This window comes from Miniopterus natalensis, chromosome 20 (genome assembly GCF_054644295.1).
Source record: "Miniopterus natalensis isolate mMinNat1 chromosome 20, mMinNat1.hap1, whole genome shotgun sequence".
In the NCBI taxonomy this organism is placed as follows: domain Eukaryota; kingdom Metazoa; phylum Chordata; class Mammalia; order Chiroptera; family Miniopteridae; genus Miniopterus; species Miniopterus natalensis.
Genome location: NC_142100.1, coordinates 2,651,590 through 2,794,792, shown reverse-complemented (window position 1 = coordinate 2,794,792; position 143,203 = coordinate 2,651,590). Strand labels below are relative to the sequence as shown.

At 50.5% G+C, this 143,203-nt stretch overlaps 2 protein-coding genes across 2 annotated transcripts; one reads left to right on the top strand and one right to left on the bottom strand.

Annotated features, from left to right (window-relative positions):
• The first annotated feature begins 50,002 nt into the window (after positions 1-50,002).
• B3GAT1 (beta-1,3-glucuronyltransferase 1) lies at positions 50,003-78,459 on the top strand. The gene is made up of 7 exons (XM_087828696.1): positions 50,003-50,067; positions 68,457-68,556; positions 68,714-68,860; positions 72,724-73,229; positions 73,924-74,220; positions 75,144-75,244; positions 76,336-78,459. Exons 2-6 carry the CDS (start codon positions 68,553-68,555, stop codon positions 75,228-75,230), a joined length of 1,041 nt encoding a protein of 346 aa, XP_087684822.1. The 5' UTR covers positions 50,003-50,067; positions 68,457-68,552; the 3' UTR covers positions 75,231-75,244; positions 76,336-78,459.
• Positions 78,460-85,788: 7,329 nt separating this feature from the next.
• On the bottom strand, positions 85,789-131,741 carry GLB1L2 (galactosidase beta 1 like 2). Its single transcript, XM_016215926.2, has 19 exons — positions 131,650-131,741; positions 118,842-119,039; positions 117,230-117,298; positions 116,488-116,583; positions 113,969-114,077; positions 103,777-103,869; positions 100,960-101,041; positions 95,911-95,981; positions 92,824-92,908; positions 91,443-91,580; positions 90,817-90,897; positions 90,330-90,436; positions 89,653-89,793; positions 89,346-89,417; positions 88,990-89,068; positions 87,140-87,227; positions 86,733-86,844; positions 86,168-86,284; positions 85,789-85,875 (listed from the first exon to the last, which is right to left on the bottom strand). Exons 1-19 carry the CDS (start codon positions 131,733-131,735, stop codon positions 85,789-85,791), a joined length of 1,911 nt encoding a protein of 636 aa, XP_016071412.2. The 5' UTR covers positions 131,736-131,741.
• Positions 131,742-143,203: the final 11,462 nt, after the last annotated feature.

Below are 143,203 nucleotides of genomic sequence, written 5' to 3'. Positions count from 1 at the left end.
GGCAGCAAAGCTTCCAGAAGCCTCAAACCCCAGGGCTCCCAGCTGTCCAAGTGGCTCTCTCACAGGTTTCTGTATCCACAGCTTTCCCACCCCAGGCACATTGCCTATGCCTATTATTGGATGTGTAAATTACCTTCCATGAAGTGACAAAGACTCAATTAAGGAAGGAGATCTGAAGTCAAAGCTGTTGCTTCAGAGAACTCAGACCTGACAAAGAGACGATAATAGCAGCTCTGCAGGGCCAGAGCTCCAGAGTTAAGCACTGGAGGGTCCCTTCCCTCACCCCCGGCTCCCCATTTTGTTCCTGGAGAAGGGTTGAATCCATTAGAGACTGCTTTCATCTTTCTATTCCTGTGACCCGTGGCAGGCCCAGGCCCTGCTGGGCTTCGTATGGTCAGCTGTGAGAGGGAGCCAGGAGCTGGGGAAAACCTTCTGCTTCTTCTGCCATCCGGGGGCCCTCTGGGAAAGTGGACTTTAAGGGGACACCTAGAGAACACTGGGCTGAGCTGTCACACCCGGGACAGTGCAGCCTCCTGCACAAGGAGGCCCTGGATGTGATCCCTGCTCCTCTCTGCACCACAGTGGCTGTGCGTCAGCACTGGGCTGGGCGCTAGGGACAGAGCAGGAAACAAGACTAGGACCTAGCAGCAGGCTGACCACACCCCACCGATGCTGACCCCAGGGTGACTGGCATGGAGTCCCTCTCTTCTCCATGCTTCCTTCCTCCACTCGTAAAATGAGACATTTTCTAAGAACAAAGCAGTTTGTTGGTGGTGGAAAGAACCACGGACTCTGGGAGCAGTGCTAACCCCACCAGCTGCTGACAACCAAGGGGCCTCAGGCAAAGCTCTCCCTTTGCCTGGGCCCTACTTTCCATTCCCTGTTTTCCCTTTCTACCAGATTGAATTATGACCCTCACTCCCTACTCAAATGTCTTCCAAGGCTCCCTATTGTTATCAAATGCAGTTCAATTTTCCCAGCCTGTCGCTTCAAAACCTTCCCCCCTCTTAGTTCTCAAAAGAACTTTTTAGCCTCATTGCCCCACCCTCTTGGCCTGCCATGTGCCAACACACAGACCAACTTCCCTCCCCCATAAATAATAGTCAGGATTCCCCTCAGATTTAATTGCCCATTTTATGTGTGATCCCATTGCAATTTTTACCTCTATACTTTTTTTCTTACTGATTTCAGAAAGAAAGGAAGGGAGAGGAAGAGAGAGAGAGAAACATCAGTGATGAGAGTCATTGATCGGCTGCCCCCTGCACACCCTCTGCTGGGGATCTATCCCGAACCCAGGCATGTGCCCTGACCTGGAACTGAACCCCAGTCTCCTGGATCCTAGGTTGATGCTCAACCGCTAAGCCACACCGGCTGGGCCTATCTCTATACTTCTTATATTATTTTTATCTATAGTTCATATTGTCATATTGTACTTTTATATTCCTATTGTCAAATTCTAGAATTATTTCTCCTTCTTTGGGGAGAAATTTCAGCATGATATTTTTCCAAAAACTCTCAGCCTCATAAATGAGTGGGGTGGAGGGAGAAAGGAGAACATGGTGAGTATCTCTCAGAAGGCCCAAATGGAAAGGGTTCATTCAGAGACAGGACCCTGTGAGGTTTATTAGAGAGCCCACTATTTGGACTGTTCAGTACTCTGGGGGGGGGGCTGCCTCGGAGCGGTGGGGCTGAGCACAGAGAATGTGGCTTCAGTGTCAACAAGGACAGAGAGATGCATTCCCAATCAGGAGCGTGGTTTCTCCAGGCCGATTAAGAAGACTGGGAAGATCCCCTGCATGTCCTTGTAGCCTCACCATTGGGGACCAGGAGGACACTCAAGGCTGAAGGTGCCTGAAGTACTTAAGTTGATGTCAATCTCTTCCACTGTCCTGGCTCTTTGCAATAGCAGCAAAAAATAGAAGGTTTGGGTTTCACATAGGGACCTTCATTTGCCGGGGTTGAAAATAAGAATTTTAACAGTTTTTCTTTCAGGGTGTGAGCAAGCTGATCTGCTAAATTGACCAAATCTAGAGTATATATGGTCTCCCATTCCATCCTGGTCCTTTTAACTAAAAGAGAAAGATCTCTGTTCACTCAGTTAATAAACAGAATTAAAAGCTACCTGAGTGGCATGACGTCTGAAGGAAGACCAGAATGTTTTTTAAACAATCTGAAGATGATTATAATAGTCATGAACAGATTTCTCAGGGGTCTTTTATAAACAAGCCTGAATTCTGTTCCATCAACAGGCTTTGAGAAAGCCCTAGGGATTGCCCAGTAAAGACACTAAATGCTTTCCTGAGCCTGATCATATAATGAGCCAGTGGGTTTGTCCTTCGGTCGTAATCCTAGAGACCTTACAGGATTTTCCCAGTCAGCTGTTTTCACTCAATGTCAAGCCTGGCCTTCACCCACAACCATACGAACTGGCTGATATAAGTCTGGAAACCAGATTGATAAGTTTGAATGACTATATTAAATTCCTTAGTCAACCTGTGGGGATGCTGGGTTACTTTAGGAAAGTCCTGGGAATATAAGAAATTAGGATTTTAGCGTTTCCAGCCTCAGAAGCCCTGATTTTAAAGAGACGTGTTCTGATAGGTTCAGAGGAGGAGGAAGCAGTAAGTTTCAGAGAAGAAAGATGGTGCAGGAGGTCGAGCCTGAGACAGAGAAGCCAGGGGAGAGGGTATCTTTCCTTAATCATTTGTTTGCCTCAATTAATCTAAAACTTTATTTTGCAAAGAGGCAATTTTGGACTCCTGCTAACATTTAGAAACTTCAAAACACCAATCAAAAACGCGGTTCCATTCAGTTTTGACAATTTCAGAGCTATGGTTGTCCAGTTCAGTTTTCAGAAAGGTAAGTCTGGGGAATTCAAAAATTCCCTGTAATGGCCACTAGTATCTTAAATTACTTTTGGTCAAATCTGTCTATTTAGTTAGAAATGTGCATAAAGAGAGACCAAGGTTTATAAGTATAAAATCATCTGATGTTCATAGGGGGCGGGGCACTCTCAGATACTTAGATAACGTTTTTCAGAGGCTTTCTCTCTAGAGTAAAAGTCTAAACAGCCTCCCCAAATACCAGCACAATTCCACTAGGAACAGTCTGATTTCAAAAAGTCAGGCCAAAGGCTGAACAGCACAATTCCAGTAGGAACAGTCTGAATCCACAAGGAATTGAACTGAAGGCCAACCCAGTTCCAGTGAAACAGCCTCATTTCAAGAGAGTCGGAACCAAGTGCGTGTGGACAAAACCAGGCCTAACCAGAAAAAGATGAAGCCTTAAATTAGATCCTGAATAGAGCCTGGAGGCTGCAAAACACAGAGCAGAAGCTCAGATCCTGGGCAAAGACTTAGCCTCAAAGGCAAGGAAGCAGTGAGCTCGCCGCTCTGTGGCCGGCACACCTGCTTACTCACCAGCCTCGCAGTTGTCAAGGCCCTTCTCTCCGTCCCTGCATGAGCCCCTGAACAATGCTGACCTTAACGAAATACAGCCAGATATTTCTCCAGCAAAATGCGTTTATTTGGGAATGGCAAAGAATTGCAATTCGGGACATACAGCCTAATGGCAAACCAGAGGCAAGTCCAGAGAAACAGAGGCCAGTATTGCTCTTTTTTTTTTTTAAATCCTCACCCATAGGTATGTTTTTCGTTGATTCTAAAGAGAGAGAAAGGGAGAGAAATATAGATGTAGGAGAAACATCAACCGGTTGCCTCACTCATGCATCCCCACTGGGGACTGAACCCACAGCCTGGGTGTGTGCCCTAACCGGGAATCGAACCTGCCACTCTCAGTGCACCGCAAATGCTCCAGCTACTGAGCCACCGGGGCCAGGGCAGTAACACTCTTTCATGGGTGTGGGAGGGGCTGCTGTAGATGAAGAGGCCATGCGGGGAAACTGAAAGTTTGAAGGATAAGAGCATTGCGTTGGCTGAGGTGTGGGTCTCCCGTTGGCTGAGCTGTTACCGGGCAGGGAGAAAGCTTTTCTTCCTCCTGTGGGAGTGCTAAGTAGATTCACTCTTGTCCGGGTGCAAGGTAGCCTCTCCCTGCCGGGGGCCGTCGGGTGCATCTCGGGCAGGTGCGTGTGCGGGGTCTCCCCCGCTTCCCGACTCCATTTGCGTGAGGCCTGCGAGCAGCCTTCCCGTGGTATTGCAGCGTGCGCGCTGGTTTGCCCTCCCAGGGAGCAGCGCTTGCACGGTTTAGCTCAGGATAGTACATATTATGTACTCAGTGACTCTCTCAAATAAATGAATGAACTTAGACCGTCTTGTTCGTATCTGCGATCGGGGGTTACAATGTCACAGAGTTGGTGTGAGGAGCGATGGCGACAATGAACCAGATGCTGTGCATTTGTGATAAGTGCTCACGTGTGGCTGGTGACTGAAGTTACCACGAGCTTCTCCCCATCTGTTCCCTCCAGCGCGAGGATGCAGAGCGGGGGGAGCCACAGGGACTTCGGCAGGAAAGGAGCCTTTAAAACCCGGGAAGCAGTGTTGCTTTTCTCTCTGGTTTGGTTTTTCAAGTAGGTTGTCCTCTGAGTAATTCTTCTGTCCCGAGGTCACAGCCTCTTCCTGCACGTTGCCGCTCGCTCAGGCCTCCACTCCAGGGCCTCTGGGAACAGACAAAGCCAAGGATGCCCAGGAGGCCAGGAGAGCAGGTCTGCGGAAGGTGGGGACCCTCCCACACCCGCCAGAAGGGCTCTGACCCACCCTGCCCTGCAGCCAGCACTGATGACAAATGGATGGAACCTATAAATAAATGGAGGGAGCGGCAGGCAGGACTAGTAGAACTGAGCTCCTCAGAGCGGAAGGAAGATTCCTGAATGAGTGACTGAATGAGGCTGGAGGAAGGAGCTGGGTCCCCCTGGAAACTGACAGTGGATCAAGCTTGGAAAACCAGACCTTGCAGTACCTTTCTTCATGGTAACGACAACGGAAGCCTCTCCTTAAGTGTGATGCTTATCTGCTGAGTCTGGTCCGGGACACCTGCTGTTCCCAGAAATCTCTGGAAACACAGTTGAAAAGGAGCCAGGAGGAAGTCACAGCCTTGACCCTGGGGAGCTCCTTGTTCCTGCGGGACATGGAGAAAACATACAACTCGTGAGAAGAGGGACAACACTCCCAGAGACAATTAAATAGCCATTGGAGCCCGGCCGGGCGTGGCTCAGCGGTTGAGCATCGACCTAGGATCCAGGCGATCGCGGTTCAATTCCCGGTCAGGGCACATGCCCGGGTTGCAGGCTCGATCCCCAATGACTCTCTCATCATTGATGTTTCTGTCTGTCTCTCTCCCTCCTTTCCTCTCTCTGAAATCAATAAAGATATATTTTAAAAAAATAAAAGCCATCAGTGTCTGGCAGATCCTACAAACTTCAGTGAGAAGAGGTAGAGTCACATCATAAACGTACCCTGTGCCTCTCCTCTTAGGTTGCATCAGGTTGAGTTTCACTGATGAGCATTTATGAAATCAAATGTGTCTTGCAATTCAAATCTAGAGAAACTTGCCAGGCAGCAGGAAGGGAAATAAGTCTGAGCAAAGCTGTCTTTGCCTGTGTGTAGGAGGGCACAAAAGAATGCCAAGTACCCATCCACCCAAAAGATGTCCCAGTTGGTCATTTGCTTGGGTAGCATCATATGCGGAGTGTTCTCTTTAATGTGAATCCATAACTTTCACCTGAAATGTCTTCAGGAAGACTGCCCCATGACAGAGCGTTGGAGGGAAAGGTGATCACACATCCTGGAGGTAGCCAGTCATTTGCAAGCAATGCACTGACAGGCACCTGACACTGCCAAGCCTCCATCTCAGACTGCAGTGTGCTGGGAGCTAGGAGCGGTGGGACCACCGCACAATCTCCAGGGACTATCTCTCAGGAGCTGAACAGCATCTGTCAAAAGTGTCAGACTCATTCTCCTCACAGGCACTTTGACTTCCAGCAATTTATAAGTCAATATAGAAAAAAGAAACGCTGAGTTTAGTCAAACAACAAAAACAGAACAAATCATGGCATTTTTCAATAATCCTGAAATTGCACTGGCAATCCTGACATGTTCAGAGGTCCTCATCAAGCACACCCCAAGAAATGCAGCGGCCTTGGTGAGCTGCAGAACTGCCCACGCGGCTCCCATGGAGAAGAAAACATAACAGAAGCAGATCCAAGTGGACCCTGGTCTTTCCTGAAGAAGAAATGAGTGGCTTGGATAGAGGTGTAGTGCTTTATTAGTCAAAAAAATCAGGCACACATTTAATGTGGCACTTCCATTTTCTCCTACGATGTAGAAAAATGGCATATCATACAGTATTGAATTTCCTTAGAATCGAGACAACACAGAATACTATTTGAAGATCAACTCTGGGCCAGGCACTATGTGAGCCCCCAGGACCAGCCGCGGTTCCTGCCCTCAACAAGCTCCCAGGCCCGTGGAAGAGACAGACGAGTTAGCGGGCGATCTGAGAGCAGCCTGCAGGGCTTGGAATGGAGACACACAGACGGCCTTCAGCAGCACCTGGCGAGGACGCCCAGGTAGGTGCTGGGAAGCTGATGTCCGCACCAAGCTTGGAAGGCTGGAGTTGGCCAAGTGAGGGGGTAGGAGAGTAACAGGTAGAAGGAACAGAAGATGCAGATGTCTAAGAAAAGAAGAGAATGCAGCATTTGGGGGGAACTGCCAAGAGTTTCGTTTGGCTGGAGGCCTTGGCAGTGGAGAGAGATGGGAATGATGATGGAGGGGTAAGTAAAGGTCAGATCATGAAGGGGTCAGAAGACTGCCTGGAACTTTATCCTGCGAACAGTGGGAGGTTATGAAAGGATTTGAGGCGGAAGGATGATGTGAGTAGATGCACAAGCTGAACGAGGTTCAGGGGTCAGTTAGGAGGCTGCTGCAACAAACAGGCGAGGAATTATGGTGGCTGGACCATGGAGGGGATGGAGAGAAGTGAAGGGTCTTGATTGGCAGGCGTTGGAAACTGGTTGGGTGTGGAGGGAGAGTGATGAAAAGATGCCTTTGGGAACAAAGAGCAGGCCCTGCAGCAAGATTGGAGGGACAGGTTTGGACAGTGTAGGTTTCAGCCTGCCGTTTGTCTGGCCTGTGCTTTGACTCCATCCATTCAGCCAGCACAGACTGAGTAGCACCTGTGCTAGGCCCCGTGCTGCTCGCAAGGGAAGAAAAGATACAGCCCCTCAAGGAGTTCTTGGGCTCAGAGAAAATGCAGCCCTTGCACTCCACTTTCTCTTGCCAGGCTAACCTCAGCTGCCAACCCTGCAGGCCTGGGCAGCTCCCCCACTGCTGTCTACCCTGGTCCAGGGCCATTCCCAGCTCTCCATTACGCAGACCTGGTCTTGCAGTGAGCTTCCATGCCTTGTTAGCTGCCCTGAGAATAGGAAATTTAAAAGAGAAGAAGCTTCTGTAGCTCCATAAATAATATACTCAGATTCCCCTCAAGACTCTCAGTCCTGGACTGCAGGTAGCAATTACAGAATAGGTATCCCCAGGTAACCTAGACCTGGGCAACCACACCCTCCTCCCCTGCTCTCTCCATGCCAACAATTTGAGAGCCCACACCCAGATGTGTGCATACACACACACACTCACACACACACACGCACTGCACAGCAGGGACACAGCTCTATACCTCACGGCACCTTCAGCAGATATGTCTCCTTGTTCACACATCACCCTCTTTCCTTGTTCCTATTTTGGAACCTCCAAGGCCCATACTTAAAATAATAGGATCGTAGATTTTTTAAGGACCTTGTATAGTCTAAACCTTTTCTTTCACAAGTGTGTACGCAGAAGCTCCTAAGAGCCTGCCCAGCCACCCTTGCCTCTTAAGCCAACGGACTTTCCCACCCTACAGACCATATTTCATCTTTCTCTTTCCGTAGGCCGGGAAGGCATTCCTGAGGTTCTCTGCTGATTATATTGAGTCATCCAATATACTCACATTAACGGGGCCTCTCCCCAGTTCCACTGCAGGCACAGAGCTGGCCAGGGAGTCACCATGCAGACGGGCTCTCTACCTTTAGATGAATCATGCTGTGTGGTTGCCGCAGCAGCTACAGCAAGAGCTCCCAGGGCCAGCCCACCAATTTGGCTGGAGTGGATCCTTGGTTCTCCCCCAGCCACTCCTTTGGCCTCCTTTCAGGCCTTCCCTTCTGCATGTCTCCCAACTCATGCTCCAGAACACCTCTGCTAAAAAGCGGCCTCCTGCCATTCTCCCCCTGGCTTAGGAAGACCTTAGGAGAGCTATGTAGACAGGGCAGCTGTCCCCACCATGGGAGCCATCTTCATAGGAGCTCCATCAGGGACAAAGTGAATTTTGCCCCCCAAAAGGAAATGGGTGGGTGAAGCTTTCCTGAAAACAGTTCTTTGCTGGCACTCATAAGTGGCCTTGGACCTGAACTTCTTCAAGCTGTAGTTTGGGCTTATTCATGAAGATGGAAGAGCAGGCTTGCAGGACACAGCACACAAATGGCCTCTCCCGAGAGAGCTGGAGACAAGGAGACAGAGGTTGCTGATGCTCAGGTTTGGCTGTCCAGGTTGAAGTTCAACTTGCATGGCCAAAGCTAAGCCTGTTCTTCAGCAGAAGCCACCGTTGACAGATCAGAGCCCCTCACAATGGGGCCTAGGCTGCAGGGAGCATCTCTGTATCAAGATGCCTTTACAGGACACAACTTGGAAATGGCTGAAACGAAATTAAATGGCAGCTTGGTTACACTTTAATCACCACAGGCAGATCAGGCTGCCGCTGTCGGGATTTGCCTTGAAGATTACAGTGATCTTCCTTCAAGGCACCCAACTTATTCATAAAGCCAAAGCAAAGCATTGCAACTGTGAGTCACTCAAGTGTGTCTTCCTCTGCCTCAGAGCCTGGAGCGGAGGAATCAGGCCCCATCCCCTCTGCAGGCCTCTCCCGTAGGCCCTGGTCTAAAGGATTAGGGGGGAGCCAGAAATCCAGCCCGCAGCAGTGGGGAGCAGAGTGGGGCAGGATCGCTTTACATCCCGCCTGCCATGAGCACGGAGAGACTGGGTTGTCCTTTGCAGAAGAGGAACAGGCACCGAGTGAGAGACCGCAATGCTGATGTGAAGACAGAGGCCCTTGACCTTTCCCCACAGGTTGTTCCCGGGCTCAGGCAATAGGAAGCTTTAAGGCTCTTCAGTTTTCTCTACCCTTGCCCACATGTGACACATGATTGAAAATGTCTGTCATTGGACAGGCATTCATGAAATGCCTACGCTGTGCCTGGCTTGGAAAAGGAAACAGTGGGAGGGGGAGGACTTGGTTAGGATGGTGGGTAAAATGCCACGCAGCAGGAGACGCCATGAGCTAAGCCACGCAGCATCTCAGAGGTTCTGGGGCTGTGGCATGGGTCCAGCAAACCAAGCAATGCCACTGCTGGTTCCCCACCCATGCGAGGACTTGGGAAGTAGCTAGGAGAGCCAGCATCCTTCAGCACCACCGACAGCTGGGGTGGGGTGAGAGGTGGCTAACAAGGGGGTAGGTTTTCAACCTCCAAGCAGCCTCAAGACCATTGGTAATCTATCTCTACCCAGGGGCGAGGAACCCACTCAGACTCACTCCAAGAGCCCGCTGTGCTCTTCCTGTGAACTCTGAGGCAGCAGCCTGCACTGGATGGCCAGTCAGCCATTGCTGGAGTGTTGACACCACCAAAACCAGCACGCACTGTGCCCTGGCTTCCTTCCTGCCGGTTGACTCACTAGCACCACCGCTCTCCCAAGTCTCAAGGCCAGAATAAAATGAATGAATTCTGGTTGTCTCTAGGCTATTCTTACATTTATTCTGACATCCAGGGTCAGCAAAGGGCTGTGTTATGTAAGAAGGGGTCTAGAAATATGTTCACCCCTCTCCACCCCAAAGCATGAAGGGTGGGTGCCGTTTCTCCAAAGGATGCGGCTCCTACCTGTGTTGGGGGAACCAAGAATAAATGTGAGTGCACCCTCTCCCTCTCTCACACACACACGCACACACACGCACATGCACTCACATGCACACACACACTCACTTATTGAGCTCTTTACATGGTCACATTATTTGTTCCTTTTAGAACTGAAGAAATTGACACTTTTATGTCCACTGTCTAGACAAGAAAACAATCTCAGGGAGCCTAAGTGTGTCAAACTGTTTCTATGGCTAGTAGGAGCTAGGCTCACACCATCCTGTGGAAATTTCTGATCTCAAGCACTCCACTCCCTGAGAGCCACCTCACAGGCCTGGAATGAAGGTGCACACAGAAAACTTGAGTGTACCCCCAGACACGAATACAGCAGGACCACAGACACCAGGGGGGCCACAGACACCAGGTTGTGGAATGACACTGACTGTCCTGGAGCCAAGCCCTTGGGACCCATGCCCCAGAGGCACATTCTTCTTGGTCCCTGGGGTGGGACAGGCTGCCCACAAGGTAACAGCAGAGCAGAAGCCAAGTTCCACCACACAGAGCCAGGACCCTTCTCTAGGAGTTACTCTCTCTGTGGGGCCAGTCACCGTGGGTGCAGCCAGACTGGACGACTCAATTTGCCAAACAGCTGGCTGCCCTCACGTGAGGACACCAGGTGTCTCTCCCTGAGCCAGCCAGGAGTCGGAGCTGCTGTGTGGGCTGCCTGTCTCCTGTGTAGAGTTGTCTCAGACCCAGTGGGGCCGCAGAACACCGAGCAGGCTGGGAGCTAGGGGCCGTATCTGCATCTTCTTTACGTCCTTGAAAGAGGAAAGAATTCAGCTGGATGCTCTGAAATCACTTCTAACTCACACTCTGTGGCTCAGACTCCTCCTGATTCCTGTCCGCCTGTGGTCAGGCTCCAGGGGGACTGCCCAGTGGGGACAGCCCTTGGGCACTGGGGTTTCCCTTTTGTCCCTCCTTGAACTCCTGCCAGTGGACAGGTAGAAGTCCCACCCCCTTAATGTGATTAAGCCCTTGAAACCATTCGGCTGATTTGTGGCCAAAGAGCGCTAAATAGGCATTGGAAGCTGAACAGTCAAGACATCCAGGTGACAGGAGACAACAGGCTGTCTGATCTGTCGTTCAGCCACAGATTGTAATTCTAAACACGATGTTCGTTATTCCACTGTGCAGATTTTAATTAACTGTCAGAAAAGCGTCGTTGAGGGGATGATGGATTATACTGGGGAGACTATTAATGCAGCTCATTCACTTCTGCTCACGTGCAGCCCAAGCCTAGAGCAACTGACTCCGGAGACACTGAGCTGCAGTGAGATGGCCACTGCACCCTCCGTGAGGCGGGACTGAGCCAGCACCACCGCACCTGCACCGGCAGGAGTCACAAACCCCGTCCCACAACGGCAGCAGACATGAGGGTGGCGTCAGATGATGGCCACTGAGTAGTAAAGGATGCCGAGAGCCTGAAGCAACAGGCCCAATCTAGCGAAATAGAAACCACTTGAGATAGATATAAGGGTCTGTGTGTAAATCTGCCAAAGCCAGTCGCGTGATGATGGGGAAGATGTGGGGATTAGAACAAAAGTCACGAGTAGAGTCAACACACCACCTAAAAAGCCAGAGTAAAAATAATATGCATTGAGAAAGTAAGTGCTCTACGCAGAACCTGTAACGCTGCCCTTCCTCTCCGCTTTGCATGGATCGCACTTTTCCATCCTATCCAATATATGTTAGTAGATTGTACTAGTCTGTGTTCTCCAGAGACAAAGCACCAGTAAGAGAGAGAGAGAGATTTCCTTTAAGGAATTGGCTCATGTGATTGCAGGGGCTGGCAAGTTTAAAATGCTTGGGACAGGCCAGCAGGTTGGAAATTCAGGTAAGAGCTGATGCTGCAATCTTCAGCAGAATACCTTCTAATTCAGGAAAACTCATTTTTGGGTCTTAAAGTCTTTAATTGATTGAATCAGCCCCCTCCTCACTCCCACATTATGGAAGATCATTTGTTTTACTTCTTTACAGTCAACTGATTGTTAATGTTAATCACATCTACAAAATGCCTCCACCACAGCATCTAGACTAGCATTTGACCAGACCAACAAAACACACAAAAAATTAACCACCACAAAGAAACTGGCAGACTAACCTGAACTATGCAGAGGAAAGAAAACATAATCAGATGACCATGTCATATGAGAATTACTTAAAGGAACCACAGGTATTGTGACTTACCTAATATATTGTATTTCACTAATTCTAAGACACAGATAATTATATTGTATTTTTACATTTTATGTACTATTTATTAAGAAAGAAAAGACTTTCAGTTAAACCAGAACAAAATGCATTCTTATAATGTAGTTTTTATTTTCTTAGGCTTATTGGGGCAATGTCTTTTATTATATATTATTATTTTACATAAGTAAAAAGAAAAATACCAGCTAAATGAATAGTAAGATATTCTTAAAACGTGTTCCCATTCAGAATCCAGCTCTTTTGTATCACTTTTGATTCAGAGCCGGTGAAGTTCAGGTCTTTCTACACAATATCTGTGCCACCACAAGCTTGGCTGACCCAAGATCCCTAAAGGAAACTACATAAGGGGGGAAAGTCTTGAAAGGGAGGTTCTGCAGTTATGTAGAGTGAACCAACTTTGACCCTTGCTTTGTGAAGCTTGCTCAACATCCCTAATTCACCATCCCCCACAACAATTTAATTCCCGTGGTTTAGAAAAACCCATTCTGCTGTCCCGTGGGTGGTTTTCTAGGCCACCGACACCCAGTCTGCAAGTTTGCAGGCTGGCGCTGCGGATGTTTGTGATGTGGGCAGTGAGCATGGTGCCATGACCCTCGCAGCTGAAGCCGCCATGAGGAGCTGGGGCACATTCTTATGGCAGAGGTGCTGAAATTTGGGAGCAAATGTGCCTTTCGAATCAATGATACACATATCAGATAATTATTGGGCTCCTGCAATGTGGCAGTCGCCATCTATGAGCCCCACACACATTGCTACACTTAATCCACACAACAACCACGTTGGGGTGGCACCACCACCATCCCCAGTTAGAGATAACATAAGAATCGAGAAGCTAGGCAGTTTACCCCAGTCGACAGCCCATCAGTAAGGAAAGCGAGCAACAACCCAGGTCCACCTGGCAAGAGGCATAGCGCTGACTCTCCCCACGCCCCTCAGAGGACATGCTGCCTCTGGGGGAGACGGTAGTTAGTGGCCTGTGGTGCTTCGAGGGCTCTCCTGTGAAAACGTTCTGATGATCCTGGTGGCTGATGGCGGAGAGATGGGAACTTGAGAACAGTGGAGCCTCACAACGAAAGGGTTGGCTCTGAGGGCAGCGAGTGCCCCCATCGCTGTCCTCATGCCTGTGTGGCCTGGGCCAGGTCTCTACATCATGGCCCCTGGGGTGCTCATAGGGTTAACGAGGGCATGTGCCACAGCGCGGAAACAAGCTGAGCTAACAGGTGGCCAGAGTTCTGGGGACTGCTTTCTCTGCGTTCCCTCTCCAGGCGTGGGAGTCCTCCGGCGAGGAAATTAGCTCACACCCCAAATAAGGGAATACTTCACGTCGGTGGTAGAGAAAGGAAATCTACGTTTCAACTAACAAAAAGGTCATTAATGTTTTATTCCCGGAAAACACTGTGAAATCCTTATCAGTCTTAAATGTTACTGCACAAATACATATTTTGGAAAGTGGCTTTTTAGAAATTTGCTCGCTGATGATACAAAGTGTATCTTCCTCTCACCTGCTGAATATCAATCGCGAGGTCATCTCTCTCCAGCCTGAGCTGACCACAGGGAATTCCTGGAGGGGTCTCAGACTGAACTTTTATATGAACAAAAGCCTATGTGTGGTGGTCCCAGCATCTGGCTGATGAGCCTGACCCTCTCCCGTCTTTAAATGTAGTTCCTGTTTATGACAAAGTCTTACTTTAAAATTCTGAGTACATTTTCCCCTGGCCATTAACTCATAATCAGGTGGAGTTTGCAGCCCAATAATCAATGTAAAATAAAAACTAGAGGAGTTATTTAACTCAGGACCCTAGGAAAGCAGCAAAAGCATTTATTGGGGATGCTCAAGCCCACATTCTACAATGAGAAATGGGTAAGAGCAAGTTTTACAGGGTTACACAAAGCAGCTATCCAGATGAACTGTGGCTTCTGATATTGTCCTCCATTTCACTAAGAGGACAATGCAAATGCTTCTTTGTATTTGTCAAGAGCTCTCTATGGCCCCATGTTTGGCAGGATAGTCTCTGATCCACTGTGGACCTCCTCTGGGAGCCCACACAGCCTGCACTGTGCTGCGGTGGCCCCTCCTCTCCCGCATCTCCACCAACGCCTAGACCCAAAGCACAGCCGTTAGGCGCCACAGCTTTATCAATGGACACCCATCAAAGGCTTGGCCTGTGTCCCTCTCCTCTGCAAATGCACAGCTCTGGTCTTTCCACGCTGAGCACACTAAATTTGTACCTGTGGTCTCATCGCACCTGGGTTCTTCTAGTCCTGAGCCAGAGCCACCCCACCTCTGCCATTACCACAGCTTCCCCTTCTGCCTACCCCTAACTAACCCTGTGAGTTCTAGAATGAAAGACAAAACCTGGACTTGACTACTGCAAATGAGACCTTGGGCAAGTCCCTCTATTTCTCAGAGCTTTAATTTCCTCATCTGTAAAGTCAGAATAAGTAGATGTGCCCTCTGCCTTATCTCCATGATGGTTTTGAGGACTCAAGGACATTGTGTATACTAACAATTATTATAAAGATGTGAATGATCATCACTGTTGTCATTGTGATTATATAGATGTGGACTATAATTATTACTGCCATTTTTTCAGGTGGAAGGCACATCTGTTCACTGAGATCAGGCCTTCCAAGACTTCGACCTAAGGATAAGGGGTTGGGAAACTACTGTCATCATCAACTTCATTCAACAGCATTTATTAAGTTCCCAGGTGCTCTGGACAGATCTGGGTAGAGGAGAGGCAGAGAGCCTCTGTCTTCGGGGAGATTAGGGTTTGACCTTGAGGTTGTACAGAAGCTGAACTCTTTGGACTGGGCCTGAGGACAGAGGACCAGGCAGGCCCATCAGCCCAGGGGACTTCTCAGGGCAGCCCCACCACAGTGGAGTCATGGGCTCAGGACACACAGCACGTGGGGCTCGGTGCAATCTCCGACGCTCTGAGTGTGACCGAGGAGGTGCTGGTCACAGATGCCTCTGCTCTGGCAGCCCCTGCTCCTGGTCCGCAGGGCCCATGGGAGATCTGTGTCACAGCAGCAAGGGGCAGCCGGCTGTGGTGCAGAGCAGGAGGGGATGGGCGGGGCTGCTGGAAGCAAAGGGCCCACCCATCTCCATCTGCACACCTGCCCTCAAAAGTGTTGGACTCGCTGGTCTAATGGCACAGTCATTTCAAAACAATTGATATGAAACAGGCCAGTAAGAAATCCATTCAAGTTATTGTAAGAAATCCCAACATTACTCTTGCCAGTGAAAGAAAAGGAAGAACTATTTGAGCCTTAAAATACAATTTCACTGCTGTAAATTTTGAATGGTTATGAAAACGGGTTTTAAAACTTTTATCACCTACTGTGTGAACAAAGTTTCTAGCCAAGGGTACCTACTAGGAATTTGAACAGATCGTCACTAAGTCTGAGGCATAAGTTGCATTCCAGTTATTATAAGCGTCAAAACTGACATATAAAGAAGTTATGTATATGGAAGCCAGCTCAACTTTCTCTTTCGAAAATGTGTATGGATTTCTAGAACTCTTATACAAAGTTATTATTTAATATATTTCTTAAAATTGTACATTTTATAATTTCTCTTCAACCTTAAGTAACATAAAAAGGATGCAATGAGCGTTTTACCAGGTCCCACACTGACACCCTCAAAGCCCCTCCAGGTGCTCCAGTGCACCCTTCAAATGTGAATTTCTCTGAGTTATGTGAGTACCATAGCTCAAAAAAGCAGCCAGTCAGGAAGAAATTCGGAAAGTAATCAAAGAGAAATGAATAGAGGATAACATATATATGCTGGGCCAGTCCAACCACAATTCAATAGTTTTCCCAGAAAGCTCTGTGTCTAAGGAGCTGACCCCTGGGGGGAGCAGTGTCGGGGTCCAGGAGGAGGCTACAGGGGACAGGCCCCTGAGGTGCAATTCTCAGCACTGACACCATAAGTCTAGCCTGGCTGGGAGCGGAGTGTGGGGGTTTGCTTACCCTACCTGGGAGTCTAGATTTCAGTTTAAATCCAGTCCAGGTAAACGTGGTCAGGGCCACCTGCAATCACCTTCCTCTTCTCCCCACTCTGGAAGTCTTCCTGGATGCTTCATGGACTTCCCTCCCCTAATGTCACCACTCACTGCACAGACATGAAGCATTTCCTTTTTAGAAATGCTCCCTCTCACCCTGGGTTCCAGACACCTGAAATGTCACTGAATTCTCTGTTTCTACTGTGACCACGATGTGCACACTCTGCTTTGTAAATCATCCAGTCACAGGCACCAGGTCCAGATCTGTGGGGCGGGGGTTGCACCATGCAATGGGGAGTGCTCTGAATGGAGACTTGGCTCAGTTCTTCTTTGACCACTCACCAGCTGAGGGCTCTCTGGCCACCCACGTTCTTTTTCTGGCATCTGCAAAGTGAGAGGATTTTCGTACATGATCTTTACAGTGCCTTCCAGCCCTGGCATTTTCTATTCCTGAGGTAACCAGCATCCAAAATGTTTAATCAAATTTGGGTTAATATCATTGGACCAAAATCATTAGAAGGCAATTGACAAGGACTGTACCTACATCATTCATGGCCGTGTCCCTGGTGCTGAGAACAGATATGGACAATGTTAGGGGTTCAGTGAGGACTGGATGGATGGATGGATGGGTGGATGGGTGGATGGATCGATGGATGGATCGATGGGTGGGTGGGTAGGTGGGTGGGTGGATGGATACGATTTTTCGAAATGTATTCAAGTCAAAGGCTCTGTTAAAGATATTGTAAAGTTCATTCATTTTTCAAAATTTCAGTAGGACATGGCAAGTTAGTCTACCATGGACTAAAGTAACTTGATAGTGGCACACTTTATATCAAAATCACATTGGGAAAAATGCACTGAGTGGAAGGTTATGGACATGTGTTCATCAGAGTTCTCAGAAAATGAGGCCATGGAAGCAATGCTTCTCACTGGACCAGTTCTGTGAGGTTTCTAGAAAGAGGAAAGACTTAGAACCCTGTCAGGAGTTAAAGCTCAGCGCTGGGTGGTGGGAAAGGGCATATAATCCCTGTTAATGAAGCCATCGGAAGTGGAGTTGAAGTCCAGGCATGTGCCTGGGTGGAGGAGGCAATGGGAACAAATTCTTCAAGTTGAACAGTCCAGCTCTTTGAATTTGAGCAGTGGCCACAACAGCCCAGCCCTTGGCTCTTCTCTTGGAGTCTCCTCTGAGCTTCCCAAGTCTAGCAATGCCCAGAATGCCAGGGAAAGGCTGTGGAGCTGCCACCAATCATCCCAACCTCCTGGAGGAAGAGCCTTTCACTCTCTAAAGCCAGCACTGAGCACTGATGCCTGTTAGCAGTTCATTCATCCTGTCTTACCTCCAGCAGTCGATACCTGCCCAGCTCATGGGTCACCTTCTCTATTGTCGCCAGCATTGTTCTAAAAATGCAAAGACCTCAGAAGATTGGCCTGGAAAAAGTCCTTATAAAGGTGCTGTTCCCGCAGTGGAGTCATCTATCTGCTCCACAGGTACTTCTGCTTCCACTAAAAGGCAAGAGGTGCTTCCCACAGGAGCCCTGGTCAGGCCGGCACTGGTAATCTTCCCTCTCCGCTTCTCCATGGCCTCTATCGTTTGCAGCCCTCATGGTGACCCAGCCTCTCTATTTCACCTCTGGGTCACCCACCTCTAAGTGGGGAGAGGCCAGGCATCACAGCTGCTCTGGTCTTCCCACTGGAATCACACACAATCAGTCTGAGGGTTGCCCACGAGTTGCATACGGAATTCTATTCCTGACTCCTGCATTTGCTCCTGTTGTTGCTATAACAGATCATCACAAAATTAGCAGCTTAAAACAACACAAGTTCATTATCTTGTAATAATGTTCAGGAATTCAGAAGACCAACGTGGGTTAGGGGCTGTGTTCCCTTCTGGAGGCTCCAGGGGAGAGTCTGTCTCTTTGCTTTTCCAGCTTCTAGAGGCCCTGTCATTCCCTGGTTAGTGGCCTCTTCCTCCATCATCAAAGCCGGCTCCACAGCATCTTCAAATCTCTCCCGGACTCCACAACTCCCAGCCTCGGGCCCTGCCTCTACCACCATATCACCTTCTCTCTCTGACTCTTGCCATCCTCCCTCTTACAGGGATCCTTATGCTTACATTGGGCCCACCTTGATAATCCAGGATCATCTCCTTATTTCAAGATCCTCAATTAGTCACCTGCACATATTCTCCTGGCCCAGGGATCAGAATGCGGACATTTGGGGCAGGGGGACATTATTGCTTACAGGACATGACTCTGGAGGCTCAAAACTGCCCAATAGCTTCCAAACAAAGAAAAGCTGACACCCTGATGGGCTCGCACGCCAGGTCCCCAGTTACCTCTGGGATGTAAACATCTTCTCTCCTTTGCACACTTGGTTCCAGCCATACGAGCTGACCTAGGATTTCTCAGTCACTTCAGTCCACTCGTCTCAGGGCCTCTGCCTCGAAGGCCCTCCTCTCACACATGCGTGCACACAGCAGATCCCTCTCCTTTGAGTCTCTATCTGAACACCACCTTCTCAATAAGAACTTCCTGACCACCCTTCCTAACATTGCCACCCCTCTCCCCCACACCCTGCCCTGGCATTTCCTATCCCCCTGCTTCATTGTTTTCTTTGCCTTTATCTCCTTCCAGGATATGATATATTTCTTTTTTCATTTGTTTATAGGCTGTCTCTCCTCACTAATAAACTCCACAAGGGAGCTCTTGTCTGCCTTGGTCTAACTGTAAGCCCAGAATCTACAATAGTCCCTAAAAACACACAGGCACTCAGTAGACACCTGTGGAATTCCATCATTCATGCAAAATAATTTTTAAGCCCCTGCACTGCTCAGCTCCAGGAGGCACCGTCCGCATCAGAGTTTATATACCTGCCCACCTGGTGGGAGAGGCCCTGGGTACTGTGCTTGAGGCAGGAAACAGAGACAGAGGACAGTCTCTGCCCTCAGGGAACAGGACGGCTAGTCGAGGCTGATACAAAACCAAATAACCATATGGTGGGGCAGGCACTCATCCACGGAAGTACAAAATACCATGAGATTACACCTCACTTCATCGTTTCATAGATTCGGCGACATCACGGAGCACCACTCATGTCCTCGACCTTGACAGGCACATGCAGTAATGGCAAGCCTCCTCCACATGGCCCGGCTAACAAGAGAGTTATGACTCAGAGGGGGTTTTCTGATAGCAGCATCTTCACTCAGCCCAGCACTGCTGCCGCCTTGTTGCAGAACTGGGTCAGCCCATCTCGGGCTGTTAGTCACATGCCACCCATCAGCTGGGAGCTGGGTCCCCACGTCCCCAGCTCCAGATCAGCAGAAGCCAGTGGAAGAGAGACAGAGCCTGCAGCTGGTGGCAGCTGCCACCCCTGTGCCCGTGTAACTGAGCAGACCCAACATTATGCAAGGACATTTGTCACCAGTCATGAGGGTGTCTCTCCTCTTGGCTTCAAAACCCACATTCCCTCTCACCTCCACCCAGAGATGCACACAGCTAAAATGAAAGCAATGAATCGAGGCCCTTTGGCTAACACCAAGCTTCTTTTCCTCCGTGTAGTATCGAGTTAACTCTCACAGTGTGGAACGCGGACTGCCCTCCTGCACAGACTGAGGCTGGGGTAAACAGCAGCACTGCCTCCTCTCCAGGCCCACACTCAAAGGCAAGGCGGCTCCAGAGCCAGCTGTGCGGCCTCTAAGTCCAGAGACCAAATCCGGACTCGGAGATGCTCGTGCCTCGCCCCCCCCAAGCCAAGGAGGGCTGCCCTCCCCACCTGAACCAACTGTCACTTCCCCGCTCCGTGGACCAGTCAGGGCTCCCTCCTCCTTCATTCCGGAGGCCGAGGTGCGGAAGAACACACTGGGCCCCCTAATTCTGACCCTGCCATGGCTTGCTTTCGGGGTCACTAGTGAGAGAAAAGGCAGGGTCAATATCAAGCTTGTGGTCGGTGCTGCAGGTAGAACAGTATGTCCTCCATCCCATAGTCCCCTTGGCCCCAGCAGCAAGCGCAAGGCCTCAGGAGTGAGTTAGCGCCCATGCGGCAGAATCCCCAGAGTACCTGCGATCACGCCACACCCTGCAGGGTCGAGAAGGATTTAAATAGAACCCACGCACTCAAGAGTCACAGACAGACTAGCCGAGAAAACAAGCCCCACTCACGTGAACACACATGAGTCTGGGAGGCTGTGCTTGTGAGCAAAGAGGTCAGAGGAGGCTTCCTGGAGACAATAAAAGTGAGGCTGGGCTTGCTGGAGAGTCAGGACCTGGCATGGCAACTCTGCGGTGGACAGAGTCAGGACATGTGCACAGGAAGGGCACACGTGATGTGTCAAGGCGACAACCAGCAGACCCCTCCATCTGGGACAGCAAGCAAAGTACAGGAGCAAGTTTAGAACAAGGCAAGCCAGAGGGCCAGCTGGTCAGCATTCCAACCCAGACCATCCAACCCAACACCAGGGTGCTCGCCATACCACAGCATCTCCATGCCTAGCGACTCGGGAACACTCGCCGTGGCCAAGCACTGCCCAAGCACCCTTCAGTTCCCAAGTCCTTTATTCAAAGCAGCAACCCCATGTACTAGATACCATTTTATACCCATTTTACAAACAAGAAAACTGAAGCCCAGAGAGGGTAAGTGACTGGGCCAAGGTCACACAGCCAGTAAGTATTAGAGGTTGGTTTTGAAATTGGGGAGATTGCTTTTATTCCCAGTGCCTTTATTTCCTCAGAAGTGTTGTCTTTTTAACTATCCCTGCACATGGCAGCAACACAGTAGGGCTGTAACAGAAACCAACCATCCACAGGCAACTCCACAGGTCAGGACTGTGGGTCCTAGTTCCTGTTTCCTCTGATCCTTATCACCGAGTTGGCGTGTTTGCTCCCATACTATTGGTGAATAGCTGCTGCTGAACCCCATCCCTCTGCCTGCCCTGGCCCCTCCCTCGGCCTCCCCGGTCCAGCAACTGGAAGATGAACACTGTCAGCCCACTAGTGTAGCCGCTATGATGTAGTGCCTCTTGCAGCAAGTGCTGATGGTGTCCAGAGGGAGCGATTACTTATCCCTCTTGAGTAAAATAAGCAGGAGGCAACCTCAGGCTCCAGGGGCTCCCGGGAGAACATGGGCCTGGATGTAAGTCAGAGTTAGCAGCAGCCGGCCGTGTGGGATCAGACCTGAGAGAGCACGCCTTCCAAAGCACCAGCTCAGTGCCCTATACCCCTCAGTGCCTGCTCCCTCCGGCCCTAGGCAATGTTCTCATGGACACTGATGCTGCAAATGTGAGACCTGCAGGGCTGGTGACAGGTTTGATGGGCTGCACTAAAAATACCTGTGAGGATGCTTAAGACTTAACATGACTGGTTACTTAAATGTGTTTTTTAATGTGTCTTTAAAAGTGATATCATCAAAGCACAGCCTCGGGACCATTAACCAACCTGCAGTCTGCAGGGGGCCCCGGCAGGGACCGTGGTCAAGCCTGTAGGTGCCAAGGCAGGACCTTGGACCTGGAAGCAAGGAGGTGGCCGGGAAGTGAGAAGGAAGTGTCAGCAGGATGCTAGATGGGGTTTGAGATGTGAGAAGGAAGAGGCCAGAAACCAAAAGGGAAATGAGAAGGAAGAGCCCGTGTGTGGCGTGAGCTTGAGCGCAGGGCCACGCCTGGTCACTGTGGTATTCTCAGTGCACAGGATTCGTGCTCAGGAAAGGGGCCTTTGAAACTGCAAAGAAAGGGCTGAGCTCTGCATGGGAACATACTGAGAAAAGAGGACAGTGAGGAGAAGCGCTCCGGGCTCCTCACACCTAGGAGACAGAAAGGAAAAGGAATGAAAAGAAGAGACTGAGAGCCGTGGTCTGCAGCAAGCTCGGGCCATGAGCTCCCCCAGGAACAGAGCCCGCCCCCGGGCACTGCTGGGGGACTTCCCACCCACCAGCTCTGCAGAGGCTTTGGAGATGCCCTCAAGCAGAAACGACCCTTTAAAGGCACACAGGACTGTATTGGCTGTTCTTCCTCTGACTCCCCACACAGGAACGGGAAGATGGGCAGTGGGCCTGCGGGTTGCCCAGAAAGTAGAGCAGGGCAGGGGCTGTGCTCTCTCTGGGCACCTTTGTCACTTACCCTCGGGCCCTCGGTCTTCCCTCCTCTGTGGACTGTGATGGGGTCTGCGAGGGGTGGGGTACATTTTCTCTCTCTGTTTCTCATCCCTTCCTTAAATGCATCATCAGGACAGACAAATCCACTGTTACCCACCCCGCCACATACCACTTAGAGGAAAGCAAGAGTGGCTGGTCTCTGTGGCAAAGCATGGAGCTGGGCGGGGGGGTGAGCGTGGGAAGGCCCACCGGGATGGTCACACCATCCAGGCACAAAAGGGCTTTCCTGGTTCTTGACTGTGCCCACTGAGTCAGACATCGAGGTTCTCCAGCTGTGCAAGGACACGGGGGAAAAGCGTGACTGTCAGGACCCGTCCAGAAAACTGTGCATCTTTCAGGTCCCGGGTTATGAGCATGTGCTGCCTGCCCTAATGACTGGAGTGTGGAGGCCAGAGTCACACGCAGTCCGTCAGAAGTGCTCCTGAAGCTTCCAGCATGCCCCTCCCCTACAACCCCAGAGATGGCTCCACCAAGAGCAGGCCTCTGCATCACAGGCCGCTCATAAAAGAGCTGCGGGGCTCACTTGCACGGCTTTGGGGCTTCAGCAAAGAACAGAAGCAGCCTCGAGGAAAATACAGACGGACTTTAGATCTGGGTTTCTTAGCTCTGGGTCATTGAGAAGCCTGCTGTTACCCTGAGGGTGGGCTCACCTCAAAACTTTAAATTCCCTGCCCAGCCAGCACAGCTCAGTGGTTGAGCAATAACCTATGACCCAGGAGATCGCGGTTCGACTCCGGGTCAGGGCACATGCCCAGGCTGTGGGCTTGATCCCCAGCAGGGGGCGTGCAGGAGGCTGCCGATCAATGACTCTCTCATCCTTGATGTTTCTCTCTCTCTCTCTCCCTCTCCCTTCCTCTCTCTGAAATCAATAAAGATATATATTTTTAAAAAACTTTGACTTCCTAGAACTTCAGTCTGGACCTCCTGACACCAACGTACCTGGGAAAGTCGCTGAGCTGGCTGGGGTGTGACCGGAGACACCGCTCCCCATCCCACTCACAGCACAGCACCCAGGCTGTCCCATCCTCCAAGGTGGGTGTCTGTTCCCCTCAGCATCCCTGAGGGATCCGAATGTACAAGATAGAAATGCTGCTCCAGGTGACACTGGCTTTCTCAGAACCAGCGGAGTCCATGCCACTAACTAGGTAGCAGGGATGAGGGCAGTCAGCCAGTGGCCTCGGTGCCCTGGGCGGGTGGTGTGCACCCCTCCGAGCTGTACGACCCATGAGGAAAAAAGCCCGAGAGGGGTTTCACCCAAGTCAGCTGGCTGGACTCTCAAACTCTGCTCCCATTTGCTAGCTAAGGAAACAGAATCTCAGAGAGATTGAATGAGTTGTCCAGGAAGCGAGGGGCGAGCCCATGTTCTCCCCAGATCTGTGTGTCCTTGAAGCGTGAGTGGAAGGGGGCAGCCCAGGAACAGAGAGACGGGGAACCTACCCAAAGAGGTCCAGGAGGGTTAGCTTTGCCACAGAACCATGACGGCCGCAGGACTGCTCCTCCCAAGAACAGCCCCCATCCAGGTCCCCATCAGGGTGGAGGAAGGGCCGGCCCGAGTACCACACACCCGGCTTGGGAGTCAGCCTGGTACACCCCACAAGGGACGGACAGCCACGTTCCCCTGGGCTTCCAGCATCTTACCTGACCCAAAAGGATGTATGTGATTTATTTCTCTCCACAGCGTTGGGTTTGAGAGAAGGGAGAATGTGTGGGCTGAGAAACTCGACTCCGTTTCCCTCCCTCCGCAGTGCTTGCCTCCTTCGGTCATCAGGGGCATGTCCCTCAGTCCCTCCTGCACTCTCCTGTCACCTGGTCACGGCTGTTTCCTGCTCTCTCCTCATCCCTGCGCCCCAACCCCCTTTTCTGAGTAGCCCTGGACCTACCCCCAGATCAAGTGCTTTATAATTCAGTCACCCAATGAAACTGCCAGAACAGCACGATCCAAATCCGCACCGGAGCTTTCCCCGGTGGGGCTGGGGGCTGGGAGGACCCCAGGGGCACCTCTGCCACCTCACCTACGACCAGGCACACAGCTAAGAGCCCCTGCGCCAAGCCTGGGAGACTTCCTCCCTGCAGTCTCTCTCAGAGGGGGAGGCCTCTGCATGGCTAGGATGCCCCAGCAACTTTAAAAGATAATTATCTCCATGCCATGCTTCTCTCTCTGAGAGTTGTTAGGATCAAAAGAACAGCGTTACTCAGGGGGAAAAAACAAGGGACAGAAATTGTCAGGATACTTACACCAGTCAGACAGCATGGCCCTGCGGAGCTGGGGTTTGGGGTTTTAGATGCTTTTTGTTGAGATGCTTAGTGGAACCGCCGTGGGGCACGGACAGCTCCTCTCACGAAGATGCTGAGCAGGAGGGAAGAGCCGCCAGCTTCTGAAAGTGCCTGTACAAACACCCAGGTTGCTCCCAGGCCCGGGGCCAGACCCTGTCTTAGGAGGCAAGTCAGAGCTGCAAACACGGATCCCAGCCGGCACCTGGTCCAGCTCCCCGCAAACTGCTCAGGCATTTTGATCACTCCTCTGATCCTGTCCCCACAGTCCACAGTTGAATGTGCCCAGCAGGCAAGCGGGCACACTGGAAGCAGACCGCACACCTGCTCCTGCCACCTGAGGCCCACACAGGGCATGACGGGCCGGGTGGAGGTCGTGTTTCCTGCCACGTTTCCGGTGGGAGCTTTGTAAAGCACCTTGCCTGTGGGCAGCAGCCAAACGGGAGCCAGAGGACCCGCCCTGGGTGCAGACAGGGGTTGGGTTCAAATCTGGCTGCTTTATTCACTGACCACTATGAAGAGGGTCACTTCCAGAAGGAAGTTTTCCTACCAGAGGCAGAGACGGAAATGGATCAGCACCTCCCTCTTTCTGACAGACCTCTGTCTGGGGTGGCAGCGTTGACATCAGCAGCCATGTGCCGCAGAGCGGCGTTTCGGTCAACCACGGACCACCCACACGACAGTGGTCCCATGAGATAGTGGAGCTGAGTTTCCTGTAAGGCGTGGGAGGATCTGTGGCTCAGGAGGAGTTCTTTCCTCTGATGGAAGAGTATCTGTGGAGCTTGGTGCTAGAGCCCCTCTGGCTCGCAGCACCTCAATCCTGCTTGCACAGGTCACAGCCCAGTCCGGTAGCCCCTGAGCAGTCCCAGCACAGAGGTGCCCGACCCCAGCCAGCCCTACATGTTCACAGGGCACTATGGCCCTCCCAGGTCCAGCTCCATGGTCCTCAGAGAACACTGTAAATTCTTTGTTGAGGACCTAGGATCCTGCACAGGGACACAGGGACACAGGGACACAGGCCCACAGGAGCTGCCCTCACAACCATTAAGTGACGCTGACTTCAGTAAAAATCTCTGTCGTGGTGTGGAGACAGCCTGTCCTTGCGCTTCAGAAATATTCTCAGGTTGCAAAGCACAGATAAGTTTTATTTCTCCCATCAGTTCAATGCCAGAGAGCCCTTTGTGCCAGATAGAGTCAATGGAACCAGAAACAAATTTCCAAAGTCAAAACACTGATTCCTCACTTCTACACCCTCTCCATGTTAAACACCTTTTTAAATTAATATTACAAAGTTTCTTAACCTGGCCACTGCTCCAACATGCAATTGTCAAAATCACGTGGTCATGACAATCCTTTATGTTCCTTTAACTCCCCATTGTGGTTTTTTATCCGCAGGCCACTTTCACTCCCTCCTGACAGCCACTGTCATGGTTATCCCCACCGCACCAAGGTAGTTCCTCTTCGATATGTCCAATCAGCGCAGCTCACAGCCCTGTTCATGGAGCAGCATCAACAGCTTCCGTGTTCTATTCCTGACCCTGTTGGAGGAAGCAGAGGGGGGGTGCATGGGACAGTGTTTATAAAGTCTGCAGCGGGGTGGGTACAGGAATGTCCTCAGCCTTCACAGTCACGCACCGCTCATTCACTGGCTCACCAGGAGCAACACCCAGTCCTCCCAGCTTCATTCATGGTAAGTGTCTTATACAGGTGTACCATTTGTTTTATCTTTTATACCATATTGTTAGATATGTTCAGATACACAAATACTTACCATTGTGGTACAGTTGCCTACAGCACTCAGTACAATAACATGCTGTATAGGCTCGTAGCCTAGAAGCAATAGGCTAGACCGATAGCCTAGGTGTGCAGTAGGCTATCCCACCTAGGTTTGGGCAAGTGCACTTTATGATGTTCCCACGATAACAAAATTGCCTAACGGTGCATTTCCCAGAATGTGTCCTGTTGTTAAGTGATGAATCTCTCAATTTAAAAAAATTTCATATTCATTAAGCACCTGTTATATGTATAGTATTTTCTATGCTATATGAAAAGAAAGCATAATAGCCAACCTATAACACATCACAACAGTCCCCAAAAAGCTCTGAACTCCCTTCCACTCATTCACGCATTAACTCAGCATGTAATTCACACGCCGACTCAGCATTTAATTGCATCGCTCTTTAGGCCCCAGCTCTGAGCTGGGCACCTCAAGGAATGTTAGGATAAGTCAGATATAGTTTCTAGCCTTATAGGAAATACACTGTGGTGGATAAAAATGAATTATTACTCACAAAAAGCAAGAGTGGAAGCCGATGGCAGGGTACCTTTGAACCAGGCCCAAGAGGGTTCAGCAGGAGTTCAACAGATGGGAAAGGGAATGGACCGCCTTTTAAGCAAAGAGAACAGTATTACACATTGGGAAGGTCAGTCTTAAACTCAGTAACAAATAACTGGCAATAAAGGGAAGAAAGTGACAAATGTTTCTGACAGTAAATGCCAGACAAATTTGAGAAAAATGCCTGTTTGAACTGGTGTGATCAGGAAAGACTGTACCGAGAAGTGAGATTTTTAACAGGATCTTATAAAATAACTAGGCTTTTCATGAGCAGCTGGAGAGAAGGGAGCACATTCCAGAGAGAGACAGGTTAAGTAGGGCCACATTTCAGGACTTGGGACCCATGGCCACAGAGTTGGGAGTTTGTTCATGGAAATAGGCAGTGGTAAAATCGACCAGAGGAGTGGCCTGAGGAGAGGCGTGCTTTCCCATTAGAAGCAGCACATTTAGGGCAGTCGTGGTGTCACATCGGGGGCAAGTTCAGAGGGATGGAGGGCAGGCCAGACAAGCACCTGCTGCAGGAGGCGCTCCCTGCCCTGGAGCTGCTCAGGAAGCATCCTTCCCAGGCAGTCCTCCAAAACCATCCACGCCTCTAGGCTGCTTTCTGAACAGCCTATTCAGAAAGGGGCTTTCCCATCGAAAGCAGAATGGAAGCATCAAGGCCTCCTGAACACAGCGTATCTTGAAAACACAATTTCCCAGTTTCTCTCCGTGGGCGCTGAGCTCCCTTCTCCTCCCCTGATTGCCCTGGGCACTTTCCTAATAAGACAAGCCTTTCGTCTCTCTCGAAGCCTTTGGAACTCAGATCCACCTCTTGTGCTTTGTGCTACAGCAGCCCAGTGGCCAAGCCTGAGGACTCGGCAGCGGCCACTGGGGAGGCGGGGGGAGAAAGCAGTGTTCAGAGAGTCTCTGGCCTGCCTTCCCCAGACAGGGCTAAAGCGGGAAATGAAGACCACACAGGAGCCACAGCCCCTGCTAGCCTTTTAGTGTATTTCCTCCCGATACGCTTTTACGGATTTTTGTACCCTTGCTGTCATGTTATATACACAGTCGTTTATCCTGCCTTTTTCTTAGGCACCTCCCTGTGTCCGTTTATAACACTCTCTTCCAATCTCTTCACCTGCCCAACTCCCTCCTCTTGTCCTTGGTGTCCCAGCCTAAATGAAGATTTCCCTGACCCCCCACATCTCAGGCCACGCCTCTCGTAGGGGCTACCTTAGACCTGTGCTTCTACCCGAGTCCGTATCAACAGTTTCCTGGTAACATGAGGGTCATGAGGGCAGGAAGTGTATCTGCTTTGACAATTGTATCCTCTATGCTTAGCCGTAGTCCCTGGTACATATTAGGTATTCAATAAATATTTTTTGGATGGATGGATGGGTGGATGGATGTCAATACTTATAGACATCACATTTAATGATACATAATATTTTATTATAAGGATATACCATAATTATACCATAATTGCTGAACAATTCTTTCTGTTTTTCCAGTTTTGTTGAGATATAACTGACATATAACATTGTTTTAGGTGTACAGTATACTGATTTGATATAAGTATATATTGTGAAATAATTACCAAATAAGTTTAGTCAGCATCCATCACCTCAATATTTTTCCCTGTGATGATGAACATTTTTAATTGTTAACTCATTTATTTCGTCTCTCCCACTAAGTTATAATTTTCACGAAGTGCTTAAACCATGTACCTTCTATTCATCAATGTGTCCTCTACATCTAATACAGTGTTTAGAAGATAACAGATCTTGATATTTATTGACTAAATGATTTTAAAAATGAATGAACATTTGGGTTGCAATTCTAATAAACAACACTGTGATGAACATTCTTGTGAATGAAACTCAAACACAAATGAGAATTATTTAATCAAACCATTTGAACATATATGAAGACGTCTAATACATGTGTTCATACTATCTTAGGTAAAGGCAGTGCCATTTGTCCCCCCATCAGCAGTCAGCATATAAGAAGGCTGCTAGCATGTCCTCATCTCACTGAAGCACATCAAAAATATATCTTTTAAATCTGTGTTAATTTGGTAGGTGAAAATAGTTACCTCACTTTTGTTAATTTGCATTTATTTGATTTCTAGGAAAAACTAACATTTTTATGCATTCCTAGTCATTGATATTTCAAGCTGTCCACTTAAGATTTTATTTTCCTATTAGGGTTTTAATATTTTTCTTACAAATATAGGCATGAGCTCTTCAGATAGTTTATTCTTTGTTTCGATAGCCGTAACTTTTTCCACGACATTTTCTTTTTTATTTTAGAATACTACTGATGTACAGAATTTTTTAATGTAATCAAATTCACTGTTATTTATTCCATTACTTTTGTGCCCAGAATACCCTTTTTCATTTAGAGGTAAGCACAGACTTAAATTTTCTTTTCATTTCAATATAGTTTAATTTTTCTCATTACGATATATTCCTTTTAATATATGGTATGAAGTGAGGTTTTAAACTGCTTGTTTTTTCCTAAACAGCAAGCATTTTATTTTATCACCCACCCTTTCCACAAAGAGATGCCACGCCTCCTGTATTATATTAAGGGCCCCTGTCTGGATTATCCTGTGTTGTAAATCTCTCCTTAACTGCTATACTGTCTTGGTTAGTAATGGTTTATACGTCCCAGTGTATGGTAAAACAACCCCCTCATTAAACATCTCTGTCACAATTCTTAGCTATTTTTACTTGCGTGTATTTTCAAATGAAGTTAAATATTATTTTATCATGTCTTCCCCTCTCCCTGGGAAAAAAATCAGAGTTTGAGGAAATAATGAGCCTCTGAGCTAATATGGGAATAATCGGTAGCTTTATAACATCAAGTTCTCTCATTTTCTGGCTGTATTAGGGCTTTTCCTGCAGGCGCTGTGCTCTGCTGGGAGGGGCATGCGGGCCAGTGGTGGGTGTGCGCCACTCTGTGAGCACTGGGCCCCCCTGGCAGGCCTCCCCCCTTGGAGGCAGGGGCTCAGGGCGCAGCTCTGCCCACGCTGGCTTTCAGGGCTCTCTGTCGCTGAGGGGCTTTCTGAATGAGATCCACACAACAATTATTCAGCTAATTTACAGCCCAAATGAACACTCTTATCTGAAATAATTTGATAATTGAGCCAAAATGAAGATGAGAAATAGGATGTAGAAAGTAGCAGCATCGTGGCATAATTAAAAAAAAGAAAAAGCACCTGTAAATGTGAATCCAATCAGCTCCGCTGCTAACCAGCTGCATAACTGGAGACACTGGGCACTTGCTCTCTCCAAGCCTTGGGTTTTGCATCTGTGAAGTGAATAGGTTGGATAGACAGTCCTGAAATTCCTTTTGTTCTCTGAGACTCTACTAGCCAATTTGCAAACTATTGAGCCTCATTTGCTTACTAATTAGCAAAATTGGAAGGATCTCATTCGCTGGCTCCTAACTCTATCTGAAATACAATTTAACCTAAGCATTACTGTCTATGACCTTTAGGATCAAACCTAGGGTGTCTACAGGGCACTGGGTCAGGTTCTTAGGGTGTTTGTCCCATACTAGGGCAGGGTGTGGAGACAGGAGTCTAAGGATCCTTCCATTGGCTACTGGTCTTTGGGATCAAGGCTGGATATCAATGGTCTAGCCAATCTCCTTTCCTCCATGACCAGTGGAACGGTCCAGACTGGGCCACAACCAAAGCTAGGTCTCAGGAGGTTCTGGGAGGAGCAGGCAGAGGGACAGCTTATCAGTGACAGAAGCAGTAGATTGAGGGTTCTCAGTGCCGTGGACACTGCAGGCAGGCTCATGGCTTCTGGGGTAAGCCTGAACACCCCTCCAAAGGTGACAGGTCTTCAGTCACTTCCAGTGACTTCTAGGACAGGAGCCCATTCCCAAGGTCCTTACCACTGAGAGGTTAGATCTAATCCTGAGACACGGACCAACCCAAACAGACAAGACTTTGCAGAGGGCCCACCAACTGTGGCTCTGGCTTTAATACAAACACATGCACACACATACATACATAACACAGAGGACTCCCCTGCAAGACTCAGTTGTGTAGGCCTAAGGAAGCTCCACAGCATCTGAACCCACAGAGGTACAATTAATAAGGAGCCCAGCCCTGTCCCAGGCCAGAAGCAACTGAGAATACCACAGTGAAAGTGCAGTTAGACCTGAAGCCAAGTGCCAGCTCACAAGTCAGCAGCTGCTCAACAGTGTCTAACTTCTCTGAGCCTCAGTCTCTTCACTTATAACATGTGTAGAATTAATTCAATGAGTTAGCATGAGAGACAGTCAATCAATGCTATTTTCTTTCTTTCCTTTCCCAAACCCAGAAGCAGAGATAAACTAGAAAGAGATACAGTCAAAAAACAAAACAAAAAAACCTTCAAACCTCAGCCACCCACCTATTAACAATGAAAAATTTTTAATAAATTTTATATTGATTTGAGAGAGAGAGGAAAGGAGAAGGAGAGAGAAAGAGAAACATCGATGAGAGAGAGAAATATCACACCCACTGGCTGCCTCCTGTGACCCAGGCATGTGTCCTGACCCCCCCCAAAGAGGCGACCTTCGGTGTGTGGGGCGACACTCAGCCAGCCGAGCCACAGGGGCCACTCGATTCTCTCTTGAATCTTCCCTTCCTCCCTAGTGAAACGGGAACGACAATGCCCACAGAAGGTGAGGGGTCAGTAGACAGGCGTGAACGTTCTTTATCCACTGCAATGAGCCACGGAAGGGTAAGAGGAGACCTGGCTCCTAAGGGGTGGAGAAGGGCGCCTCTCTGAGGATCCCGAGCCTGCGGTCGCCCTGGGGCTACATGTGGGCGGCTTCAGGTAATTAGCACCCCGTTCCCATCATCAGAGCGATGCCGCAGGCAGCCTGGGTCTGAGAGGAGCCCTGCCTGCTTTCGTTAACCTGCCGGGGGTCCTCCGTCTCAGGGCGGCCAGGAGACAGCTGGCTCTGCCTTGGCTCTGCCGCTCACAGCTGGACAGCCCCCTCTGGGCCGGAACCCCCCACAGTGGTTTCCCTTCACCACAATGTGATTTTCCAAGGAAACAGGTCCAGAGGGTTCAGATATGCTCCTTGACTCTCTGAGGAAGTTTAATGTAGACAACAGGGCCCTCGGGTCCCTGGGCACCCGCAGCTCTCTTGGCGGGATGGCTTCCTCGTCCTCCTGCAAGACCCCGTTCGAGGTGCCCGGAAGCCTGTGCCCCAGAAGTTACCACGCCGTATTGCCCGCATGTCCTGTCCCCCCGGAGTGTGAGCTCTTCCAGGCAGACTGTCTGTCCGCGTCGGCGTCTCCACTGCCCGGCCCATCATAAGCACTCGGCGAAAACAAATTCACACAGACCTAAACCCCACCAAAGCTCGGGGGGCTGACTTTAGGGAGAGGAGGGAGGCGGGGGAGCAAAGCTTGGGACACTGAGAAGAAGAGGGAACAGGGACTGCCAGAGAAGTGGCACTTGGGCAGTAAGACACTCCCCTGGCCCTGGAACGCCATCCCTGGTGGGGCAGAGGCCCTGCTTTTGCCTAAATTTTGACTTCTGCCTACAGGAGCAACCGAATTTCCTAAACCAAAACCTGAAAAATGAGGGTAAACAGCCAAATAGCATGTAATAGCCTATTTAAGGAATCTGTTTCATTAAGATGAGAACAAGCATGAGAAGTCAAGAGAGTTCTAAAACCCAGCACCTATAACTATACCAGGAAAAGGCTTGGGGGGAGGGTCAATTAGCTTCGCTGCGCTTTGGGTTGGGTTATAAGGAACCAACCATAAGCAAAGCTGATGAAGCCTTTTACAGGTTAGTGTACTGGCAGCTGGGTCCAAGTCAACCCTGTGGCAGGGGCCGCGAAGTGGGCCAGACTCCCCTGCCCAGTGTTCCAGGGGCTCCGCAGAGAAAAGAAACTTCCTCAGATCCCATCTCGCTTTGCCAGACTTACTAGTTTGACTCATTAAAAGACAGAGAACTGGAAGCCAGGAAACTTGGGTTCTATTCTGAACTCTCATATACTATTCAGTCTTGGGCAAATCACCTCTAGCCTCAGTCTCCACATCCATAAAATGGGAGCATTGGGCCTGTCAGCGTTCTTCAGCATGTTCTGAGGAGCCCAGAGCTCCCCTGAAGTACTTGGGAAGCCACATGGACTGTCTCCAAACCCTGCACCCGCTCACCCTGCATCACCCCCTAACCACTGGCTTCGCCTCCCCTAAAGCAGGGTAGCAACTCTTTCGTCTATTCTAAGTACTAAAGCTTATCATACAATTTTGTTTGGAAAATCGAGTGTGTAAACTACTGGACTGGGTGATCTCTGAGAATCTTTCTGCCTCTTGTTCCCAGGCCTGGCCTCCTCAGTGGAACTGGAGAGCCCAGCAGAGCCAGGCGGACACACAGACATGTCTCAGAGGAGGTGGGCTTCTGCTGGTGGAATGAATGGGCCAGGATGGGAGATCACCGTTTTCACATGAGCCCAACGACTCAGACCAGAGGACATGGGACCTATTGCCCTCCCATAATAGCTGTGTGTCCTAGAGCAAGCGCTTTAGCTTCTCTGACCCTCGGTTTCCTCATCCATCATAACTAACAAAAACATGCCCCTGAAGGCTGTGCTGGCACACAGAGCACAAGACACATGGAGGGGTCTCCCTGGGCACAGATCTGTCCCCTTTCCTACTAGAGGGAGGGAACATTGGCTTGATGCTTCTAAAAAATAGGCTTCCGTTGCTTAGAATTCTGGATTTGGTTTATTTCTTCATACAGGCTTAATTGGGAAATATATATATAAACTCCTTGCATTATTACTAAAAGCAGCAGTTAACCCTGCTGTGAAGACCTGCAGTTTACTTGGAGGGGCTCAGGAGCAGCCAGCCAGACCCCAGAACAGTCCTATCCTTGTGCCACAGGCCCTCCGGCTCCTGGCTTCCAGCTGGCGCTCCTCCGTCCGGCTGAGATGCTGTGTACAGGGGAAGGCATGGAACAGTGCGCCCCTGCCTCCGCTGAGCCCCACCCATCCTCCTGGGTGAGCCCCAGTCCTGCCTCACCCAACAGGTTCTGCCTAACAAACAACCGGGAAAGAGAAGACGAGCTGGCCCTTCCCTCGCGGCCTGTGTGAGGCATCGCAGCTCAAGATGCCCACGTCCCACGAGCAGCCCCGGGCAGGCATGCGTGGAACCTGCGTGCCCTGTGCATTGTATACCCGGGGGAGCTCATGCTGCCCCTCCCCCTCTCCTCCTGGGGGAGTCCCTGTCTGTCCTCTGCTCAGCGCTTGCTTTCCTTCAGGACTGGTGCCCTCGCTGCTTACCCCAATCCCTTCCACAGACTAGGAAACCTCAGTCCACACAGTAAGCCTCCGCCAGCTGCCAGGCCTTTCTGGATCAGCTGCCTGCCAGCCTGACCCTCTGGGCTCCTCTTTGCCAAGCTCCCCCATCTGCCAAACTTTCAGCCCACCTCAACTTCCTGTGGCCTCCGTGAGCCGTATGTCTGGCTTCCCGGTGCTGAGGCCTGCTCTGACGGCTGCCCTTGGCTGCCCTGCTCTGCCCAGTCTCTAACCCCACCATCTCCAGGTGTACCTGCTGCCAAGTAAACCTCAGGTCCAAGAGACCTCAGGCCCAGAGTGCCCAGTGCCCTTTGACTGTGACCAAGTCTGTCACATACCTAATTTATCTGAGGATCATGGTTCTTTATCACTATCATGCTAAACTGAAAATGCTAAATTAATTCGCTGCAGAGTTACTAAGAAGTAATTAAGTCTAGACATAGCCACACATGCAAATCAAAGACGCTCAGAGTTAACAAAAAATCTTAGACCTAGCTCATTAGCCCAACCCCTTTAAGGCTAAAAAGACTCGAGCTTAGAGGGGGGGAAAGATTGCTAGTGGTCACACAGCAGTCCAATCACTTATAAAGGTCACAATGGGTCCTCTGGACACAGCAGGTAGATTGGGATGGTCTAGGTGTGGTCTTGCTTGAAGACAGGAGCAGGAGTGGGGTGGAGGTGAGGGCTCAGTGGCAGGAAAAATGGAAAGGACTTCTGGGTAATGGTGAAGTTCTTTGTCCCCTTCAACATCAGTGTTGACAGAACTTGGGTCCCAAGAGATGAAAGGAAGGTCCTGAACACATTTTTCCACCGTGTTTCCAGCCACCTCTGTGTGCTCACAGGCTCTCTTGCAAACCTGTTTTCACTCTTTCCCTTCTACTCAAGTCAGCAAACCAGGCCAAGGCAACAAGGCCAACGGGCCAGAAACAAAGGCAAACCAAGTCCTGCACACCACAGCATGTGGGCATGGGGACATGGGGGACAGTGCTCCTCTCAGCAACCCTGGGCTCCTGCCCGGTCCTGGGCATGGGCTGCACCCCAGGGAGGTGAGGGGAAGGAGAACGGCAGGCTCGGCCACAGGAACACCTCCTGTGTCTGGTCCTCCCCTCGCAGGGGCCGCGCCCGCGTGTCTGGTGGCTGCGCTGGAATGACTGGCTCGTGGAGCAGGAATCGGAGGCCCCGCACCACAGACGGATCCCACTCACTCTGCAGCTTGCGCTGAAGAGCTAAATGACACGTAATTCAGTAAAAGGAGAGGGAGGCAAACCTCATCACAACAGCCGAAAACACGAAAACAACAAATAAACATCTGCTTTGAGCTGGCAACAAGGAGGCCAATTTGATCTTTGCAGAAAGAAAAGCACCATCTTGCGCGTGTGCTTCTGGGGGCGCAGCTCTCTTCCAGAAGCTGCAGCTGCCAGCAGCTCGGAGCTGGAGCAGCACACACAGGAGGGTCCCCTGCAATGAGAATGGCTGTACCCACATGCGTGCCCCCCCCCACACACACACCCTGTCAAGGCTGGGCTGTGGGGGGAAAGTTTTGGACTGAGAGCCAAAAGCCCTGGACTTGAAACTGCACTCCAGCACTCCCACCCACCAGCCGCTGGTGAACTGCGGCAGAGAGCTGGCTTTCCATCCAACGTGTCATAGGCAAACAACCTGCCACAGGCCACGAAGCACAAACATGAAATGAAGGGTCCTGGGCCCTCTCCAGAACCAGCAGATCAGAGTCTCCCGAGGTCCTGTGCGCCTGCGCTCTTGCATGGCCCTCAGTGGCTCACTCTTTTGCACACAGAGTGAGGACATGCTCAAGACGTGTTTCTAAAGGCATCAGTCAGCTATTGCTGTAATAATTCTACATAATGAGAACAAACCCACAAAACCTCAGCGGCTTCAAACAGCAGGTCAGCAGGCTGGTGGAGCTGCTCAGCCTCAAGCTGTAGTCCTGCAAGCCAGGGTTCTGTTGTTTTCCTGTTTTCAACTGTTGTGATGAGGTTTGCCTCCCTCTCCTTTTACTGAATTATGTGTCATTTAGCTCTCCAGTGTAAGCTGCAGAGTGAGCAGAATCCGTCTGTCATGCGGGGCCTTCGATTCTTGCTCCACAAGCCAATCATTCCAGCTCAGCCACCAGACACCAGGCTGAGGGGCAAAACCCATCTCATGGCTATGGCAAAGGTGGAAGAAGGCGAAGATCCACAGGGTCTCTTAAGGCCTGGCCTCCAAATGGCCTGCTGTCATTTCCAGCCCATTCCGACGTCCAAAGTAAGTTACATGGACAGGCCCAGGGTCGAAGGCTTGGAAACTATATACTGCCTACAGCAGGGCAATGACAAGGCCATAGATTCATGGAGGTGTGGAGGGTTGGGGCCAATGGATCCTCACCGTTTCTTATTTTCTTTATCTACAAAATAGCCTCAATTCTCGTTTGTCCTCTCTGTAAAGAGGGTACTTATTAAGCCCTGCCCCTGCCTATCCCATGGACGTATGGCAAGAATGTAGCATAATCGTAATAAGGAAATAAGATATTTTACAGTGACTTCTAAACTGTACGAGATGATGTGCACATGAGCTAACGTGACTATCCTTCGTCAGCATGAATCCAGAAGGGTGGAGGAGAGGGGTAGACCAGATGGCCTCTGTGCTCTAACAGGATCTCCCCACCAATGCCATGAGTGAGATTGTGTGGTGTCCCCTGTGCTTGGCCGTCTGCTCACCCCACTTACTGTCGCACTCTCAGCACAGTGGAGACTCAGCAGGGAGGCACCCTTGGCAGACCCAAGTCTCTGTTGGAGAGATCACATGGAGATATCTGAATGCCCCGGCCACGTGAGCCCTGTGCCTCCAGAACTTATCCCTGCAGCACACAGCTCTAACATCTCACCCCTACTAACATTACACCCTGGTCCAAGCTCCTCTTAATCATCAGGGCCACAGGAATTACAGGCTGGTCACCAGTTATGTCACTCTCAGGTGTCCCAAGCACCAGGCTTTTAGTAAAGGCCTGTGCTGTTTGATGAATTTGTTGTGGTCTCCACACATTTTGTTTCAAAGAGCTCTGCCTGGTCCCTTAATCTCAGAGAAAACACAAACTGATGTTGAGACAATCCATTAATCACCCTAGGCCAGCAGTATGGAATCATGCCTTCACTCTTAACCAGGCCTTGCCCACAGCACTGCGCCCTCTTACTAGGCCGCCCAGAGACACTGGCACCCATGCATCCGAAAGTGAGTGTGCAGTCTAGCTGAAGGAGAGGCCGTGTCTGCACTGTGCCCAGTTCTCTCAGTCCCTCAAGCCCAGGCATACACCCAGACACTGGCTGCTTCTTCAACATGCACCTGAGATTTGGTTCTGTGTGCGTCTCTGTGGATACAGGGACGTCAGGCCTGAGTCCTGCCACTCACAGCAGGAGCATGGCCCGAAGCCACTCCCTTCCCCCCAGCATTCCTCCCCACTAACAATGGGACCTGTGGAACCGGAGTCCCCTAAAGCTCTTCTGAGGGACAGTGCTAGTGGTGTGAACATGCTCAGATAGGGACACTCATCTCTAGAATTGAATGGGGTGGCGTGAACATGAAGATGGGTGTTTTTCACTTTTACCAATATGTGCCAGGATGGGAGGTTTTTGTCAGTTTCATCTAGAAACCAATGAGCTTTTCCTATCTCTAGACTCAAGTTTTTTGACAAACCAAAACAATTTCCCGTATTATTTCTTTATTTATTGCTTCTCTGCCTGTTCCTTTTCGTACTACTTACATGTGAAGTCTCCAGAATCTGCCCTCCAAGTACCTCATCTCTTTCTCCTCACAAGGTACAACTCTCTATTTTTTGCTCCCTATTTAAGATGGTTCTTCCACTTTATCCTATAAGCCACTAATTTACATCTCAGGATGTGGTATCTTCTTTAATTCAGCTACCAATTTTTTTCAACTTGGAACGTGTTTAGTTTCCTAAAGTTTCTATTGCACTGTGGCTTCATCACCCTCAGTGCCCTGGCTTTGTAGCTACACCTGTCAGTTTTCCTGTGTCCCACCTGCTCTGGGTGCTCTGTTTTTTCTCTCTCTCACCTTCAAGAGACCCTTCCATTTCCACGGCCCTTTCAAGCCCCTGTGAGTCCTGGTGGTGAGCTGTCAGTCCTGCTTCGAAGCTCCAGGAGAAAGGTTCTGTGCTCCCACCCAGTGGCACCTGGTGTCACACTCTCTGGGCTACAGGGGTAGGGAGGGACTCAGGCAACCCCAGCAGCCTTTCTGGATCCAGGGAGACCAGCTATATCCCACTGTCTACTCAGAACGTTTCCTCAAATATCTAATGCTCATCTGAAACTTAATGTCCAAAACAGACCTCTTGGTTCTTCCTAAGAAATCAGATTCTTTCCCCACTATTCTCCTACTTCTGTGATGTACAAACCTAGGAATTAGTCTCAATTCCTCAGTTTCTATCATCGTGCGCATCCAGAAGTCTTCTTAGTTTCCCTAAGTCTAATGACTGTATTCTCTTATCAAGCTATTTTTCTTATGTCTATAGCAATCGAAATTTCTTCATTAGGCTGTACAGCTTTAGATTTTGACTTCCTACTTCCAATTCCTTATTCAGGAATTTATGCATTCAAAAAATGTATGAAATACCTAGTTTATGTCAGGCCCTGAGTTAGGTTTGAAAAGTAGTGGTGAACAAATCATGCTTCTGACCCTCAAGGCACTTGTATATAGATGAGGGTGCATATAAGTAAACAGGAAACATTGCAGAGAGGGCTAAGGGTGCGGAGGGGAAAGGACGTGTATTGTGGGAATGGGAAGGGAGGGTGTCCATGTTGTCTGATGCATGTTAAGGGATTCAATCCTTTCTTCCCTCCACCTGCAGGATCTCTTCCTATTCAACAGGAGTCCCTAGTAGCCTCAGACTCCTCCTGATTTGTCTCTCTGCAGGTATTTCCACACTCCCTTGATTGCTGCATCTTCCTCGCACCCATCTCTCCTCCCACTTTCCCTGGCAAGAGCTACTAAACCCTATTATCCTGAACCCTGTGGGTATCATTCAGAGAACCACCTCTTCTGAACTTCTGCTTCCCATGAAGCTGGGGACATTTTATCACCTTCTCTTATCTGTTCCTCCCACATCCAATAGCTGAAAGCAGCACAGTTTAAGTGAAAAAGATGCTGGCTCAGCAAACCTTAGCTCTGCTCCTCTTGGCTCTGGCAGCCTTATGACGTTAGGCAAATCTCCAGGCCTGCTTGGGTCTCAGGTTCCTCATTTGTAAAATGAAGAAAAAATGGACATGATCTCTTTAGAAGAAGGTCTCTTATAGATTTGCCATTCTATGAATTTATAAATAGAATGACTTTATAAAGCATATTTACTATTAATTTAATGGAACATTAATGTTTTATCTTGGTGAAGAGAAATCAAAAGATGTACATTACTGTTGCTTTCAAACCTTTATCCATCCTGGACCCATGGGTCTTCACTGCTCAGGAGGAGGTTAGTGGGCCCATGGCTGATATCGGCATGACCTTAGAACTTTTTTTAAACTGCAGGATCTAGGGCCTACTGAATCAGAATCTACATTTTTACCAGATTCTAATAAGAATCAGGAGGTTCCTAAGTACTTTACAGTTTGAGAGGCTCTGCTCAAAGTTTGAGAGAACACAGCCCAAAAAATGAAAGGGAAGCAGTTTTCAGTTTCAAGAGAAGGAACTTAACTAATTTAGGGAACACACCAAGGATGGAATGGAATATTTAAACTTCAAAGGGGCCTCTAGCATTGGGTTAAAACAGAAATAGGAGAGGCACCTCTCAGGGTGTGCCTGGAGTATCCTGTAGAGGGTTGGATGGATGACCTGTGGTTCCTTCTAACTCTGGGGTGTAAATTAAATTCTGCCTCTGTCCATTGCCTTAGTTCCATCCAGAGGGGCAGTGGAGCCATAATGCAAGCCTACTGCTCTGCTGAGCTGTTTTTGAGACACTGTTACCAAATGTAGATGTGGTGGTGGGAGGGCTCACAGATGGGCAGAGGAAAGTGACAGGGGCCCACCTTGAATGAACATTACCTGCTCCTCCCCTAGAGAACTTTTCTGGGAGAGCCCACTGCAGGCTGACAGCCCTCCTTCCCTCCTGGCCTACACAAAGATTCTTTTCTCCCTTCCTGGTCAAGGGCTCGCTTGTATTCTCAATTTAGAAGCTAATTCTGGATCAAATTAGTCCATCTCACAGATAGAATTAGAAGCTGGGCAATGATTTGGAAAATACAATCAATTTAGTTCAATTGTTCTTGCACGTCAGCTCCATCCAATAATGGAGAATTTGCTCCTCAGGCTCCCATGCTGACAGGGAGCCATTATCCATGGGAGTGAGGTCAGTCTGAGAATACATGAGCACATGGGTTAGGGTCCATATTCAGCCCTGAGCTAAGGCACCAGCCAGAGCCAAAGGGAGGCAGGGGCAGGGCAGCCAGTGATCAGATTTTGCCCAAGGAAGAAAACCTGCCAAGAGCAAGGCAATCACCTCTATGAGGTCTGAAAGAACTGAATCCTACAAGACAGGGCTAGGTCAAGACAAGGCACCCATTTGTGCCTCAGTGTTCTTGCATATAATTGGGGGGTAATGGGACCTACCCCACTCACCTCATGGGGTTGTATATCAGAACAACATAATTCATGTAAAACCCCATCTATTCATTCGTTCACGCATTCATTTTTAATAAACATTTATAACATCTAATATTTGTTAGGCTTCAAGCATGTACCAAACATGTGCTAGGTAGAAGATCTGACTTAATGAATAAGACAGTCTGAACTCCCATGGAACTCATATGACCAAATAAATAGAGATGGTGCTGGCAATGATGATGATGATGTGTGATGATGATGGTGGTGGTGATGATGTGATGGTGATGATGGTGATGGTGATGATGATGTGATGATGATAGGCCTTTGCCCCAGAGGATATTGCTGGCCAGTGCCTGATTTTAATGTGCACTGAAAGATTGTTCCTCTCATTGCTCATATTGACAATGAGCTAAGAGAGATTAAAGTGCTTTGGCATGAAGCATTATACATATTTTATGAAATACATTTATCTGCCTGTTTAATTGTGGGATCTTCAAGAAAGGCAGTGAGATTCACTGTTTACCACTGGGATAAATGGATAGAGTCTGGGCCTTCAACCTCAGGAGGTCCCTGAGCACTGTAATGTCCTGGCTCTCCAGGCCTGCTGAGGGTCAGAGCTTGCAGGAAGACCAGTGGCAGTACTATGTGGCCTGCTCAGCTTTCTTTCCTCTGTGGGCCTCAGTGGGCACAGCTGTAAAGCTAAAATGTCCACTTTCCCATTGTTTAAGTTTCCTTAAGTCTGGTTTCTCACAAACAAACCTTCTGAGATTCACAGAGATTATAGTGATTTACCAGAGAACAAGGGGAAGGATCATTAGAGATGGCCTATCTTAGCAACTCTGGTAGTCTCCTCAAGTCCTCCCATTGCCAAGACACTCCCATCCTCCCCGTTAACCTTTAATCTAGAATGTGGACATTCCAGTATCTCCCTTCAAAAAAATTATAGGTGCTTTAACATAGTTTCAGATTGGGGATATGTTGGGCCTTCCTGTATAGCAACCATGAAGTTCTACCAGATGGTCTGCGTGTGACCACAGCCAGGCCAGGCCCAGCAGGGCTTTGTGATTGCCCAAGCTCTGTCAATAGGCAGATGTCACTCAACAAGGCAGATTTACCAGCAAACCGGTGACCCAGACTTTGGGACCTCTCTGTTGGACCTCAGAGATAAGTAAGCCATAGAAAACCCTTTTCAAGTCCTTCTGGCACCACCCACGTGTGGGGAGCACTATAATTTGATTGGGGTCACCCATTTTGCCAAGACTTCATAATACCTTGACTACGCCACGAACATGCCATCGATTCCACAGAACACTGTCTGTAATCCCACTATAGTGTGTCTTTTTGGTTGTCCCCTTTCCCTATCTGACTATAGGCTCATTGAGGGACTGCAGGCTAAGTAGAATGTACTGCCCAGTAACAAGCACCTAGCAGACACTGGATAAATGTCAGATTAATGAGTAAACAAGTAAATTTATATATTTTTAAAATAGAGAACTGAAAGAAGAGAACACATAAAACCACTAATTTTTAAAGGCATATAACCCTAGAAGTTAAAAGGATCTTAGCTATCACCTAGCTAGCAGAAATAGTCATCAGTATACCACCACCCAGTCAAGGCAAACATCACAAAAGGGTCATGGCACTCTGTCCTCGCCACGGATGTGGCCTCAGAACACTCCACACATTCCAAACCAACTTACTGAAATTGGCATGAAAAATCAAACTGGTTTGCCACCCTGACCTTGCTCAATCCCCTCATTTTATTTTATTTTATTTTATTTATTTTATTTTATATATATATATCTTTATTGATTTCAGAGAGAGGAAAGGAGAGAGAAAGAGAGATAGAAACATCAATAATGAGAGAGTCATTGATCGGCTGCCTCTTGCATGCCCCCGACTGGGGATCAAGCCCACAACCCAGGCATGTGCCCTGACCGGGAATCGAACCCTGATCGCCTGGATCTTAGGTCGACGCTCAACCGCTGAGCCACGCCCAGCCGGGCAATCCCCTCATTTTAAACATGGGGCCTATTAACCTTCTTCAGTGCTCCCCTGAATATCTGCTCCCATTCATATGCTTATTCTAGCTGTCACTTTAGAGAAGATCCTGTCTTTTTCAAAGACCCAGAGCTACAGGGCCTGGAAACAGGGCTCTATGAAGATGTCAGCCTGGCTTCCACAATAGGATGCCCTCCCACCAAGCCCAAGCTGGGCTTCCAGAGTCCTGCTGTTGCTCATGTCCAGATGCAAGAACATAATGCTGCTCATGCGCGGCGCTGGCCGTGGTGCTGAAACTAGATATGCATATATGAAACTAAAACCTACACTTTTGAGGATTTAGGGTGTTTGCTTTGCTGAATGAGGGACGAAAGACCAGAAAGCCCAAAATGACCATCCAATTGCAGAAAGCAGAACTGGAGAATTAAAACTTTCAGATGTGTGCTCCTTCCCAGAGGGCCCTTTTAGAGCTCTCCCTAACTCCTTATACCCTTTATCTATCACTAGGCTATGGAAGGACAGATTGCCAGCTCTTCTACAGAGACCCTGAATGCACACAGCCAGGAAGTAGCCATCAGATAAAAATGCAGTTTTCCCAGTTACAGGCCTGGGTGCAGCCATCTCTAACACATGGCACCTGATCAGCAACCATACCGGCCTGGGGTTAATTAACTGGGCTGGAGCTCAGGACACCACCTTTGGTCTCACCAGAGGGTCTGCTGCTGAGCAGTGTCCAGGCTTTCAAGTGGCCTTGACTCCATCAACTCTTCCCAGAGTCCGAGGAGAAGCTGGGTCTTCAGCACTCAACATCCAGAAATCCTGACAGACTCGTGCCTGTTTCATAAGGCCAGCAGGGCAATGTGCCTGAGCCCCTCCAGCTTCCCATGACCCATGAGGCTCTCGGGGAACGTTCAGTGTGAGTTTCTCTTTTCTGTTCTGCCAGAACACATTGATCAGGCCACAAGCAGAGGGTCAGGCCCACTAATTCTAAGTATGCCCCTCACCAACTTGGCTCCAAAAAAAATAGAGAGGAAGAAGGAAAGGAAGGAAAGGAGGGAGGGAAGGAGGGAAAAATTCACAGGCCTGGGGAATCTTCAGGGGAAGGAGAGAGATCTGTTTCTGATACACTGAGCTAACACACACGCACACAGATTTCTCAAGCCTTTTCACACAAAACTTTTCCCTTGTAATGTGCTGCTCTAAGTCTGAAGTTTGGCTGCAACTGTTATAGTCTCCTCTTCTTCCTCTCCCATGCCAAAAAAGCCGTTACACACAGCATCCTGGGTGATGGCAAAGAGCACTTGGGGGCCACTGCCCACTGCTTCCCCTCCTCCTGTCCTGCACTTTGCCCTCTGCAGCAGCCCCTGCCCAAGGCTGTCTCCCACAGACAGCCCACTCCTGCACCCACCTCTTCCTTCCTTCAGGAGAATCCAGCGAGGCACGTGGGGAAAGGCCGGTGGCGAGACTTACACACAGACATCTCAAGCTGGAGAGGGCCGCCAGGCTGAAAGCAGGCGCCTCACCCTTTATTTCTCCATTTCCTCGTCTAGCAGAGCCCCAGGCACAGAACAGGCTCTCAGAAATTAGGAGGAATGGACGAATGACTGAAATCAAAGCGCCATTTAGGGAAGATTCCTAGCTTCTACTTTATGTCTCACAAATCCCGAAAAGAAAGGGAGAGAGGGGCTCAGGGGCAGGCAATAACGGCTGCAGGAGCTCTGCTAACGCCCAGAGGTCTAAGATGTGAAGGGGAGTCTAGGCAGGAGATTAAGTGGCCACATCCACCACAGGTATTGAACAGCTCCCTTCTGGAAGACAGGAGTCGGGAGGCCTGTCATGCACACGCATCCTCAACTCAGAGAGGACGCCTCCCTCACTTCACACCGCTCTGACCTCACTCGCCACACTCCAGGCTCACTTGCCTTGCTTTTGTTTCTCAAAAACACGGAGCCTCCTGCTGCTCCCCAGCTCTGCCCCTTGTCTTCCCTCGGCCTGGCCGGTTCGCCACCTCAGCATGCAGCTGGCCCTCATCCCTGAGCAGCCCCCCCCGGAAAGAGCCCCTCCCAGGCTCCCTGTTGATCTCCTCGGTATCTCACTCAACACCTGTGTTTACGCTGTTTGTCTGCTTCCCTGTTACAGCCACTAGCACATGAGCTCTCGGGGTATGCCCATGAACAGCGTGAGTCCTGGAACTAGACTGTCTGCATCAAGTGCCAACTTTGTCCCTTACCAAGCATGTGAGTTTGATTAAATTACCTAAATACTATGCTCCAGATTCCTGACCTATAATATGGAACCTTATCATAAACGGTACCTGATAGATAGTCCCTTATGTCATGAAATTAGTTAACACACGCGAAGACTTAGAGCATGAAGGGCCTAATCAAAGCCAACTTTTCCAGTTGCTGTCATGTATGGCTATGTGTGTCCTTGCTATTACTACAGCTATACCCAGGGGCCCAGCACAGTACCTGGCATATATAGGAGCTCATACAACAGGAGGGGACAGCAGGCTGTAATGTTAATGAACAAAGCTCGCACACATGCATACTAGCCTGTAGGGAAATCCAGAGAAAATGTGACGGGACTGAGAGGAAAAGCAATGATTTCCCAAGGTGCTGGGGAATCAGGAAAGGCCGCAGGAAGAGGGCAGCAGGGCAGAGTAGAGTCTAGAAGGAACTTCGGGAGCCCCCATGGGTTTGCTCTGAGATTGACCCAGGTGCGGGATGTAAGTGGCTCTGGAGGGATGGGGGGGTGTCAAGGAACAATCTGGGTTGTTTTCACTCCCCCAAGAGGGCAGAGAATAGTCCCAAGCTTGCCTCAGAGAGGTGCTTCTTCCACATCACAAGGCTCTCTTCCCATCACCTCTCCCGCTTCTCTCAGCCACAGGAAAACAAAGCAAAACAAAAATTATATCTCTTGCCCGGTGGGAAGCAATGCAGCTGAGCCCTTCTCTGGACGCAGAGACTGGAGAGGGGCTGGGGCAGCCTTCTGGCTGCAGCTCAGAAAGAAGTCTGGCCCCACTGAGTAGGGACGAAGGAAGACAGAGCAGAGCTGAGGCTCCTGGTAACCAAAGGACCATTTCCAATTTGTTCTGGAGAAACAAGAATGTTTGATCCAAAGCTCTGATCAGAGACCTTCTAATGAAGGGGACATGAGCACAACCACTCCTAACAGCGTGAGCACACACACCCAGTGAGAGCCCAGTGGGAGAATGTCCTGTGAGCCTCCAGGCACCCTCTGGGGAACGTGGCCTGCCTGCCCTCCTTCCTCTCACTCCCGCCATTCTCTGGTGAGAGCGGAGGCCTCCTGTTGTGTATGGGGAGAGGGGTCTCCTTGGACCTTCACACTCTCATATCAGCAAAAGCACTGCTGTGCATTCCAGGGGGATGGCTCCCTAGAAATGCAGGCCCCAGCAATTAGTTACAACAGGCACCGGGTCCCAGACAGGCAGGGAGCAGCTCAGCTGCCTCTGAGTCACCTCTCTGGGGTGGTGAGCTGAGGAGGAAGGGTTGGTCAGGAAGGGAAGCATCATTACAGATCAGAAGCAGACCAAAGCTCCTGATGAAGAGGCAGAGCAGAGGGAACCCACAGGGAACAATTAACTGATGAGGGTAAACTAATCGTTATTCATATTAAATTAGGACACAGGTGATTTGGGAAAACCTACAGACCCTCCCAGATGTTTTGTGGGTTTTGCATTGCAGAGGGTTGTTTTATGGGACCCTTCTGGGAACCAGACTGTAGGAGCTGGTCCAGGAGCAGAGTGGGGGCAGGGCGCTCATCTCGCTTAACTACACAATAAACACACAACGGCTTGTCCCAGGGGACAGTATTCTTTGCATACTAAACATTTGGTGTTAGGCTTTGGGGGCCTCTGAGAAGAGGGGCTCAATTCTGGCAGGGTAAGAGAGAGGAGGGGAAGATCAGTCATTCAGGGAAACCCAGGGCCGTTACGGATGTTCAGAGCAGGGGCTAAGCCACGGGATGCACTAAATCCAGAAGAAAGAAGGAAAGGATTTCCACAGACCTGCAGAGCCAACAGGAAGGCAAACAGAAGGGGTAGGAAGGCAGCAGTTATGGCCACCACCTCGTGGGGACTGGTGTGTAAGTGCACACACGTCTCTGCATGTGTGCAGGTGGGCATAGGTATGCAAACGTGCGCGCAAGGCATGGGAGAGTACGATTGTGTGTGTTGTATGTGCACCTGCCTCTGGGTGTATGTTTGTATCTACACAGCTGTTTGTGTACTTGCGTGTGTTCACACGCTTGGGGCGTTGCCCAAACTTCGCACTAACACTCATGGCAGGCTGTCGTCTCTTCACTAAGCCCGATCATGCTCATTTTAATCCCACATTATTGGTTTAAGTTGGCTCTAAACATTAATATTAAAAAATGTTGTACACAGAGTGTGAAGATAAATAGAAAGGGGTTTCATCATCACTCTTGTCCTTATAAGAATGGTAAGGGTTAAACTGGCCACCCTTCCTGTCCATCTGGTCGGCTCCCATAGGCTGAAGAGAGAGCACCCGAGAACACCTGCGGAGAGGCCCAACGGGCCACAGCCTGCCAGCGCACACAGGGCGAGACTGGTCCAACTCCTGGTTTTATGCTACTGAAGGGAGTGGTTGTGAGGGAAAGCAGGTTGTGGCCACCTGCACACGTGCAGAGACGCGTGTGCGCTTACACACCAGTCCCCACAAGGCGGTGGCCATAACTGCTGCCTTCCGACCCCTTCTGTTTGTCTCACGGGAACCCAGGCCCCCTCACTGTCTTCCCCCCTGAGCTTGCCACCTGCGCTGTGCCCTGTCGGGGGAACTGATGGAGCTATGGGTGTGATCCTCTCAGACTCTTACACACGTGCGCCACACACTGCGGATGGTTCCTCTGTGGGCCACAGATCCCCTGTTTGTAAAATGAGAAACTTTTAGGTGCAGCTAGAAACTCTTCAAGGTCACCTCTCCCCACCGTTTGGTGATTTCTGACTAGGACGGAATGCAGCTGGAGAGGCGGCCTGTGCCCCACGCAGACTGACGGCCAGGTCCTCCCTCTGTGCTCTGTTCCCTCCCCCTTCCTGCTCCTGCACCTGCCCTTCCCCTCCCTCCAGTTGGTGTGGAGTCCTAGTGGGAAGCGGAGCTTGGAGGCAAGGAAAACACGGTCTCAGAACAAGTTCTCTTAGCAGAGTCTAAAGGAACAAGAATTATCCCAATAGGGGAGGAAAAGGCAGGATAGGGCTTGCTGTAGTTCATGCTTCATTAAGAGGGCGAGGCAATGGTCCTGCACCTTAGCAGGAGGCTCAGGTCCGGTGTGGAAGAACTGCCTCCCCGGCAACGAGGGCAAGTAAACAGAGGAGCCAGGAGAGGGGGTGAGAGGGAAGGACGACTGTCCCTAGGGGCAGTAATTACCAATTACATTGTCTAATATCAGGATGGTGTGGGTGGTGGGCTCCTTCCTTACCTCATGGTCTTTACCAAAATCGCTGATTCTAAAGCTACTGACCCAACCCCTACCCCATGCTTCACCCACCACACACTCAGCTCCTCACTGGAAGGGGCAGGGCCTGGCTTGGTACCAACCAGGGCAGAGAAGACGATGGGGGAGGGGTGCTGTGATTCTCAGCACCAGCCCACAGCGCCTGGTGGCACAGCTCTGATTCAGCAATGCCCCACAGCGGGCCTAGAGCTGGTCACCGGGTAATGGAAGGAGCATCAGACCCATGCAGTAGTTTCAGCTACGGAAAAGCACTAACATCCCCAGGCCGGCCGGCGCCAGGACCCAGCTGCAAGAGCTGGCCTTCTCTGTGGCTGTGAAGAGCACAGGGGTGTCCCTGACTACAGGTGTCCAGGAGGACGACCAGCCAAGCTGTGCAAACCCTCCAAAAATAGATGAGGGTAGCTTCTAAGTCTCCAGCAACTTGAGGAAAGAGCATCTGGGAGTATCTTCAGAGATGGGTACATGCCATGGGTACATGCCACCTGCATCCCGGCACCCCATACATACCTACATGCACACACATGTGCACACACAGACTCACTGGTCACGCAGCCCCAGCCCACTCCGCACACACAGGCCCCCTGAGAAATCCCCGGATCGCCCGCTGGGCCCTTTGGCTCCATCCCGGCTCCTCCATTGTCCCCTTCCAGCTCCTCTCCGCCCCACGCATTGCCCCCCTGCCTTGGCTTTGGAATGTCCAGGGCGCCGTGGGAGTGGGCTGAGGCTGGCACTCAGCAGACTGGCATGCCTTCGGCAAGGGAGCAGAGCCTACAGGTGGGGCTACCGCTCAGGCCGGCGCCTGTGCACCCCCGTCTCCACCCCACGCAGGTACCCCCGCAACCAGGCAGGAACCATCCGAGCCCCACCAGCCATCTCCCGCTGCGGGGTGCCTGAGCCCTGAGCCCAGGAGGGAGCCGCACCCTCCCGCTCCTCAGCTCTGCTTCTAGGTCCCAGAGAACCGCCCCCCAACAACCCGGCCCGGAAACAATCACCCTTTGAGAAAGGCTGCCGAGCTGGGCGCCAGGAACAGCCAGGATGGAGGCGGGGTGGGGGGCAGGCGGCGGGGCGCGCGAGCTTTAACTCTCCAGAGCCGGGCCCGGCCGCGCTCGCCCCGCCCGCAGCCCCCGCCCGGGCGCGCAAAGCCGGAGCGGCCCGCGGGGAAGGGCGCAGGGGGTGCGCGGGAGGTGGCATCACCCCCGGGGGCGTCCTCGCCGGCCGCCCTCGTCGCGCCCCCGCCCTAGCTGGCGAGCTTGGTACCGACCGTCAGCGGCGGGTCCCGCCGGCGGCCTGCGCCCGCTCGGGGGCGGGGAGAGGCGGGGGCGGGGCGGAGGCGCTGTCGGGGCCGCGGACGCTCGGGCGCAGCCGCCGCGCAGGGGACTCGGAGCCCGCCGGGTCGGCGGGGCTCCCGCCGCGCTCCCCGCTCCCCGCGCCCGCCCGCCCGCGCCTCCCTCCCGGCGCCCGCCCCTGCGGCCCCGCGCGCGCCTCCCGCGCGCTCCCGCGCTCCCGCGCTCCGTGCGCGCCTCGCTGAGCCCCGGAGGAGTCGGGCCGGGCGGCGGGGCCGGGCGGGCGCGCGGGCGCTCGGACCCGCGGCTATGAAGTGGCCCTCGGGGGCCCGCAGCCCGAGAGTCCCCGGGGAGGGGGCCGCGCGCTGCCCGGGGCAGCAGCCCGGGGGCGCCGGGGCCGGGGTCTAGGGGCCGCCGCCCGGAATGAGCCGCGCCGGGGACGATCCGGACTCGCCGCCTCAGGTCAGTGACCCTCGCGGCGCCGCCGCAGCGCACAGAGCCCCTTTTATGCGTCCCCATCAGTACCCACGCCATGTCCTCGCGGGTGCGCGCGCGCTTGTGTGTGTGTGTGTGTGTGTGTGTGTGTGTGTGTGGCTGTGCGCGCAGCGGGGACAGCTGGAAAGGGGGCCGGAAAGGCCGGGGCTTCCAAACAAAACCCTGGCGATGCCTGCCCTCCTCAGCCCAGGATGGAGGGAAGAGCTGGTTCTCAGTAGCTTCCAACAGCCGGTCCAGGCTCTTACCTCGCCTGTCCCTTCCCACCTCAGCAGGTGGTTCCTGGTGGCCCAGGCTCATCTGGGCCAGCACCCCAGCTGCAACCCTGCTTGCAGTATCCCCAAGGGCTCTGAGGCTCCAGACGCTGGCAAGTGAGCTCCTCAGGGGACCCAAGCTCTGCAGCTCTGCTGGGGAGGCAGAGGGCTGAGATGTGGCAGGGATGGAAAAGGGTCCTTGGGACCTTCACTATAGCAGGCAGGCAGGAGGCATGACCAGCTCACCACCCAGTCCTCTGCACCTGGGCTCAGGCCTGAGGTCCTCATTCCTCCAAAGTGGGAGCATGCAACTTCCGAAAAGGAAGCTGACAGGCAAGGCGCACAAGGAGAAGGAAGCCACAGGATCTAACAGTGCCAGGGAAAGGAAGTGACAGCCTGGGACCAAGCAGCTAAGGCCAAGAACACACACAAATACATAAATAAGGTCTTGACTAGCCCCCCTTCCCCTTCCTCACCTGTCCAGGCCTAGACTACTGGATGATTTCTTGAGGCCAGGGCTGGGGACTCGGGATTTCTAATGCACAGGAGTCTGAAGGTGGCCTTTGTTGACAGATGCTAGCCCCACGCTGGTGGGGGCAGCTCTATCTTTGTACCAGTCTGGGTGTCCATTGGGACCCCGAGCTTGGGTTGTGTGGCAGGCACTGTTTAAAAGGATGGATTGGGTGGGGATGTCCTCGTGCATGTAGCACTGTGAAGTTATTGTGTATGGAAATGGGAGGATACAGCTTCCTAAGTCACTGGGGTTGAGGGGCCTGTGGCCTTAGGACTGTCGCTTTAGGGTTTTCTGACATTTGTCTTCTGTGCCCCAGTCTCCCTATTCTGCCAATAGCCACCATAGAGGCAGAGACATTTCCTGCCAGAACCTGCTTAGTGTTGACATTAGCCTTACTAGTCTTACACCAAGTCCCCTCTTTCTTCATATGGAATGAAGACCTGTCCATGTCAGGCACTCCCACAAGTTCTGGAGCTGCATCCCATTTCCCTCCACCCGTTGTGGTAGGGGCAAGAAGCCTTGCTAGGGCTAATGGAACAGAGAGGGTTAATGGGATTGTGCCCCATTCAGCCCAGCAGCCAGTGGCTTGCTGTGCCTTTTCTGTACCTGACTGGGGGAGGCCTGGGAATCACTCCATGTCCAGGCATGTTGGACGCTCAAATATGTTCTCTAGGTTTCTGGATGAGCCAGCATTGACTGGGATGGTGCAGGTAAACCACCGAAGTGGGACAGCTCCAGTGACAAGACTGGAGCCTGGATCAGAGGCCAGGGTCTCCGGAGAAAGATGCCCATGGGGCCAGCCCAGTTCTCTGCCTCAGGCCTCTGGAAAGAGCTGGTTTTCCCACAGTAGTTTTTGAGGGGTGGAAGGACCGAGTTGGCTGCACTTCTTCTCCTGGAGCACAGGGTTAGCAGGCATGTTGGGAGCTTTGCAAGTGTGAGAAATGCAGAAGGGTAAGCTCACAGGGAGTCAGGCTCGAGGAGAGGGATGAATGTTGGTTTAGTTTGGCTGGAAAAAAGGGATGAGCTGGCACAGAGATGCCCAAGGGCTCCCCTCTGCTGAGAATTGGAGGAGAAGAGAGGCAGGACTGAAGAAGAGAAAGAATCTGAGAGAGTCTGAGGCAGGCAGAGGAGTCAGCTTGAGACCCCAGACAAAAGACACAGAAGCACACTCACAGAGCAGCGCTACAGAGCGAGGCCCAAAGGCAGAAGTCCAGCTCTCCCAGGGGTGCATTTAGGATCAGCCCAAGCACCCTCTTTCCCAAGATTTCCAGTATCAGCAGTCATCCACCAGGGCAGAGAGGCCTCTGGGTGGAGCAGTTGGTCTCCTAAGGAAAGCTCTTTTCGTAGCTTTAATGAATGCCAGGGTAGTTCATGGGGAGTCCTGAAGGGAAGGCAGAAGGGGGACAGGCTGTGAGATAAGGGATCTTCAGGGAGACCTTCTTGTCTGGACTCATCCCTCACTGCTAAGGGCTCCCAGCTCCTGAGCCCTGACCCACCACCCTCCTGGTCTGGGATACAGTGGGATGAAGAAGGATGTGGACTCTGGGGAGATGTAGCATCTGGGGAGAAAGAAAAAGAAAAGCCTCCCTCATGCACCCCTCAGGCCCCTAGTCAGGAAGAGCTTTGGGGACCCTGCTGGAGAAGAGCTTTGGGTACAGGGAAGTAGGGCCTGCAGAGCACAGGCTCCCAGCCAGGCTAGGGCCTGCCTCAGCTCCTTCCACGACCAGTGAGTGGACTTTGTGAAAACTGAGCCCTCTAAGTCCAAGTTTCCTAAAGGCCTAGAAATTAAGGCCTCCTCTCACCAGGCTGGTTTAGGTGAAGTGCTAGATGATTATTAATTTAATGTATTTTTTCATACCCTCTCCCATATTCCTCCAAGATCTGGATGGCTCTAAATTTGGAGTAGCAATTCCCTGGCCAACCCTGGAGCCCATCACATTGGCACTGTTTCAGGCTCCCCCATCTCTCCCACTGCCCCACCCCATCTGGCTCGCCACACCTCCAGACTCCAGGCCTTCTTAAGGACCACCTGGGCGAGCTCTGTCACAAGGACACTCTCAGTGTCCCCTTGCTGAGCAACAGCAACAACATTTTCATGTCTAACTAGTGGTGAATGTAATTATTCTGATTTATTAGCCAATGCCTGTCTAAAAACTTCATGCACCTTGCAAGAAATCCATATCTGAGGCCTCTCATTGTCCAGGTTGAAAGATGTCAAGGTGGGTGGAGATCACACAAAATCCACTCTCACAGACATTGGCTGAGTACCTACTGTGTTGCAGGCAGTGCCGGGAACATAAGCATCAAAGAATCCAAACCCAAGGTTTTCTGTTTAGCTTGGGAAGAGTTGTGTGGGTTGCTTTTTTTTTTTTTTTTGCCTTTTTTTTTGCAGCTACAGCAAATTTACTTTTCTAATGAGGTTTAGCTCCAGCCAGTATTAAATGAGTCTGTGCTCCCTGCGCTCACCAGCTGACAGCAGGGCTGCAGCCTCCCAGCCAAGTGCCTGACAGGGGTTAGGGCTTTGCCAGGTAAGCCTGAAAGTGGAGCTTCTCAGTCTGGATTAAAGAGTTGACTGCATTCAGGTATACACCTTGCCCATGGGGCTGTGGGACCCATGGCTCAGTATTAGAGCCAGGAGCAGTGTTTCTCTCTTCTTGTATGTGGGAAACGTGAGTCGTTATTGTTGCTCCATGGAGGAGAGAGGGACAGAGGGAGCCAAGAGAACAGAGCAAAAGGCATGGCCTTGGGCATTAGAAGCGCCCCAGGACAGGCCCAGTTCTGCCCATCCTTCCTGACTGGTGCATTCCTTCGCCTCTCTCCTTCACTTCTCTCCATCCTTTCTTCTTAATGAGGGAGTGGAGCTGAGGCCCAAGTCTCTTTAGTCTCAAGACTCTGGGCTCTTCATCTGACCATTATTCAGAACCCTCAGAGCCCAACACGAGATGTGGAGTGGGCTGCTTTGCCTCCCAGGGTGGGCAGTCCCTCAGTCCCATCAGCCACATCCTGAGACCTCAGTAGCCACATGCAGCCAGTGGCTGCCACCTTGGACAGCACAGGTACAGAACATTCCAGCACCACAGACAGTGCTACTGAGAGTGCTGCTCTAGACTTTACAAGGTGTAGCCAGGTGGCCAAGAGCATGGATTTTGCTCTTGGCCACCCAGCTCTACCTCTTCCTACTATGTGGCCTCGGGACATTACTTAACCTCTCTGTGCCTCAGACGTCTCATCTCTAAAATGAGGATGATAATAGGATGTTTATGAGGAAGGAATGAGTCATTACGGTTAATCATGGTGATCACTCAGAGCATGCAATAAATAGTAAATGCTTTGCTTAGCAATTTTTATTATTCATTTTTTTAACAATTCACTTAACAAACACTTACTGAACAGCCTATTTTATGCCAGGCATGATGCCAGGTGCTGGGCTGTCCACAATTAGCATGGGATCTTGCTCACATCCCTGACCCTTCCTCAGTTTCCCCACCTGCATGGGAACGCAGCCAGATAATAACCCTGCACCACTGCCCCCAGTGACATGAAATGAGATGAGGAACGTGTCCTTTATAAACAAACACTGCCAGATTAACAGGGCTTAATCTTTTTGGAAGTGGATTCAACTTCAGTTCTGTTTTACTGGAACCACTCTCACCAAAAAGCACTTCCCAAGCCCCATACACTCAAAATGAAGGAAGCAAACAAGGTCCAGCTACTACCAGAAGGGGGATGGAGGAGTCCTGAGGGGCCCTTGCCTGAGGTCACCCCATCCCTGTTCCTGAGGGAAAGAAAGCCAGAATTCACTGCCCTGAGCTCAGCAGAGGGAAATTGCCGAGAGGGAGGAGGGCCCTCGCTTGGCCTGACAGGAGTTGGAGACCAGATGGGTGGCCCAGGTTCTAGTCACAGCTGCATCAGCAATGCACTGGGTGATAGAATCTTGCAGAGCCTCAATTTCCTCACCCAAAATATGAGGAGCATGAGCCATGTGAGCATTTCCACACCCAAATTATGCCCCTTACCTTGGTAAGGTCACCACTAAACGCCGTAGGAGCAGCAGGCAGGAGAAAGAAGGGAGCCTGCCAGCCACATTGCTGGAAGGTAGAGGGGAGAGGAAATGAGTCTGAGGGGCAAGAATTTGCCACCAGGAGTCACAGACTAATGGACAGACGCAGATCGTTTGGCCTGCAAGGCTTGTCCCAGGATTAGGATTCTGTGACTCTAAGTTGCTTCCTTCTTTTTATAGGTAAGGAAGCTGGTGCTCAGAGAGGTTCCACTCCTGTCTCAGGTCACACAGCACGTTAGTGCCTTGTTCTAGAATATGTCCTATGTCTCCCAACTCCCGCTCCTCCCTCTCGCAGGCTGCCTGTCCCCTTGGCGGCACAGACCAGTGCAGAGGGCAGCAGGAGCAGTGCCTGAGGCCTGGGGTTAAGAGGCTGACCCTGAGACCCCAAGGCACTCTCACTTGGGCTGGAGCAGGCCTCCTCTGACAACTGGCCCAGGGGAACCAACTTATATGTCAGGGCCCCAAGGAAGGTCAGATCCTTCAGGCCACAGGCACCACATTAAAAATACACACAGAGCCTTCACTAAGCCATTGCCTCGTTCGCGTGCTGTAGTGTGTCCATGTGCCCCCTGACCGGGGAGCAAGGTTGGCCTAGCAACCGTCAGGCTGGGGGAGCTGTGGAGACCCTTGCTGCCTGGAGACTTTGGTTATGCAGCTGCTTGTCTCTGGGCCAGCCAAGGCCAGAAGTCCTCTGGGTCCCCATTAGTGATTGCGCATCACCTCAAGGGTGTCCTCGGGACCATCCTCAACCCAGCTCCCCCATGACTAGCATCCTGATGCCCTCGGAGGTAAGTGCCTACTCCCAGAGGTGTCAGTGCTGTGCCCCCTGGGAGGCACGGTAATGGAATGGTGCCACCTAGCCGGCAGGCCACACTGGCAGCTTTTAGGAGACACTGCCTTTGTGGGGCAATCTGGGCAGATTGGGTTCCCTCAGCTCAGACCCCGTGCTATTGTTGACTTCTCCCCTGTCCCATGACCATAGCAAGAGCAGGAGAGACAGCCCTATTCCGCAGGGAGGCCCTGGCTAGCGCTCGCGTGGCATCGACCCTCTGGGGCCCAGGGCCCTCGCTCCTAGGCAGCAGGTGGCTCATGCCACCAGCCTGCTTATGTTGATGTACAGCCGCTTGGCGTCTTATTTTCTTTTTCCATCAGTTCCTGAATTTAAGGTGAAGTATTACTCGCCTAACTCATCACTTGTCGATATTAACTCCTTCTCCGACCCGTAAATCTCTTTCTCTGGGAACAAGTGTCAGCTGTTCTCAGTCTCCACCCCTCCTCAGGCCTCAGGACTGGGAGACACAGCAGGCTGCGGAGTGTGTGTGTGTGAGTGTGTATGTGCATGTGCGCGCACACACACACACACACACACACCCCTCCAGCCATGTCCCGCACATTTAAGCAGCATGTCTGGACCCTCTGGGTACACCCTGTTCCTGCTTCCTCAGGGTGACACTCCCAAATGATAGCCAGCAGCCCCACCTGACACCACACAAAGGTGCCCACCCCACCCGCACTGCAGGGAAAGCCTTCTGACCTCCCAGTCCAGTGTCACGGCCCTAAGGGGTATGTCATTGTTGAAGGATCTAACCAGACCTTCCAGATGACAGTTCTTTTTTACTGTGGTAAAAAAGACTCCTGCAAGCTCAGTTAATGCATGAGCCAGGCATGGAGAGCACAGAGGAAGGAGCCCGTTCTATTTGAGGAGGATGCTGGCAGGCTTGGGCCTCTGGTTGCTTCCCTCACCGTCAGTGCCAGCTGAGCTTCCTTAGTGTCTAGCCCCTTGTGACAGTCCTCAGATGAGTGCACCTGCCAAGTCCTTAAAGGCCTGCTTGGGACTCAGCTGGTGGAGGCACAGTGAGGGGAAGGGCATTCCAGGTGGAGGTGATGCCTGCACTCTGCTCCAGGTCCCTCTCCCTGCCACCTTCCTGATACCCTGAGAAAGAAGTCTTTCCCTTACTCCCAGAACACCTCCTGGGGTCCAGAGCCCTGGGTGACCCCGAAACCCCTGCGGATGCGGTGAGCCTGCCTTAGCATGTGCCTTTACCTATTCAGGCTCCCTCTCAGCTGTCCCCAGCCGCCCTGCTGCCAGGTGTATAGCACACGGCCTATAAAGCAGCATCAGCATAATCTTCCCTCTGGAGGACTGCGATTTAGGGACCCTCCATTTGTATTGCTCACGCCTGCTTGCTCGCAGGGGGAGCACATGCAGCCCACCCTAGGCTCACAGGCCTTCAAGGCCGAGCTCCGCCACCCACCCCCTTCAACACCTTTGGTTAACTATTTCTCATCCAGGCAATAGGGTTAGCTGATTCCACAGGAGGCGCCTAAGGGAAGAAGCAACAGAGTTGGTGGAGGAGCTGGGGGCAAAAGGGCAGGAAGTGATAGGGCCCAGGGGTCTGTGGCCCTAGCCCCCCTGCTGATGGCCACCCCTCAACCCCAAGGCCGTAAGAGGAGAGTCTCAGTGCTCTGACAGTTCTGGGGGCAGGAGAAGAGATGAAGAGGTAACACCTGATGTTCTGAAATCCCTAGTCCTTCCCTGAGCGTCAGTCTCTGGGCAGGGACACAGGAGTAATGTGGGGTGGGGAGGCAGCAGGAGGTGTCCCAACACCAGAGCAGGCCCAGGCTGCCTGCCCGCAGCAAGGCCTTGTAGTCCCCAGCTGATTTCCAGATCTATGGGAAAGAGGGACATAGGCAGTGCCCGCCCAGGGGGCTGTGCGGAGACCACAGTGGAAAACTTTAGAGAAAGTGCCAGCCAGAGGCGCCGACTGGGCCTAGAGATCTGAGCAGGGCAGGGAGAGCAGGGCCAGAGTTCCCACCTCAGAGGCTGGGCCTCCCCACATGCAGCAGATCTTCTTTCTCTAGGTGCTTTGGCCACTGTACACACCCAGCTTATCACACCGCCATGTGCCAGCCTGCCTGCTTTCCACGGAGTCCGATCTTGGCATAGCCTTACCCTTGGAGAGAGGAATCTGCTAGAAAACTGCGCCAAAGGCCCGTGAGTGCTGAACCATGGGGAAGACGCTGACGTGCCCTTTTCCCAGCCCTTCCCTTCCAGGCGCTTGAATTCAGCTGGTTTTAAAATTAGGTGGAGGTTGTTATAATCACTCTTCTATTTTATATTACCAAACGTTTTCAGTGGTAACTGTGTGCCAGGCCTCATGCTAGATGTTTTCCATAGATTCCCTCATTTGATCCCCAAAATAGCCAGCAAGAGTTACAGATAAGGAAACTGAGTCATAGAGATATTGGTCCAGCTCTTGCTTTGTGCTGGGCCCAGGGCCCTGTGGTGGGATCCAGAAGCAAGTAAGGCCTTGTGTCCCAGAGGAGCCATGGCCTGGAAGCTGGGTACAGAAATTAAAACCAACAAATGCACAGCAGGTTACCTGGTTGGACAGGTTGGACATTGGCTGGTGGGGCCCATGAGCAGTCAAGCCTGGGAAGAGCAAGCTGGGGAGACTTCAGAGAGGGCACAACGCTCGGGAGGGTCCCACCCAATCACTCCCTCACTCAGAATCAGACACCAAGGGAAACTGAGGCAGAGAGCGACCGGACACCACGAAGATAGGGGGACAGTACTGTGGAGACAAACTATCTTTGTCTGCTCATATCCTCCCTGCCTCCGGGGCATCCGAGTCCCAGCCTCACCGGGGCCTGAGAGCTCTGAGGGCTCTCCCAGGTGGCCCACACACAGACCCTAGGGCCAGGGCCAGACTCCCAGGTTACCTGGAATGCTTGGTCCTGGTCCCCAGGCCTTGCCAAGACCACATGCCTTGCTTTTTGGCCTGCCAGGTCCAGTGGGTCCCCAGCCTGCATGGCTATGCCAGGCTGCACACTGCACGTCCCCATCGTAGCCAGTGCTCAGCACCCCGGCTCAAGTAGCAGTCTGTCCCTGCCTCCTCTGTAGACAAGGGTTGACAAGACGAGTCAGTGCCCCTCCCAGCTCCCAGATGCTCTGGTGTTGCAGTCTGCCCCGCCTCTCCCCAACCCGCCCTGCCTGTGGGTCTTGGTGCTGCTGTTCCACTAGCAGCTGCTGATTTGCTTGTCTCACCCAGGCTGTTCATCTTGTATGGGAATCTGCTGAACCCTCCCCTCTGCCCCCTTCAGCCCAGCTCAGGCAGGTGTCTATGGTGGCTCTGCTCACAGGCCTTTGCCACCTGGAGGCAGAGCTCCACCTGCAGACATCCTGAGCTGCCCACAGCACTCACAGGGCACCAGGCACTGCAGCAAGCTGAGCACAGGGTGGGAAAGGTTGGTGTGTCAAGAGCATTTTGCCATAAGCACATGCAGAATCCAGGGCTGGACCATATCCTGGTGTGGCCTTGACCTGCTCCCTGGGATATGCACCACTCGTTCTTTTCAGCCTGTTTCCAAGGGCGTGAGGCCAGGCTGGGGAAGGCCGAGGATGGGGGAGGCGCTCCTAGCAGCAGTAAGGGAGAGCCCTTTGCTTCCAGGCTCCATACTGCATGGACACAGGAGCCGTTCCGGGCTCGCTCAGAGGCTGACCTCACAGCCTCGTGCAGGAGCTAGGACCGAACCTGAGAGCGGGCAGTGGGGAGAAGCACCATCTGCACTTGGCACTTGCTCCCACAGCTGGGTGCCACACCATGGGTGGCTGTGGGCTCTGGTTCAGGGGACCACTGCCCGCTGCACCCAGACCAGTCCTCGACCTTGCCCGTTGCTGATGCATTTACTCCTGCTGTTGTTTCATCAGCTCAGCACACTCTCGGACCACCCAAGTTTGGATAACAAATGATGTGGTCACACCTGGTCTAAAGAACAAAGCCAGGGGAGGCAACGTCAGCACAGACACCTGGTGCAGGTGCCCAGGCAGGGAGAAGAAACTCATGTTTCCACTGCGCCCAGCAACGGGCAAGAGAGTGCCCCCGGGAGGGATTCAGTAGGGAACTCAGGCCAGGATAGGTGCCAGCCATGTTGTCAGGGCCCCTACTACCCAAGGAGCAGACCTCAATCAGGGGTGACCAGGCCATTGTCACCAGGGATTCAGGGGACACCTGGGATTCAACCCCTCATTTCTGTTTCTTCATCTGTAAAACAAGAATGAAACTTTGTAATTCCAAGGCTTAAGGGTAAAATGAGATGACCTGTGGGAAGTCACAAATCATTACTAAGGGGAGGTGGTTGTGGTGGCAGTAGCTTGGGGAGGAAGTTGCCCTGCCCTCCACATCGCAGAAAAAGTGAATAGGCCTCTTCTCACCTATGTTCTAGGATCTGAAGTCTCGTTTGAACAGAGACCCAGTCACAGGATTCTGCAACAGGGCTCCGAAATAATAACGAGAACCAGCCGAGGGTGCGCATTCACGTGCCCATGAACACGTGTGTGCTTATTCAGCCAGGATGCTGGCCATGAGTACACGTGCATGCACATGTGCGTGAAGAAGTGAGCTGTGAAATCACTCAAAAAGAGGCTCTGTCACTCACTGAGTCAGCCTTGATGAGCTGCCAGAAAGGAGCCCCAGCACAGCCATTGCCCTGAGTGAAACTAGGGTGCCTCATTCACATTTGGCAGGCTGATACCTTCCTGAAGCATATGGCTTGAGAGAGGGCAGAGGGGCACAAACACCACATGGGTACTCAGAGTTCCCCAGGGCAAGCACTTGGCAGCCAGCAGGCCCAGGCCCACACACATCCCACACTGGGTGCTGGAGAGGTCAGGCAAAGGGGAGCAGGAGGGGTCAGAGGCCAAGGTGAAGAAGTGAGGTTGCATCTGGAAGGGGAAGGAAGGAAGGGAGGGGGGGAGGGGAGGGGAGGGGAGGAAGGGAAAGGAAGGAAGGAAGGGAGTTAGCTCATGAGGGCCAGGCCTGGATTGCTTTTGGGGCATCTTGACTCTCAACTGAGTCCCCTTCCCGGCTGGCACAACCCTGGCTCTTACCATCTGAATGAACCAAGCAAGAATGCCTGTTTCCAGAGCTGTCACTGGTGCTGCAGGGAGAGAAGGTGCTGTGCTGGACTGCAGCGGTCAGGGACTCATAGACAGAAGGCAGGTAGGTAACAGGGAGGAAGCCATTAGAGCAGTGGGGCAAAGAGCCTTGAATGCCAAGCTAACTAAGTTGCAGTCAGGGGGAGATACAGTTTTGAGCACAAGCAAGTCAGTAAGGGGGGCCAAGGCAGTGGGGTGGACTCTGAAGAAAAATCACAATGGGAAAGTAGGGCAGCGAAGTACTGACCTGGACCAGTGCTGGAGGCAGTCTTCCCAAGGCCTGGGGTGAGAGCAGGCCAGAGGAGCTGTAATGGAGGAAGGAGGAATTAAGGACAGCCCTGGGATTTCCTGCTGACCACCAACACAGATGACCGGAAGAGAGGGAATGCTCTAGGAGGAAAGATGACAGTTGGACTTAGTTGTGTTGAGTTTAAGGTCATCATGGAGTGTGTCAGACAATAAATGAGGCATAACAGCTCCACATTGGAAATGGAGAAACTGAGGCCACTGAAAATAGTCTCACACAAAGTAAGGCCAACATTAACCCTTGAGACAGGAAGGTGTCTCTTCTGAGTATCCTGCCACTGTTCCTCACCAACTCTCCTTTTGGGGGTAAAATGAGACTTTCAGGGTCTGTGGCTTCCGTCCTGCCTTCCAGCAGCCAGAAGTCCAGCTGCAGGGACTAAGAGGGAAGTGAGGCCAAGCAGCCTCTCTCCAGGCCTGTCCAGGTTGGTAATTACAATAGCTTCTGTTTATTGGCATTGACAATGCACCAGATAGTGCTTATTGATTTTTTTCTAATCACCTTAAAAACCTAATGAGGAAAGCACTATTTTAATTCCCATTTTATAGATGGGAAAACCAAGGCTCAGTGAGGTTCCCTTGCCCAAGTCACACAGCAGAGGAAGAGAGGCTCTAGTGTTGTGTCCAGGACTATCTGACTTCAGGGCCCAGAATCCCTCCCTGTGCCACTCTTTCAGGCAGAGGAGAGCCAAAGAAGATAGGAGGAGCGTCACAGAAGGCTGTGACCGTGGTTAGGTTCTGCCGTCAGCATCAGACTCTGGGGGCGCCAGACAGGAGCTGAGAGTCAGGAGGGGACCTGGCCTTTTGGTTGTGGTGGACAAACTCTAAGATGTCCCCACGGCCCCTGATTCCTGCTGCCCATGCCTTTGTGTGAAGGTGTCCCCTCAGTGTGGATGGCACCTGTGGCTAGACTCTAACCAACAGCACGTGGCAGAAGTGACATGCCATCACTCCTGCAATTACATTATGTATGTAGGACTCCATCTTGTTAGCAGACTTTCTCTAAATTCCCTCCTTGCTGGCTGGATGAAGTAAGTGGCCACTGGAGAAACCCGTGTGGCCACTGGAACTGCAAGCAGCCTCCAGGAACTGAGGGCAGCCCACAGCCCGCAGGAAGTGCAGCCCTCAGTCCTGTCACCACCAGGTAGTGGACTTTGCCAACAACCTGAGGAAGCCTGAAGCAGGCTCTTCGCCAGCAGCCCTCTGCAGGGGAGCGCAGCCCATGAGACCCCAGCCAGAGGCCCCTGCTAGGCGTGCCTGGGCTCCTGACCCTCAGAAAATAAGATAACAGGCGCATGTCTTTTCAAGCTACATGCTAGACAGCAGTAGAAAACTAATGCACTTGTCTTGGAAGCAGTGACATTCTTTTCAAAAAGCTGGGATGGCCTCTCAAATGGACCCAGGGCAGGGATGGAAACACAGCAAGGAGGGAGGGAAAGGATATTGTGGAGGTGACACTTTCCAAGACCAAACCTCTCCCCTGGCCTGGTCCAACCCAAATGCCACCAGGGTTGCAGGGGTCTCTGCAGGGACTGCTTCCCAGCCCACACACCCCAGAGCTGGTCCTGACCATCACTGAGCGGCCATGCACTGCTCTCTGTCTGGTTGGGACTGTCCACTGTCCTGTGGGTGATCCGTATGTTCCTGCCGAACGCCTTCCCTCCCCCAGTCCTGCACTGTCACCTCCCCAGGGCCTACCACATGGTGGCTCTCACAGGGCGTGCTCCACAGGCCTGGTGACCATTGTCCGCAGTTCTCCGTCTGGTCTGCATCCTCCAGCCAGCTGTCTCCCTGGCCACTGCGCTCCACCCTGTCCCCACTGTTGAGGAGCTAGGCCATCTGTGTGCTCAGGCCCCAGCCGAGAGCAGCACCATGATGTCCCCACAAATGAAGCCCCTGGTTTTTGCTTCAAGGAGGCCTGTGGTGAGCAGACACCCTTCTGCCTGAAGACAGTGAGCTGCTTGACTCGGGGAACTTCAGGAAACTGCTGGGGCCGGTACCTTCTGTTCGGGCTCCTACAGTGACCGGAGTGGACTTCGCTTCACAGCACCCATGGAACCAAACCCCAATTTTCCTTTTTCACTGAATCCGAATAAAATCTAATTCAAAAACTGTATCTAAAAAAAGAAAGAGAAAAAGAAAGGAACAACCCCAAACAAACAATGAATTGCATTTCTTGACCCTTGGGCTGGAAGAAAACCAGAGCGTAAAATGTCCTTTGCACTAACCTGAGCTGACCCAACACCCCCGCTGCCCGAGCCCTCAGCTTGGTTTTCCAGGTTAGGAGGGAGGAAGATGGTGAGAAATCTGGAACCCACACTGCTGCCACCCTTCCCGTCAGAAGTCCCCAGGAGTGAGAGCCAGCAGTGGCTGGACCACGAGGGAGAACATGGACCTTCCAGGGCCTGGGCTTTCACCCCCTCAGCGCCATGAGAGCGTGTGGGGAGCCTCTTCCTGGAGCACTCGGCCTAAACACTGGCTGGCAGAGCAGACTTGGGGCCCAGCAGGCTCAGGAGCTCTGGTCCTGAGGGTGGCCTGGGGACCAGAGCAAGTGCTGGCTCTGCAGTGGGGGAGGCAGAGGGAGGCAGGGTTGTGCCAATTCAGAGGCCAGAGCCTGAGCGGCTCCAGCGGCGATTACCTCCGGGACCTTGAGCTGATCATGTGACCCTTCTGAGCCTCAGTTTCCTCGTACATGAAAAGGACATCTCCCTGCTTGCCTCGTAGGGCTGCTGTGAAGATCAGAGGACTGGGCTTTATGGAAAAGGATCCTGCTGGCCCAGCACGGGTGTTACTGAGAAGGCTTGCGATTCTCACCAAGCATCCCATCGAGACCTCACTTTATTTCTTTGAGTGGAATGAGCTATTGGATCCCTGTCCCCTACTCTCCCTTCCCCTCCAGGTGATGGGGCAGGGGAGGAAGAAGAGCAGGGAGAGGCCAAGCCTGTGCCCTGTACGCCCAACAGGAGTTGGTGGCTAGAGGCCAGGGCCAGGCTGGGGGTGGAGTGGACAGTGGCCGGGGTTGCAGGAGGAAGGGCGGGTTAATGAAGTGTGGATTGACTGGCCCGGGAGCTGATTAGTTCTGGCACTGGGCTTTTCCTGAGCAGAGGCAGAAGAATCGATACTAATCCCTTGATCCATTTAGGAGTTCCTATGGATCTCTGGGACAAATCCTGCCTCCCTTTGATAGGGGAACTGTCTGGAGCTGGAGCTGGAGCTGGAGCCTTGACTAGCATCCGTCCCCCATCTTCTTTCAAAATGTCCCCTCCTTCTGCCTCCTGTTGCCACCTCCCTGCTCCCGTGCCCAGAAGGCTGGCACCTGCCCCAGCACCCCCCCCCCCATCCTCACCCCTTCTGGGCCTGACCAGTGGAGCCATGGAACTGGCTCTGCTCCTCCACAAGGAGGCTTCAGCATCTGTCTCCCCACCCCCGGGACTTGGGCTCTCAGATGACGAAGGCCGGCTTTTCCTGCACATATACAGCAGAAGCTCTCTTAGCCAGCGTCTCCTTGACCGCTTGACCTAGGTAGTACATGGGCCGGTCTCCGTGTTTCATCCTCAAGCACTCCAGTGGTGTCCGGGCCAGTGCAATGCTGCGTCTCCCCTCTGGTGGCCGCTTCTGCTCACAACAGTTGAGTCACATGCTGGCCTGGAGTCCGAGGGTCTGTAATGTTTGTTCCTAACCTGTTTTTAAAGATCATGCTTGTGATCCTTACCTCAGAATATTATATAAACCATGAAACATGGGCTGGAAAGAGATGTGTTGTTTTTGTGAAACCTAAGTTGAACGGTGGAAAAAGTCATAAAAATTCTAAAGGATGCTGCATGCAGATCGCACACCAAGTGCCCTTCAGGTCTTGGATCACTTTAAAGAAATTAACATGGAGGTCACGGGTGGTGCACTATGGTGGGCATAATGCCAGAAATGTGCAGCAGAATGCCCCAGCGGCCTGGCACCCAGGCAAAGGCCGAGGGGCTGCATGGAGAGAGTGGGAGTGCTGGAAGCAAACCAGCCATGAGTGGTTGGGATTTGAGGGAACATGGCCCCATGTGGTGCAGTAATGGGGAGACATCATCTACTGGACTCTTGCCTCTTTCATCGTTACTTAAGTTGAAACATGCATCACATGTGTGTATCATTTGAAGGACTGTCGCTTTAACAGACTCCTTTGGCCAACCAAAGCACTGTTTGCAACCTTACTTAGTAGCATGGTTTATCATCTATCAGAGACAAGTGTCTTGGATGGTTTCTGAGTTTGTTTGTAACTGACACTCATCAAACACACACACACGTGTGCATGCACACATATGCACACACACACTCAGTCTCTGCAACATTGGTCCTTACCACACATCAGCCTGAGCTGTGTAAGTCCCTCCTTCCCTCGGGCTCGGAGGTGCTAGAAGGAAGCCCTGGCACCTCTCCCAGGCTGCTGCATTGCCCAGAGATTCCAGCACACAACTTGCCCACTATAGGTGCTGACTCAATATTTGTTGAATGGAAGGAAGTAAGCCTTCTCTTCAGAAACCAGGGACATTGATGAGGTGCCTTTTGAACACCTGCAGACTCAGTAGAAAGCCTTTCCATGCATTTGGAATTGTCCATCCTGGCAGCCACCCTTACACCTAACCCTGCCTCCCCAGGCCCAACCTCTCCTGAGAGCCTGACTGGCTCTGTGCCAGCCTTGGACACATCAGAGCCTTCCTATCTGGGTCCAGATACCTCCTAGTTCTCATGCACAGCTCATGATACCCTAAAACCCTTAGATTCCTATAAATAGGTCTTTCCCAATGTGGGCAGTCTCCCTGGGTAATCCCTCAAATTATGATGGAGTTCATGGGAAGCAGGTATGTCAGCCTCTTGCTTTGACTTTGGCCTGAATGCCCACTTGACTCGCCTTTCCCCAAGCAGAATATATCTTCATTCTCATGGAGCCGTAACTGTTGATAAAATAACAGAGCTGAAAATTCATTCAAACTTTTACAATCGGCCTCCATATTTTAAAGATGAAGTTACAGGCCGAGGAGGGCAAACAGTGGCTCCCCATTCCCCAGTGGGGAACCGACCAGACCACTGTCCAGGCTGCTTTCTCCCCACCTCCCTACCCCTGGGCAGCAGACCCTGGGTCCCCACACTCCTTCATGCCTGCACAGTCTGCTTCAGCCACACCTGGCCGCCTCCACCCGACTCCCTCAAACACCTCCTTCTCCCTGCCCTGCCCCTGCCCCTGCCCCTTCTCCTGGCTGCTGGGTGTGGCCAAGCCCTTCCTCCGTCCTGGTGTTGACTCTTCTGCCTGCTTCCACCGAAGGTCCAGAGCAATGCCAGGCTCTGTGGTGGATGCAGCCTGCAGAGATGAGCCTGGGGCCACAGACAAGCTGTGGGCCTTCCTCCAAGGCCCCGGGCAGAAGGCTGTGGTGAGCTAGGATCCTTGCAGCCTCATCTCAGACCTGTACCTCAGATCTGAGGTTGGGGTAGGTGCAGCCTCCCCCTGCCCCAGGCCCTCCCACAGGTCCCCCTGCCCTCTGCCCCAGGCCCCCTCACTCAGGTCACACCCTCCCAGGGCCCCCACAGCCCTAAGTTCCCCCCTTTTTCGAGCCCTACCCCCAAGTCCAGGCCCCATTTCCCACAAACCCTCCCCTGCTGGCCAGTGGGCTTTCTCTAAGGCTGGGGGCTCACCCTGTTCTGCTTAATAACCACCTGGTAATTAGCTCCACGATTTTGCTACTATGCTTATAATAGCCTCCATTAAAGTTATGGGATTTTCAAGCCGTAATGGCTTCCAGAGTAATTAATGCACAACTGGGTGTATTGCTAAGCTTATTTTTAGAGTTTTCCTCCCTCATCCCCCCTCCCTTTCCTGTCTTAGATACCTTGACCAGAAAGACAAAATGGGACAGAACTCTCTCTCCACGGCTCCCTTGCAGCCTTGCCCCCCCTTGCCCCCTTCCTGCTCCTGTCTCCAGGAAGTGCTGTGACAGCAGAGGTGGCTTTGGTGGAGGAGGGTGGCTCTGTGCCAGGGCCTATATGTGTCCTTGTGCTCATCCCATGCCTGATAAGACTTGGTGGGGCCTCTCAGCCTAGGATCTCCCTTCCCATGCACCTGATTGCAGCAGACCAAAGGGCCTGGGTTTATGTCTGGCTGTCTGGCTCCATGTCTGGCTGTGACCTTGGACAAGCCACTGATTAATTTTCTGCTTATTGTGAAATAGCGATAAGGACAGCATATGTCACGCTTCGCAGTTTGCTTCAGCCACACCTGGCTGCCTCCGCCCGACTCCCTCAGTCATCTTTCTCCCTGCCCTGCCCCTGCCCCTCTCCTGGCCTCTGGGCGTGGCCAAGCACTTCCTCCTGGTGTTGGCTCTGCTTGCTGTAATACTAAACATGAACTGCTGAGTGTCACCTGGGGCACCATAAATGCTATCTTAACAGCTATTATTACTAACAGCCCAGCAGATAAGCAGGGCATTGAGCAAGTGCCAAAGGTGGAAGGCATGGAATAGAGAGGCTGCCCAGAGGGACAGAGCGGAAGCAGCTACGTGTGCATGCAGGCAGCACGCTGACACGCACACCAGACTGCTCGAAGCTCGCCTCGCGTGGCTTTCTCCACCCAGAACCTAGGGCTCTCCTCAAGATAAAGGGCGTATGAAAGAGAACGCAGAGGAAACCTCCAGCCTTTTAGAAGCTCCCCTGTCTTCTATCAAATGGCCTAGGATCAGCCAGCCCTTTGCAGCCCCATCTGTGGTCTTGGAGTGGTCACATGGGACTGGGGTTGGGGGTGTGATATGAGGCTACTCTGCTTCATTACACCCCTTTATCCAGGCTGTGAAAAAAAATATCTGGGTCCAAACAAGGGGACAGCACAGCCTTGAGCATTCAGTATGTGTGCATCAGGTGCCATCCTAAGGGCTTCCTAGGCTCTTCTTTAATTCTCAGAGCCACCTTGTAAAGTAGAAACTGATGGCGCCCGTTTCGTACATGAGAAAACTGCGGCATGTACTGTTGCTGTGGCAAAGGAACTATAGCTTGTTGGTAGCATAGTTCGTGTTTAAACCAAGGCAGGTGTATCTGAAGTCTGTGCCCTTAAGCTCTGCGCCCCGCTGAGCGCCAGGGTGTGGCAGAGTCACGTCACCATTTCAGTCGGGAGCAGAGGTCCGCTTCCCCCGGGTAGGCGGGCAGCAGGGTCCTCCGGGAGAAGGAAGTCCGAGCTCCACCGAGACAACCTGGAGCTGGGCCGGCCCTTCTGGACGCCTGCCCGCCCCAGGTCTCTGGCCAGCCACTTCTGCTCTCTTTCAGGTACGCGCCTTGCAGGGTCCCTGACTGTGCCCGAGCAGCCACCCCTTCTGAAACTGAAACTCTAGCCTGGCTGGACTCTGCAAGCCTGCATCCGCAATGGGTGGGTTCTGAGCGCCGGTAAGGCCTGCTAGCCAGCATGCGGCTTCTCTGTTGTCCCCGTGTCTGGCCCGTCCGGCCCATTCCTGTTCTTTTCTCCCCTGTGCGTGTCACCGTGTGCCGCCCGGCGCCACCCCTCTCCTGACCTCGCTGCTGCTCAGGTAACGAGGAGCTGTGGGCCCCGCCAGCCGTGGAGATGCCGAAAAGACGGGACGTCCTTGCAGTCGTGCTCATCGTGCTGCCCTGGACGCTGCTGGTCACCGTGTGGCACCAGAGCACCATCGCGCCGCTGCTGTCGGCACACAAGGGTGAGCCCCCAGCCAGGGTCAGCAGCGAGAGAGCACAGCCGGTGCTGCTGGAGTCTTATTTCCATTTACCAAGCAGCTGGGGGGAGCCGTGAGGATGATCCAGGCCGATAGCCTGACCCGTCTAGGGGTCTTGGCCCTTTTGGGAACCTGGTGGATGCTGCCCCCCCCCACACACACACACACCTCGGGTCCAGTGCTAGCACAGCAAGGACAGGGCGCACTCAGCAGCAGTGGGGTGGGGTGAAGAGGGTCCTTGGCCTGCGTCGTGTCTTAGAATCTTCCAAGGAGAATACATTATTCACCCCTCTTTTTCTGGTTATGTTATTGGCGGAAGTGGGGGATCCTTTCCCCCACTGAGTGCTGGGGGTGGAATCCTTACGATACCTTGAGAAAAATAACTTTCCAAGACTTGCACAGGACGATTGGTGATTTTTATTTGTGTGGAATTACATCCCTGGGTTTCCAAAATCCCATTTCCCTGAAGTGCAGATGGGGCTTCAGTGGAGCTAGAAGCAAAGCCGGTATCCAGAGTTTCCGTCCCACGTTGCAGCCGGGTCCGGGTCACCATCAGGCTGCTTGCAGTCCATTAGTCCATAGTGTGTGGGATCCACACAGCCATGGGCCACGCGGGTGAATGCGGGAGAGCAAAGAGCGCATGCCCCCTGCAACAAGAGTCCAAAAGGCGCAAGAGAAAACCAGGAGAGTGAACTTCCTTGTTCAGGGAATTAAGATCCCAGATCTTCCCGCACTTGCGGTGGCCACACCCATTCTGGCCAATGACCTCTGTTCCTAGGCGTGACTGACAGCAAACACCTTCCCAACACTACCCCAGCTTTACTGGGCATGCGTCTGCCTTCCCTTTGCTGCAGCTTCCTGGTGAAGCTGTCCAAATGACACGCCTATAACATCCGGCCTTCCCTTTGCTCCGTTCCGATTATTAATAACTAGGTTAATTACAACGCTACCAGGTAGGCAGCCCTGACCGAGTCTGACCTAGTGACATAGGCCTAGCCAGAGGAAAAGCCCCACAGAGCTCTTCCGGGAGACCTGGGCTGAGTCCTGAGCTCCCCCTCCACCAGGCTACCTTTTCCTCTGCCGCTGAGGATCCCTCCACCCCCAACCCTCCCTGTGCCCGCATCTGGCCTGCGCCTCATGCCTTCAGTCTTTAGCCATGCTCCTCTCCCCTCTGCACTTCGCACCCCCACAGACCCAACACTCCAGGCAGCAGTTCTCCCACTGATGTGTACGCAGTATGACATGGGGAGCAAAATAAAACGTGAAGGCACCTGGCCCATCTCAGCGAGAGATGATGAGGGCCCCGGGTAGGGCCTGAAACTCTGCATGTAGCCATAACCCCAAGTGACTGGGATGCAGGCCGTAGCCAAGAATCACAGCTGAAGCCAGGCTGCTCTACACAGTGACACGTCTGGCCCTGCTCAGCCCCAGCGGTTCCCAAAGCCTCAGTGACGGAGGGCCAACCTGAGCATCGCTAACTTCCCACTGCCAAGTGCTGGGCCCTTAGAGCCTGTCCCCCGACAGTCATCCTCTCCTCCCAACTCCAACGTCCCTCTTTGGTGCTTGTGACTCTAGAAGTGTTTTCCTTCCGCAGCTACATCTGGGCAGAGGGGTTAAACTACCATCTACAGAGTGGCATGACTTCATGTGCTCTCCTTCCTGGCAGAGCTCCAGGGTCAAAGGTGTCAGGCTGCTTTGCTCAGCACTGATCTCATGCCTTGGGACAAGGACATGGCCTCCTGTCCCCGAGCACACCAAGAGGGGCTGAACAGAAGCTGCAGCAAAATGAAGTCAGAGTCCCAGGGAGACCCTCATGACCCAAAGGTTGTAGAAACCACGAAGCCAGTGGGAAGGGCTGAGCTCAGGCTGTGGCCGAGCCTGATGTGTGGAGGACTCTCTCAAGGCATAGAGCTACCTGCTTTTGAGGGTCTGAATGGCAGAAAGATGCGGAAAATGCTCTAAATCTTCTTCCCAGTTCTTGGCTTTCCAAACTTTACTGACAGGATAAATCGGTCCTTATATAGCTTCATCAGAATCCCAGTCGCTCATCTCTCTTTCCTTAAACTTGTTCTCTTTTCACAGTTTGACCCAAAACTCCAAAAAGTAACCTTTGATCAGCTGTGTCTGTGCTTGTCTCCCACCCCTGCACTTGCACCCATGGCATCGTGCCCACAGCCTGAGGAGCAGCTCCCAGCTTGTGCTGTGGGCCTTGCTGCCCCATTAGCGTGTGTGAACCCTGGCAGTGCCGGGAGCAGGTCTTCTCCTGGGCTCATCTGTGTCTCTCACAGAGCCCAGGGTCACACCTCACACAAGAACCCACACAAGCCACGTGCTAATGACTGGTGGGGAGGAGGGAAAGTGACACAATGGCTGACTCACAGTGTCCTCCCCAGGGCCACTCCTCAGCCCTTTCACTGCTCATTGCATCTTTTCCATAGCTGCAAGAAGCTGAGAGGACAGGCTAGCTACTGTCCTCTTCTCTACAAGAGGACATGACAGTAACGGCCTCACCATGTTCCAGGACCTCCCTGGTTCCAGGACCATGTACCGACTCCTTAACCCATAGTGGAGCTCAGTGAAGTAGGTGCTGCGGTTAGCTCCCCTTTATAGTTGCCCAGATTGAGAAACCAGAAGCTAAGTGGCAGAAATGGGCAGCTTCTGCGCCCAGGCAGGAGGGTTCTTAGGTGTGTCCTCTGACCATGATCACCTCCTGCTAGATGGTATGAGAGAGGTGAGGGCCACACAGTCGCTCACACAGAAAGACATAAGTGGGGAGAGGGGCTCGTTGAGAACATGGCCACCAATGGCCCTGAGTTCTCCTCTTGATGGACTAGTAGCTTCACTAGGGGGAATGCCCAGGATGGAAGGGGAGACGTGGTCGCTGGAACTGCCCCAGTTGGAGCGGGCTGTCCTCTGGAAGGAGTGGGCTCTCCCTACCCAGAGTACTTCCCAGCGGCCAGGCCTCTGCAGGTTTTCACACGATGTCCTTGGGAAGATATGGGTAAGCGTTAGCTGGGTGCTGGGACAGTTAGGGTCAGTGGTGCGGTTAGCCTCCCAGGTGGTTGAATGAGTGCCTCCAGAAAGTGCAGATCGGGAGACCGACATCAGACCGGCAGGAGAGCTAAAGCAGGTCTCCGCCCATCCTTTTGTGTACACCAAAGTGTCAGAACACCTCAAAGCAGAAAGGACAGGTTCGGGATCCAGAATTATCTTGAGAACTGTGGGCAAAATCCTGGAATAAAATGAGGAAGTTAGATATTAAATTCTGCAGAGGTTCAAAGAATGGAGTGCGCAGGTCTGGGAGGGAAGAGGCCCTATTGGGCTAGCGCGTTTGTGAAAAATCGGGGTGCGCCAACCTCACACTTCAGGGTTCACAGTGGCATGAAAGCACTAACCCTGCTCTGGGCACTGTGGCGTCTGCATCACAGGGTGGCCGTGGCAGTGCCAGGGTGTCCTGCAGCCCCAACGCTGTGTGGCAGTGCGGTCAGCTCCGGCCAGATGAGGGGGGCACTGGGCTGGGGAGGGTCGGATACTTTGTCACAGAAAACTCAACATGCAGGAGCTGCAGATGCAGCCCTGGGACCTGCCGGCTGCCTCCACGCAGCCACAGAGCGGTCGGGTGCGGGAGGAGGAAGAGGTCACCCTGCTGTCTGGGGCTCAGAGCCAGGAACCTGCGGGATCCCAGGGGTGCTGCGGGCGCTCAGAGGCAGAGCCCCGGGCAGGGGTCCGAGACATTCCCCGGAGGCGCAGAGGGCAGGTTCCGCCTTGGCAGGGCGGGGGGCATCCTGCCGGTCGGTACCCGAGGCCAGAGCCAGCTCGGTGCCCACGCGGCCTTGCCCGCCCCACAGGTGACGGCGCCGAGCGGCGGCCCGTCCCGCCGGGCGCGGACCCCAGGGAGTACTGCGCGTCCGACCGCGACATCGTGGAGGTGGTGCGCACCGAGTACGTGTACACGCGGCCGCCGCCCTGGTCCGACACGCTGCCCACCATCCACGTGGTGACGCCCACCTACAGCCGCCCGGTGCAGAAGGCCGAGCTCACGCGCCTGGCCAACACGCTGCTGCACGTGCCCAACCTGCACTGGCTGGTCGTGGAGGACGCGCCGCAGCGCACGCCGCTGGCCACGCGCCTGCTGCGCGACACCGGACTCAACTACACGCACCTGCACGTGGAGACGCCGCGCAACTACAAGCTGCGGGGCGACGCCCGCGACCCGCGCATCCCGCGGGGCACCGTGCAGCGCAACCTGGCCCTGCGCTGGCTGCGCGAGACCTTCCCCCGCAACGCCAGCCAGCCCGGCGTGGTCTACTTCGCGGACGACGACAACACCTACAGCCTGGAGCTCTTCGAGGAGGTCGGACCCGGCGGGCGCGGGCGCGGGGAGGGGGCTGGGGGACGCGGGGAGAGGGGGCGCTCGGGCGGGGACGCGCGGGGATGCCCGGGAGGGGGGCGGGTGCGGGCCCTGGGCTGCGGGGAAGCGGAGCGGGCGGGCGGGTGCGGGCCCTGGGCGGCGGGGAAGCGGAGCGGGCGGGCGGGTGCGGGCCCTGGGCGGCGGGGAAGCGGAGCGGGCGGGTGCGGGCCCTGGGCGGCGGGGAAGCGGAGCAGGCGGGTGCGGGCCCTGGGCGGCGGGGAAGCGGAGCCGGCGGGTGCGGGCCTCAGCAGCCCCCCGGTGGAGGAAAAGGAGGAAAAGGTGCTCGAGCTGCTGCTCCCCCCCCGCCCCGGAGCCGTCTGCGGGGGGGACCGGTGTCAGTGTCCTTGGGGTTTGCGGGTCACGGTCGTGCGGAGGAGGGGAGGGTCGCGTCGGACTGAATTGGAAAGACGGGTTTTTCAGCAAGAAAGTGGCAGGAGGCGCGTGGAGAGGAGGGAGGCCGGGTGGTTGGAGGGGCCGGGCTCCTGCGCAGATGCCCCACCGGCCATCCCGTCCGCAGACAGGACCAGCCTGTGCCCCTGACGGGCCTCAGGCGGCCGGCGAGTGCAGGCCCCCGACGACTCCCTCCCGCGGGGCCCGCGCCGCCCCCGGCCGGGCGCTGACTGCGGCCGCCTTGCAGATGCGCAGCACCAGGAGGGTGTCCGTGTGGCCCGTCGCCTTCGCCGGCGGCCTTCGGTACGAGGCCCCGCGGGTCAACGGGGCGGGGAAGGTGGTCGGCTGGAAGACGGTGTTTGACCCCCACCGGCCCTTCGCGATCGACATGGCCGGGTTCGCCGTGAACCTGCGGCTCATCCTGCAGCGGAGCCAGGCCTACTTCAAGCTGCGCGGCGTGAAGGGCGGCTACCAGGAGAGCAGCCTCCTCCGCGAGCTCGTCACGCTCAACGACCTGGAGCCCAAGGCCGCCAACTGCACCAAGGTGGGCCCCGCAGCGCCCGGGGCCGAGGGCGGGCGTTCCCACGCTCCTCCGGGCCCTCCCTAGGGTCGGGAGCAGGAGACCAAGGCTTCCCAACGGCCCTGCAAAGAGCCAGCCCAGAGCCAGCCCCGAACCCCCGCCAGGAAGGCGCTCACCGCCTGTTCCGCAGCCGGGCTAGTGTCAGGGAAGTGGGGAGGGTGGTGATCAGTGAGGCAGGGCCAGGGACTGTCCCCTCTCACCTCAAAAGAGCTGCGATCCACCACCTCCCTGCAATTACCGTACATGTGTACACACAGATGGACAAATGCATGCACAGACACACACACACACACACACTTTTCCTAGTTTGAAATTCTCCAGCTAGGACCTGGGCTCTCACCTGGCTGAGCTGAAGGCTCCAGAACAATCTTCTGCCTCTCTAGACAGACCCACAAGAAACCCGGGGGGGCCCTGGCCTGTATGGCTCAGCCGGTTCAGCATCTTCCTGTGCACAGAAAGGTCGCTGGCTTCATTCCCAGTCAGGGCACATGCGCAGGTTGCAGGCTTGATCCCTGGCTGGGGTGAGTGCAGGAGGCAGCCAACTGATATTTCTCCCTCTCCCTTCTAAAGTCAATAAAAACTTTTTTTTTTTTTTTAAACGAACATGAAGGAGAATGAGAAGCCAGAGGAATCTTCGGATTTATTTGTCTATTTTTCTGTAGTTGTACACTTTCTGTTTCCAGCAGCTATTTTGAATGCATCATATGTACAAACAGCAAGAGTGAGGGAGTAGGTAGAAATAAAGAACAGTGGAGAAAATCCTGATGGAACAAGGGCAGAAAGGGAGGGGCAAGAGAAATACTTGCAGAGTGTGGGCAGGGGCAGGAGATGGGCAGGGAGAGGTCAGGGGGCCTGTCTCACGTTGTTTCATGTCTCTGGACACACAGATCCTGGTCTGGCACACACGGACAGAGAAGCCGGTGCTGGTGAATGAGGGGAAGAAAGGCTTCACTGACCCCACCGTGGAGATCTGAGCCCCAGGATACAGGTACGGCGGGGCCGAGGGCAGCGAGCACTGGGCAGGGGTGTACCAAGTTTGGACACAGAATAAATCTTCCAAGACTTTTCCTCTTGGTCTTTCATTGTGAGGAAACAAAAGGAGAAGAGGCGTAACTGAAGTCCCCTTCCCATTGTGCTGTCTGGAAATTAACAGGAACCAACTTCTGCCACACAGCTGGGCCCTTCGGCCACCACGCCTCGGAAGCCTCTCCTTCCAGCATTGCCTGCTTACTCCTATTATTCTGGCCACGACACCTGTCCCATTGCAAGGCGCTACTGTGTACTCACTCCCAGGCTGCCTTTCCCTGTGGCCTCCTCCTTGGTCATGCCGCTGTGACAGGGACCCTCACTTACTGCTTCCATCTCACCTAGATGTCCCCATGTCTCTCAACAGTAACAGTGTAATGCCATGGTGAAAGCGTGGACCCCAGAGCCTGATTCGGCTCCTGGCCTACCACTTTCCACTGTCTGACCTTTCTTTCTCTAGGCTTCAGTGTCTTCACCTGTAAAATGGGTTGTTACAGGTACCAAGGACAGTGTCTGGCACAGAATAAGTTCCATAAAAGTGTTGCTGTTATTTCATTCTTTAAAATCCTCTGTTGAAGTGCCCACATGATCTATCTATGTTTTAGAAGTAAAGAAAGGATGTTCAGAAAAGCTAAATGAACTGAATTGCGCCAGGTGATTGGCAAAGCCAGGAGTCACCTCTAGGCATTTATTTCTATGATGTCATCACACCTCAGACAATGGGATATATCTGAACTCTAGCCCTGGGGTTTAGTGTCAGCTTCTGTGTCATGTTTGCAAGTGACCTGTCCACTGGGGACCCCAGGATGTCATTCTGTCTGTTTTGTCCCCTGAACTTAAGAAATCGACTGGGCCAGTGCCACTGAGAGCCTCAGGCCAGACCCCCAGGCCCCGTCTCCTGCCCTCACGCACCTCACCAGGGTTCCACAGAGGACCCCAGCACTGGGCTCTGTGCAGCTCCTCAGTGAACCCGGCTGGGAGCTAGGGTTGAGTAGCTTGGCCACACTGGCCGCCTGGACACCCCCTCACTCACTGCTCCTCTCCCCTCCACAGGAGCCTCTTCTCACACCCTGTTCCTGGCCTTCTCCCCATGGCTGATGGTCCCTCCAAGGCAGACTCCAAAGGAATGGCCATCACCCTCCTTTTTATTCTGAGGCTTCAGAGAGAGCCCAGCCTGATGCCAGGACAAAAGACAGAGAACCTAAAGCACAGAAATCCCAGACATGGTCTCTTCCACCCAGCAAGGCCCCCTGCTGGCCAAGCCCCCAGCCAGCATGCTGGTGCCCCCACGCCTCTTCAGAGCTTCCTGCACGACAGGCCTGCAGGAGCAGACATGTGGGGCTCACCCAAGCCCCAGAGTGATGCCAGACTGCAAGGGAGGTGAAAAGACTCAGCGGTCGAGGGGAGGGTGGCCCTCTCAGCTCCTGCTCCTGGGGTCCAGCACGGCCACACAGGCTAGCCAGCCAGAGAATTCTGAAGACCGGACAGCAGGCCCTGCCGGGCATCAGGAGCGCCTGTCCCTCCGCAGAGGGTTGCTCCCAAGTACACGTCTGCCTCTGTGGCTTTCCTCTAGTTCCAGAGCGTAAGGCCATCTTTGATCCCAACAGGTGGCCAGCCCTGCATGGGGGAAGCTGGGCCTGCCCACATGCCCCTGTGCCTCAGGCTGTGGCAAAGAGCCCCTGCCTCCGGCCCAGGCCCCTCGAGCCTGCTCCTGGCAGCAGAGAAGCAGGTGGGCCCTCGAGCCAGCACAGGTCATGTCTGATCTGGACTAGACCACATGAACCCCGATCCCCACACTGCCACCCCACTGCCCACTGCGCTCCAGGGCCCCTCGCTGGGCCAGGATGGGGAGGGCAGGAGCCCTCTTCCTGAAGCCCTTGAGATCCAGACCTCAGTGGCTCACGTGAGCCGGGCAGGAGAGGCGGAAAGAGGCCTGAGGCCCGGCAATTCCACGACTCCTTCCTGCCCCTGGTTTGCATGCAGGGGGACTGCGTTAGCAGAGGGATTTGGACACTGGGGAAAGGATACCTGAGCACACACGACTTTGGAAATCCTTGTATTTTAAACACAGAATGGGAAAGAAAGTCTCACTTCTCCCTAGGTGGGGAGCATGCAGAGCAGGCCGCCTCAGGTCCAGCGGAGCCCTTTCCTCCCCAAAGAGCAGCGCGTCCCTGGGGCCTCCCTCCACCAGGAGTGCGTGGGGTTCTGCCGGGCACTGGGAGGTCTCTGGCTTTCTGACTAGGGCCAGCGCCCTCTGCTGGTTATCTCGCTCATGCTCCTGAACGTTGGAAGCACAATTGTCCTCCAAGTGGAGGGAAAGGAAAGGATTGAGCCTACTGAAGAGGTGTTTATTTTTTAACTGCTAACAGCACCCACTTCATTTAAACTCACAGGACCAGTCTGAGGACCACTGAGAACCCACTCCTGGGTGGGTGGGGGGATAAGACTTAGTCCCGCAACCTAAACATTCAAAAAATAGCACTGGCTGCCTATTTTGAAATGGACTGAATTTACCACAGTAGTCATGAACCCATCCAGTGGGACCGTATCCCTGAGATCCCTGAGCCACCTTGTGGAACACCCCCAACCTCTTACCTGTTCAGTGGTTGCTTTGGAAATGAACCTCTCAGAATCAAGTGGCATGGCATGGGGGAGAGGGAGAGGCGGGCACAGGGAGCCATCCAATGAGTGCATCAGGCCCAGGCCTTCCACTGCCTCCCACTAAACCAGCCCTGAGTGCTCAGGTGAGCTTGGCTGGCCTTGGGCCACCTTCTCAGCCAAAAACAAAAACAACACAACCCAGGGCTCATTTTCAGGAAATTGACAAATAAACAAAATGAGGTATTTTCTCTTTCTCCCTCTATTATTATTTTTTGGCAGATTCTAGGTGTTTTCAACCCATGTCCTCTTCAGCTGCATGTGGATATATTTATAATTGTAATCCTGGCGGCCTGCAGCTTTCTTCTTTGTTGGGAATGAGTTTGTTAAAAATCAGAATGCGGTCCATGACTACAATTTGTTTTCCAAACTCAGCCTGTTCTCTGCTCCCCGCCAGAGGCGTGAAGCTGGGGCTGGGAATCGAACAGAGCCGGGGGAGGGTGGAGCCCGTGCAACTGCGCCATCTGGTCTGTTTAATTTAACTGTATTTAATTTGTTTTCAAAATTAAAAGTCAAATATGGTTTTTAACATCCTTAATCCTCCTCATCCCTGCTTTATTTTACTGCTTTTTATTGCTTTAACCATCCACCGAGTGTGTATTTGTCCGGTGCCTACTAGGAACAGCATTATTCCAGGAGCCAGCAGAGCAGTGCAAAACCAAAGCCCCGGGCTTTGCGGAGCTCACCTCCTCAGGAGGGCGTAGACGGACAGCAGCCACGCCTGCAGTATTCTCAGATGGGATCTGGTCTGAAGACAAGAACGAGCCTGGGGGTGGGAGCGGAGGTCAGTGGTAGGGAGGACCGACCCCTACACTGGGTGGTCAGAAAGGCCCCCCGTGAAGTGCCATCTGGGCAGAATAGCTGCATGCAGACATGCCATTATAGGGGCCAGAGAATTCTGGAGAAGAGAACTCTCTCCCTGGTAGGAGAGTGCTTAGCATGTTTAAAAAACAGCAAAAAAGCCAGTGGCTGAAACTGGGAAAGGTGGGAGGGGTCAGTGTGGGAGATGGGATGGACATGGGAGGAGGGGGAGGCACAGAATATGTTGGTTGGTCCTAGAAACCAGGGTAAAGTTTTTGGCTTCTATGTGAGTGGAAAGGGAACCCTTTGGAGGGTTAGGAGCAGAGCACAGGCACGGTCTAACTGGTCTTTTAGGAGAATCCTTCCACTTCCTGCGCTGAACGGTAAGCAGAGGTGAGGGCAGGCTCCTGGAGGCGATCAGGCAATAGGCCAGGCACAAGATGATGGTGAGGTGGAGGAAAGTGCAAGCTTTGGGGCACAGAGAAGTGGTTGGGTTCTGGATGTATTTAAGAGGGATAGCCAATTCGGGGAGAGAACTAGAGGGACAGCTGCCAAGGTCCCTGGGCTGAGTCCCCCTCCCACATTCCCAGACACCGTCTTTCCTGAGTCAAGCACTCCCCTCCACAGGCATCAACCCAGGCCAGTGAACTAGCCCCACCCTCCCCACTCCCAGGGGCTGCATCGTCGAACTCCTGCCCTGTGGAAGTCTGCTAGCTGTGGCCAGCCTGGGCTCATGGTGCACTTTCTTGGAAGGCTCTCAAGGAGGCCCAGAAACAGTGGCAGAGACAACAGGGAGACACTAAGTTGTGTAGCTCTAGGATGGGGTTCATTTTCCCCTTGCATGCCTCACCAGTGCAGAACCCTCCCTCCACATGGCCAAATGGTCATCTGTTTTAGCCCAATGAACTCTGTAGGCTTCACCCTGATGACTCTCTGAGACCTCATCCCATTACAAAGGTCCACAGGCCCCCAGCGAGTGGTGATGGCCTTTGTGAGCCCTGAGAATTTTGCTGAGTGGCCTCAGACCCAGCACTGGTGCTGTGTTTGACTCTGTTATCAACCTGATAAACACTTCCTGCCCCTACCGAGAACCTACCTCACACAACTCACGTACTACCAAAGGTTCTTTCAGTGTCTGAGCCTAACAGGCAACTGGCAGGTGGAGGCATTTTGATGACCTAATCCCAGGCTTGGTGCTTGTGGAAGTTGGCCCTGGTACACAGTTTGGACCCTCCCATGCACACCCTGGCCCAGCAAAGGCAACCAAAACTGTGGATTGCTTTGTAGCTTTAAACACGTAGCCCAGGACCAGTCACAGGCAGTGTCTGACTGACTGCACTTGAGGCCCCAGAACCAACACACCTGGTGGCAGGCTTCAGACCACATCAGAGCAGAACCAAATGACCTCCATAAGCAGAACACCCAAAGGGAGATCTCAGCAGGCACCAGATCCTGCTGGGGTGAATTCTGCTCCATGTGGTCGGCACCAGCACAGCAGCTCATACACTGTAGTTGGGGTCAATCCTCACAGCCAGCCCCATTCATGGATAGGCTAACAGAAATCAAAACAAAACAACAACAGGAGGCTCACCTAATCCACACAAGGGACATTCTTGGAGTACTCGCTCAGGTGATCAGGGAGACTGTACCACTGAGCCCCCAAGACACCTACTACATAAGGTCACCCTACCAAGACTGGTAGATACAGCAGATCTACCTGATACACAGAAACAGAGAGAGGCAGCTAAAATAGAGAGACAAAGAAACATGCCCCAGATGAAAGAACAGGAGAAATCCCCAGAAAAAGAACAAAATAAAATGGAGGCAAACAATCTACTAGATACAGAGTTCAAAACGTAGTTATAAAGGATGCTCAAGGAACTCGGGAAGAATGGATGAACTCAGTGAGAACTTAAACAAAGGGATAGTACGCATAAAAGGGGACACAGAAACCATAAATAAGAACCAGTCAAAATGAAGAACAGAATATCTGAAATGAAGATTACACTACAAGGAATCAACAGCAGGTTAGATGAAGCAGAGGACCAAGTCAGCAGTTTGGAAGACAAGGCAGCAAAAATACACAATCAGAGCAGCAACAAGAAAAAAAGAATTTTTTGAAATGAGGAAAGTTTAAGGGACCTTCGGGACAACATCAAACATAACAGCATCCTCATCACAGAAGTACAAGAAGGAGAAGAGGGAAAGCAAAGAATTGAGAACCTATTTGAAGAAATAATGACTGAAAATTTCCCTAACCTGGTGATGAAAAAAGACACACAAGTCTGAAAAGCACAGAGTCACAAAAAAAGATGAACCCAAAGAGGCCCACACCAAGATACATCATAATTAAAATACCAAAGGTTAAAGACAAACAGAATCTTAAAAGTAGCACAAGAAAGTTACCTACAAGGAAGCTCCTATAAGACTTCCAGCTGATTTCTCAACAGAAGCATTTCAGGCCAGAAGGAATTGGCAGGGATTATTCAAAGTGATGAAAAAGCAAGGACCTACAACCAAGATTACTCTACCCAGCAAGGCTATCCTTTAAAATGGAAGGAGCAATAAATACTCTCTCAAATAAGAAAAATCTAAAGAAATTCATTGCCACCAAACTAGTATTATAAGAAATGTTAAAGGGTCTTCTTTAAGAAGAAGTGAGGAACATAATTATAAAGAATAAAATGTCGCCCGGCGAGACGTGGCTCAGTGGTTGAGCATCGACCTAGGATCCAGGCGACTGAGGTTCGATTCCTGGTCACGGCACATGCCCGGGTTGTGGGCTTGATCAATGACTCTTTCATCATTGATGTTTCTATCTCTCTCTCTCCCTCTCCTTTTCTCTCTCTGAAGTCAATAAAGATATATTTTTAAAAAAAGAAAAAGAAAATGTCAATAAATACAAACCTACCAATAATCACTTTAAATGTAAATGGATTAAATTCTCCAATCAAAAGATATAGGGTAGCTGAATGGATAAGAAAGCAAGACCCATACTGTCTATAAGAGGCCCACCTCAGATGAAAGGCACATACAGACTAAAAGTAAAGGAATAGAAAAAAGTATTTCATGGAAGTGGAAATGAAAGAGAGGCTGGGGTAGCAATACCAACATCAAACAAAATAGGCTTTAAAGCAAAGGGTATAGTAAGAGACAAAGAAGGACACTTCATTATGATAAAGGGATCCATCCAACAAGAGGGTGTAACCCGTGTAAACATAGGAGCACCCAACATAGGGGCACCTGAATATATAAAGCAAATCTTGATGGATGTAAAGGGAGACACCAACAGTAATACAGTCACAGTAGGAGATTTTAACATCCCATTGACATCAATGATAGATCTTCCAGACAGAAAATCAACAAGGAACAGCGGCCTTAAATGACACACTAGACCAGATAGATTTCATTGATAATTTTCAGAGAATTTCACCCCAAAGAAGCAGAATATACATTCTTTTCAAGAGCATATGGAACATTTTCCCAGATAGACCACACATTAGGCCACAAAACAAGTCTCAAAAAATTGAAGAAGATTGAAATCATAAAAAGCATCTTCTCTGACCACAATGGTATGAAACTAGAAATCAATTATAAGAAAAAACTGAAAAACACACACATGGAAGATAAATAACATGTTACTAAACAATGAGATCAAGGAAGAAATTAAAAGATACCTTGAGGCAAATAGAAATGAAAACACAACACAAAATCTACAGGATGCAGTGAAAGCAGTCCTAAAAGGGAAATTCATAGCATTACAGGCCTACCTCAAGAAACAAGAAAATCCCAAATAAACAATCTAACCCTATACCTAAACAAACTAGAAAAAGAACAAAAAAGCCCAAAGTGAGTAGAAGGAGGGAAATAATAAAGATGAGAGCGGAAATAAACAAAATAGAGCCCAAACAATACAAAAGAGCAATGAAACCAAGAGCTGATTCTTTGAAAAGACTGGTAAACCTTTAACTAGACTTGCCAAGAAAAAAAGAGAAAGGACCCAAATAAAAGCAGAAATGAAAGAGGATATTGGGAGGGACACTCTGTAAAAGTATATGGTTGTCTCACCACTATGCTATACACCTGAAACTAATACAAAATAATATTAAATGTAAACTGTAACTGAAAATTTAAAAAGAAAAGTAACAACTGACACCACAGAAATACAAAGGATTATAAGAAAATATGACAAAAAACTTTATGCCAACAAATTGCACAATATGGAAGAAATGGATAAATTCCTAGGAACATACAATCTCCCAAAACTGAACCAAGAAGAAATGAAAAATCTGAACAGACTGATTACGTCTAATGAAATAGAAGCAGGAATAAAAAACTCCCAACAAACAAGTCCTGGGCTATATGGCTTCACAGGTGAATTGTACCGAACATTCAAAGAACTAACAGTGATCCTTCTCAAACTATTCAAAAAAATCCAAGAGGGAAGACTCCCAATCTCATTTTATGAGACCAGCATTACCCCAATTCTAACAAAGAAAGAAAATTACAGAACAATATCCCTGATGTACATAGATGCAAAAATCCCCAATAAAATATTAGCAAATTGGATCCAGCAATACATTAAAAAGATCATACACCATGACCAAGGGATGAAAGCTTGGTACAATATCCACAAATCAATTAACATGATACACCACAGTAACAAAGTGAAGGGGAAGAGGGAGCCAAGAGAAGTTTCTGATGAGTTGGATATGGGATATGAAAGAGGAGCTAGAAGCCATCTGAGACACACAATAGAATTGCCATTTCCCAACATGGGGCAGAGGGAAGGGGGCTGACATGGGAGTAATTGGAGTTTGAGGTCACACACCTCAGGTGCAGGAGAGAAGGTGAGTGGATGGTGGCCAGTGCACCTGGAGCTCAGGTGAAGATGAACACTGGAGCATGTGTCAGGCTGTCTACAAGCCCCGGTGCATGGAGCCACCACAGTGAGTGTGGACGGAGGGAGGAGCCCAGGGAGTGGGACTGGAGCCCGCCAGCATTTAGAGGTTGGGGCTATGAGGAGTCTTCAAGAGACTGAGGCCATCCATTCGGGAAGATCTGGACAAACTGTGAGCAAGCTCTGGAGGATGATCTCTGACAAGAGGCTTTGATAGAGAAGCTGCAGGGCTGTTTGGCAGGTCAGGAACAGTAAGCTGGTGCAGGGGGCCTCACCCTAAGAGAGGGCCAGTGTACCCCTGTGCAGATTTGCTTGAGAGAGTAATTTGTGGGGATTCTTCACTTCATGAAAGGATTCACTGAAAGGTTCCTTTAAATTCTAGTTTCCTTTTACATTTTCCAGCAGAAGCCAACTTACATGCAGCTCTGCAGAAGCAGGCGCTGGTGTGAGGAGAGGGTGGGGATGCTCCTCCCCAGCACTGGCCGTGCCCAAGCAGTCTCAGTCTCAGTCTCAATCACAACTTAGCTCCGTGCTCTCTCTTCCCAAGAGCTCAGGATAGCTGGTGAGTTTGGCCAAAACTGGGACTTTGTCCCTTCTGACTGCCCAGCCATTGTCCATACTTTTCACATTAATAAGTCCCATTTCTCTGCTCCCAGCGGGACCCTGGGGCCAGCCCTGTGACTGTCTGCCCTTGACCTGGCTCAGCTTTCGTGCCAGGGGCCGCATATCACAGCTGCTCCAGCACAGGACTCGAGCCTGTGAGGCTGAGGGGGCCTCAGCAGGATTCCCCACCTATCTGTACGGCCTCCTGGTATGGGCCCTGTCCTGGGGAGGTGTTTGCTATTTGACTTGACTATTATTGAAGATAGTTTGTGGCAGTAAAATCCAGGTGTCGCTTGTGAAAAAAACTCACCCACTGTAGCTCACATGTGGAACTCTCCACTGTACAGCCGACTCTCACCCTCTGCCACCTGCACCAGAAGGGATCGTATTGGACGTGGCTCCAAGGGCCCTTCCAGTCCACACTGACATTCAGGGGGATGGCAATTGGGAGAGACATGGTGAGGAGTCAGCCAGAGATAGAGGTTGGGAGGGGTGTGGTGAGGAGTCAGCATCTGGATCCTGAGTGCCAGCCGGGCTAAATGTGTGCCCGACCTCACACTGCTGCTGCTCTGGCCAACGGCAGCACAGATGTTATCAGAGAAACACCACCGGAGGGTTTGATTCAACTCTATTGCTTTATTGCAACTCAGGACAGCGAACTTGAGCCAAACCCTCGGCCCAGTCCCAGAACAAGTGCTTCAGTTCTGGACAGACAACTGCAAAGGAAGCTGCCTCTCCCTGAAGCCAGTTACAGGAGCCGAAGGAGGGGACTGTGCTGGCAGCCAGGTCTGCACTGGGCCTGCAGGACCGTGGCACCCAACACTCCAGAGGCGACCCCTCCATGCCACTGCAGCTGGGCCTCCTGCCCTCTCCCTCCTGACCCTCCCAGAGGCTGTGGTTCCTGCTGGGACCCACATCTCCTCCTCTTCTCACTGAGTAAAATGGGAAATGCTCCCTAATTCAGGAAAATGAGGGGCTGGGTACGTCCGTTTCTTGTAAGCTAGGCTTGCCATCCTCTTGGATGCATTTGGATGGGAATGAAAAATAGTCTCTCACTGTCTCTCACATGGAGTTTCCTCCAGAATCCCAGAGAAGGCTCAGGGAGGGCAGCAAAGAAACTGGGGTGAGAGCCTCCCTTCACTATCCTCTACAAACGGCGATAAAGCCACTGTTTCAGAAACATTAAAGGGCCCCGAGGGATTGGCCAGGCCAGGTGAGGACATTCGTAGGAGCACACCTGTGTGCAGCAGCCATGCCCAGCTAGTCGGGACTTCTCCTGAGACCCATGTGTCACCACACAGACATCTGACTAGACAGCCCAGACAGACGTCCCTCTGTCCTCTCCCAGGGGAGCAGAGAGGAGGAAAGGTGCCATCAACAGATCCCAGTCAAGAACCCACTCAGGTGAGAAGGGGTCTCTCCCTCACCAGCCCCTAGGCTGCCCCTGAAGGGAGCTCTCCCGACAGGCGTGCGCAAGGGCCTCCCGTCAGCAGTGAGGGGCACTTCTGCTCCTGCCACCAGAAGGCCCGGGAGGGCGGCGCTGCTCAGTTCAGGTACTGGTTCCTTCCGAGACGGGGTGTCTCGGTGAACTGTATCACCGGCCCTGCCATCTTCTCCTCGAAGACAATGACCTGGAGAGAGAAGCCTGGGGTATGACACAGTCCAGGTTCATCTTGAAGCCAGAGAGGGAGCCTTAGGGAAGGGGCTGGGAACTGGGCTACAAGGGACAGAGACCCACAACGCACCAGCACCGAGGACCCTGGAAGGGAAGGTCAGAGCTTCCGCCCCTTTCCTGCCCTAACCAGCCATAACCGACTGTGACAAGGGCCTCCCTCCTGCCCACCGGGGAGCATCATGATACCAGGGAGGGGAGGAATGAGACGGGGTCCTGGGAAGAAGGGAAGGGGCAGCAAGTGCTCCCACCTGGTTGATGCCTTGGTCCAACCAGACACCTGGGAGGTAGAGCGTCTTCTGGGGTCCAATGTTCCAGTAGCGTCCAAGATTTTGGCCGTTGATGAATACAACCCCCTTCTCCCAGCCCTTTAAGCAGAGCAGGGTAATTGAGTCGCCATGAGAGCCAGCAAATGTGAAGTCCCCCATGAAGCAGAGATGGGCACATGCTCAGAGTTCTTCTCTCAGCTTCCAAAAGACCAGTGTGAACGAGCATTTGACAGCAATGAGATACCAACTGGAGTGTTCTGTCTCTTTCCCAACAGCTCTAACTTCCCAGGCAGGGTACCCAAGGTCACACTGGACATAGGAACCTGGACCCTGAGAAGCACCACTAGATGGTCCTTCTGCTTTGAGCCCACTTGCTCCAAGCCAGGGAGGTGCCAGGAACCCTTGCAGAGAGCAACACAAGGACAGGGACCGTCTAGGCACAGGTGACGGAGGGCTCCAGCAAGGCTTAGGAGAGCCTCATGGGGAGCAGCCCCTCCTCAGGGCATTTGAGGATGGACAAGAACCTAGGCAGGGAGGGGCTACGAACCTCCAGCTTCATAAAGGTGTCCAAAGGGGGGAGGTCAACAGGCAAGGCACCCAAGAAGAAAGCAGGGAATGTAGGTGCTTCAGGAACAAGGTTCCATGCGCTGGAGTTGAACCTACAGACAGAATAGAAGCACGGAAGGGAAGAGGGCACTTTCTCAGACCTGGACACCGCCTAGCAGTCCATCATCTAGTTGCAAAGGCACCTGTCAGCAGGGCCTAGGAATGGCAGCATGGGGGTGCCATGGAAAACCCCTAGTCTCCAGTGCCGACCCCATCACCACTTGGGCAAGAAGCTGTGGGCCCTGGTCTGTTCACACAAGTGAGGGGGGCAAGGACGGAGCAGCTCTCGGGGCCTGCCTGCTCTCTCTGCACCCAGGAGTGCACACACTGCCCTCGGTAGGGACCCACCTCTGAAAGAAGCTCTTTCTCATATCCAGGCTGTAGATTCTAAAGTTTTTCAGGGGAGAATTATTCAGATAGATATTTCCAATTATACCTGTGGGAAGGAAGCAAGGAAACATGAACAAGGCTAAAGGCAGGGGTTACCTGACTGGCTGCTGCCAGGCACATCCTTGGACAGTGCATACTTCCTATGGGGCTCATCCCATGGCCTCAAAGCTTCCCCATAAATCCTAAGGGGGTAGAATGAGTGTACACCAGGCCCCAGGATCTGCATGGAAGAATACATCAGACAATGACAGAGCTGAGAATGGCAAGGGTGAGAACAGTCTATGGCCTCTCTGAGGAGAAGCTCCCTTTTAGGGTCTGAGAATCCCTGTACAATAAGATAGGGCCTAACGGGCATAGGACTGAGAGGTCACAGCAGTTCCAGCCTAGCTTCAAGGTCAGTTTTGGTGGTGTCCCAGATTAAACAGGCCTAAAAACTCAGCCAGAAATCTTCTACATGAACTAGGATTAAAGATACATGTTTTAAGTATTTAAATTATGAAAAGATGGCACTATGACTCTGGTGTCTAAGTCTGGGAAACTGCACACACTTGCACTGCGATTAAGTGTTGCCTGGGGGAAGGGGTCAGCTCTGTGGGTCCCAGTGCTGACCCATGGTCCTCTTGACCATGCAGCTGCTGAGTTGCTGGAGTGGGAATTTAGATTGGCTGGGGAATGAGAACAGCCTTCAGGGACTGCAGACTCTCTAGAATTGAAGGTCCAGGTGTGTGTGTGGGGCATACATTTCTGGAGCAGAGGTCTGTGAGTTATAAACACTGAACTGCTCCAGAGAATGGGAACTCCACAGGGAGAATTCAGGGCACACCTGGTTCGGGGGCCTGAGAGACAAAGACCGGGAAAGGGTCAGGCTGGCAGTCCCATCCCGTAAAGGAAGTGAAGACCAGCCTGGAGAGGGATCTCCTTGGGAAGAAGCTGAGAGCCAGGGAAGAATGCTGGGGAAAAGGGGAAGTGAGCCTGGACAGTGACAGAAGCTACTCTGAGGCCCTTCTGGAGAGGGCTGATCCCCAGGATCAGGAAGCCCCCAGTGCTGAACCACATGGCTTCCCTGGCAGAAAGGGATATGAAAGTTTCCTCATTATAAAGGCAAACTCCTGTGAGAGAGTTGGGAGGTCACCAATGTCCCTCCCCACAAGATATGTATTGTCCGAGTTCTTATTTCATAACTTACATGAAAACCAACCTTTTAATACAGATAAGAAGGAAGAGGCAAATTTAAGCAGACAAGGCTTAGAAAACCAGGAAAAACTAAATGAATTGGCAGAGTGTTCCTCGAGGGGCCTGCCATCAAGAGGATTGTTCACTGTGTATCCTGTGTTCTCCCACCACAAACGAGATCAGTGACTTTCCAACGTATATCAAGAAAAGAAATGCAATGTGGACACCCAAGAAGGTAGGAGTCTTTATGCCTTTTTTTGGATTTCTGGGTATCGTCTTGCTTGCCCCTCACACCACCCCCACCTACTAAGTAGACAGTGGCCTGCTAAAGCACCCTGAAGCCCAGGTAGATCTGGAGAAGCCAGCTCAATGTTCACTGTGCATTCACCATGGGCGTGTAGACAACACATACAGAGAATGCTATCAGAGAAGAGGTCAGAACCCAAGTGGGCCTTTCAGACCCACTTCCACCACCCTTCAATGGGCCTCCATGACCCACCTCACTGCAATGGGCCTCCATGTCCCACCTCACTGCAATCAGCCTCATGGCCTGCTGATGAGCTTGGATGGAGAAAGGATAGCCAGGCATATGCTGAGTGTCAGCAGCTCTTCTCTCAGCATGTGCTGTGACCCACCTTTGCGCTGGTCATCAATATTATCCCCGTAGTTGACTCGCCCGCAATTCTCCACCAAGATCCTCAGCATGGTGTAACCCTGCCAGGAACACAATAGTCGGTGCTGGCTGCCTGACCACCCAGCCATAAGTTCACAGCTCTACCCTGGAGTTTCCCTGTAGAACTGCAATTCTTCCCTAAGCTCTGGGGATGGGAGTAAAAGCACCTCTGCTGATCAGAAAACAATGCTCTGCCCTCCTCTCCACGTATAGTGCTGGTTAAGGAGCCTCCTGTGTTCTAGGTCTTCTTCGATTCCCACCAAACCTGTTCAGGAAGTGACTGGCACTACCCACCACCCAGCTCCCCAGGAAACCAACCTGGATCAAGGGGATAACAATCTTCTTCCTTTTATAGTCCAAGAAGCCAAAAAATACTGTGTTCACAAATACCTGCCGGATGAACAGACAGAAAGCATCCATGGGTTGACAGGAGGGGGAGTAAGCGGACTCTGCTAAGCAAAGGAAGAGGTCACACTGTGTGCGTGTGCACTGAAAAGGACTGCACGCTGATGGTGATGGCCTGTGTCTACGCACTGTAACAGCTGGGTATGTGAGCGCTACGGGGAGGTACACTCTACGGCTTGATCACTAGAAGGTCACAGGAATTAAGAGGAGACACTCCTACCTGTCCCCGGTCACGCACAAGACCACTGAGGACACCAGGTGAGTCGATGGTTGTCTCGTACAGAGTGTACCCAAAGGCCTGGCCATTTCCATTGTTCACTGGCAGGTTTTCCATGTTGATGGGCTTTTCAGAATTGGTTGGCTGTATAGAGAAAAGACAAGAGGAGGCCCAGGGCTAGTCAGAGGGGAGAAAAGGCAACATCCTCATCTTGATCCACTGGGGAGTACAGGGTAGTGGACAAACCTGACCTCTGGGCCTCTGTCATCTTCTCCTGCTCTCCAGAGTCACAGGGAAGGGGTATGTGAATGGGGAAGGTGTGAAAATAACAGAACAGAGCTCTGTGACGCAGTGGCCCTGTAGCTTTTTAATCCATCACTTTGGATCACAGCACCCTCTGCATCAGCCGCAGGAGGTGCACCCTCTTCTCGGAGGAGGTGGAGCATTCCTGCCTCCCCGCCCTCCCCTCCCGCTGAGCTGCAGAATCGGAATCCCTAGTGCCTTGCCCAGCTTTTCTTCGAGTTCTCTCTGTTCTTTCCCACTTCCTACTCTAGGATGAGCCTGTTCTCTTTTCTCTGAGTTCCAAAGTTGGAGAGTGGACCTCAAAGTTTTCAAAAGCCGTTTTTCTCTTCCTCCTCGACTGCTGGGAGGGGGCCCCTGGCCTTGGTGGCCGCACTCACCTCCTCCAGGTACTGGAGGGCATCCCACAGCGACAGGTACAAAGCTGGACTTAGTGACTCGTACGCAGTCTTGGGGAGAATTGCAGGTGGGGGAGGAAGAGCACCACCTGCAACATGACAGCAGGGCCGTCCCAAAGGACCAAACAGCCACTGCCTCCTCCAGCCCCACCCCCGCCACTGGCTCCGTCCAAGGCCCAATGTGCTCCTCTATCCTAGTGCCACCCGGGACACAGCCCCACACCCCACTGGGAGGGAATGCCAGGGGAGCACAGGGGCCTTGCTCAAATCCTCAGGAGTCATAACACCTATAAAAGACGAACCTGGCAAGGCACAAACCACGATGAACAGCCTCTCAAGCTTGCCTGCCCTGCCTGAAGGCGTTATTGCACCGCTGGGGTGAGAGGGGCAGTAAGGAAGTAACCCTGGAGGGGGATTTAGAGCAAAAGCGAGGGCCCAAGCTGGTGCTCAGGTGCTGCTCACCAGGTACCTGAGATGGAGCCAAAGAACTCTCGGAGCTTCGTGTACTTCGCTGTGTAATCCCCGGCCTCTGTCAGCACTGCGTCATAGTCTGCAAGACACCAGGGCACCCTCACCGGTCACTCATGTCCTGGTGTACGTGGCAGCAGAGAGAAGGGAGAAGCTGGGTCGAGCAGCATGGTCCTCGCCCAGCAATCTGGGAGGCAGAACACTTGGTACGGCTGTCAGAAGACTAACACCACCAAATACTATAAAATGCCACCAACTCTGCCCACGACCACAGCATAACCTTAAATTTCCAGGAGCCTTTCCCGCCTTCTGGAGGGCAGGGGTCACACCACCTCCGAGGCCTAAGCAGGGAAAAGAGGCTGCTCTTGTCTCAGGACTGTCCAGGTGGAACCTCCTCACTTCCTCCAGCTCATGCCCAGAGGCTCACAGGCCTGTCAGCTGGCCTCAGTCCCCCACCGCTCTGGAATTTTAAAAGTGACAATCTGGACACCTCCACTTTCCCCGCCCAGAAACTCCAGAGGCAAATACATTGAAGGTGCCAGAGGGGCCCCCAAAGGGCTCTCCATGAAAGCCCAGCCTCATAAATGTTGGAGTGCTCCGGGAGGGTCAGTGTTGCAGAATACTTGCCATAGCTGGTAACGTCGGACTTATATTCCTGAAAATGCATGGCTCCATTCATGAAGCCAAAGTTGGTGCCCCCGTGGAACATGTAGAGGTTGATGGAAGAGCCGGCATCGACGATGGCAGATACTGTATTTAAAACCTCTACAGGAGGAAGACAGGGGAATGTGCAGAGTGAGACAATCCACAGTCCCGAGGGCACTCTCACCTTTCCTAGTCCCTCCTCAAGCTCAAGTCCGCAGCTCTGTCCTCCAGCTTTTACTAAAACCCAGTCACAGAGGAGGAGAAATCACCAGAATCCCAGCCCCAGAGCTTGGACCTCCAGATGTTTTTAAAATCACAGCCAAAACTCCACGGACTACGACTTGGACCCTGCTGCCCAGGGCGGCCTTGTGCCTCCAGCTGCCACTCCCACTCCCTGAGCCGCAAGGAGGTGGGACTCATAATTAGAGATACAGTGCCGACTACCTCCCTTCCTACCTCTGTTAAAGACTGAACCAATGACATGAGAAGACAGTATCGAAGGAGAAATACAAGTGGTTAATAAATATAAATATATTTTTATATATGCCTCAGTATTGGTCAAAGAAATGTGAAATAACGATGGCCTGTCAGATTGGGAAATACGAACCATTATTTCAGTGCTCAGTGTTGACGAGCCTGTTGCAAACGGGTATCCCCCCCCCTTCAACAATGGAGAGCTCAGAACTGCTCCAGTCCCGGGAAGCAGTTCAGTAAATACATGTTAAAATTGCATTCACATAGCAACTGTATTACGAGGGACTTCTCACTGGGAAAAATATGCCAGGTGTTCAAGAATGCTCACTGAAACTGCGCAGTAGCAGGACACAGGAAACAGCCTCAGTGTAGACCAGTGGGAGGCGGAGTCAAGGAGCTGGTTCAGACAGCAAAAGAATGCGCTTTGGGCATTCTTTAAGCAGTGACGGAGTTTATATCTAATAGGACAGAAAGCTCACCATTGTGTCACTCACTGGCACACACAGGTGACGCGTTCTGCCCAGAGAACGGATGTGACGGCATTTGGCCACATCTGTAAGTGCACAAAGGGCTGCAAATGGAGGAAGAGCCAGAACTTTCTGCAGGGACATCGCCATGTTTCTCTGGGCTCTGGGACTTGTATTTCTTCTTTATACATTTTCTATATTTGTTGAATGTTTGCAATAGGCATGTGTTACTTATCTAATTACAAAAACACAATAAAGCAATTTAAAAATCCTACTATTCTCTTCAAATGTCAAGACAAACGGTTCTGGAATATCAAGAGCTATTACATGCAAATAACCACAATCAATTAGCAGGTCATCGGAACTTACTCCTACTTCTTAGGTCAGCATGCATGTTGGATGTAGGGACTGCAAGCACTTACCAGAAGAATCCAGGATGTTGTGTGGGCCCCCCCAGCAGTCAAACCATCCCGTCCAGTACTCCATCACCATCTTGGGCTGAACACCCTGGGCATCATAAAATAAGAAGTTAGCTGATCAAGAGAGGCAGACAGAGGGGAGCCCCTCCTTGAGGGCAATGCCAACCCCTCTGTCCTGCCAAGTCATCCCCTCCCCAGAGCCCACTGAAAGCGAGCACAGCTGAAGACAGAGGCACCTGCACCGGCTCGGCCTCCAGATGTGGCCTCCACGGTGCAGGTGGAGAGTGGAGCAAGCTCCCCAGGTGAGTAGCCCCACTGCACACGGTTCTGCTGAGAAAACATGGGCTCTGTTAAAAGTTAAGCTTCATCAGAATTCAGCAGCTGCCTCAGGTATCTTCTCCTACATCGACATGCTTTCTGGATCAGGCCAAGCTTTGCCTGTCCTCTCCCAGGAGGGGGGGCGTCAAGACAACCCCTTCTGAGTGCACTGGGCAGACGCAGAGCCCTCTATTGCTGCCCCCTTCTAGCTGGGAGAGTCAGAGGCTTAGAGCGGGCCCTCTCCACGATCCCGTTACGTTTCAATAGAAGTTTACAAGATCGGAGCTGAAAGCAGGACCTTACGGTGCAGTTTCGCAGAGCAGGCTCTGCAGCCACCGGGGCTGCTTCACAGCTGAGGGGGGAGGGGGATCTTCAGTAGGTCTGAGGCGTTACTTCAGATGCTGACTTTAGCACAGGGTTGTCCCAGGGATACAGACCTTGTCCCAGGACCGTGCTCTAGGCTGTACATTTGCAGCAGCACCGGGGGGAGCGGGGTGGGGGCTATGCTGGTATTTCAGGTTCCACTCAGAGCCTTCCTCATTTACCAACTTCCTCCTCTGTCAGTGACAGCAATATGTTTAGAGGCAGCTGAATACAAAATCCGACCCCAGGTGGTGCAGATTTATGGGCCATTGAGCAAAAGGCACCAACCATGCCGGGGGAAAGGCCAAAGTAGTGCAGTTAACTGTTCTGGCAAGACTGGTGACCGGGTTTTCTTTAGAGCTGTCTACTTCCCGAAAGGGCACATACTGTATGACATTTAAGTTACTACGGAGGAGAAGCAGATTCCAAGTCCCGCACATCGTAATCTCCAGTGCCAGGAGGGGGCTCTGACTCAAGGGTGCTGGGTGCTCCCAATGGGCAGGTCAAGCTGGAGCCATTCACCCACTCAGCCTGCGCTGCACACCCAAACCTGCCCCTATTCCCGGATGTTGGATCCATCCTATAAATATGTCTCCTTAACTGTAACATGGTAAAGATGGTCGCCAGCTCACAGGGGTCCTGGGAAAACCCACTGAGATCATGCACACAGAGCCCCTGGTACACAGTGCCTGACACCTAGTGGGTACTTAAGAAGCACTCACCTCCATGGTCTCCATCAGGGAACATGGGCATGCAAGACCAGCGAGTGCTGCTGGCACCCTGAAGGGAAGCGGAGCTGGGTCTGCCCTGAGGGACCTTCAAAGGAGGCTTTGACCTAAACAAGGACACACCCATCCCTTCCTCCAGGGAAACGGAAATCACTGAACTGCGGAAATCACTGAGCAGCACCTCTCTGCCCACAGGATGGGCCAGCCAAGGCACACAGGTGAGGCCTTCTCCAAGGGTAACAGAAGGGATCAGCATGAAGCCCTGCTGCCCAGTGCTTTCCAAACATGACCTTGTGTGACCTCAAACAGCCCTGTGAGTGGGTACCGTCATCATTCCTGCTTCTCCAGAGGACATGGAAGCCCAGAGGGACCTCACAGCACATGGATAGCCCGTGGGCAGCTCGTGGCTCCCTGGGCTGCTCCTGACAGCACTTACTACAATCCTACTTAGCTCCTGGGCAGCTATTTAACATGCCTCTTCCCAGCAGGTGATGGCGCCAGGAAGGCAGGCCCTGTTGTCTTAGTGACCGCAGGGCAATGGCCCAGACCCACTCCAGTCACAGAGCAGGACCAGTAAATACCAGAAGAGGGAGAGGAGAGGCAGGAGGGACATGAAGAAAGGAGGGGAGGGAGGGAAGGAAGGAGGGAGGAAGGACGGAAGGAGAAAAGGCTGGACATGGGCCACAGTATCCATGTTTCTCCCCTGACCTGCCTAACAACTGCCTGGGGCCGGAACTCAGCTGTCCCATCTTTCCCAAGGCAACTCCCCTGCCCATTCTGCTGGGCCCCTAAACTCCAGGAACAGCTGTGTCCCTCATCCTACATGATTCCACACTGTGTGGTGACTTCATATGGTTGTGTCCCTGCCTCTGCCCTAAGAGACAAGCTGGGATGCAAGCAGCCCCCGCATCTCCACCTTGCGGCTGTTCACAGGGACGCAACCGCTCCGCTCCGGCTGGGGCCATGCGCGTGGCCGGCAGCTGGGGTCACTTTCACCCTCAGGTATGTGGGGTGAGAGGCAAGGCCTTTCAGTTCTGCGAATGCCACAGCTATCTCAGGAGAGACACACAGACTGGAGATAAGAGGAATCTATCAGAACAGGATGTAACTGTAAATTCCATCCATCTGCTGGATGCTGATACATCCAGAAACTCCTCTCTCCTGACCTGGAGTGGGCCAGGCTTCCTGTCTTGCTGGTGACAATGATCTTCCTCAGCCAGAGGGGCTTTGCAGGTTAAGGTCAGGCGTGTACAATGTGGGGCATTCCCCCCATCCCAGGGCCCAGTCTGAGCAGTCGGGACCTAGCTGCATCCACAGGATTCCAGCCAAGAGGCCTGGGCCAGCACACCCAGCCTAGAGCTTCAAAACAACCCCCTTCTCCACAGGGGGAACCACACTCATGGGTCGGCCCACACAGCAACGCCTCAGAGCTGCTCCCCTTGCCCGGGGCGGGGCCGTATGACACGGGGGGCTGGGGTTTGTGGCGTGAAAGAGGGGCTACGAGCTGAAAACCTGATAGAGCCAGAGTCCCTCTCCCCAGGAGCACCCTAGTGCCATGGCAGGCAGGCAGGCAGGCAGTCCAAGGCACAGCAGACTTCCTTCAAGAGGCTCCATTTAACTACTCTCGAGAATCCCTACACACATACTGAGCAGGGAGGACAGCTTTCCCGGGGCCACTCACCTGGACACTCAGGAGAAAGGGGGTTAATAACTGAACGTCCTGCTGTGACTGTAAGTTGATGGTGGCCAGCACTGCGAATGGACAGGAGAGAAGAGAAACTAAGTATTGTCTTAAAGCCAGACAGACTTTCTGAATCACCCCAGACCTTTCTTAACTCACCAGCAAAATAAATGAACTAATCTTGACATTGTTTCCCACCTGCAATTAGAGTTTAGTTCCTCTGACATCAGATGTACTCTGTTCATCTGGACAATTACCACTCCGCACAGACCTCCTGACCACCCCCCCGGCAGAACCTGGCTCTAAGGCTCCCTGACCACTGCTGTCTGCCACGCAGTAGGCCTCACATGTGCTGGCCGTGGCTTGAGGTCCAGTGGTCCTGGAGAGGCATGAGAGATGGAGCCAGCCTGCCAGCTAGCCACCTTCACACTGTTGGGCATGAGCCCCTGATTACCAGAGACTAAAAACAAACAAGAGCTAGGGCTCCTGAGGTTAAATAACTTGCCTCAAGGTCAGAGGACTGGTGAGCAGCAGAGCAGAACTGCACTCCAGGCCCATCTGACATTGACCCATTGTCCTGCAATGTCACTGTCCTCCCGAGACCCCTGGGGAAGACGCCACATCCAGCCACTCCTCCCCTAAAGTGGAAACTCCCTGAAGACAGGATGCCTGCCTGAAAGTGACCAGGCAAACACCTGAGACATCAGCAGGATTAGCTTGGCTAACTGAACACAGCATCTACTCCTACCCTCCTGGAAGGCCGTAAGGAACAGGACCTGGAGAGGAGATGCTTTCAAGCAGAAATGCTTTCAAGCAGAGATGCTTTAAAGAAAATCTTGGGAGACTGAAAAGGGAGTGTTGAGAAATGGCCTAGGAAAGCGGGAGTTATGATGGGCCCATCACCTCACATCCAAGGCACTGTGCATGGGAAGACATCCCAGCCCTGCCCCGCGCAACCCTCAGGCCTCTTGCCCCCCCGCTCCCCCCCCCCCCCCCCCGTGGCCATCCCTCCGGGAAAGCTGAGTCTCCAGGCTTGGAGGGACCGGCCCAGTGGATTGTGGGTGAGAGACGTGCAGGGGGAACGAGCAAGGGGAGCCTGCCCACTCCTCCCCCGCTCCCCGAGTATCTGAGTGCCACACCAACACATTCTCCTCTGGAGACATTTAGTAAAGCCAAGGACATTATCTCCAAACACCGACGTCTGGGTTTCCCATTGAAACGGCCACCGCAGCCTAGTCACCCCGCAGAGCGGCACCCCATCCCGCCTCCCCCAGTACTCAGCTCCTATGTGGCCGGTGAGTATCCCCCTCAAACTGCTCAGTCAAGAGCCAGGCAGCTGAGTAAATCCCCTCACATGGAAGACTGGAGCAGAGCAGGTAACTGCTAAAAAAAGTAAAATATCTCCAGAGAGAAAAGAAAGATAGCATCCATTTAAAAAGTATTCCATGAAAAAAGAAACATAATCAAGAAAAACAGGATTCAGGAAATAACAGGGCGGGCGGATTGAAAGCTGGGGAAGTCACCCAGAAAGTTGAATAAAGGGGCAAAGATAAAAAAGTGAAAAGACAAGCAACTCAGAGTTGACACAAGAATCCAATCACAAATAACAAGAATGACCAAAGATCAGAAAAAAGAGGGGAAAGCATACATAAATGCAACCGAATGTCCCACCACCAACGGCCATAATTGTCCCAATTCAAATGATCGACAGAAGTGCCGTGAAAAGGGCGAAGTCTCACATCAAGAAAAGCCTGGTGAAATACCAGACTATCAAGGCCAGAAGGAAAAATTCTCAAATTTTCCAGAAACAGGAAGGGAAAAAACAAACATACGGAAGGATCAGGAAGCAGAAGGTGCTGGTTCTTCAGCAGCAACAGTGGCTGCTACACTGTAACGAGCAACGCCTGCAGTTCCCAGACAGGGTTCCACAGGGGACCGGGCCAGGCTCCGTGAGCTGTGCACAGGCCTCCACGCGAGCCAGGGACAGTGCGAGTAGACCTGATACAGAGTCTGATACATACAGGCATTTGAAAAACATCTGTGGCAGAAGTGTGGGAGGTGTGTGGTAGAGCATTCAAGAGAAAGTGGCAAGGGTAGAAAGAAAAGAATGGAAAAGGAAATAAAAACAATGGGATAATTACATTGAAAGTGACAACCAAGCACACTGAGAGTCGGTCACCAGCACTGTGCAGGCCTGGACATGCGGATAGGCCTGTCTAGGACACCACCTGGGGTCGTGTGTGCTCACAATCGATGCCACAGGAGCCGGAGGCGGCTGCCCAGCCAGGAAAGCCACACAGCCGAGGCGGCAGAGGGAACCAGAACCCCAGCCAGAGCAAGCAGTCAGTAGGTAGCCTTTCAAATCGATATACACACAGTTCTGTGGGTATATCATTTGTAATTATGAAGGAAAATGCCAGAAGAAAAGTTAAACAGCTCAAAATGGTCATTTTTGGGGGGGTGCGAGGATGGAGGCTACACAGTACTTCCTGACAAGCATTTTTATGACTTGACTCCTATACCTTGTCAATGTGTAACTTTAATTACATTTTTAATTAACTGGGGGGGGGGAACAAAACCCTTCCAGGCAGCTGCAGCAGACAGCCATTGGTCTGAGGCCTGGGGGTGGCAGGGTGGGAGGTCCAGCATCCACGCAAGGCTTTCCTCCGCAGAACCCTGTGCTGAGATCCGCAGCAGCCTCAAAGGGTCTTGCCTCCCAGCCAGCACTGTCCACAGCTCACTCTCAGACCACCCCAGGCCCGACCATCACTGGGAGATAGAGGCCTTGAAAGCAGCTGCGGGGAGACAGCACCACCGTGTGGAAACAACAGGAATGGCAGCTGGTCTTCACCAGGAGGCAGGGTCTGGGTGCTTGAAGAACTCACCCTGCCAGGGGACCAGAGCCTCCTCCTGCCCATTCATCCAACAGTCACTCCCTGTGCGCCAGCTGCACAGCAGGTGCTGTCCTAGGGCTATAGAGAAGCAAATTCCTCTTTCCAGGTGCTCAAGACAGTGGAGGGCCACGCAGACTGGGAAGGTGAAGGCTGTGGGTGCAGCAGCAGGAGGTGCAGTCGCAGGAGCCCCAGCAAAGGCCAGCAGCAGGCAGGACACCCTGTCAGTGCACTAACGTGTCCAAACTAGACTGAAAGGGCCCAGGCCCAGGGCAGCTCACTGCAGTGACAGAACAGGTACATGAAACAAAGAAACTACCTGGAATGCTAGAAGGTGAAGTGGAGCAGAGCAGAGCTCCAGGGTGAGCTACAACCTCAAGTGGGGGCGTGAAGGAAGCCTTGCCTTGAGGTGACCGTGGAGAAAAGCCGGGAGGTAATGGAGTGACCGTGCCCTGCCCAGCTGGCAGAGGCTGGGGGTGTCCAACATGTCTGAGGAGCAGGAAGGCAGATAGGAGGGAGCGACGGGATGGGGCAGGGTGGGCCAGGGGGAAGCAGGAGACAGCCGGCCAGGAAACAGGCATGTGGGAGGCCTGTCTAGGTCATTCTCAGAATTTACACTTCACTCCGCATGAGACAGGCTGCACCTGGAGTTCAGGTGGGTGTGAGGTGATTAGAATGACATTTTCAAGGCTGCTATGTTGAGAAAAGTTGTGAGGGAGTCAACAGTGAGAAAAGGGAGATTAGTCCCAATGCCGCTGCAAGAATGCAAGTGAGAAATCATGGTCATAGCTGAGGTGGTGGAACTTATTTGGATTCCAGATGAATGTTGAAGCTGAAGCTAAAGATAAGAGGGATGTGCTAATGGCTGTGTCCGGCCTATGGAAGGAGAGGAGTTCAGTGACTACAAGGTTTAGGGCCAGTGCCACTGGGGAAAATGGAGTTGCAACTGACTGAGAAGAAGACAGCAGGTGGGCGGGTTCAGGAGGGAGACAGACGCGTTCGGCTCCCTGATGGTTCCACTGAGACTGGAGCCTCCTAAGGGGCCTGTCCAGGGGATAGAGGTGAGGCAGGAGTGTAGGGAAGGTCCCTGATGGAGACGACATCTCAGATTTATCAACAGGTAGATTATAGTTAAAGCTACCTGGATGTCGTCACCAGATGTCACCAGAGAGAGAATTCAATCCATGAAGAATCTGAACATCAGGCTCAGGGAGAGGTGACCAGAACAAAACACGAAGAAGGAGCTGCCCTTGAGGCTGGAGAAAAACTGGGCAGTGGTGCCTGGACACCAAACGAGGAGGAGGTTTCAAGGAAAGAGATCAATGGTTGTAACGAACTAAACCAGAGCGTCACGAGGCTACGAGGGCTCACCATTTAAATGTATGACACGGAGGCCACCAGGACCCTGAGAGAGCATCGTCGTCAGTGAGACGGTGAGTGGTAATGTGTCCACTGTGTTATAACAGCGATCGATCGGGAGAAGCGGGACAGGGGGCCAGTGAGAATGGATGTGGAGAGATTTGTCAAAAGGGGAGCAGAGAAACAGAACAGCCTCTGGACAGGGAAATGAGTCAAGAGGTATTTCTGTAGAAGGGAGAAATAACGTGTTTATATACAAGTGGGGATGACCCAGGGCAGAGCGCGAGTTGCTGAGCAAGCCCTCGGGCACGTGAGAGGCCGCACAGGGCAGAGCAGCTGGCCTGAGGCTGGAGCTGGGCGTGCCCCGCAGTGACGGGGCCGAGGAGGGGAGCCCTGCTAGAGGGCACCCACTCGTCACTGTGGGCTGTTCAGGCCCTGGGGAGGGTCAGTCATCTCTGCAGCTGGGTAGGACCGGCGCAGGCCGCCCGCACTGCACCCAGGCTTCAGATGCTCAGCCTCTCTGCAGACATTCAGAGACCTCAGGTGCCCACCTCCCATGCCCCCTGTGCCTTACAGTCCGCAGAGTGCTGCCAGTTTAAGTGCACAACAGACAAGGAAGACCAACTACAGAGCTGGTGATCTGTCTCTGACACGGACGCCAGCTCCGAGGCCCAGAGCTTCTGGGCCCAGGGCCACGCACACGGGAGGAGGCGGCATCGGAGCAGCTCGGCCTGCGGCCGAAGCTGCCAGGGGAGCCCGCACAGCCAGGCCAGGCGCCGCCCCGCCTCCACACAGGTACCTCCATCGACGACCCCCTTGCTCAGGTCATCCTTGTTGTCTGAAGTCAAGAGCAGCTCCACGATCCCTCTGTCCTGCAAGGCCTATGGGGGACACGAGAGGAGTCAAAGTGTCACTTCTCGGGGCGCCTGCCAGGTCACAGGGAACGAGGCAGCCGTGAGGGGAGAGAAGAGATTCAAGTGAAGCATGTTTCTCCGCGGAAAACAGAACCCACCGTCTGTGGCGCCACGTTCAGCAAAGCCCATCAGATCGGAGTCCAGCGGCGGCAGGGGCTGGCAGCCCCTGGCTCCCCCGACCCGGCTGCTGTGCGATCGCCCAGCAAGGGACCACAGGGACCCCGAGGTGGGTCAGGACCTCAGGGGCAGCGCCCTCCTCCCCTTCACCCTCACCGGAAGCACGCGGCTCCCTCCCGCACGCAGCAGGCCGGCTCTGGTCGCCGGCCGCGCACAGGCACGTGCCCCTGGTGTGCTGCACACACCCAGTAGAACAGTGAGGGTTCCTTGAAGGCTGTAAATGAAAGGATGAAAAAGCAGCAGGAGCACACGCTGTGCTGGGGACAGCGGCCATCTTCCACTCAGAGCAGCTGCTGACGTGCGCAGCCGTCACAGGCACAGGCCTCCGCGGAGCTCCACCTACACCGCTGTCCTGTCCGGTCTGCACAGCGGCGTCTGCCCTGTCCAGGCGCAGAGCTCAGAGGAGCCGAGGAGTGCTGCTGGGACAGAGCTGACGGGCAAGCAGGGGTCTGTCTACCTTCAAAGGCTCCGCCTGAGCTGTGGGCAGCTTGGAATCAGAAACCCCAGCAAGGGGGATTTTCTGTGATTTCCCTGCAGATACTATGGCAACACTGCTATTTCAACCCAATTCTTTTGGAAACAGGGGAGGCAGAGGGATAAACCAGTGGATTAATGAAGCTCATGTCTCACCCCAGATGCTGGTAAGAAAGGAGCAGAGGCCCCTAATTCTCGGGACCACAGAAGCTGCAGGAGTTTAATCCATGAGGCAAGGTGAGGTTTTTATCAGAGTCTGACAACCCACCGCCTCACAGCTCCCCAACCAGCCACTCACTGATATTTAACAAACTCTGCTCAGGCTCCCACAGTAAACACACGGCATCACGGGCTTGGGAGCTGAGCACAAGGAAGGCGACTGTCTTTATAGCTGCACCCTTCACCCGTGACCGCTCCTGGGCATCGAGGGACTGACTGCCCACTAAGAGAGGACTGCTGCTTCCTGAGCACCAGCCATCTGCCCTGCACAGTCAGGACCTTGTGCCTGTCACCCCACTGTGTTCCCACAGCAGCCTTACAGAATGGCATTCTTGTCTCCACTGTGACATGACACAGTAAGGCTCAGAAAGGTAGGGTGACTTGCCCAAGGTCATCTATGCTGATGGTGTCCACATGTCCACACACCCTGGGAAAGGTGCCTGGCAGCTCAGGAGAGGATCCTCCCAACAGCTCCGGGGTGACAGAGGCTGGGCACTGGTGTTTCTCTCCCCACCTGTCTCACCTGCAGATAGCTTTCCCAGACACCAGGAAAGCAGGGCTGAGCAGGAGAGGTCCCTGAAGGGGCTGCACTCTCCTCTCTTCTCTCCTCTCTTCTCCCTCGCTGGAGCTCTCCGACTCTGCACCTCAGTAATTCAGTAAACACGGGCTAGAGAAAACCCCAGCACCCACAGACAGGCAGAGGGAGTGAGGGGAGCCAGGAGGAGCTCTCCCGTCCTGCGCCAGCTGAGATCTTCCCAGCCAATTCAAAGACAAAGAGGAGGCTAGAGGTGTGGTCTAATCAAGGCTGTGGCTAGACTTGGCCATCAGGACTGAATTCTCCCCATTCCAGCTTCGGAAATGTCACTCCTCCTGGAGACAGCCTGGCTCCCTAGGCCAGGAGCGGTCTGCACGTGAAGAAGGGAGGGGGGAAGAGTGGACAAGCTGAGGTGCTCAAACCTCAGTCTACCCATCTGCAGGGACTGAAGTGATTTCCAGATGGAAGATGACTCTGCCTGCGACAGCAGAAGAGATGCTTCCAGGACACCGGGAGCCAGAGCCAAAGCAGATTTAATTAGATGGATTCACAGAGGTCACTTAACATTTTCTCAACTCACACCAAGGCCACCCCTTCTAAGTACCCTAAAACCAATGCCAATGATCCTATCAGAGTCTTGTTTACTGACTACTGTATGCCTAAAACTACTCAGCCATGTGACTTCACATACATGCCCAATTCACAGGCAAACAATCGCATCAGTCCCACTCCATAGAGGAGAAAGTGGAGGTTTAGAAAAATGAAGGCACTTTTTTCAGGTCTCAGCTACTAAGTGGCGGAAACCAGATTAAACACCAGCCTGTTCTTTCCCGTGGTCCTCCAGCCCTGCCCTGCCCCGATCTGCCGTATGCTAAACTGATGGCTCGCCACCTCCCCCACACTTGAAATCAGATGTCCGAGTGCCGCCCCAGACATCTTAGGTTAGTATGGTGTACAGCCTGGCCAGATGAAGCCTCTGTGCCACTGGAACTGGGGACCACTGGGCTGAGGGCAGCCTCTCGGGGAAGACGGTGCTAATCATCACCCCAGTCAAGCCCAGCCCTTTATTCTCAGCCCTGAAACACCATGACGCCCTGCCATCCCCAATTAAACTCAGTCAATACAGGGTGACAGCCCTACTGAGATAAAAGTACGGAGAAAGAATGTACTAATTAATAACTGGTACAGAGAGGCACGGTGTTAATATGAGAAAAGTATTAGACCCAGCTGCGACGCCACAGCCTACGATACATTCTAGAGGAAGGAACGTGACGGAATGAAGCACGCCCACACTTACTTTCTTGACGTAAGGCATGTAGGCGGGGTCTTTGTTATAGGACCCATATTCATTCTCCACCTGCAGAGCGATGATGGGTCCTCCATGCTTGTACTGGGGAGAAAGAAGCAATCAGAAGCTGTTTGTAGTGGGAACTGTATTATCTAGTTTCACTACACTGATCACCAATTACCAGCAAAACGTCCCATTGAAAGCAGAAGTCTCAAAAGGTTTGGTGTGTAATTGAGAGTGATGTCAGTCAGACACAGAGGGCAGCTCCAGGCCCATGCTCCCCTATGAAAACGTCATATAAACAACTGCATCCTGATCAAAACAACTTTACAGGACCTCTGGAAGCCAATCAAATGTTTAAGCAGACAAATAAATGCCTAACAAGAAAAAGGCATTCAATATATGCATAACCCATGGGCACAGACTAGTGTGGTGAGGGCCTGAGGGCTAGTAGGGGGCAGTGGGTGAAAACAGGGGACATCTACAGTACTTTCAACAATAAAGATAAATTTTTTTAAAAAAAGAAAACGGCATTCAAAATGCTATGAAATTGTACACGTTTTGCTTGCCCTTGTCCGACTCCGCCGTGAGGCTGCAAAGCAGAGACAGACAAACATCCTAATTCCCAGTTCACCCCCTCAGGATAGAAAACACAAAATGGCATTTGTTTGCAATGTCCTGGCTGCCTGGGGGCTGTCCAGGGACTAGCTTCTGTCTCATCTGACCTGAAGCCCGAACAGGGTATGTTGTCACAGTTTGGACCTCAGATGTGGTCTTTCTTTAGCAACTGTTTCTAGAGATTTATTTTGTTCCTTTGAATGAGCCATGTTTCCCTGTTCCTTGTTGCACATTTGGAGGGAACACCTTCACTATTTAATGGGTTCCTAAGCCTTGAAAAAGGCAGGATGAAGGCTTAAAATCTCCTCAGATATTTTCTGGGCATCTGTCCTGTCTGGACTCTGTGTGTGTATGTGTGTGTGTGTGTGTGTGTGTGAGAGAGAGAGAGAGAGAAAGAGAAAGAGAGAGAGAGAGAGAGAGAGAGAGAGAGAGACCAGCTGCCTTTACATATCTTATTTTCCCAGAGTCTCACCCCAGCTTCTTCTTGTGGCCTTAAATGTTCTATCATCCTCTTTTGCCTGCACACCCTTGCTCCCAGGCTTCCATGAGTCTGCAGTCTCCCGGAAGTTTTCACACGTTTTAACCCACCACTGTCTTCAAAGAAACACACCCACTGGACTTCATAGACAAAAATTTTTAAACAACTGTCATAATTATGCTCAATGAGCTAGAGAAAATAATGGACACAGAAATCAGAAGGGTATACGAACAAAATGAGAATTTTAATAATGTAACAAACTATGAAAAAAGAACTACACAGAAATTCTGAAGCTGAAAAATATAATATCCAAGTAAAAAATTCACCATAGGAATTCAACAGCAGATTCTAGCAGGCAGAAAAACGAATGGGCAAACTTGAAGACGAGTCATTTTAAACAGAGTCTGAGAAGCAAAAAGAAAAAAATGAAGAAAAGTGAACAAAGCCTAAGGTACTTAGGCAACATCAGTAAGCAGACAGACATGCTCGTTAGCTTCTCCCCCAAAGGAGACGATACAAAAGGGTATGGAGATTATTTGAAGAAATAATAGCTGAAAATTTCTCAAACCTGAGGAGACAAAGATATACAAATCCAAGAAGCTTCAATATACTCCAAGTAGCATTAACCCAACAGCCCACAGTGGGACACATCACAATCAAACTGTCAAAGATAAAGACAAAGAGAGACTCTTGAAAGGAATGAAAGAAAAGCAACCTAACATGTACAAGGATCCCCAACAAAACTATCAGTGGATATCTCATCGGAAACCTTGCGGGACAGAGGCAGTGGAATGATATATTCAAAATTCTCAAGGGAAAAGAAACAACAATGAGAATTCTATATTCAACAAAACTATCCTTCAAAATGAGGAAGAAATTAAGACATTCTCAAACAAATAAAAGTGGAGGGATTTTATTACCACTAGACTTGCCTTAACAAGAAATGCTACATGAACTCTCTCAAATTGAAATGAAAGGGTGTTAGATAGTAACTTGAAGCCATATGAAAATATAAAATTCTCTGGTAAAGTTAAATATGTGAAAAAAATGTAAAAACCAGTATTATAATAATTTTAGTATATAACTCCAACTTTTATTTTTTACAGGATTTTAAAGACAAATGCATAAAAATAATTATGAATCTATTATAATGGGTACACAACATAAAAAGATGTAATTTGTAACATCAATAACAAAGGGACAGAGCTGTAAAGGAGTACAGTTTTTGTATGTGATTAAAGTTAAATTGTTTAAACACAGGACAGAATATCGTAACTTTTGGACAGTATATGTAATACCAGTGGGAACCACAATTAAGATATCAATTAGAATATGCCCGGCCGGGTGTGGCTCAGTGGTTAAGCGTCGACCTAGGATCCAGGCGATCAGGGTTCGATTCCCGGTCAGGGCACATGCCCGGGTTGTGGGCTCGATCAATGACTCTCTCTTCATTGATGTTTCTATCTCTCTCTTTCCCTCTCCTTTCCTCTCTGAAATCAATAAAGATATTTTTTTTTTTTAAAAAAAGATATCTATAGAATATACACAAAAGGAACTAAAAGGTTAATCAAAACTTATCAATATAAAAAATTAACTAAATACAAAAAACAAAAACAAAAAAACAACCATGGAGGAGATGAGGGAGAAAAAGCTATAAGACACACAGAAAACAAATAACAAGATGTCAAAAGTAAGTGCTTTCCTATCAGAAATTACTTTAAATGTAAATGGATTAACTTCCCTGACCAAAAGACATTGATTTGCAGAATGAATTAAAAAATCAGTATCCAACTGTACCCTGTCTACAAGACACTCACCTTAGGTCTAAGGACACACATAAATGGAAAGTTAAAGAATGGAAAAAAGATATTCTGTACAAAAAGTAACCAAAAGAGAGCACGGAGACTTAAAATCAGAAACTGTTAGAAGAGACAAGAATGGGTATTATATATTATAAATACATACATACATATTTATGTAGTTATATAACATATAAATGATAAAAAAGTCTATTTAGAAGATATCATAATTATAAACATGTATGCACCAAACACCAGAGCTCCAAAATATATGAAACAAATATTAATAGAATTGAACAGGAAAAAAGACAGCACTATAATAATAGTATGAGACTTCAACACCCCATTTTCAATAATAGAACAACAAGACAAAAGATTAATAACGAAATACAGGACTTGAACAACACCGGAGATCAACTGGACCTAAAATATATATATAGAACACTCCACCCAACAATCACACAAAATACATTTTTCTCAAGTACACATGGAATATTCTCCAAGATAGATCATACCTTAGGACACAAAACAAATTTTAATAAATTTTAAAATATTGAAATCATAAAAAGTATCTTTTCCAATTACAATAGAATGAAACTAGATCCCAACAGCAGAAAGAAAACTAGAAGATTCACAAATATGTGGAAATTAAACAACACACTCTTAAACACCAGTGGCTCAAAGGGAAATTAGAAATTACCTCGAAGAAAATGAAAACACAAATAACAAACATGGGATGCACAGAAAGCAGTGCCTAGAAGGAAATTTAAACTGTGAACACATTAAAAAAGAATAGTCTCATGTCAACAACCTAACGTTTCACCCTAAGGAACTAGAAAAAGAGAAACAAACTAAACTCAAAGGTAGCAAAAAGTATAAAAAAATAATAATAAAGATGAGAGTAGAGATTAAAATAGAGAACAGAAAAACAATAGAGAAAAATCAATAAAACCAAGAGCTGGTTCTTTGAAAAGATCAACAAAATTGACAAACCTTTAGTTAGATTAACTAAGAAAAGATTCAAATAACTAAAAATCAGAAACAAAATAGATATTGCTACCAATTTTATAAGGATAAAAAGGATTGTAAAAGAAGAATATGAACAATGATAGGCCAACACATTGGATAACCCAGATGAAATACACAAATTCTAGAAATACAAAAAATGCCAAAACTGAATCATGAATAAAAAACCTTAACAGATCTATCATGATTGAAGAGATTTACAGCAATCCTTCTCAAGCTCTTCCAAAAAAATTTTAAAAATAGGGAACATCCCAAATTCATTTGATGAGGGCAGTATTACCAAAATCAGAAAAAAAATAAACTACAAGAAAAGAAATAAACTACAGACAAATATTCCTGAATATTGATACAAAACTCTTCAACAAAATACTAGCAAACCAGCCCAGCCAGCATGGCTCAGTGGTTGAGCATCAACCAATGACCCGAGAGATCACAGTTTGATTCCTGGTCAGGGCACATGCCCGGGTTGCAGGCTCAATCCCCAGTTGGGGGTGTGTAGGAGGCAGCCGATCAATGACTCTCTCATCATTGATGTTTCTATCTCTCTCTCTCCCTCTCCCTTCCTCTCTCTGAAATCAATAAAGATATTAAAAAATATATATACTAGCAAACCAAATTCAACAGCATATTAAAAAGATTATACACCATGAACAAGTAGAATTTATTCCTGAATGCAAGGATGGTTGAATAAAAATCAATGTAACACACTGTATTAACAAAATGAAGGGGGGAAAAAACACACGATCACCTCAATGCAGAAAAAGCATTTGACCAAATTCCACATACTTTCATAATAAAAAACACGCAACAAATTAAAAATACACAAAAACTATCTCAACATAATAAAGGCTATATATGAAAAGCCCACAGTCAAACTCATATTTAATGGTAAAAGATTGAAAGCTTTTCCTCTAAAGCTAAGAACAAGACAAGGATTCCTGCTTTCACCACTTCTATTTAACATAGTATTGAAAGTCTGACCCAGAACAGTTAGGCAATAAATAAATAAATGCACCCAAATTGGAAAGGAGGAAGTAAAATTATCTCTCTTTGAAGACATGATCATATATGTAGAAAACCATAAAGAGTCCACAAGAATAAAACTATTAGCAAAACAAATTCAGCAAACTTGCAGTATACAAAATCCACACATGAAATATGAAATTCTGTTTCTTTTATATATATATATATCTTTACTGATTTCAAAGAGAGGAAAGCAGAGGGAGAGAGAGAAATAGAAACATCAATGATGAGAGAGTCATTGATCGAGCCCACAACCCAGGCATGTGCCCTGACCGGGAATCGAACCCTGATCGCCTGGATCCTAGGTCAACGCTCAACTGCTAAGCAGGGCGAAATTCTGTTTCTATACACTACCATTGAATAATTCTATTTACAACGGCATCAAAAAGATTAAAACACTTAGGGATAAATTTAATCAAGGAGGCAAAATACTTGTACACTGAAAACAAAACATTGCTGAAATTGAAGACGACACCAGTAAATGGAAAGACACCCTGTGTTCATAAATTGGAAGACTTAATATTGTTAGGATGTCAATACAATCCAAAGTGACCTACAGATTCAATGCAGTCGTTATCAAAATCCCAATGATGTTTTTGCAGAAATATAAAAATCTATCCTAAAATCCATGTGGACTCTCAAGGGACTCTAAATAGCTGAAACAATGTAGAAAAAAATGAAATATAGTTAGAGTCTTACACTTCCTAATCTCAAAACTTACTACAAAGCTATGGTAATCAAAAGGGTGTGAGTACTGGCATAAAGACAGATATATAAACCAGTGGAATAGAACAGAGGCCAAAAATAAACTCTCCCATGTATGGTCAAATGATTTTCGACAAGGGTGAAAAGATCACTCAACTTTTCAACAAATGGTTGTGAGGAAAACTGGATATCCACATACAAAAAAATCAAGTTGAACCCTTACCTTATACCATATACAAAAATTAACTCAAAATAGATCATAACCTAAACGTAAGAGCTAACACTATAAAACTCTTAGAAGAAAACACAGGAGAGAAGCTTTGTGACACTGGATTTGGCAATGATTTCTTGGACATGGAACAAAGGCAAGAAAAGGAAAATAGATATGTTAGACTTAATAAAAATGTAGAACTTCTGTGCATTAAAGGACACAACAAGAGTAAAAAGGCAACCTCCATAATGGGGGAAAATATTTGCACATCACCTAGCTGATAAAAGACTGATATCCATCACATACAAAGAATTCCTATAATTCGCCGGCCGGGAGTAGCTCAGTGGTTGAGCATGGACCTAGGATCCAGGAGATCCCGGTTCAATTCCCCGTCAGGGCACAGGCCCGGGTTGCAAGCTCCATCCCCAGTGGGGGGCATGCAGCAGGCAGCCAATCAATGATGACTTTCATCATTGATGTTTCTATCTCTCTCTCTCTCCCTCTCCCTTCCTCTCTCTGAAATCAATAAAGATATATTAAAAACAACAACAAGAACAACAACACACGGATTTCTATAATTCAACAAAAAACTCAATTAAAAAATGGGCAAAGAACCCAGCCAGCAAGGCTCAGTCACGGTTCGATTCCCAGTCAGGGAAAGGGCATGCAGGAGGCAACTGATCAATGACTCTCTCTCTCATCACTGATGTTTCTGTCTCTCTCCCTCTCCCTTCCTCTGTCTGAAATAAATAAAAGCATATTTAAAAAAATAAAATAAAATAAAAATTAAAAATGGGCAAAGAGCCCTGACCAGGTAGTTCACTGGCCAATATGCAAACGTTGGGGGTTCGATCACAAGTCAGTGTGCATAAAAGAATCAACCAACAGCCCAGAAATAAATCCATGCCTTTACAGTCTATTAATATTTGACAAAAGAGGCAAAAACATATAATGGGGTAAAGATAGTCTATTCAATAAATGGTGTTGGGAAAATTGGGCAGATAGATGGAAAAAATAAACTAAACCACATTCTTACCCACACAGAAGAGTAACCTCAAAATGGACTAAAGACTTAAATATTAGACTCAAAAACCATAAAAATCCTAGAAGAAAACATAGACAGTAAAATCTCAGGCATTTCTCATGGCAATATTTTTTCTAATATATCTCCTCAGGCAAGGGAAACAAAAGAAAAACAATGAAAAAATGGGACTACATCAAACTAAAAAAGTTTTTGCACAGCAAAGGAAACCATCAATAAAATGGAAAGACAACCCACTGAATGGGAGAATGTATTTGCTGATACATCTGATAAGGGCTTAATATCCAAAATTTATAAAGAACTTATAAAACTCAACACCAAAAAAACAAAACAATCCCAATAATAAAATGGGCAAAGGACCTTCTGCAAAGAGGACATACAGATGGCCAAGAAACTTATGAAAAATGCTCAATATCGCTAGTCATCAGAGAGATGCAAATTAAAACCACAATGAGAAAACACCTCACTGATACAGTGGCAATCATCAATAAATCAACACACAAGTGCTGCGAGGGTGTGGAAGAAAGGGAACCCTTGTGCACTGCTGGGGGGAATGCAGACTGGTGCAGCCGCTGAGGAAAGCAGTGTGGAGGTTCCTCAAAAAAAATTAAAAATGGAACTGCCTTATGACCCAGTGATTCCACTTCTGAGAATTCATCTGAAGGAATCTGAAACACTGACTGGAAAGAATATATGCCCCTCTATGTTCATTGCGGCATTATTACAATAGCCAAGATGTGGAAGCAGCCCAGTGCCCATCAGTAGGTGATGAATAAAACAGCTGTGGGACATCTACACCGTGGAATACTACTTCGCCATAAAAAGAAGAAAATTTTACCCTTTGCAACAGCATGGATGGACCTGGAGAGCATTAGGCTAAGTGAAATAAGCCAGCCAGAGAAAGACAAGTACCACGTGATGTCACTCATGTGGAATCTAATGAACAAACTGAACTAACAAGCAAAACAGAGACAGACTCCTAGACAGAGAGCAGGCAGGCAGGGCCGGGGGGGGGGGGGGGGGCGATTGAGCAAAAAGAAAAAAAGGGAAAGAACTCAGGACATGGGCAACAGCGTGGTGACTGTGGGGGGATGGAGGGGGTGTAGGGGGATAGATGGTGATGGGAAAAAATAAAAGCAAAGAAAGAAAAGAATCAACCAATGAATGCATAAATAAGTGAAACAAATCTCTCTCTCCCAAATCAATTTAAAAAAAGAAATATCTTAATAAATGGGCGAAGAATCTGAATAGACATTTCTCTAAAGAAGATATACAAATGGCCAGTAAGAAGATGAAAAAATTCTCCACGTCACTAATCATTACAGAATTAAAATCAAAACCACAATGAGGCCCCACCTTATGTCCATTAGGATGGCTTTTATCAAATAACCAGAAAACCAGTGAGAAATCGGATTCCCATGGGAATATAAAATGGTGCAGCTGTGGAAAACACATGGCAGTTCCTTAAAAACTTTAACACAGACTGACTATATAATCTGGAAATACTACTCCTGAACATATATCCAACAGAAGTGAGAACAGGAACTTGAACAGAGGTCTGCACACCAACGTTCATAGAGCATCGTCCACAACAGGCAAAAGCAACCTAAATGCCCACTCAAGAGTGGCTGATATATATGTCAATGGAAAATTATTCAGCCTTTTTAAAAAAAGAAAAGGAATTCTGACATATGCTACAACACAGATAAACCTTGAAGACACTAAGTAAAAGAAGTGCTAAGTAAAAGAAGCCAGTCACGAAAGGACAGCTACTGAATAATTCTACTTATACGAGGTCCCTAGAGTAGTCCAATTCATAGAGACAGAAAGTAAAATGATGGTTGCCAGGGCCCAAGGAGAGGGGACAGAGGGTGTCAGTGTTTAATAGGGACAGACTTTCAACTTGGGAAGATAAAGTTCTGTAAATAAATGGTGGTGATGTTTGCACAGTAATGTGAATGTACTTAATGCCACTGAACTGTACACTTAAAAATGGTTAAAAATAGTAAATTTTATATTTTACCACAGTAAAATTATTATACTCAGAAAAAAATTAGATTGTGTATACCAGCTCCACATTTAAGAACGCTTCTGTCCATACTCTTGGCATGGCCTTCCCTACTGCCCCCACCTCCACCACCCAATGTGCTGAATCAGCTCAGCAATTCCAACCTCCTTGCAAAAACCTAGGCTAATAATTTCCTAGCTTCTTTCATTCTTAGGATTGCCAGATTTAGTAAATAAAAATACAATACACGCAGTTATACTTGAATTTACAATTATTTATATAAACAATAAATGGTTTTTTTTATCTTCACCTGAAGATATGTTTTTATTGATTCTAGAGAGAGAGGGAGAGAAACATCGATGTAAGCAAGAAACATCGATTGGTTGCCTCCCATAAGAGCCCCAACAGAGGAGATCAAACCCACAACCTAGGTGCGTGCCCTGGCCAGGAATCAACCGGAACCTTTTGGTATACAGGACAGGGCTCCAACCAACTGGGCCACCCGGCCAGGGCTGAATATTTTTAAATGTATTTCCCAGGCAACATTTGGAACGTATTCATACTAAAAAGAATTATTCGTTTATCTAAAATTCAAACTTAACTGGGTTCCTGTGTTTTCTTCACCTACCCTCCAAATGATCAAACAGTTCCTCTGATCTACGTGGTGTTTCCTCCACACCACTGACTCGAGAGCTGCTTTTACTGACGCACTGATTCGTAGCTGTATTAGTCAGTATCACTCCTCCTGTTTTGCATAAGCAATTGGGTTAATCATTTCTATTCCTGCTTTCTTATTGCTTCGATTATTACATGTAATGTTAAGATACTTTCTCCCCCAAATCATTTTAACACGTTTTGAATAATAAACGTGTGCTATGCAGCACCTTTTTGGTAGCAGGATATACCTTTTATAATTACAAAGTGTCCTACTGTCTCACAGGCAAGGGCCCATCCATATGTGCTCCTCTCGACAGAACTGAGCCACTGTGCTGCTGGGACCCTGACGGGTTTTTCAGTTGCCAGGACATCTAGTGCGGCAGCTCTGGCACTGGGAGCAACGCGAGCCCTCACACCTGTCCCTGGCTCAGCACCTGCCGCCCCAGGCACTGAAACAGGCGGGCCTAAAGGACAAGCACTGCAGGCCCCTCCAACTGTAGGTCTCAGGCTGTGGGAAGACATGTGCTCCTGTGTTGAAAGGAACCGTGAGCCCCTCTGTCTGAGAGCTAACCTGCGCTATTCACTGCCTGTAGGAAGGCAGGTGAAGATCAAAGCCGAGTCTGCTTGCTTTTACCTGGAGGGGCACCACCCTGGACATCAGGTGGTCAAAATAAAGGTCCACTGCTTCGGTGAAGCCCTTGTAAGTTGTTCTCAGCTTCATGCCAGAGTCTTGGAGCAGCCAGCTTGAATAAAAAAGGGGGTGGTGGGAATTAGTTCCACTGTTTGTGGGTGGCTCTGGGGAGGGTGATGGTGGAGAGAAAAGGAAGTCGCTTGAGTGTGCTCAGGATGAGGCTGGAGACACTCCCACTCCACTCCCTCCATCAGCTAGGGAGGCAGATTGTTACAAGGGATTCAGGAGCACAGGTGGCCCAGCCCCAGCCCTGCACTCAGCCCTGCACCTCTGACGGGGGGACACCAGCCTGGAGGCAATTTATGTCCAGCTTCATGGCTACAAGTCTGGCTGCCAGTCAGTGAGAAAAGCTTTTCACTGGACTCGAGGCCCAGTCTTCAAGCATTTACACCACAATCTCTCTATAAAGGGTGAAGCCAAAGGTGTTAGGCTGGGACTGAAGAACAAAGGCAGCCTCCAGTGTCACCCAGAAAGCAAGCCAGAAACAGGCTGTGCAGGCTAATCCCCCTCCCTGCTCTGGTCCAGCTGCAGCTCATGCCGATCTGGCCCATCTGCTGATCTGGCTCATCTGCATCATCTGCTTCAGCTATTCAGGGTTCAGCTCAGGGGAGGAGCAAGATTAACTCTTCCCACAACCTGTCTGTGTGGCCCCCATTCCCTAGGTGAACATGGGGCATGAGTTCCAGAGCTCATTTGAAATTCTGAGAAAACACTCATATTTCCTTACTAAAGGCACTTAGAAAGGTTGTGATTTAAAAGTCCTGAACAGGTCAGAAACTATCAATGTTAGATCAAAATGCATGAGGGGAGAGCAGTCTCCTCTGCACTGACACCTCCGCTTTCCACCTCGCGTGGAGCAGGACCAGCTTCTCACCCCCGTGGGCGCTGCCCATTTCCCAGCGTTTCCCACTCGGCCTGCCTGGCTCGGCCATGTGCTCATCCTCTATGCAACCGACCAGGCCTGAATGCACAGGAGCTGCACAAGGAGGTCTGGTGCTGGAGCTGCTGCTGCTTCTGAGCTGAGTAAGACGTCACCCTGTCCTCCTCCTGTGCCTGCTCTGAGCCAGAGACTTCTCGCTGACACAGATTTCTCAACCCAGGTGTGTGGGGACACTCTGGCTGTGTGCACAGCCTTGCTGAGGCCACTCTTGAAGCTGAGTGGCACAGCGGCAGAGAGGTGATCCTGGGTAGTGAAGGAGATGGAGACAGAGCTTGCCTGTGCCCCTGGGGCAGAGCTGGATAGTGCTGGAAACCAGAGAAAAACAAAACATAACTAGAGGGAGGCTGGTGGTTGCCCTGTGGGGAGAAGCTGGTCCCGCTGGAGTCAGCCAGGCAAACAGGACCAGCCTCCCTCCCCCTTGGGGTGGCACAGGTGAGGGAGGAGCAGACCTAACCACCTGGAACAAAGTAAGGATGGGGAAGGTTACCCCTATTCTCACTGATGAGGATGAGTGAATGTGGTAGCAGGTGATTCTTGTCCAGATTTCTACTCCAGCCACACAGCACTCTAGGGCTTCAATGGACACTACACATCCCAAGATAACTCACTAGGCCCTGAAACTCAAAGATAAGAGACAAAACAAAAGCAATAATTTGTTTCTTTTATACTTTATGAAAATACTTGGACTTTAGCCCAGCTGGTGTGAACCAGGAATTCACGGTTCCGATTCCCAGTCAGGGCACATGCCTGGATTGTGGGCTCCATCCCCAGTAAGGGGCGCGCAGAAGGCAGCCAATCAATGACTCTCTCGTCATTGATGTTTCTATCTCTCCCTCTCCCTTCCTCTCTCTGAAATCAATACAAAAAAAATATTTTTTTAAAAAATGCTTTAAAAAAATACTTGGACTTTAATAAATAAATGCTGGTAACATCCCTAAGAAATAGGCAGGCAGGTTTGATTATCCGGACCGTTGTGGTTTTTTTAAAATATATCTTTATTGATTTCAGAGAGAGGAAAGGAGAGGGAGAGAGAGATAGAAACATCAGTGATGAGAGAGTCACTGATCGGCTGCTTCCTGCACGCCCCCAACTGGGGACCGCAACCCAGACATGTGCCCTGACCAAGAATAAAACCCTGATGACCTGGATCCTAGGTCGATGCTCAACCGCTGAGCCACGCCCAGTGGGCAATTTTCCTGGTTTTCTAGACTGGAAAGTGATATCCAGAGCAGACAGACAGCCAGACTGAGGGCCCAACTCACAGCCTGGTGACGTGCAAGGCCTGGGGACAGCTGCCCTCTGTTGTACTCACCACAGAAGAACCACATGGAATTAGACAAGGACAATGATGACATCATTTAAAATGACCCCCTTTGGGTGCTACTTATTCTGAAAAGGAACTTCCGTACAAAATGGACAAATACACTTTAAAAGCAAAACTAAACCTGTTTGTGATTCACATTTTACACAAGCGCACAGGACAACTCAAGCTGTGGCCAGAGGCCCAAATAAGCCCGCTCACCTGGGCAAGCCGCCGAGGTCGATCTCACTGCAGATGTAGGGGCCAGGACGCAGGATCACCCACAGCCCAATCTCTGCAGCCAGCCGGACAAAGGCCCTGGGAAGATCAATGTCAGCAACTCTGAGGACATTGAGCACATGGTAGGACCAGCCCGCACACACCACAGGCGGCAGAACTGCCCGGATGCTCTGCTCCCTGCCCTCCTCTCAACCACAGACAGGGCTGAGTGAAGGGAAGGCCAAGCATGACCCCCAGCAGAGCAGGTAGTCCTACACCTCTGGTCATAGGCCTGAGGCCCTGGCAGCGGGGTTCTCACCGGCTCCTAGACCAAGACCCTCTGCACAGCCCACAAGGTCATGAGGCGAAAGGTGTGAGACAGGGGACGGGTCCTCACAATGGCCCTGACCCCAACAGCCTTGCTGCCTCAAGGGGCAGCCCCTATCCCAGCACAGGTGGCGAGACCCCACTGCAGAGCAGGGCTGACCCAGGAGGAGGCACCTCTGGGCTGCAGTGAGCAGGGCTGGGCTCTGAGGGGGCCTGATCACGCAGAGTAACAAGTTCACAGCTGGAGAGCATCTGGTCCCGGTGCAGCCTGTCAATGTCCTGAGAACAGGCTCTGGGCCTCAGGCTCCCCCTGGCTCTCCAAGCAGAACTGAGATACACTATGGTCCCCGATCACCCCACCAGCCCCCTTCGTGGACCCCAGCCCCAGGCAGGTCACAGATGCAGCAGCAGCACGTACTCCAGGTCCAGGTTCTCGGAGAAGTCAAACGTGCCTCTCTGTGGCTCGTGGAGGTTCCACGGAACGTAGCTGGAACAGGAAAGATGACAGGCATGACCTTTTCATCCATTCCACTTCCTCTCCAGATTCGCTTATTTATCCCTAAAACCCCTATGATGGTTGAAAGATACATTTTCTGGGCGCATTGTCTTAGTGATGTCAGAACTGAAACCAAGAACTCAGTGAAGAGAGGTAGGGGCCTTAGAGAACCCAGGGCCAGGCCCAGGGGATGCAGAGCTCACCTCCTTAGGGGAGGGAGGCCAACAAGATGTGAGACGTGGCTGATGCTGAGACATGACCACAGGGTAGCTCAGGCTGTGCTCCCCTTCCCACCCCCCTTCCCTCTCTCTTCATTGAAGAAAAAGAAGTAACTTTACAGGAAAGATGGTTCAACGTAGAGGAAGAGAGAGAGCACCTCGGTTACCAGTCCTAGTCTTTACTAGAGTATCAGCTCCAAGCCCTCTAACAGGAGGGAGCTTCTAACCAAAGAGAAGGGGAGGAAGTGAAGTTAGTCCTTTAAGGGCCCAACCCGAGCGCAGAGCGTGGAGTTACACCTGGTGGCAGCAGTTAACAGCTGCTCCTCTCCCGGACTCCCACCCGCCCATGGCTCCCGCAGGGCCCTCAGCGAGTGCACAGTGGAGCGGAAGGGGGGCTGGCTTGTTCCACTTCAGACCCAGGAGTTCTGTGTTTCAGCAAGTAGACTACTCTGCTTTTATAAGGCAAAATGGTTGTCCTGCAACATTCCTACAAGCTTCAAGAGTGTTACAGCATGTGACTGTACCCCCAGGATCAGAACCCACATCTGCAAATAAATGGATCCTTTGAAGGATTCTAGAAAACCATACGCATTTATTTCAACTACCCTGTCATAGCTCAGAGTATTCCTATAACTCTTTAGAAACTGTCTTCAAAGCCAGTTCATAAACTACCCAAGAAAATCCATGTTCTTGCTTTGTAATCACATTTTTGCCTGAAAATAGAATACAGTCTGATAACCCACTTTATTTTCTAGACTTGAATCCAAATATCTGTTGGCAATTTTGAAAAATAAATCCATGAAAAGATCAAAATTTGTTCACCACTGAGCCTATTTTTTAACTAATTCACACATTCAGCATTTCATTGAGTGCCAACCCGTCCCAGTCACTGTGCGAGGAGCCAGAATGAAAACACAGCATTCTGAAGATACTTCTAAAAAGGAGTGCTGAAGATGCTAACGTCAGCTTCCCAAGGTAGCTATTTTGAGGAAGATTACACTCATCTGCTGTATAAGTTGGGGGTGGAGTGCTTGTTTTGAAAAATGACTAATTCAATCATCTCCAACACCTATCCTCTCCTCCTCTGCACACCATTGCTCTCTCTCGCCCCCAGACCTTACTTACCCCCATCCCTCATCCCCACTGATGGGGAGTGCTGCAGGGATTAGGAAAAGGGAAGCTGTCTTCCTGTCAGAGGCTGCCCGAGTTAGGGTCTGCCAGGGCTCACCCATCCTGGCGACCCCGGGCTCCCACGAGGATGACCGGACGCAGACTCCAGAAGCCCCGCAGGGAACAGGCATGGGGGCAGCACTCACGTGGTGAGGGTGTTCAAGCCACAGGCTTTCATCTTCAGCAGGCGGTCCCTCCAGTATGCCCTGGGCACACGGAAATAGTGCACGGAGCCCCCAAAGATCCAGAAGGTGGAATCCTCCAGCATGAAGTTCTGGCCCTTGGTGTGCAGCCCGGACCGCCGCTGTCTTAGCCAGGGAGAGATCAGACTGTGCCAATCCAACCTGCAAAAAGGAAAGGTAGGGAGGCTGGAAGCTCACCTGCAGGGGGAACAGGAGGGCCGGAGAGATGGGCTTCTCCTCCGCCGCAGGCCCACAGTATTTCTCTCCAACGAGGGCCTCTTTCCAGGGCTTCAGAAAAGGCTCCCACCCTCCACCAAGCCCATCCTTGGAAGCCGTCTCTTTAGCCACTGACTCCCCTGGTCCAGCTGAGCGCTGCGCTCTGGGACAGGCAAACGCAAAGTCCCACACTGAGACTGTGCTAACGGGACAGGGAAAAGGCGGGCGCACAGCCAGGGGAAGGAAGTGCTACTGGGTTGACAGGCTGCCTTCAGGTGCTGGGGACTTGGGAGGACCTAGGGGCAGGTCTCCTAGGCCATTTGACTAAACATCAAAGCAGCAACTATTTCAAAGAGTACCAGCGAGCCACCTCCCAGTCACAGCTGCCGGCTTGAGGTGCAAATACCTGTAAAGAGGTATATGGGTTAGAAACAGCACCTATTCATGAACTGAATTTCTAGGTCTCAATTATTATCTAAAGAGCAAGTGTCCGAGTGGCCAAGATGTCATGATAGAAAGCCCCACCAGGGGAGGTGGCTGGAAAGTTTCAGTCCCTGAAAAAGCACCTGACACCTCTGGGTTGGCAGAGGGGAGCCCATGATTCAGCGTCCTGGTCTCCCAAAGGCCATGAGAGGAGGCTAGCCGGAGAAGCTGGGGGGTGGGGGCACAGCCAGGACGTTTAGGAAACTTGGAGACAGAAAACAAGCAGAAGTCAGTCTAGTGCAAAAGCAAATTTTCCTTGGTGCCTTTTCTGTACCCACTTCTCACTACAGTTCCTGGCACTAGAGGGCGTCTTGCCCAGGAGGCTCCTGTATAAAAAAACACTCCCTAAGCTGCTCTGGTCTTCCATTCATTCTGTAATGCTGGCCAGAGTGGCACCACTGGCACTGGTGTCTGGCTTAAGGCCCAGCTTAATCCATTCAATCAGTATTGGTATCACTGACTTGGGACTATCGTCTCATAGAAGAAACTGACATGTGTGAACCAAAGTGGCTGAGAGCAGCAATCTTGATTCTGGATCCAGCACTCTCCTGTTGAAATGCAAGTGTCCTTCAAAGGGGCAGCTCCTTCACCGAGCTTTGCCCGCCGCATTGGCCAACAGCAGATGTCACGGGGAAACAGGGCACATGCATGTCACACACCCAAGAGCTGACTGTCCAGTGTGCTCAAGGACTGTCCCATCATTCCCGCTCTCTCTCCATCTCTACCACCAGCACTGCCCCTTGCAGGGTCCTTTTCCTACCTATCAGCCAGCTTCCCCTCTACCCACAATGCGAAGTGTTTCAGTGCCGAACGTGAACTTGCACACCCCACCCTGCAGAGTAGCCAGAGCCCTGCTATCAATGGCACCCTCATTTCTAAGAGCATTTAGTGAGAACCCGTGGCAACTTGCTCATGCTCCTCAGGAAGCTCACTCCCACCCTGCCCGAGTAGCTCCAAACCACACGCCAGGGTGCCTGTAAGGAGCTCTGACGCTGAGCCTTTTCCACCCCTGCACACTACAATGATTACAGTTCAGTGTCCGGACTGCTGCAGTAAAGCACACACAGGCACAACCAGGGCCAGCTCCGCACACGTGCAACCCACACAGGGCCCCGCTCTCAGCAGGCCCTTGGCAAGCAGCAAGCCAGCCAGCAGATCTAACGCACAGTATGAGTACCGACAACAGAACTGCACTAGGATTATCTAATGCAGTAAATGTAACTACAAGGGCAATCACACAATCCACACACTTACCAAAGTAACACACTGTACACCTTTAAAAATTTTAAAAACAAAAAACAAAAACAGCCCTACCCATGGCTTTAGACAATTTGCTGTCTCAATCCTAAAGTTCTTAATATTTTTTAAACAAGGGCTCCACATTTTCATTGTGCACGGGGCCCCACAAATCAGGCAGTGATGGCAGCAGACAATCGCTGAAACAGGTGATTGTTGAACGAAGACATTATCTAAATCATCCAGGTGGAGTCAGAAAAGACTTTATACAGAATACGACATTCTCACTGGGTCTTGAAGGCAGGGACTATAAGAAAGCAGAGGAAACCTGGGGCAAAAGCAGAGAAAAGTGAAAGCGTCTGTCCTCACAGAGGGCAAGCAGACCGGCAAGAAGGTGCAGGTCACACAGCCAGCCCAGCGCTCCCGAGCACAGGGCCCGGGCTCCCGTCACACTGCCTGCTGCTGGTCTGCGCTGAGGTCCGGACAGAAGCCGGGACACTTCTAGAGCAATGAGAGTCATTTTATATCTATTAAAGCTAATTATAAAAAGCTGAGTATATATTTTGCATATCTTTCCCTTTCCTTTTTCTAGTAATTTGTTTTTATTGTTTTATAAAGTGACAGATTAGAATTCTTAAAAACAAAAGAAAACTGACTCTTCACTATCGACTGAGAAATGGGGCTCTAGACCAGAAACCACGTATCGCGTGTGAGTCAGGGAGGGCCTGTGGGGCCTGCAGATCCCGGTGTCCGGTCCATGACCCCGACCGCCCTGCGAGTGCGCACGAAGGTGACCTCATGTGATTCCGCACGATGTACCTGCGCACGCGGCTTAGCCTGATGTGCTGATGATTCAGGGGTGTCCCTGCGCAGGCGACAGTGCACTGCCGCTGCGGTCACGTAACCAGCGCTGTACCCAACAAAGGAAGGAACTGTTCCTCCAACGTCGGCTCCGCGCCTTCTTTATGGACACCCCGTGCAGCCTCGCTCCCCCGACACCACCGTCCGGTGGCGGGCAGCTGTGATCCCAGAGCTAAGACCAACATACTGACCAGGTCCGTTTTCCAGGCTTGGGAACCAAATGCTCACAGCGCACGTGGGAGACCAGAGCCACATGAAATCGCGTCCTCAGCAGCCTTCCTAACATTAATTGACCTCACCTACACCAGAAGACCGGCTTGGGTTTAGCCACAATGCTTCTCAAAGGTGACGGCACATTTGAATCACCTGGGAAACTTTTAAAACCAACCAATGCCCAGCCCCACCTCAGTCCAATTAATTATCTCTGCGGGTGGAGCACAGCTATTAGTGTTTTTTAAAAGCTCCTCCAAAGATACTAACAGACAAGGCTGAGAGCCACCAGCCTAGGAGTTTTACAAGAGGGATGGGGCAAGTCTGGGAGCCTGCGTGGCCAGACACAGGAGAGGCGGCTCAGAAGGCAGGCTGGTCCTCAGACGTCACTGACCACGTGGGAATTTGGCCTGTGGCCACTCATGAGCAAGAAGAATTATTTTTACTTACTCCTTCCTACTTTCCACAACCCCCAGGACCCCGAACTCATGCTACAGCCCGGGAGTAGCATGATGTCCAGTTCTGCTACATTCCAGCTAGAACAGTCCTTTGTGGATAACCTGGGAACCTAATCACTTTTTTCTTTCTCCAAAGAGAAAAGCTCCATGTTCCAAGTGACTTATAAATGATATTTCAGAACACAATTCTTCCGAAGGACCACCTTTGGAGAAGTGAAAACAAAAGCAGTACGTGCAGGCGGCAGATCTGGACGTGGATCCTGGCTCCGTCTTCAGGAGCGCTGTCACCCTGCGTTTCTGACACTAGCCCTGTAGGCGTGAGTTTTCTTCCTCTGTAAAACAGGGCCAATGCCTGTCCCACCTACTCACACAGGCTACCGTGAGGGCCTGATATAAATAAAATACTGCGATGTGCTGTAAGACTCTTGTCACTACTGGAAATAAATTTATTTTAGCATCCTTTGAGTATTAGAGAAAATAACTTGGGAAGGGGGGAGTGCTTATAGTCCTCATATGGATTAATCCCAAACTTTCCATTCTTTGCCATTGAATTAAGCATCTAATTATATTTTATGTACTAGCCCTCATGCCAAACAATCTTATTACAATTTCTAAAATCTTACAATGAAAAAACTATTCACTGGGGTCCTGTCAGACCAACCCAGCCCCTGAGCCAGAGGCCTGCAAACTCCAGCTGTGGACCAAAGCCACCTGCCTGCAGCTTAAGAATGGTTCTCACATTTTTAAGTGGTTGGAAAAAAAAATCAAAAGGAAGATATTTTGGGACACACATAAAAATTAGATGAGCTTCACATTTCTATGTCCATAAGTAGTTTATTGGCACCTATCAGTAGGTTTACCTACTGTCTCTGGCTGCCTTGGGGCACAGTGACAGAGACTATATGGTCTGCAAAGCTGCTAACATTTACATCTGGCCCTTTACAGGGAAGCCTGCCAGAGAGGATGAGGCCCTAGATACTAAAAGGAGGCCTCAGGCCCTGTGGCCACTGTCTGGGCCTCTTTCTAGCCACCTCCTTGTTCTGGCTCTTCCCACAGGGCTCCTTCCCTTGGCTACAAGCTCTGGCCGTTCTGGCTGTCCCACATGTCACGCACAGTTTCTCCCTTTGGTCTGACCACAGCTGCTCCGAAGGACACACTCTGCCTCATGCCTCATGTGCTCACCAGGCGCACTGACCTCCGCAGGCGAGAAAGAACTGGATGGGCAGATTCTTTCCTTAGAAATAGGGACATATTCACATCTGGTGGTGAAAATTCTCTCATTCATTCTCCCTCCCTCTCCCTCCCTCCCTCTCATAGTTTTTAAGGACAGTGAGGGTACAATTTAGCAATCATCCCACCAGGTAGCAATCCTTCCCCACCAGCCAGACCTTGAAAAGAACCACTGCAGGCTCTTCCGCAACTCCCATCACGGGCCCTGGCTTCTGTCTCCCCTGAGCTGTGGGAGCAGTAAGACTCTGTTGAGAGCCTCCCTCCCCACCCGCAGGTGCCAGCTGCAGGCAGGAAAGGTGACTCTGTGGCTCCCTCATTCCAAGAGTCCCTCTCGCTCCTTAATTTGTCCCCTAGTGGACAACTAGGCATCAGGAAACTTCCATCTAGGTTTATGTCTCCTGACCATCTGGGACTGGTTACAAATGCAGGAACCCAGGCCTTCCCTGAGACCTCCTGAATGAGAATCTGCATTCTAACCAGACGCCAAGGTTAAAACTTGAGAAGCACCCATCTCTCTTCTCATTTGACATACAGAAAAAACATCTTCCTGGATAGACCTTCTCTTTGCTAGTGTCTTTATATCCTGACATTTTTCAGATTCTTAAAAAAAATGTTTCCTCTCAGTGCTTATCAAGCAGCATGAAATTAACACTGCAAACAACAAAAGGTAGCTGTTATCAAATTCCACATTCTGGCCCTGGACGGGTTGCTCACAAGTTGGAGCATCACCCCTACACCAAAACGGTTGCAGCTTTGATTCCCAGTAAGGGCACATACCTAGGCTGTGGGTTCAGTCCCTGGCAGAGGCTCATATGGAAGCAACCAATCTATGTTTGGCTCACATAGATGTCTGTCTGTCTATCTCTCTCCCTTTCTCTCTCTAAAATTAATAAAAACATATCCTCGGGTGAGGATTTTAAAAAAAGAAAAAGTATTCCAAATTCTGGAGAATTCAACTGTTTCCTTTGTGAATTTTTCTGGTTACTAGATGAGTTTTAATACATTAATAAAAGGGATGAATTCACTGAGAAAATGAGGATGACAAATGTTAGATTTTGCAAGGAATTTGCTGTGAGAAATGAGATGATACACACTGGAGCTTTATAAAAAACAAAGCACTGTGCAAATGGGTATTAATACTGAGAATCATCATTAGTATTAATGATCAAAATAGTAATAATAACCGCCTGCCATCATTTCCTGGGTAATTAACTCCGTAACAAAACAGAGAAATATACAGTGTGGTTCAATCAGGTCCCTCTGGCTCACTACCGGGGACTAACCAAATCTTGGGGACCAGCTTTTTCACTGTTGCTTTTCTAGTGAGCAGGTCACTCACGATGAACTGTCTTCTGATGAGACAGGGCATCTGCCCTCTTTCTCACTGCCCTCTTTCTCTTTAACACTTTCTTTCTGAATCTCTGTTGCCTTTTGATCTTTGGTTCGATGCAAGATAAATAACTTCCCAGTCCTAGAATAAACTGAACAGCAGGCCCTGCTCGCTGATGGGAACGGCCCTCAGGGTCGCTCTGTTCAGAGCCATACTCTGTTCAGTCCCCAGTGAGGTTCCTGGAGGAAGGCACACCCGTCAGGACCTCTGGTGGGGCCTCACACAATATAACGAGACCTCTACACTCCTGTGGCTACCATCCCTTTTGGAAAGTGCAAGCTGGTGACACCACAGGTTGTAATGGAGACATTGAACAGAGGACTTGGGTACTGAGATCCCTGAGGTGACGAACTGGTGAGAGAGGAGGAGCAGAGGTGACGCCTTCTTACACTTCACACTCAGCATCGCCACACATCACAAGGACAAAGGGCGCAGGGCAGGCTCCACACAGGCTGGATATTACTGGACACAGTCAAAAGTGCTGTGTGGACGTTTCTGAATGGAAAAGGGCATGGGAGCAGGTGACAAGCTTACAACTTCTTTCATGTGGAACGGGCCCATGAGTTGCCTCTCAGCTTTCCGAGAGGGTCTTCCAGGGCAGCTAGGGTGGAAGAAGAGCCAGAGCCAGTCACCTACTTGAATGATCTCCTTGAATGAGGTGGGCTCATCAGGACAGGTCTGCAGTGTCTCTTGCCATGCCAGAGGGCATTCCTGTATCACTGTAAATCCTGCAAATATTGATCAGTAACCAGAGTCGTGGTGGGACTGGGAAGCCACACTTGGGGTCACAGCCATCTTCAGTCTTGTCACACACAGGCAGTCTGACCAGATTCGGACAGCCCAGTGTCCGCACGACCTGACACGGCAGAGACAGCACCATCAACTTCTGGACTATCATACAATTTTAGGTTGGCCAAGGGTGTGGACCAGCGGTGTGGATGAGGCAGGAATCTGCATAAATAGTCCTTCAGTTCCCAGAGCATAAGTCCTTGCTGGTCCTAAGGGGCAGTTACTTTGGCATATATATAATGTGCACATTCTTGCTAAGCTGGTGCGATAATTCACAAATCCAATTTTTAGGTGCACTGTGACCAGCTAGGGCCACCCTAAGCAAAGATTCAACTCAACATGTGTCCAGAGCATCATACGAAAGAGGCTGACCAAGAAAACACTCACCTCTTCATTCATCTAAGTGGTCATGCCAGAGACCAGGAGATGGTAGGGATGTTAAACTGCCCAAAGACACCACAAAGAGAAAGTTCCTCACTTGGGTCTGAAATACAAATTTCTGTGCATCAGATGTGGTTATGATTCTGATATGGTTATGGGCTTCCACGAGACCCAGTTTCCTTGGATACTCCTGCTGAGGGATGTTTCAGTCTCACCAGCCTATAGCCCTATACACTCCTCCCTCAGCAGGGGAGTATGAGAGCCTAAGAAAGGAACCATCCACTCTTGGGCCCTGGCCGGTGCCTCTATACCTTGGCTCCAGGAGAGTACCCCTTGGATCAATCCATGAGCCACACGAACTCCAGCTCCAGGAAATGGATCTCTGTCCCCGTGTCTGGCCCAGCTTCCTGGATGTGCTCCTTGGCATGGGCCCAGTGCTTTGGGCTCCTGTTCTGCTGGGAGAGGCTTTCAGTATCTCCACAGGGCTGGGGCCTTCTATTCCAAAGCTGAAACGCTCATTTTGCAGAGATGCATTTGCAGGTCCATGGCACTCCTGAAATCCTCGCACCACTGTGCTTCCCTCTGCAAAGATTTCCAGGTGAGCCAGGAACTGGCCTAGCACTCAGGCTCCTGCAGGTAAGGCCAAGTGCTGCCTACATGACCCAGGGTCAGAACATTTTCTAAATACTGCAGGAAGTTTATATGTGAATAAGCACTTACTAGACCAAAACCGTGAGACTCAATTGTAAAAATATACAAACTCCTCATTAGTAATCAACCACATAACAGCAATGAAAAGTGTCCTGATCCTAAGTGCCACTGATTTTCACTTGGAGAAAATTTTCCTCTGATAGTATCATAAATAGAAAAGGTATTATATTTCACCTAGAGAGGGATGGAAAGTCTGTTAGATAACCCAACGGGCCCTACTGGAAGCAAGACTCTGATCTTAGAGATGCTTGTGGAATCAGGACGAAATGATTTCATGAAACAGCGGACAACATAAACATGTTAAATATACTTTTAAATCCTCCACACTGGACTTATCTACACAGATATATGAGAAAGGGTCTAGTTCTTACAGGACACAAAGAATCTATACACATACAGATCAGACAGAATGTCACCCTCAGACAACGAAGCTCACAACCTCCTTCACGCTGATGCAACAGGAATAAAACGTGTAATTTTACTCACTTGTTTTAACTTATTTTAAATGTCTATCAAGATTTAAAATGAATATCCCGTACAGTCATCAATTCTACATACAGAAATACATCCAACAGAGAGTCACTGCAACTTTGTTTGCAGCAGCTAAAAGATGGACAAGAACAGTTTTCCATCAATAGATGTTTAAGTAAGTGCCGTGCCAAATGGGGTCCCATATGTAACCGCCTCCTTGTATACACACAGAATTGCCCTGAGAGAAACCATTATCAGTAATCACCTCAGGTGGGGGGGGAGAGTGCCTTGGGGTCAGGAGTGGGGGGCTTATTTTCCGGCATATTATCTGAATAGTTCATCCGTTTCGTATATTATCTACTCACAAAATCAACTTTGCGGGGAAAACATGTGTTCCTGAAAGGAACAATCCCAGCGTCTTGCTGGGTGTGGGGGTACAGAAGCAGGGAGTATCACCTAGCCTGAAAAATACCCCTGCCCTTCTATCCTGGAGAAGCCCCACACAGCAGGACCCCTTTTTCAATATGGCCTTTAATATCCAGAGCAACTGATTTAAGCAAAAGATGACACTGAGTGGAGAGGAAGCAGCAAACATCCTCACACCAAAGGAGCTCCGCTGCGTGATGGGGGCAGGGGCGGGCTGGACTCCAGAGTCCTTTTCAGGTACTAAATGTTCTAAAAAGATTTCTTTCTAAGCTCCAGCATCTCCTGGCTGTTCATGAGAAGAGCATTTAAGGCAATATAGTGGAATTCTGAGTCATTTCACCAAAGATTAAGTGTTTATTTCAATTGCTATTTCCTTGTCCTCAGGTGGAGAGAACTCTCTGGCCAGCTTTCTGATACTTCTGCTGTCAAGGCTGTAGCTCTTTTTCCCAAATCTCCTGGGTATCCCAGCCCCTGTCATCACAAATACATTAATAACGTCCATGTTTTGCTCCAGGACACCCTGGTCCCCTCCAGTCGCTGATTAGCGTGGCACTGTAAGACTCCCAGAGCCAGGCGGCTCAGACATCCTGCCTCTCCCTGCCTAAGCCACGCCCAGCTGGCCATGCTCCCCTGTGCCAGACAGGACTACCTGCTGAAAGACACCTCCCCGATGCTGAAAACTCACCACTGTACGATGCAAGGAACACCATTCAAAGCGTTCAGACATTCCAGGGAATATGACTGGGGCCAAGCCCAGCAGAGTCCTAGAACAGGCAAAGCTCATAAAATCACTGACCTCACAGAAGCCCAGGAAGTGGGGCACAATTTGTCCACGTATCCTGGGAAGACAGGACTAGCCACGATTTGGACCAAAAAAAGTGAGCTTGTCACATTGCTAAATTATCCACCTTCACGAAGGAGAAGTTTGACAGGCTCTACTCCTGGAATCCAGATAAGACCAGTGCAGGAGCAGAGAGTGAGACAGATGAGTGAAGACGTGAACTTGTCCTTGATGGGGCATGAAGCGGGCTACCTACCTGCCGGCCTTCCTTTCTCCTGACTTTTGCCAGCTAAAACCTCAGATATGAGAGATGCAGAGTTAATTCAATTACTGCTCAGTGATGCATTTATATTAAGGAAAAAATCGTGAGTGGGAGTCATGCCTTGATACTATCAAGCAAGCATTCTTGTGGAGTGGGAGGAGGAAAGACAATGAGAGGTAACTGACCCAAAGACACAGTTCACATTAATACATTCATCACTGACCTCGAAGGAAAACACTGAGTGGAAGAAGCCCAACCAAATGAGAGCACAGACTTAGGATCACATTTCTATCAAACACTAAAAATTTCAAACTTACACATGGTGGCAGGAAGCAACAGATCAGTGTGCTTAGGGATCAGGGAGCAGAGGCATAGGAGAGAAATGCAAAGGGGCACAAGGAAATCTCTGGGGCTGGTGGATATATCTTCACTATCTTAATTATGGTGGTAATTTCACAGGTGGGTATGTATGTCAAAACTTATCAAACTGTACATGTTAAACGTGCACTTTATCCCATGACAATTACGCTGCAATAAAGGTAGTATTTTCTAAAACACCGTTGTTCAAGCTAAGAAACTGAAGGTTGAAATCTTCCTCAAAAGTCATCTTGGTCCTATTTCTTGGACGGGGTGTAATCAAACAGCTCTGACTGACCATGAACCAACCCAAGGTAAAATTCACAGGGGGAAAAAAGCTGCAGCCAAGCAGCCCCCTCCTCCACCCAAATACCTGCCTTCAGAGGTACAGCTCAGCTCCAAAGCTGCCAGCTGAGTAGCCAGATCACACATGACCTATATTCCACAGGCCACAACCACATTCCCAAGGACAGCTGGGAGAGGCCTCACCTCCCACGGAGTTAATGACCCACTCAAAGCTAGAGTTAAAGCAGGAAGAGGGTGGGGCAATGAGCATGTTCTCCTCTGGCCTCCAAAGATAATCCTTGGTGGCTAGCCCACGCCAGACAGGAAGAATTGGGCAGAAAGTGCCCACGAGGGTGATACAATCAAAAAATGCCCAAAAGACACATATTCTAAACCCTAAGAGATGGCCCGGAACTTGGTTCAGAGCTTCTCTGGCCTCTGTCTTACCTGCTAAGAAGAGATAACAGGAAAACCATTGACTGTCCTAAGCACTTCAAACAATGTCCATGAATTTAACTGACAGCTATTCATTCTCCACTGCCATCCTAGCAACTCTGTAAGACCCCACCTGACTCCTACTGCGGTCACCCCACCCAGGTAGGAACACGGCTGATTCACCTGTGAGAAGTTCAGGCTTCTTCCCAGCCACTCAGCTGTCTGACAGCTTCTCTTCCATCTCACCAGACACCAACAAACACGCAGCCTCCTTCCCGCACCTTTTCCCATGACTATTAGGGTGTACTTACCCGGCCCGTTTCAAGCCCTTCTGCGCTGGCCCTCATAATGACCTGTCTGGGTCCCCAGCATGGACTGCTATATCCTTGACCTTCAACAATGGGCAAACCACATGCTACCTGAGTGAACACCTCTGGCCTTTCTCTCTGGGGTGTGGGCTCCCTGAAACCCTGCTATATGCCAAAGGCTCCTGCTGCCTCAGCTTTGAGTAATTCTTCTGAGGTTTGCATCAGTCTTGCATGGGGAGGAGGACTGAACATCCCACAAGAGCCAGGGCCAGTCTCCAAAGGGGAAAGGATTAGAAATCACAGACAGATGAAAGAAGAGTCTCGAAAACAACTGGGGAAACAAAATGCTTAAGTTTTCTGGGGCCCAGAATGAGAAGGGAGCCCTTTTCCTCTCCAAAACAATATGTGATATCCTCACTATCTCCAAAACAATGAAGACATGCTAAGTCTTGAAAAGGTATAAATGGGAAGAGTCTTTGAATGTGTTGCTGTGGCAGCCAAAAACGTTCAGATATTTAACTCCATCAAAAACATCCTTCTATCTCCCAGGGTAAGTTCAGAGAAACTAAGAAGGGTGACAGGAAAGAAGGGGAGATCAAGCAGAGGGGTAGGGTAGTGCCCCTGCCCGGTTCCAGGGGCTCAGCCCCCAGCCTCTCCAACGCTAACTTCCAGTGCCGCGCACCTGTTACCGACGGTCGGCTTTCCCAGCAACACTGGAAGTTTTGAATATGGAAAGTGCCAAGCACGGACCTGAAGGACATGCTCAGGGCAGCAGAATCCTATGAACACACACAGGCTGGAGAAGTTCTGGGCTGGGGCACCTACCCAGGCTGGACAAAGCGTTCTGTCCCTAAACGCAATCACTTGCCACAGACGTTTTGTAAGGGGAGCTGGTGGCTGGTGACTGGTGTGAAAGTGGAGCGCGGAGTCACATCGATCCTAGAAGGGGGCAAATAAATCCCACGACGGCGCTGCCCAGGCTAGATGGGCCACAGCTGTGAGCACCGGCGCTCTGGCCTCTGCTGAACAGAGAGGCTCCCAGCGGAGTCCGCAGGAGTGTGGGGACCTGGGAGAGCAGAAGGGGCTCCCCAAGGAGGCCTAGAGGGGGGCAGCGATGGGGGACGCAAGAGAGGGATCTGAAGGCTAGTTCTGCCGACCTTCGACCTTCGCTGAGGCCGGGAGCATCCACGAGAAGAGGAGGACCCGGCATCACAGGCGCGGAGCGGGAGTGGGGACGCTCTGCGCTCAGACGCCGGGGACCGGGAGGGCAGCGCCGAGTGTCGCCGAGACACCGGGACCTGGGGCAGGACCAGAGCTCCGGGGGCGCAGCGGGACGCCGGGATGTTGGGGAGCTCCGCAAAGGAAACTCGGGATTCGCGGGTCGGGTCGCGCGGTCACGCGAACTCCGGGGGCTGCCCCGAGACCTGACGGTGCGGAGGACGGGGTGTCCGCGGCAGGCAGGTGCCGCGAGGGTCCCCTCACCTGCGGAGCACCAGGACACTCAGGAGCACCAGCAGCAGGAGTCCGAGCGCGCGGCAGGGCCTCCGGGAGACGCGCCACGCGGTCATCGCGAGTCCGCGCCGCGCGTGGAGACGTTCGCGCTCCGCCAGCACTCAGCCGCGCTGGGACGGCGCGGGGGCGGAGCCGCTCGCTGGTCGCCTGGGCAACCGCGCCGCGGCGCCCGCGCTAATTGGCCGCGGCCCCGGCCCCGCCCGCGCACGGCGGGCTCCGCAGGGCAGGGGCGGGGCCGGGCGGGGCCGGGCAGGGCCCCCCTCGGCCCCCCTCCCAACCCCGGGGCCCCGCTGGGCTCCGCTGGGCGCCGCCGCGGCTTCCCGGGCTCTCCCTCCCGCCGCGCGGGGCTCTCGGAGTTCCCGCGGCTCTTTTCCCGCACGAGACTTGCAGACAGGTGCGGGGATACTGAGCGCGCCTCCCAGACCTGGGACGCCGTTGGGGCGCCGGGCAGAGTCACCCCCAGCCCGCCAGAGCGGGGACTCAGGGCGCCCGCGAAGCCCGCGCGGCCTTTCAAAACGGTTCCGACCGCGAAGAGAAAGAAGCGTAGCGACGCGTGAGAAGCCTGAACACCGCCCAGCCGCCCTGGACGGCCGCGGCTTCGCGGGGCTCTGGGCGTCACTGCGCGCGGGGGAGCCCCGCGGGACGCGCGGAGACAGCCTCCGCCTTTGCTTCCCACGAGTCTCTCCCGTCCTGACTCCCGGCACTTCTACGTTTTTATTTTTAAAACCTTCAGGTAAAACCCTCACATTTTAGAAAAAGACAAGTAATATTCTCTTAGCCTGGAACAGGATTATGTCACAAAAGACGTGTAATATTTGGGCAAAACTTAAGTTTCCAACGCTCACAAACCCCACACACCCGGGAACAGAGGTCAGGAGTCACTGAAGGAGAGCCCGGGGCGCCCCGGGCCCAGCGCGCGTGGGGGGGGGGGCTCCCCGCAGGCGCCCCGCCCCGCCCGCTGGTGGGCGCGTGCTCCGGCCCGGCCCGGCTCAGGGCGCCTGCCCCGGTTTCCCGCCCGGCGCCTGCCCGAGGCTCCCGCCCACGTTCCTCACACCCCCGTCTCCCTAAAAGTCCATGAAAATGTGCCCCAGCGAGGCTGGAAACGGAGAAATCCCTGCGCGGTGCAGTGTGGAACCTGCAAGGCCGCTGGTAACAGACTGCGCTCCTCAGCGCCCAGGCGCGTTCAGTGCGAAGGGTCCTCATCCAGCACCAAGCAAACGCTGAGCCGAGCAGCGGAGGTTAAACCACGGAGAGGGGGGCGGGCGCGGGGCGGGCGCGGGGCGGGCGCGGGGCGGGCGCGGGGCGGGCGCGGGGCGGGCGCGGGGCGGGCGCGGGGCGGGCGCGGGGCGGGCGCGGGGCGGGCGCGGGGCGGGGTCTCAGGCGGCCAGAGCTGTCCTAGCGGCAGCGCAGGAGCCGGTGGCGCCCTCTCCACGCTCTCTAAGATCTTCGGGACCTTTTCTCCATGTTGTAGACATATAATTGCTTGATAGCTGTTAAGACTATGATGAAAATATTTTGGTATAATTTGGATAAAATCTAGCCCGTGAGATACATGGAGAAAGTGCCAAAGGTTAGGCCCTTTTTTGCCTGTGGAGGCCCCTCCAGACACCCCCCACACTCACCCTCACTCCTGGGGGCGTTGCTGAGTAGGGGTACAATCTATTAAACGTCAGGGTATCCTCAAGTTATTGAAACAGTACTAGCATCTTAATATTTTTAAAGTATTAGCAAAAACTTGTTAACGCTGGCTATGAAACCCTGAAATGCTTGCCCATTCCCATGTTTTTATTTACAGGAGAAAAATATAAATAACTCGGTGCTAAAAAAAAATTTTAAAAATGTTGTAGTCTGCGGGAATAGCACCAGGTGTCTGACAGGTGGGGTCAGACAGGACCTGGGTTCAGCAACCTCCGTGCCTGAGTTCTGGCTAGGAAAGAATTCAGAGCCAAGACTCCAACTATAAGAGAACATTTATTTATAAAATCACAGAGGTGAAGGAAGGGCCCTTGGAGATTGGTAGTAAGAAAGGTAATGGTAACATGCCTGGGGCAGGGAACAGGAAATGGGAAAGGAAAGGGAAAGGCGCTGTCCTGCTCCCAGGAGGGAGAACACACTGTGTCCTCTGTCCTAAGGGTTTTAAGGGTGTAGATTTCAGGGGAGGTCCCAGGGCAAGATCTCAGCTGAATATTCAGTAGCTTTCTGGGTGTGTCCTTTCAGAGTGGGGTCTCCAAAGATTGATGGGTCGGTGCAAGGGCAGGGGGTGAGTATCCAATGCAGCTGGTCCTGACATTAGCCGTGGGGTCACTTGTCTAGTTTCGCTGCTTTTCTGGAACTGAAATACAACTGAAGCCTGGATGTTATCTCTAGGGAGGAAAGGTCAGGGGGTGCAAACCTCATGACCAGTGATATGCTAGAGGAGGAAAGGTCACTCTGAGGGGCAAGTTCCCACCCTACAATTGTCCTTTGCTAGGCACCCAGCACTTCCTGCCATGGTGACCTTGCTTGGCTCTTGTCTGCCTATCACATAAATAAAACAGAACATTACCCCTTAACTTTCTAGGATGTGCAGAACTAGAGACACATCCTACTTGCTGTTTAAGAGCAATTTTACTTTATCTGGGCTTGATACCAAGGAGAGTGCTACAAAGATGGCATTAATCTGAGATGAGTTTTGCTGAGGGGCCAAGAATTTTAGTTTTTACAATATTACCAAGATACTCCTTCAAGATACTCCTTTCCAAAATGTTTAATGATGTGAACCCAAAGAAGAAAATGAAATATTCAAATCCCTGGGAACAAAAGCTACAGTTAAACAAACTGACCTGACAGGGATATAAACAAAGTGGTCTGGGGGCGTGGGGGTAATGGCAATGAGCCCCTGATACACAGGGATCATGGCTTCACAGGCCACCTTTCTGGTGTCAAGGGCTCTGGTGGAGAAAATATAAAGAATGCTGTTCAAACAGAAAGTGAAGTCATGCCCTGAATAGTGTGGCTCAGTTGTCTGGAGCATTGTCCCAACACCAAGGGGTGGACAGGTTCAATCCCGTTAGGGCACATGCGGAGGCACCCAATGGGTGTTTCTCTCTCACATCGATGTTTCTCTCTCCCTCGCTATCTCTCTCTCTCACTCTCCCTTTTTCTCTCTGAAAATCAATAAAATTAATTTTTTTAAAAAAGGAAAGAAAATGAAGTCATGTTGTTGTCCTCAGCCCACCACACCAAGACCCAGAGAGCATGGGTCCTTCCTTGAGGACTCACCTATCCTACATAATCAGTGGGAAGTAGAAACACACACTCAAAAGCAGAGAGGACAGTAAAAGCTGCAATCATTCAGAATCAGTACAGGGGAGACACTGAAGGAAAATAATGGTATTAAACTAACCCCACTGGCTGGCTTCCTTTTTGTTTTTAATAGGTACCAAATAGGTTTATTCATTCATATATCTCATTTTTGAGTGCACTGTACTAATGCCCTAAATATAGTGTATCTGAATTTTAGGAAACATTTGACAAAATTTCTCTTAAAGTCATGAGGACAAGAGGCAAAATGTGGCTTCTGTGACAGCACAGTCACTTGGGCCCCTGAACCAGGATATAACAACCTCCTCCTTACCATCCCCTGGTAAACAGACACACCTAGGCCAGCCCTCTCTGCTCACCCTCGCCAGCTCCTTTCCTTGGGGTTACAAGAGAAGTCCGGTTATGACAAGTTGTTATAGCCTTAAGCAAAGAAATTAAGAATAATGACGGCAATTTCAACCCCAGACAGAAAGCAAAGTAGAAAGTATCAGGACAATTTGACCTTGAAAAAATAAAAAGGAAAACAGATTCACATTACGACTAGTAGTGTTAAAATATTTTCATGGCCAAAAGCTTTTTTAAATCAAAGGTTAATTAGCTATTGCTAGCAAAAAAAATTAAAAAAAAAAAAAATGATGCTGTTAATGCAATCTGAACCACCAGCAGCAGGGCTACGTGGGCAAAAAAGGGGGTTGCACAGAAAGTAACCTCACAAAGGAGCTCTGATCATAAATCACTAACAGGTCATGGTGGGTAGTCACACCGCAGGCATATAACTTTCTAGGAATAGGGTTACCTTGGACTTAAGCAAGCCCTGTCCATTGTTTCTGTGCATCTAGGTTAATACGCCTTTGAAATAAGCTGTAACCACCCTCAAGAGAGCACATAATCTTGTTAACTACCCTATAATCCAATCCTCACCTTGCCTTCTCCCACTTTCACGTAATCTTACTTACATTTCCTCCTTAATTTCACATGCATAAAAGAAGCTTTCCCTGGACTGTATGGCTCTATTCGTTGAGCTTCACCCGGTGCACTAAAAGGTAGACAGTTCAATTCCAGGTCAGGACACATGCCCAGGTTGCAGGTTCATTCCCTGATTGGGGTGTATATGGAAGGCAACTGATTGATGTTTCTCTCACACATTGATCTCTCTCTCCTTTCCTCTCTCTCTAATATCAATTAAAAAAAATTTTTTTTAAGCTTAAAATGCCCATACTACCCAAAGTAATCTATAGATATAATGCAATCCCTATCAAAATACCTATGGCATTTTTTTTACAGAACTAGGACAACTAATTCTAAAATTTACATGGAATCACAGAAGACCCTGAATAGCCAGAGCAGTCTTGAGAAAGAAAAACAAAGTTAGAGGTACCCCACTACCTACTATCAAACTACTATACCACAAGGCTATAGTAATCAAAACACCATGGTACTAGCATAAACACAGACACATAGATCAATGGAACAGAATAGAGTCCAGAAGTAAACTCTATATGGTCAGTTAATATATGACAAAGGATGCAAGACTATAATGGGGTAAAGGCAGTCTACTATTCAATACATAGTGTTGAAAAACTAAACAAATGTGTGCAAAAAAATGAAACTAGACCTTTTTCTTGTACCATATACAAGAATAAAGTCAAAATAGATTAAAGACATAGATGTAAGAGTTGAAATCATAAAACTCCTAGAAGAAAACATAAGTAGTAAGTATATCTGACATTTCCCTTAGCAATAGTTTTTCTGATATATCTCCTCAGCAAGAGAAACAAAATAAAAAATAAAAAAATAGGACTACATCAAACTAAAAAGTTTCTGCACAGCAAAGGAAAACATCAACAAAATGAAAAGACAACCTATTGGTTGGGAGAAGATATTTGCCAATGGCACATCTGATAAGGGGTTAATATCCAAAATATATAAAGAACTCATACAACTTAACACCAAAAAAAAACCCAAACAATTCAATTAAAAAATGGGCAGAGAATCTAAATAGACATTTTTCCAGAGGACATACAGATGGCCAATAGACATATGAAAAGATGCTCAGTGTCACTAATCATAAGAGAGAGGCAAATTAAAACCACAATTAGACAGTTCAAGAGAGGGAAGATGTCAAGGGCTCTGACAAGAAGATCTCTCTTGCTTCCAGCCATGGACTGGATTTACAGCTAAAATACTGCAAAGCCAGCTTGGAAAAACAAGAAAAATATACCTGAGTGGACATATTTTGAGTAAGGAGCACTGACGAAACATCATAGAGCCTGGTAAGGGGGATGTAGAAAGAGGGAGTGCCCCTGAAGCCAGTGCTGGGCTGTGAGGCCTAAGGGTAAGAGGCTGCAAAGCCCCCTCCCCATGGGAGTGTAGACTAGCATCCAAAAGCTGGGATCTCAAACCCAGAGCAAGGGAGAGGGAAGGAGAGCCTGTGCATGGCGGGCAGAGGGAACCAGGGACACAGTGTGCCTGCGAGGAGAGGACTGTGCCTTCCCAGTGAAATAACATGCCTAACGGCAGAAGACAGGGCAGGAGACCCCCCCCCCCTCAGGTCTGACTGCAGGAATGGCTGTCCTACAGTGTGTGGCTTCCAGATAGGAAGGGAACAGAGGGCTGCATTCAGCAGTAACTACAGGGACTCTCTGCTTTCCAGTAAGGCATTGTGAAGAACCCTAGAAAGCATTTGAACTATGTGGCACAGGGAAGGGGAAGGGAGCCCTCCCGCCACCAGAGAGATGGACCAGAGCTGCAGGTGGGACTTCCACCTCCAGAGAGAGGACCTGAGCCACCAGTAGGGAAGATTGGGTCTCCAGCCCCGAGAGCTGCCGGTGGGGTGGATCAGAGATTTTTGACCTGCTCTGAGGGGAGCCAGGATAGTGTACAAGGAGCTGCCCCAGCTTTACTGAGATCAGCTGTGCAAGAGACCTGCGTGGGGCTGACTTTGTGACCCCTTCTGCTTGGTTCCAAGGCGTGGGGGCACTGGGACCTCACATGGAGGGTTCTCCGCCTATTTGTTGCTTTGTACATTTTTGATTGCTGAATGGGCATCCACCTTCCTGGCTTGCATTGGAAAGATAAGACTAGCAAAAGCTGGGATTTATGTCTGCATTGTGGAGAGTTTGAAATGTGTACCCTGTGAGATCAGCCAACCAGGTATGGGAAAGGAGGGGCCAAGCATGCCTACTTCTTCCTCAGGCTAGGAGCACCACCCCCAACAGGAAAGGGGATGGTTCAGGTCACTGAAGCCCCAGATATCCCCCACTGGGCACAAACCTGAGGAGGAAGGGAGAACAACTCACAGGAGGACATTACAAGAGTAAGACTCTCAGGGACTATTGTTTGGAAACTGGAGGAAAAGCTTAAAACCCCTGCTGGGGCTGGGCAGGCAATGTGCTCACCAGAATCTATTTTAATCAAACCCACTGAGCCCAGGCCACTGAAACTGCCCATAGAAAAAAGGCAACAAACTGAATTCAATCTGAACCTGCAGCAGGCCATTGCGTAGGGAACAAGAATTGGCGGCTACAGTAGAGACTGAGGAGCTGGCTGTGGAGCAGAAACTGACTTCCCCATAGTGAGTGCCTGACAGCAAAACCTCTAAGTAAGGGGAGCAATATCCCGAGTTACACTAGCCGGCCTGCACCCTAAAGACTCTTTGGAAGATTCTGGAGTAAGACCAGGCAACCACAAGGGGGAGGCAAAACAGCTGACAAGAGGAGGTGGTCCAGAGACCCTCAGACCCGCCAACTACCTAAGGACACCAGAGCCAAACCTAGACAGCTCCTGACACTGGCTGATACACAAGTACCTCCCAGGAGAACGGAAATCAGCACACAAAACAGTGAGCTTCAGACAACATAAGCTGCCCAGACAAAACTCACTTGATTGACTTTTTTTTTCCTTTTTAAATTTTTAGTTTTTAAATTTTTTTTTTTTAATTTTAATTTTTTTGTCTGCTTTGCTTGTTTTTTGCTTTGTTTTGTTTTCCTTTTTGTTGTTCTGTTATCAAGATTTTCTGGATATCCTCTCTTTATTGCTGGAATATTATCATTATAACCAATAAGTTTTCTGCTTTTCTCTATTGTTTTCCCCATATCTCTTATCGGACTCCCTCCCTGCCCAGGCTTTATCTCTCTCTCTCTCCTTGTTCCATTTTTACTTCTTTTCTTTTCCTCTCCTTTTATTCTCTGTCTTCCTGTTTGTTTCTGTTTGTCTCTTTATTTTTATTTTTTATATTTCAACCATTTTCCTATTCCTACGCTCTACCCTTATTTTTTTTCTTGCCCTTCTTTCCTTTCAGAATCTTTTCTCTGCCCCTTTTATCTCCCAGTAGCTTCTCTATTTTTTACTTTTTATTTTATTATTTTTTTTACTATTAGCAATAATATCCTTTTCTCTTGCTCTCTTTTTGTTGTTGTGTTTTAGCATTTGTGTTCTCATTTCATTCTCTGAATTCTACTTTCTCTTGGGATGTTTTCATTGTGATTGTCAGGATATTTTGTAAGTTACTGTTTGTTTCCTGACAGTTTGGTTGTGTTTTGTTTTGCCCTGTCATCACCTGTACAACAGCTCATACGAAATGGTTGTGGCTGAGCCTCACAGTTAGCCAACCTGAGAGGAGGGTCTTCCCAAGAATGGGTCAACAACAATCTAGACCCAATCACAACAGGAGACCCCAAAGAACACACAAAAGGGACATCCACAAAAGGGACACGCCTAGAGAAAATAGCTCAGAAGTATAAGGAAAACACCCCTCTGGGTCCCATTGGACATACATTACAAAATCCCACCCCACAAGACTGAGAGACAGCAAATACATCTAATATACAGATAAAAACATTAAGAGTCACTAAAATGGGGAGACAAAGAAACAACTCCCAAACTAAAGTAAAAGGAAAATCACTAGAAAAAGACCTTGATGAGATGGAGTTAAGCAAGTTGTCAGAAACAGAATTCAGAGTAATGGTTATAAAGATGCTCAATGAAATTAATGAGAATCACAAGACACTAAAGGGAAGGTCCAGGAACTCAGTGAAAGCATGAATAAAGAGCTAGATATGAAATAAGAACCAAGCAGAAATAAAAAATACTATATCTGATATCAAGAATATGCTAGAAGGAATGAAAGCAGGCTCAATGAAGCAGAGGGTAGACTAAGTGAATTAGAATATAGGTAGAAAAAAACAGTTAGAGCAGCAAAAAGAAAAAGTGCCTAACAAGCATGAAGACAGTTTAAGGAAACTTTGGGATGACTTGAAATGAAAAAACATTTGCATCATAGGAGTGCCAGAGGGGGAGGAAAGTGAGAAAGGGACAGAGAACCTGGTGGGTGAAATAATGACGGATAACTTTCCTAAGCTGGTGAAGGAGAAAACCACACAAGTTCAGGAAGCACAGAGGGTTCCAAACAACAGGAACCCAAAGAGATCCACTATAAGACACATCATAATTAAAATGGCAAACTTTATGAGAGAATACTATGGGTTGCAAGAGAGAGACAAACAGTGACTTACAAGGGAACTCTCATAAGGCTTCCCAGCAGATTTCTCAACAGAAACACTTCAGGGCAGAAGGGAGTGGCATGAAGTTCTCAAAGTAATGAAAAGCAAGAACCTGCAACCAAGACTGCTTTATCCACCAAGGCTATTATTTAAAATTGAACGTGAAATAAAGAGATTCCCACATAAAAGAAGGCTAAAGGAGTGCAGTATCACAAAACCAGCATTGCAAGAAATGCTAAAAGGACTGCTTTAAGAAGAAGAAGATTGAGAGAAAGGTACATCAGCATAAAGGAAAAAAATTGCATTAAATAAGTATATATCAATGGTAATCTTAAGTGTAAATGGAATAAATGCTCCAATCAAAAGATATAGTGCAGCTGAATGAATAAGAAAACAGGACCCATATATATGCTGTCTACAAGAGACCCACCTGAGAGCAACAGATTCACACAGGCTGAAAGTGAATGGTTAGGAAAAGATATTCCATGCAAATGGAAAGGAAAAAACAAGCTGGAGTAGCAATCCTTATTTCCTACGAAATAGACTTCAAAATACAGACCATATCGAGAGACAAAGAAGGTTGCTACATAATACTAAAGGGATCAATCCAACAGGAGGAATTAACCCTTATAAATATATATGCACCCAATATAGGAGCACCTAAATATATAAAAAAGTTCTTGTGGACTTTAAGGAGGGAGATGGACAACAAGACAATCATATTGGGGGAGTTTAACACCACTTGTTATCATTGGACAGATCATCAGGACAAAATATCAACAGGGAAACATAGATCTTAAATGACACACTAGATCTAATGGATTTAATTGACATTTACAGAACATTTCGTCCCAAAGCAGCAGAATGCACATTATTCTCAAGTGTATATGGAACATTCTCAAAAATAGACCACATGTTAGGGCACAAGGCAAGTTTCTACAAGTTCGAGAAGACTGCAATCATATCAAGCATCTTCTCCAATCACAATGGCATGAAACTAGAAATCAACCAGTATAAAAAAACTCAAAAATATTCAAACACATGGAGGCTAAATAGTATGTTATTAAACAATGAGATCAAGGAAGAAATCAAATGCTTCCTGGAAAAAAACAAAAATGAACAGACAACAACCCAAAATCTAAGGGACTCAGGGAAAGCAGTCCTGAGAGGAAAGTTCATAGCAGTACAGGCCTACCTCAAGAAACAAGAAAAAGCTCTACTAAACCATCTAACACAACAACTAGAGGAATTAGAATGAGAACAGCAAGAAAAGCCCTGAGGAAGTAAAAGGAAGGAAATAATAAAGACTAGAGCAGAAATTAAAGACATAGAGACTAAAAAAACCAATACAGAAAATCGATGAAACCAAGAGCTGGTTCTTTGAAAAGGTAAATAAGATTGATGTACCTTTAGCCAGAACCACTAAGAAACAAAGAGAAGAGGCCCCAAATAAATAAAATCAGAAATGAAAGAGGAAATATAACAACTGACCCAACCGAAATACAAAGGATTGCAAGAAAATACTATAAGCATCTACATGCCAATAAATGGGACAACCTGGGTGAGAAATAGACAAATTCCTAGAAACATACAGTCTTCCAAAGTTGAATCAAGAAGAATCAGAAAACCTGAATAGACCAATAACAATTAATGAAATTGAAGCAGTAATCATAAAACTCCCAGCAAACAAAACTTCTGGACCAGAAGGATTTACAGGCAAGTTATACCAAACATTCAAAGAAGAATTAACACCTATGCTCCTCAGACTATTCAAAAAAATTTAAGAGGAGGGGAAACTCCCAAGCTCTTTTTATGAGGCCAGCATCATCCTAATCCCCAAACCAGATAAAGACACTACAAAGAAAGAAAATTACAGGCCAATATCCCTGATGAACACAGATGCTAAAATCCTCACTAAAATACTAGCAAACTGGATCAAGCAATACACTCTAAAGATCACACACCATGACCAAGTAAGGTTTATTCTGGGGATGCAAGGCTGGTATAATATTCGCAAATCAATAAATGTGATACATCACATAAACAAAATGAAGGACAAAAGTCATATGATCATATCAATAGATGCAGGAAAAGCATTCAACAAAATCCAGCACCCATTTTTTTTTTTTTTAATCTTTATTGATTTCAGAGACAGGAAAGGCAAGGGAGAGAGAGAGATAGAAACATCAATGATGAGAGAGTCATTGATTGAGCCTGCAACCTGGGCATGTGCCCTGACCGGGAATCGAACCCCAATCGCCTGGATCCTAGGTCGACGCTCAACCGCTGAGCCATTCCTGGCCTGGCCAGCACCCATTTTTGATAAAAAATATCAGCAGAGTGGGAAGAGAGGGAACGTACTTCAACATAATAAAGGCCATATATGAAAACCTACAGCCAACATCATACTCAGTGGTCAAACACTAAAACCATTTCTCTTAAAAACAGGAACAAGACAGGGTTGTTCGCTTTCACCACTTTTATTCAACATAGTACTGGAAGTCCTAGCCTCAGCCATCAGACAAGAAGAAAACTTAAAAGGTATCCGAATTGAAAAGGAGGAAGTAAAATTGTCATTATTTGCAGGTGACATGATATTCTACATAGAAAACCCTACAGATTCCACCAAAGTACTACTCGATTTGATAAATGAATTTGGCAAGGTGGCTGGATACAAAATTAACTTCTGAAAATCGACAGCATTTTTATACACCAACAAT

Bases quoted from the DNA above. Each gene is read 5' to 3' on its own strand.
- GLB1L2 (XM_016215926.2), bottom strand. From the start codon at position 131,735: ATGACCGCGTGGCGCGTCTCCCGGAGGCCCTGCCGCGCGCTCGGACTC. The intron at 92,909-95,910 runs GTGAGTGGCCCC...TATGATGCCCAG, and splicing joins CCTTTCTCCTGAGTGTCCAG to GGTGTTCAGCCCAAGATGGT. The intron at 90,437-90,816 runs GTACCTGGTGAG...GTCATGTTGCAG, and splicing joins GTTCTTTGGCTCCATCTCAG to GTGGTGCTCTTCCTCCCCCA.
- B3GAT1 (XM_087828696.1), top strand. The intron at 68,861-72,723 runs GTGAGCCCCCAG...CCCGCCCCACAG, and splicing joins GCTGCTGTCGGCACACAAGG to GTGACGGCGCCGAGCGGCGG. The intron at 73,230-73,923 runs GTCGGACCCGGC...GCCGCCTTGCAG, and splicing joins GCCTGGAGCTCTTCGAGGAG to ATGCGCAGCACCAGGAGGGT.